The following is a 133824-nucleotide window of genomic DNA, read 5'->3' on the forward strand; positions in this document are numbered from 1 at the left end:
GTGTGTGTGTTAGTTTTGTGTGTGTGTGTGTGTGTGTGTGTAATTTTTTGTGCGTGTGTGTGTGTGAGTTTTTGTGTATGTGTGTGTGTGTGTGTGTAAGTTTTTGTGTGTGTGTAAGTTTTTGCGTGTGTGTGTGTGAGTTTTTTTTTTGTTCATGTGTTATTTTTTGTGTTTGTGTTTGTGTGTGTGTGTGTAAGTTTTTGTGTGTGTGTAAGTTTTGGCGTGTGTGTGTGTGACTTTTCGTGTGTGTGTGTGTGTGTAAGTTTTGTGTGTGTGTGTGTGTGTAAGTTTTTGTGTGCATGTAAGTTTTTGTGTGAATGTAAGTTTTAGTGTGAATTTTTAAGTTTTTGTGTGTGTGTGTGTGTGTAATTTTGTGTGTGTGTGTTTGTGTGTGTAATTTTTGGCGTGTGTGTGTAAGTTTTCGTGTGTGTGTGTGTGTGTTAGTTTTCGTGTGCATGTGTAAGTTTTTGTGTGTGTAAGTTTTGTAGTGTGTGTGTGTTTGTTTTCGTGTGTGTGTGTGTAAGTTTTGTGAGTGTGTGTGTGTGTAATTTTTTGTGCTTGTGTGTGTGAGTTTTTTTGTGTTCATGTGTCAGTTTGTGTGTGTGTTTGTGTTTGTGTGTTTGTTTAATTTTGTGTGTGTGTTTCAGTTTTTGCGTGTGTGTGTGTGTTTTCGTGTGTTTGTGTGTTTCTGTTTTGTGTGTGTGTGTGTGTGTGTGTGTAAGTTTTTGTGTGCATTTAAGTTTTTGTGTGCATGTAAGTTTTCGTGTGCTTCCCAAATCATAAGTTTCAGACAACACACTCCTATGAGTGGCTAAGAAATCTAGCTCAGAAAAGTCAAAAATAGCAAATTAACCATCCCAAATCATAGGTTTCAGTCAACACACACCTACGAATGGCTATGAAATCCTGCTCAGAAATGTCAAAAAATATCAACCCACACACCCCCAAATCATAGGTTTCAGACATCACACACCTACGAAAGACTAAGAAATCTGGTTATGAAAAGTCAGAAATGGCAAATTACATATCGCAAATCATAGGTTTCAGACAACACTCACCTATGAACGGCTAAGAAACCTAGGTCAGAAAAGTCAAAAATAGCAAACTAGTCATCCCAAACTATATGTTTCAGACAACAAACACCTATGAAAGGCTAAGAAATCCAGCTCAGAAAGGTCAAAAGTAGCAATCCACCCACCCCAAATCATAGGTTTCAGACACTACACACCTATGAAAGACTAAGAAATCCAACTCAGAAAAGTCTGAAATAGCAATCCCACACATCCCAAATCATAGGTTTCAGACACCACACACCTATGAAAGACTAAGAAATCCGGTTATGAAAAGTCGGAAATAGCAAATTACACATCCCAAACTATTGGTTTCAGACAACATTCACCTACGAAATACTAGAAAACCTTAGCTCAGAAAAGCCTGAAATAGCAAACTACACATCCCAAATCATAATGTTCTGACAACACATACCTATGAAAGGCTAAGAAACCTAGCTCAGAAAAGTCGAAAATAGCAAACTACACATCCCAAATCATAGGTTTCAGACACTACACACTTCTGAAAGACTAAGACATCCACCTCAGAAAAGACCGAAATACTAATTTACATATCCCAAACCATTCGTTTCAGACATCATTCACCTACGAAATACTAATAAACCTTAGCTCAGAAAAGTCTGAAATAGCCAACTACTCATCCCAAACCCGAAGTTTCAGACAACAAACACCTATGAGTGACTAAGAATCCTAGCTCTGAAAAGTCAAAAAAGCAAACTACACCTCCCAAATCAGGTTTCGTGAAATATACTAATTGCATCCTTTTTTGAATCTGAGAATTACGGCTCACTGAGCCCTTCAAAAGCCTGCCTATATACATCGGCCTAATTTCTTATTTTTAGGCGTTTCTGTTCTTTTCTGGTTTTAATCTGCATTGTGCACGCCTTGTTTGATGCATTTAAAGTATTAACGGTATTTTTTATCTTTCCATATCCTTTTACGATAGCTGGTATTTATCACACACCCAGAAAAAACAGCCCACGGAAAATAACCCCCACGGACAATATCCCTGAGAGAAGACATGGGAAAATACCCCCTCCCTCCCCCGAAAGATCTGGTCAAAATGCTATTCACTTTACGCATAATAAAGCAATGTATCTTTTTCTTAAACTCACCCCCTTACTTTTCACGCGAAGAAACAGTTTGTTTTCACCTTACAATGATGGCGATAGAATTGAGGCATGGCCCCCTCCCCCTTTCGCCAATGTCCTAAATATATTGTTAGATCTTAATTTGAAAATGACGAGATTTCACCGGTTCTCCAAAATAGCACATTGCGTCTGCGCCTAATTATTACAATTGCCTCAAAGTGTTTTAATTTTGACGGAGGAACAGTTCCTTTTGACTTTGGCTGCTGCGTTCGTAAACACAGAGGGGAAAGGATGACAGCTAATTATAGGCCTCGTGCCGGAGAGCCTTGTGTCAAAACCAGGTTCGGTTAATAACAACAGTGACGGAAGTCAATGATCGCTTTTAGCTAGGATATAGACACTTAAAATTGCATAAAATTAAAGAAAGAAAATTATTTATTTTTTCTAGAATTAAGGTCGTAAACAGAGGGGGAAGGAAGGATGGGGTTTACGTAACGAAAAAAGAGCGTATTTTACACTTTTTATCGAGTATAAACATCATATCGGGACGTTTGTATAGGGGGGGGGTTTACCCGAATATAGTAGAGGGTGACCACGGAAAACAATTTTATTTTGAAAATAAAAAATGAAAACAGAACTTACATTGCTAATTGTGGCTGCCAAGGCTTCAAGTTCATCAATAATTTCATATGTTCTATCCATTGTGTCACAATACTTTCTGATAATGGAATGGGGGCACATGGAGGGCCTTGGGGGCACTGGGAGGGCCTTTGGGGGTCCGGAGGGACATGTGGGGACCGGTGGGCCTTTGGGACACAGGGAGGGCCTTTGGGGGTCCGGAGGGACATTTGGGGACCGGTGGAGGGCCTTTGGGACCCCGTGGGTCCTTTGGGAGCTCGCGGGGCCTTTGGGGGGGGGCACCGGGCGGGCCTTTGGGTGCCTGGGGGACATTTGGGGACCGGTGGAGGGCCTTTGGGACCCCGTTGGTCCTTTGGGAGCTCGATGGGCCTTTGGGGGGGGACCGGGGATAGCCTTTGGGGGTCTGGGTGGGCCTTTGGGGGCTCCGGTGGCCCTTTGGGAGCTTGGGGGGCCTTTGAGGGTCCGGGGGGCAGTTGGGGGCCTGGGGGACATTTGGGGACCGGTGGAGGGCCTTTGGGAGCTTGGGGGGCTTTTGAGGACCGGGGGCTTCCTTCGGGGTTGGGGTAGGAGGATTGGAACCCTTTGGGGTTGGGTTAGAGGACCTCACAACACTGTTCAAATGAAACTTGTGTATTATAACGACCACACTCAAATTCTCTTCTAAAATCTCTTCAAAAATCTTCTTTTAAAATGTCTCTATCTGTTTCGCCGAAATAGTTCCATAACCTGTCTAAAACGGTTTCGCCCAAATAATCACTAAACGCAAATTCAGCGTGTTCCTTTGTTATTGGCATCTCTGCGCTAACGCATTTCAAATTAATAGGAAACCTTTTCGCGCGCTAAAACAATTCATCGCTAAGATGTTTCTTGCCTAATTGTTTCCATGGCCTTTGGTTATTAATATCCTTTGGAGTTCGACCAGTAGAACTGTTCCCGAGGCACAGACATTAATGATTTGAATCTATTCCTGGAGAAATGTTTCTAGGCGAAAATTTTTAAAGTCTGACAGATGATGTCATTGATTGATTGATCTGTCAAGAAAGGGGAAATTAATTTGTTGTTTCTAAGGGGAATTATTGATTCACGATAGGTGAATTGAGGTCGACAGCACAGGTGTCCTGACTCGTGACAGCACCACGTGGTTTATGGTTTTCTCAGTGAGAAAGTTCCTGTTTTTCAAATTCTCACTGAGAAAACCATAAAACAGACATGAATTGCTGTTGACATCCATAAATGTGACAAAGTTCCTGTTTTTCAAATTCTCACTGACAAAAACCATAAATCATCCATAACCATCCATGAAAACAACCATAAATGTGACAAAATTCATGGTTTTTCAAGTGAGAAAATTCCTGTTTTTCAAATTATCAATGAGAAAACCATAAAACATCCATAATTTGATGATGACAACCGATAAAATAATAAAATAAATCGAACAACACACATATCCATCAATTAAAAAAACCATAATAGTTACAAAATTAATGTTTTTCCAAGTGATAAAATTCCTGTTTTTTCATTCTCACTGAGAAAACCATAAACCACGTGGTCCTCGTGCCCATATATGGTGTTAAAAAAAGTTGTAGGTGGCAGCAGGGGTGCCACATGGGGCCTCCTGACCCCTCTCTACTTCAGTATATGAAGGGGTTGCCCCTCCTCAATGTCTTGCTCTTTGCGCTAAAGTTTAACTGTTTGTCCGATTTTTTTTTTTTTAAACAACTTCTGAAACACAAGCGCCGTTGAAATAGAATTGGAAGGTTTTTTAGAAGTGCTAAAACTTTAGCTCGAAGAGTAAAGTATTGAGGAGGGGAGAAACCCATTCATATGCGGAATAATTTAGGTTCGTTTTGAGTTTTAAAACTTCTCCTTATTTTTTGTTGATACAACTTGTTTTTTATCATTTAATCTTTTTACGAGTCGTCTATTTTTTAGACGGCTGTAATAGTTCTACTTTTCCAGAAAATCAAAGTCTGTGTTTTTAGGTTTTGTGGGGTTTATACACTTTCCTTGTGACAAAAATGCATCCAAATGCCAATTTCAACATCTACCAAGGTAAGATAGGTAGCTTAATTTCTTACGCTAAGAAATTAAAGAAGTCAACGTAAAGTTTAGTTAAGATAGGGCATAAAATACAGGTTTTGCATCATACTGTTTTTAAGCTTTCGCTAAAAAAAAAAAATTCTGCAATTTTGCCACACAAAGAGTCTAAGGGCTATATTATCCTTGGTATCTTTAAGCAGTTGTAGACCAAACATTAAATTATTCATAAAACATTATCCCATACGAAGTATGTAGAGATTTAAGAAAACTGAAGGTAATTAAAGAATTTGAGATGCATAGTTGAATAAATTGTGAAAATTTGTGTTATCACAATTACAATTTTTCTAACGCTTTGCTGTATAGAATTTTGAAACTCTAATAAGAAAGGGCATTTTTGTTATTTTTGCTTCTTGGACTTCAACATTTTAGAGCAATTGATAATTAAAATCATATTATCATGAAGGAATCAAATTTAAAACAAGAAATTTCTCGAAATCAGGGTGGCAGTACCCTCCCTCTGACCCCAAATGACGGGCATGTGTGTGACGTTAAAACTGCTGACAAATTCATGTTCATCCTGACGGGGGAAGAGAACGAAAACCCTAATTGTAAAAATCCTTCTTGGTTACATATTTAGAAGCTGTTATAATGTCCCAGAGCCACACGAGCGCTGGAGAAAAACGAGGAAAAAAATAAAATAAAATAAGAATATCAGAGTTTAAAGCTTGTTCTCAAAATCCCCGAAAGTGTCTTTTTGTAATTTACTTTTTCTTGTAGGATAGTGTAAACATTATTGATGATTATTCCTGAATAAGTTTTGAATTAGAGTGAAAACATTTTTTACTAGGCAATTTACTTTTTGCCTCATTTTTACATGAAAAATGAGGTAAAACTTATTTTTCAAGATTCACTTACTAAGGGGGCTGGGAAAGTGATCGCCCAAAAGGGAAACATCAAGTATCTGGTAATGGCTTTTTGATCATAAAGATTTCAATACTGCACGCCACAGAGTCACATTTTTGGAGGCATATGCCACCTTACGTTACAAATTTAGACTACGCATATAAGATGAGTATTAGAGCTCAAATAAGCTCTTAAACAGTTTTCTATGGTGTTTCGGTGTCCACTTGTGCAGTAGAAACAAAAAGAATAGAAATGGACATATCAGTGTTTCAAGTTCTTTTTGAACCTCCAATTAAGAGTTTTTAACCATGGAGAGAACAAAGTGCTGCTTTTATGCTTTCAGTTTTTTGAACTCCAGAAACAAGCCAAAAAGTGCAATATTTGATGCTATATGGCACTCCCTAAAGACGTTGTTAAGATGGATATACGAAAAGAACAGATATGATCAAGAACTTTGTTTTGAGCCATGAAACATCTCCAAAATGTTCCAGTGGCCTGCTAGTCGGCCAAATATTTATGAATAAACACCGAACTCATTGCGGCATTCATGATAGCCTTGTTTTTCATCTTGTATCCCTTGTTTTTTTGGATTTAGAACTCTAAACCTCCAGCAGAAGTTTACTAGCGTGGAGATTATAATAGTACCCTTTTTATGCTTCCCAGACTTTCAACTCCAGAGATGATATCAAAAAGTGTCATTTTTTGCTTCATAGTGCACTTTACGATAACCTTATCAAGATCTTGCAGCAGCCTGAGAGTCCTGCTAGTCAGCAGACAATTCATGAGATGAGACTTACTAAGGGTATTGGGATGGGGATAATATAAGAGAGACAATTTTAAACCTCGGGCTTAAGTTTTCAGTTATATAACTATGAGGGTACCCTTTTCATGCTTGTGAACCCATCCACTCCAAAAGTGGCACCAAAAAGTATCTTTTGTAATATTGTATGGCGCTTTATGATGACCTCATCAGAACAAACCTATAAAAAAAACTCATAGATGTGACATTCGCTTTCAAATAAGCCCTTTAGCTTTCTATACTGTCCAGTGCCTCATTGACGACCAAGAAAATAAAGGAGACGCACCTGTGATTCCCAGACATGAAAATGACTTTTCTTGTTGTTCAAGGTGGGGGACTGTAATTATCCTGTAAAGGACTTTGGACCATGGTGACTTCAAAAGTACACTTTTGAACCGACACCATTTAAAGGTATCTAAGGCTCTTTTTCAGAATTTCTAAAAAAAAATTCGCAATAAAGAGTTACTATTAACATTGATTGAAATAACAGATACCGTTCCTTTTGGTTAAATAAACTTCAAAAAATTAACCAAAATAACTTTCAGTTGTGGCTATCGCTGCTACCATGACTTCATAACGTTTCAGCCATTTCTCAATTTAGTTATCATTAGTTTTAGGACAATTTCTGTGTTTTTACGGTCACAATGTCGTCACTGTTACGCATAGAGGTTGCATCTGAAAATGTCAAATTTCTGAGAAAATTGGCAAATACTTCTATCTAAGATTTTCTCCAAAAGAGCATCAGCAGGACAATACACAGTAGCAGATAAATCTGATTGAACAATCACTGTCTTGCTGATCTTTCCTTTGCAAACTGTTTAACAAACAGCTCATATCAGATGAAATATATGAATATAAAATTCTATTACTTGTCGGAGGGCCGAAAAAATATATGGAGACTGATATTTTAGATCTAAAATACTTTTGCCACGCCAAACAAACCACAAGGAAATCCACGAGAGAAAACTGCTCCAAGCTTAACCAGTCGTGTTGATAATTCTAGTCATTTTTAAGTACATAAACAATCAGTTAGGTTAAAATTATAATTAAGAGAAGATACAAACTCCCATTTGCTGTAAGTGGTTTTTTGGGCCAATTCCAGATAGCAATAAAATTTGGGGGGAATTAACTGCACCACCACTGAGCAGAACTTCACCACCGTCGTCCAGATACACCTCCAATGGTTTTCCAGTTGCATCTACGTAACGAATCCCAATCGCTTTCTTTTTTGAAAACAAAATCTATAAGAAAGGATAAGACTAATTTTCCGAAGAAAATACTTTTCTCAATAAAAATATATTTGTTTAATGAAAAAACAAGTTTCATTTAGAAGATAATTACATTTCGTGAATATTTCCTTCCTTTTGAATCATCGAAAACCAAAAAATGCCTTGAAAAACAGAGGGCAACTTAAACAATATAAAGCTTAACCACGAGCTAAGTTTATATTAGATCTAAAAGCTAAAACGTGCGGAGCAATCACCATGAATGAAAAAAATGATCCCAGAAATGACAGAACAGAAGTCACACTAAAAATAAAGCCAAATCAAAAAGAACAAAAATAACCATAAATAAGTATGATTTCGCCCCCCCCCCCCTTCTGGCCCTTAAAAGGGGATGGTGAAACAAAATTTTTGAAGAAACCTATGAAGATAAGGTCCTTTTTACAATACCTAAACTAATTTCCTAAAATATTTTATGTCAATATGTTTTTCTACGAATTTTTTAGGTGTTACCAACTCCAGACACTCCCCCTAGTCTTAAAAGTTTAAAATATCGATAATGCTTTCAATGAAAAGCTAATTTACAGCTTAAATAGAAAAATTTCATTCATCACTATTTAGAAACTCTAAGTTTGTTTTCCATAAATTTAAAACAAATGGCTTTAAAAGGAAGGTAAGATTAATAAAATGTATTACATATCAGGTTTTTAGAAATAAATTGATTGTTCAAATCAATTGATATGGGAAACAATTTCTCAAAGTTTAAGCAGTATTTAATTATTTTAACGTTAAATTAAAGAAAAATAGTTATTTTGTATATAGTAAAGTGCTAACGAAACTCTAGTATGAACTCAAACTATGAGTTGAGATCAATTTTCTAACGTTGTTTACAAGCTTCGTAGAAAATTTCGTCAGATATAGCATATGGAAATGCTGAATTTGGCTATTTTCTGATTTAACCTATTTGTTCCCTTATCTAGGGAACAAATAGAAATATCACGCTTGACAACAGGTTTACATCGATTCCGTTTGCAACAGAACTACTGAAAAATCGTATCGATTGACGACAGTTGGGATAGTTGGGACAATGGGAGAATTACAGGAATCTCAATGTTTTGTTTCGATCAGGAGCTGATTCTAGTGTCATATCTGGCTAAGCTATCTAAAATGATTCTGCTTCTGTCAACTTTTTATGAGTTTATCAGTATCACGCATCCAATCCAGAAGCCTGATATCATTGAATACTATAGTAACACCAAAGGCGGTGTTCAAGCATTTGACCAACTGTGTAGTTCAATGTCAACCGCTCGGAAGACCAGCAGGTGGCCCATGTGCATGTCTTATGGGCTGATCAACATCGAGTGCATCAACAGTTATGTCTTCTACCCCTTCACTATCTCCAAATCAGGTGGATAACCCCATTTACGAAAGGCTTTTGTGAATGTTCTGCTCAAAGAGTTGGCCCAGCCGTATATGGCTACTCGTTTAGAAACCAGCATCCGATCAGACTCGACATCAATCAAACAGCGTTTGAAACACTTTTTACAGAATAAAACTATTATCAATCCCCTTTAGGATCAATCCCTTTTAAGATAAATAACAAATCATTTTAGGATTGTTGCTTTATTTTTTTTTCTCGTTTGATTTTGTATCACTTCTGCACGATGGCTCATTTCAATGCCTGGTTGTCGTTTTGGTTTTAAAAAGGACATGCCATGATTAGTTTGTAGAAAAGTTCAAATTAAGTCCATCTTTATAGCATTAGGAATAGGACTATAGACTAGCCTTAGAGTTTGTATCATAGCCTAAAATTCACTGTTGTATAGAGACAAATAACCACATTTTCAGAGTTCATCTTATGTCTTATTTGATCTTCATTTCAAGTAATACTAAAGCATATTTCTTACATTTGAAGGTTGTTTAATAATCACTATTGATATTATAGCTTATAGCACTATTGAAAATTATTCCAAAATGCTACCAGATTAATCAATCCAATAATCTGTATGCTGTTCAATTACTTAGCGGTTATTAAAAAAACATTTAATTCTACGCTTATTTTTTTAAGATAATTTTAATTGTATATGGAAAGTTACTGATGTCACAACTGGTGTAAGACTATGAAAAGCTTTATAGATTAGTTTATTGTTGTCAGGCTTCGTACTCTCTTTTCACTCCCAAATTAATATTCCTGTTTTTAATACTTGATTTTTGTGTTTTCAGTAAAACACTAGTTTTCTGTAATCATAGAAACACATAGAAACTTATTTGTTGCTTTATTTGTACTAGTTTGATTGATATATATTAGATAGACCGTGAAGCAATAATTTTTGTCCGTTTTGAGTTTCAACTTCGCTCTTTACTTCCCTTGGAAAAACTTTGTTTTTTTAGGTTAATAATAGATACTGAAAAGCACAAACAATTGATTTTTGGTACTTTCAAATCAATTACCTATCGCAGAATTTTCAATCGATAGCAACTTGGTCCTCTTTGAGGTAAAATCGTAGTTTGGTCCCACAAAATGTCAAAAAAGCCAACAGTTGGCGTGGCAGAGTCACTTAAAAAGGGCACGAGAACTTTTGTTTTACGTTGGAATGAGCTCCCTCCAGATTTTTTAGAGCATTTGGATTGATAGGATCACCCTTGGAAAAAAACAAAAAACAAAAACAAATAAAATCAACATGCATCCACGATCTTTCTTCTGGAAAAATAAAGCAAAATCCCATATTTTAGTAGATTGGACCTGGAAACCTCTACGATTGGGGTTCTCTGATACGATTTATCTTATAATGTGATTTTTACTATCGTCGCTCTCTTTTTTGGGGTTGTTTTCCCCCTTTTTCAGAAATCAGGTAAATTTTCTCAAGCTCGTAGTTTATGGTGGGTAACAATTAACTTAGTGAGAATCAGCCAGGAATCAGCATAAAAAGCCAATTCTGTTGATGTGTCAACTGTCATCAAAATCGCGAATATTGGCTCGAATCACTCCCCGCTTATAGCTCATTAGCACGAACTATTTGATAAGATTTTCTTGTGATAAGCAATTTTATTCGAAACTGTTTTTTTTTCAGTTGAGTGTGAGGTTTGAAAGAAACAGTGTCAACTTGACAGCTGGATTGTAGGTTCAAATTTAGTTTTTATTCTGCTATTCTGTATGAAAGACCTTAAGGCGAACTGGCCAGCCATGACAAAGAGCAGCAAAGAGAGAAATCTTAACAATGAACAAACAAGCGGGACTACAGCCTGTAGAAAGCTAGATAAAAACGACAAGAAAATCATAACATGGTTTCTATGTAGGGTGGGTACGTTTGAGTATGGACCGTTAGAAATATGAAAATCTTGGCAAAACCCCACTTTAGGGGCTTTCGCGATTTTGGACAGCTGTTGATCTAGGACAGGTAAATGGAGCTTTTGGGAATGAAATCATAGCCAAGATATCCCATCGGAAGTTTTTTTTAAGTTCCTATTTCTACTCTTTCTGTAGTCATTTCTAAGACATAGAAAATTACATAAAGACAAGTCTACATCTGTTTTAATCTTGGGAAAAAACAAATCTTTCCGTAGCTTTGCTTTGAATATGATTTTTTTAATTCTAGGTTTCAGACATAACAGATTAAGATTAATTATATAACAATAGGCAATAATAAAATATATGATTAACAAAACGAACTGACCCTTTTGCCAGGAATTCTCGCCGTTTAAAATTTTACTGAGCTTTGTTTCATTTTGCATGTAAAGTTAGTTGCTCTTTTTATTTGAAAATTTTCTTCTAACTGTATTAAAAAATAAATTATTCCTATGAAAATATGTTCCTTTGTCCTCATCCACGACTGCTATTCTGGTATCCGCCCCGCTGTGAAATTATCTGCAGGACCCAATGATCACTTCACGAAAGTTTAGCTAAGGCTTACAAAAAAGGTCATTTATACAAGATGTACTGTTTATTAAAATTCAAACAATTCCTTATGGTAATTCTTTTCTTTTTTGATATCTAAGCCAAAAGCCAATTATTGCCTTCTATATAGTCCTAAGTCCCCATAACTTCCATGTTTTACAATATAATTACTATAGAAAAATGTTACAGTAATTGGACAAACCTTCCCAGAAGAAATGAGTTAGACCCGTCCAAAAATCTGTTATAAGAATCATGGCCGTGCCGTTTGTTTTTTGAATTGTATCCTTACCTTAGTCACCATTGAATGAAGAACTACATGAAGGTTATTTCTGTTTAGCACAGGCTTTAAGTACCCTTCAAAAGTGTTCCACCTCTTCCCTTCAAATATATTCATCTCATTCTTAACTAGGTCATCTAGATTTACGGTTGAATTTTGTCTAGTTCGAAGCTCTGTCAAAGCTTGGTGAAATATTTCACTGACTCGAGATTGTGGTGTGCTTACACGAACATGGCCCTTAGAACAATTGCGTCTATTTGAATAATTCCAAACTAAAGTTTGCCTACCTGAAAAGTAAATACCAATTGTAAGAAAACTGCAAAGAGAGTATATTCCTTTGGCATAAGTTATGATCATTTTTGGTGAATTAAGTTCGATCACAGTTACCATGCTTATCATATTATATCATACACAAGCCCTTGTTGCTTGCAGAAAGCCCACTTCCTGGGTTTCTTTTCACCTCTCTCCTCTCACTTAGCTTTCTATGGTTGAATGATCCAAGCTTTCACCCTTGCAAATGGCCCTTACTCGTGAGCGACCTAAGAGGGACAATAGCCTTCATAAATGGGACGTCGCTTTGGTCAGGTGGAGATCGGGCCCCCACTTGACTTGAATCTTTGGTTTTCATAAATGACAAATCAATTCACTGACTTCGTTGGACCTCACACAATATTTTCTCACCCATCCTCTGATTTTGCTAACCAGAGTTGCCATCCCAAGCTTTTTTCCTCAAAAGGGTTTTTGCTTCACTGGGGTTCTCCTGCTATGCAGATGTTCTTGAGTAAAATTGTATATAAAGTTGTAAATAAAAGTGATATACACAATAATATAAGTTGTTATTTAAGCAGAATATATATAGATCTATAAAATGATGATTCCTAAAAGTATTTTTTGGCATTTGTTTGTAAATTTCTGAGGCATTTTCAGCAAATTCTTCAGTGAGTTTTCCCCCATTCGCACTACGATTTCGTTACTATCTTAAATTGATTTACACTACGTTTGAACTATTTTGAATACACTTTGCCAGTGATTGCTCTTTGTACGATTTACAACTTTGTTGGGCTGCAGATCCCTAAACGGTATAAATTAAAAAAAAAGTTATGTGATACTCAGTGTCTACTCACCGCCAAATTTTCAAACTTTAAAACCGTGGATTTCTTATTATGTTTAAGAGGTAATTACTTGGCCAAAAAAAAAAAAAAAAAAAAAAAAAAAAAAAAAAAAAAAAAAAAAAAATTTCGGCCAAAACCAGCAATTGAGACAAATGTGCATTTGAACGAGGCTCACACCTTACACAACCAACCAACTACCTAGGACCAAACAGTATACCCAAACCAACAACCAAATAGAAAAGTCCAAATCCATGCAAAGTTGTCATCAATAAATGTAAGTCGTTGTAAAATTACCCACAAAAGCACCTTAAATCTAGCAAAATATTTCCAAGTAAAACCTTCCATTTAGGGCTCATCAGAAGAATACCACCGGCCTTAACGGGTTTCGAGGCTTTACATTCTTTACCCAGCACGGTGGCGCCTCTACCATAAGATCTATATGGTAACCCTATGTCAGGTCAAACCTGTGAAATACATTAAAATGTGAAGCTATTAAAAATTACATACAAACAGTGTTTCAATGTTTCCATATTCAAATCCCAGAGGTCACTGAAAGAGACCATTCTGGAACAAATTAAGACATGTCCAGATGTATCTTTTATTGGTATCTGGAACCAATTACCAATTTAAACATACTCAAGCTTGTTTAAAACCCATAGAAAACTCAAATTGCGAGATATTATATTAAAATATCATTCAGTATTTATTTATAATTTTTTGTATATTTACTTAAGAGTTCATGATACATGAAACTAAATTTTTTGAATTGCCAACTAATTTTTTTGGCTGAAAAACCTCTTAAGATCAGTTTTTCGCTCAGCTTTTTACATCTATTTTTAAAATCTGTGTAATTACTACATATTATTGCATACCTAAATAATTGGGAATAATAAGCCGAATAAGTAATATTTGAATGTATATTACTTTCAAGATATGGAAAATTAATTACATCAAAATTAAAATCATCCGTTTTATTATATAATTTAAAAACTAATTTATTATTATTTGAAATATTAATATTTAAATCTAAGAAATGGTCGGAGTGTCCCATCCCATGGCTAGGCTCAAGAATTACCTCTTGTGGATAAATATTTTTTGAAATCTCAATAAACTCTGAACAATTTATTACCAAGAGATCTTCCAGATATCTTTTATTATTTGAAAGGTTATATTTTACGTTGCTTGGGCTGTTTTTATTTATCATATAATCATATTCTAATTGACTTAAAAACAGGTCTGCTATGAATGGACTTGCATTCCCACCCATAGGAATGCCTACAGTTTGTTTATATAAATTCCCACTAAATCTTATAAATGTATTAAATAGAACAAATTCCAGTAAATCGCATACCATATCCAAGCTATAACATCTTGAATTAATAGTGCTTCTAAAGAAATTCGTCCATCGGGCTTTATTATTAAAAGTATCAACTTTCAAAAATCCGATATTAGACAAAAGAAAAGATTTCTTTATCACCGTTTTCAATTTTTCGAATACTAAATTTAGTTACAAATTTTTATAAAAAGTATTAAAATCAAATTAATCGAATTTTTTAGCTGAAATCAGTCACCAAAGAATCTATCACTTGTAACGAGTTATTAACACTCCAATATGGGTTAAAGTTAGAAAATTTTTTAATTCCAGAGCAAAATGTTTTAAATTTATTTCTAATTTCACCTAAAATTAAAGATAAATCAGTAGCCGCAATTCTGGTTGGACACCTTTCTGCCCCAGCAATAAAACGTGGTTTTGGTGTATTTTTGTGAAATTTTATCGTCCAATATAAGAAAGGAAACTGTTTTTCATTATCATTTATTTTAATATTGAATTTTTTAAAAATTCTTTCTTTTATATTTTCAATTAAACTATTCTCCTCCATATGTGCCTTTTCGTATTTATTTGTTGTTTGTAACTCTTTTGATAAAATATCACAATAGTTTCTGACAAATTATGGCAAAATTATTGCTAGCCTTATCAACTGGTACAATTATAAATTCAGTCTGTAAATGAGCAAGTGCTTGTTTCATATTAGCATTATAAAATATTGATTTTTTCAAAGAATCTGTAGGATTAATTAAATACACTTTATTTCTTACACTAGTCAAAATCAAATTTATAAAATTCTGAAATCTATCTATAGTAATTTTCTCCTTCTTGCACCAATTATCAATAAATAATTTTAAATCATTCTTTAATCCCCTAAGAATATCTGCTGGCCTCATGTGGTAAGAAAGACGGAATTTAGCCCCCATTTTTATTATCTTTTGAAGATCACGATGCTTTATAATGGACAAATCTCCCGTTACAATATGCTTATGAGTTTGATCCACAATTCGGTAAAAAGTGCTCACAATTACAAACCGGTTTCCAATTACTCCCCCTGTCCAGTTTTTTAAGTATTGAATTATAGCTAAAAATCCTTTGACCAATTGTTTTTGAAAATTTATATGTTAAAATTGGACTACCATTATACACCAAATTACATGGAAGGGCATTCTTTACTCTCCGCTGGTTTAAGATTCTTGGCAAATTAATATCTTCTATTTGTTTAGAAAAAAAATTAATAGACAAATATAATCTATTATCCTTATTTACAATTTTTTCAGATTTATTGTATTTTGAGCTAAATTTTGATTTAGCTAAAATACAAACTGCATCATAAATTAATTTATTTTTTGAGTTACATGTTTTACTATTTTTTGCAATCCAGAAAACTTTTATTAAATTATTCTTTGATAACTTATTTAAAGATTGTAATAAACTAGTCATTCCATTATTCTCAAATATGTGACCTAAATCGATTAAAAATGCATTTAAATCTAAATAATTATTTTTATTATTTTTCCTATTTCCTCTTGATCGGTTTTTACGTTTAGTGGGGTAATTGAAAGAAGGGTGCTCCGTTAACCCATTGATACAATTAGCAACTACATTTGACATGTCTCCGTGTTTCGCAACTCGATCATTTAGCCCAAAAGGATACGCAGTACCCTGAGCATGGATCCAATACTCTTCTTGTCTGCGTAATTTATTATTTTTTTCCTCTTTAGTAAAGTTTTCTAGGTCCAGATTTTCTAAAATTGTAATAGTTAGATTATATACCGAGCAAGTACCATTATTACAATGTTGAACTAGATAATTATTAGTTTTTTCCTTGGTAATTGTAGTTTTATGTCCCGAAAATCTCTTATATATATTGTTAATTGTTTCCCCCACATATTGTAATTGACAATTTTTACATTCTAGTAAATAGATAATATTATTTGTTTTAAAATTTACCTATCCAGTTAATACACATTTAAACTTTTTATTATATAAAGTGCTTTTAACATAATTTCGAGGGATTAAGTTATCTTTAAAAATAAAACAACGACCATTACACTTACTAATATTCGGCAAACCCCTTTGAATATAATCCTTACCAATATTATTCAATATAAAATACGAAATCAAATACAGCCAAAACGACAAACAATAGAAAAATCCAAAACATCTCCAAAAGACAAGCCAAAAGTCCACAAGTAATAAGGTTAGTAGAGAGGGGGGTGTTACTCGTGTCACCCACCCCTGCTGCCACCTACAACTTTTTTAACACCATATATTGACACGAGAACCACGTGGTTTATGGTTTTTGTCAGTGAGAATTTGAAAAAACAGGAATTTTCTCACTTGGAAAAACATGAATTTTGTCGCATTTATGGTTGTTTTCATGGATGGATATGTGTTTTGTTCGATTTATTTGATGTTTTTCTCGGATGTCAACATCAAATTATGGATGTTTTATGGTTTTTGTCAGTGAGAATTTGAAAAACATGAATTTTCTCACATTTATGTCTGTTTTTCATGGATGTTTAATGGTTTTTGTCAGTGAGAATTTGAAAAACAGGGACTTTGTCACATTTATGGATGTCAACAGCAATTCATGTCTGTTTTATGGTTTTCTCACTGAGAATGAAAAAACAGGAATTTTCTCACTTGAAAAACAATGAATTTTGTCACATTTATGTCTGTTTTTATGGTTTTTGTCAGTGAGAATTTGAAAAACAGGAATTTTGTCACATTTTTGTATGTTTTTATGGTTTTTGTCAGTGAGAATTTGAAAAACAGGAACTTTCTCACTTGGAAAACCATAGACCACGTGGTGCTGTCACGAGTCAGAACACCTGTGCTGTCGACCTCAATTCACCTATCGTGAATCAATAATTCCCCTTAGAAACAACAAATTAATTTTCCTTTCTTGACAGATCAATCAATCAATGACATCATCTGTCAGACTTTAAAAATTTTCACCTAGAAACATTTTTCCAGGAATAGATCCAAAATCATTAATGTCTTTGCCTCGGGAACAGTTCTACTGCTCGAACTCCAAAGGATATTAATAACCAAAGGCCATGGAAACAATTAGGCAAGAAACATCTTAGCGATGAATTGTTTTAGCGCGCGAGAAGGTTTCATATTAATTTGAAATGCGTTAGCACAGAGATGCCAATAACAAAGGAACACGCTGAATTTACGTTTAGGGATTATTTGGGCGAAACCGTTTTAGACAGGTTATGGAACTATTTCGGCGAAACAGATAGAGACATTTTAAAAGAAGATTTTGAAGACATTTTGGAGGAGGTTTTGAGTGTGGTCGTTATAATACACAAGTTTCATTTGAACAGTGTTGTGAGGTCCTCTAACCCAACCCCAAAGGGTCCCAATCCTCCTACCCCAACCCCGAAGGAAGCCCCCGGTCCTCAAAGCCCCCCAAACTCCCAAAGGGCCACCGGCGCCCCCAAAGACCCACCCAGACCCCCAAAGGCCATCCCCAGGCCCCCAGGCTCCCAACTGTCCCCCCCCCCCGGACCCCCAAAGACCATCCCTGTGCTCCAAAGGCCCTCCCTGTGCCCCCAAAGGCCCTCCTCCGGTCCCCAAAGGCCCATCGAGCTCCCAAAGGACCAACGGGGTCCCAAAGGCCCTCCACCGGCCCCCACCTGCCCCAACCGCCCTCCCCTGGACCTCAACGGCCCCCCAGGGCTACCAAAGGACCAACGGGGTCCCAAAGGCCCACCACCGGTCCCCAAATGTCCCTCCGGCACCCAAAGGCCCACCCTGTGCCCCCAAGGCCAACCACCGGTCCCCAAAGGCCCAACGCGCTCCCAAAGGACCAACGCGGTCCCACCGGCCCTCCACCGGCCCCCACCTGCCCCCCCGGCCCACCCATCGTCCACCACGGCCCCCCAGGGCTCCCAAAGGACCACCGCGGTCACACCGGCCCACCCACGGTCCCCTAAGCTCCCACAGTTACACCAAGGCCATCCCAGTGTCCCACCGGCAAACCTCCTCTCCCCCCCGACCCCTCGAGAACCCACAGGACCAACGGGGTCCCAAAGGCCCTTCCACGGTCCCCCCATGTCCCCCCGGCCCTCACAGACCATCCCGGCGCCCCAAAGGCCTCCCCCGACCCCCACATGCCATCCCCGGTCCCCCCAAGCCCAGACACCGGTCCCCAAAGGGCCCCCCGCGCTCCCAAAGGGCCACCGGCGCCCCCAAAGGCCCACCCAGACCCCCAAAGACCATCTCCGGGCCACCCAAAGGCCCATCGAGCTCCCAAAGGACCAACGGGGTCCCAAAGGTCCTCCACCGGCCCCCAACTGCCCCAAATGCCCTCCCATGGTCCTCAAAGGTCCCCCGGGCTCCCAAAGGGCCACCGGCGCCCCAAAGGCCATCCAAACATCAAAGGCATCGTTTTCACTTTCATAGGTATGCGTTGTCTGAAACCTATAGTTTGGGGTGACTAGTTTGCTATTTTTGACTTTTCTGAGCTAGGTTTCTTAGCCGTTCTTAGGTGAGTGTTGTCTGAAACCTAGGATTTGGGATATGTACATTACTATTTCGGGCTTTTCTAAGCTAGATTTCTTAGTCTTTCATAGGTATGTGTTGTCTGAAACCTATGATTTGGGATGTGTGGGTTGCTATTTTTTGACTTTTCCGAGCTGGATTTCTTAGCGATTCATAGGTGAATGATGTCTAAAACTTGTGATTTGAGATGGTTAATTTGCTATTTCCGGCTTTTATTAGCTAGGTTTCATAGCCTTTCATAGGTGTGTGTTGTCAGAAAATTACGATTTGGGAATGTGTAGTTTGCTATTTGAACTTTTCAGAGCTAGAATTCGTAGTCCATCATTGGTGTTTGTTGTCTGAAACCAATAGTTTGGGATGACTAGTTTGCTATTTTAGACTTGTTCATTTTGAATTTCTGTCATGAAATGCAAGAGTTGGAAAATTAGGGTCTTAGTCCAACAGCTCAGTATTAGGGTCCCAGTCCACCAGCCTAAACGGTGGAAATTCACTAGCTCAGAATTGGGGTCTTAGTCCACCAGCCTGAACGGTTGAAATTCACATTAGACGACACAAAAACTTACACACACACAAAAACTTACACACACACACAAAAACTTACACACACGCACAAAAACTTACACACACACATACATGAAAACTTACACACACACACATTAAAAATGACACACATACACAAAAAAATACACACAAACACTAAGAAAAATACACACACACACACACACACACAAAAACTTACACACACACACACACACACACACACACAAACAAAAACAATAAAACGAAAAAAAACATGCACACAAAAACTAACATGCACACAAAAACTTACACACACACACACACACACACACAAAACTAAAACACACACACACACACCAACACTCACACACACACACACACAAAAACAGACACACACACAAAAAAACACACACACACACACACACGCACACAAAAACTTACACAAGAAAACAAAAAAAACACACACACACACGCACAAAAACTTACACACACACACACACACACACACACAAACTTACACACACACACACATGAAAACTTACACACACACACCAAAACTTACACACACAAAAACTTACACGCACACACACACACACACACACACAAAAACTTACACATGCACGCGAAAACTTACATGCACACAAAAACTTACATGCACACAAAAACTTACACACACACACACACACACACACACACAAAACTTACACAAACAAACACACTAAAACTCACACACACACACGCAAAAAATTACACATACACAAAAACTTACAAACACACAAAAACTTAAACAATAACACAAAAAAACTCACACACACACACTCAAAAAAACATACACACACACACACACACACATAAACAAAACTCACACACACACACGCGAAAACTAACACACACACTCCAAAACTTACACACACACAAAAACTTACACATGCACACTAAAACTTTCACAAACACACAATATATATAACACACAGTCGTAAACACTTACACACACACACACACACAAACTTACACACACACACACACACACACACACAAACATACACACACACACACACACACAAAAATTAACACAAACACACAAAAACAAACATGCACACAAAAACTAACAAGCACACAAAAACTTACACACACACACACACACACACACACACAAAACTTACACACACACACACACACACACGAAAACTCACACACATACACGCCAAAAATTACACACACACACAAAAAATTACACACACACACACACACACACACACACACACACACACACACACACACACACACACAAACACTGACAAATGAACACAAAAAAACTCTCAAACACAAGAACACACAATTACACACACACACACACACACACACAAAACATCCACAAAAACAAACACAAGAAAAAAAAACCACACACGACAAAACATACAAAAACACAAAAAAAAAAACACACAACAACAAAAAAAAACAAAAAAAAACACACACACACACGCACAAACACAAAAAAAAAAAAACACAAAAACCAACAAAAACACACACACACACACACACACAAACTTAACGAATTGTAAGTAAGGAGCGTCCCGGCTCAATGGTAACCGAAACTCTTGAAAACAGGTTTTTAGCTCCATGAAGGTAAAGCAAGTTGACATTTCCTTTAAAGAATCAGATTTCAATGTTGATTTTAAATATATAGTTTAGTCCTACCCATCAAAAGTTACGCGCCTGAGAAAATATGGCTGATTTCCGGAAAATGGGGGAAATACCCCTAAAAGTTATAAAACCTTAATGAAAATCACATCATCATATTCATCGTACCAAAGGTTCAAGACCTGAGCTAAACTAAGAGGTTTCAATTTCAGGAAAAAATTACATTTAGACAACATTTGACAATTTACCAAATTTTAAAGTTTTTGTTAGAACCTCGGGTATGCATTTTCATCATATTTTGCTTATTTTCGTTGGAAAACACACTGAAATGACATATTATTGGACTCACATCAAACATTGTCGGATTTGCATTTGAAGAACCTTCCATCATTTTCTATCTTGTCCTCTATTTCAACATATACTGACTTTCAAAGCTTTTCAAAGCTCTTAAATATACTTACCTAACGGTTATTTATTTACGAAATCGTGCAAACTGTTGATTTAGAACAATAATTACCTTTCTATATATCAATTAACACTCACTAGAATTGCAACTTTAGGTTAAGACCACTTAACCTAACCTAACCTATCCTGGGGATGGATATCCCGACTATGCCGCCTTCGGCCTGTGGGCCCTGGGGTGGGGATCGGCCACTTAACAAAAACACACACAACCTTCTATTTTTTTTTTTCCAAAGAAAATTTTTAAAATTTTTTTTAAATTTTATAGACCTTAAAAAGTTCCGTTTTTTTTTTTTTTTTTTTTTTTTTTATAGTTTATAATTTATTTTTTTTTTTGGGGGAGGGGGGGGTGGTGGATTTAAATGTAGAGTATAACCAAACCAAACCTGTTATTCCTAATAAAGATCTTAATATGGCTTTTCAGTGTGTTTTCCAAAGAAAATATTTAAACTACGATGAAAATACGTACTAGCTACTAAAGTTCCGTTTTTTATATTTTCGGTATGCAGGTTTTACAACGAAAATATTTAAATACGATGAAAATTCATTCCTAGAAATTTTTGAGTTTGGGAGGAATGGGAGATTTGAACAGCCTCGGGAAAATGTGGGTTGGGGGACCGGGGGGGGGGGGGATTTCGAGAGCGAGGGTTGAGGCGGGTGGCACCCCCACTCCTATAGACTTGTCTGTCTAGTCTTGTATATCAAAGTTAAAGACCATAGTTTTCATGCCCCCCTCGTGTCATTTAAGTTGTAATAGCATTGATTTTGGGGCATATTTCAAAATAACTTTTATAAATTTTTCTTCTTTTTTCTTTCTGATTCACAAGAAGTGTGAAATCCCCGAGTTGATCAATCTTTGATAGTTTTACAGAAATTCTCACCCTCATTGATGCTTTCCTATGTCCAAAGAAATCGAACGTAGCAATTAATTAATCTGCTTTTGAAGATGTCTCGTGTCTCGTTTGACATAATTAGTCTATGCAATGTAAGAAGTATTGTTTTGAAAGCATTCTCCGCGAGTGAAAAGTTGCAATTCTAGTGAGTGTTAATTGATATATAGAAAGGTAATTATTGTTCTAAATCAACAGTTTGCACGATTTCGTAAATAAATAACCGTTAGGTAAGTATATTTAAGAGCTTTGAAAAGCTTTGAAAGTCAGTATATGTTGAAATAGAGGACTAGATAGAAAATGATGGAAGGTTCTTCAAATGCAAATCCGACAATGTTTGATGTGAGTCCAATAATATGTCTTTTCAGTGTGTTTTCCAACGAAAATAAGCAAAATATGATGAAAATGAATACCCGAGGTTCTAACAAAAACTTTAAAATTTGGTAAATTGTCAAATGTTGTATAAATGTAATATTTTCCTGAAATTGAAAACTCTGAGTTTAGCTCAGTGATTGAACCTTTTGTACTATGAATATGATTATGTGATTTTAATTAAGGTTTGATAACTTTTAGGGGGTATTTCCCCCCATATTAAGAAAATCAGCCATATTTCTCAGTCGCGGAGCTTTTGATGGGTCGGACTCAACTCTATATTTAAAATCAGCATTGAAATCTGATTCTTTAAAGGAAATGTCAACTTGCTTTACCTTCATGGAGCTAAAACCTGTTTTCCAGAGTTTCGGTTACCAGTGAGCAGGGGCGCTCCTTACATACAATTCGTTAACACGAAGTCTTTGAACACGATCGAATGACTCGAATAGAAATCAGACTTTCTCTTAGCTAGTTGAAAATGTGTATGAATTCTACATTTTTAGCTGTATTTCAGTGGTAATACAGGATCATATTTCATTTTTTATACCTTTATTTTCTCTTGCGCGTAACTTTTGATGGGTAGGACTAAACTATATATTTAAAATCAGCATTGAAATCTGATTCTTTAAATGAAATGTCAACTTGCTTTACCTTCATGGAGCTAAAAACCTGTTTTTCAATAGTTTCTGATACCATTGAGTCGGGGCACTCCTTACTTACAATTCGTTAACACGAAGTATTTGAACACGATCACATGACTCGAATATAATTCAGAATGTCTCTTAGATAGTTGAAAGTGTGTATGAATTCTTCATTTTTAGCCATATTGCAGAGGTCATAAAGGAACATTTGCATTTTTTCTAACTTTTGTGTGTTTTCGCAACAGAATGGCCCATATTTAAAACACTTACCCTTAGCTAGTTGAAAATGTGTATGAATTCTTCATTTTTTACCCATATTGCAGAGGTAATAAAGGAATATTTGTATTTTTTCTAACTTTTGCGTGTTTTCGCAATAGAATGGCTCATATTTAAAACACTTAACCTTAGCTAGTTGAAAATGTGTATGAATTCTTCATTTTTAGCCGTATTGCAGAGGTAATATAGGGATATTTTGTATTTTTACTTCTGACTTTTGTGTGTTTTCACAAAAGAATGTCACATATATAAAAAAATTACAATTGGCTACTTGAAAATGTGTATGAAATCTTCATTTTTAGCCGTTTTTCAGAGGTAATAATGGAACATTTTTCATTTTTTCTAACTTTTGTGTGTTTTTCGCAACAGAATGTCCCATATATGTAAACAATGGGCAAAGTTTATAACTTGAAACCCGTCCCCCGAGAGCTGTGGGGGACTTAAGTTATCCTAATGGACATAGTTATCATAATTTCAACCCTGCTGAACAAAATGGATATCTCAAAATTTTGATGAGGTGACCTTTGGAAAAAAATGAGCGTCGGAGGGGGGCCTTGTTGCCCTCCATTTTTTTGTCACTTAAAAAGTGGCCTTTGATTCTTTAAAGGAAATTTCAACTAGCTTTAACTTCATTGGAGCTAAAACATGTTTTCAAGAGTTTCGGTTACCATTGAGCAGGGACACTCCTTACATACAATTCATTAACACTAAGTCTTTGAACACGATCGCATGATTCGAATAGAATTCAGAATGTCTCTTAGCTACTTGAAAATGTGTATGAATTCTACATTTTTAGCTGTATTGCAGTGGTAATAAGGGAACATTTTACATTTTTTCTAACTTTATGTGTTTTCGCAACGTAATGGCTCATATTTAAAACACTTAACATGAGCTAGTTGAAAATGTGTATGAATTCTTCATTTTTAGCCGTATTTAAGAGGTAATAAAGGAATATTTGTATTTTTTTCTAAATTTTGCGTGTTTTCGCAATAGAATGGCTCATATTTAAAACACTTAACCTTATCTAGTTGAACATGTGTATTTATTCTTAATTTTTATCCGTATTGTTGAGGTAATATAGGTATATTTTGTATTTTTTTCGTACCTTTGTGTGTTTTCGCAACAGAATGGCTCATATTTAAAAAAATTACCCTTAGCTAGTTGAAAATATGTATGAATTATTCATTTTTAGCCGTTTTTCAGAGGTAATAAAGGAATATTTTGTATTTTTTCTAACTTTTGTGTGTTTTCGCAACAGAATGGCTCATATATGTAAACAATGGGCAAAGTTTATAACTTGCAGCCCTTCCCCCGAGAGCCATGTAAGTTTTTGCGTGTGGGTGTAAGTTTTTGTGTGTCTAAGCTTTTGCGTGTGGATATAAGTATTTTGTGTGTTTGTGTAAGTTTGTGTGTGTGTGAGTGTGTGTGTGTGTGTGTGTGTGTGTGTGTGTGTGTGTGTGTGTGTGTGTAAGTTTGTGTGTGTGTGTGTGTGTATGTGTGTGTGTGTGTCTGTTTGTTTTTGTGTGTGTAATTTTTTTTGTGTGTGTGTTTTTTTTCGTGTGTGTGTGTGTGTGGAAGTTTTGTGTGTGTGTGTGTGTGTGTGTGTAAGTTTTTGTGAGTGTGTGTGTTATTTTTTTTTTTTAATGTGTAAGTTTTTTTTTGTGTGTGTGTGGGTGTTTGTTTGTTTTTGTGTGTTTGTGTTTTTATGTTTTTTTGTTTGTTTTATTTTGGGCTTGTGTTTTTGTGTGTTCGTGTGTGTGTGTGTGTGTAAGTTTTGTGTGTGTGTGTGTGTGTGTGTGTGTGTGTAAGTTTTTGTGTTAATGTAAGTTTTTTTGTGAATGTAATTTTTATTGTGCATGTTTAAGAGTGTTTGTGTGTTTGTGTGTGTGTAAGTTTGTGTGTGTGTGTGTGTGTGTGTGTGTTAGTTTGTGTGTGTGTGTGTGTGTAAGTTTTGACGTGTGTGTGTAAGTTTTTGTGTGTGTGTGTGTAAGTTTTCGTGTGCATGTGTAAGTTTTTGTGTGTGTGTAAGTTTTGGAGTGTGTGTGTAAGTTTTCTCGTGTGTGTGTGTGAGTTTTTTGTATGTGTGTGTGTGTGTGTGTCTAAGTTTTTGTGCGTGTGTGTGTGTGAGTTTTTTTGTTTTAATGTGTAATTTTTTGTGTTTGTGTTATTTTTTTTGTATGTTTCAGTTTTGGCGTGTGTGTGTGTGATTTTTCTTTTGTGTGTTTGTGTAAGTTTTGTGTGTGTGTGTGTGTGTGTGTGTAAGTTTTTGTGCATGTGTGTGTGAGTTTTTTTTGTTCATGTGTTAGTTTTTGTGTATGTGTGTGTGTGTTGATTTATGTGTGTGTTTGTGTGTGTGTGTGTTTGTTTGTTTGTTTATGTGTGTTTTTTTTTGCGTGTGTGTGTGTGTGTTCGTGTTTGTTTGTTTGTGTGTTAGTTTTGTGTGTGTGTGTGTGTGTGTGTGTGTGTAATTTTTTGTTTGAATGTAATTTTTTGTGTGAATGTAAGTTTTAGTGTGAATGTGTAAGTTTTTGTGTGTGTGTGTGTGTGTGTGTGTTTGTTTTTGTGTGTGTGTCTGTTTTTGTGTGTGTGTGTGTGTGAGTTAGTTTTTGTGTGTGTAAGTTTTCGTGTGTGTGTGTGTAAGTTTTTGTGTGCATGTGTAAGTTTTTGTGTGCGTGTAAGTTTTTGTGTGTGTGTGTGTGTAAGTTTTTTTGTGTTCATGTGTAAGTTTTTGTGTGTATGTTTGTGTTTGTGTTTGTTTGTGTTTTTGTGTGTGTGTATGTTTTTGTGTGTTTGTAAGTTTTTGTGTGTTTGTAAGTTTTGGCGTGTGTGTGTAAGTTTTCGTGTGTGTGTGTGTGTGTGTGAGTTTTGTGTGTGTGTGTGTGTGTGTGTGTGTGTGTAAGTTTTTTTGTGAATGTAAGATTTTTTGTTCATGTTAGTTTTCGTGTGCATGTGTCATGTTTTGTGTGTGTGTGTGTGTGTGTGAGTTTGTGTGTGTGTGTGTGTGTAAGTTTTGACGTGTGTGTGTAAGTTTTCGTGTGTGTGTGTGCAAGTTTTCGTGTGGATGTGTAATTTTTTGTGTGTGTGTAAGTGTTTGCGTGTGTATTTAAGTTTTCGTGTGTGTGTGTGTGAGTTTTGTGTATGTGTGTGTGTGTGTGTGTCTAAGTTTTTGTGAGTGTGTGTGTGTGAGTTTTTTTGTGTTATTGTGTAAGTTTGTGTGTGTGTTTAATTTATTTTGTGTGTGTAAGTTTTTGCGTGTGTGTGTGTGTGAGTTTTCGTGTGTGTGTTTGTGTATTTTTTGTGTGTGTGTGTGTGTGTGTGTTTGTTATTTTTTGTGTCATTTTAAGTTTTTGTGAGCTTTATATATTTCTCTTTATTGTTTAATTTTGTGTGTGTGTGTGTGTGTGTGTGTGGGTGTTAGTTTGTGTGTGTGTTAGTTTTGGTGTGTGTGTGTATGTTTTCATGTGTGTGTTTGTTAGTTTGTGTGTGTGTGTGTGTGTGTGTGTGTGTATGTTTTTGTGCATGTGTGTGTGATTTTTTTTTGTGTTGATGTGTAAGTTTTTGTGTGTGTGTGTGTGTGTGTGTTTATGTTTTTGTGTGTTTGTATGTTTTGGTGTGTGTGTGTGTGTGTGAGTTTTCGTGTTTGTGTGTGTGTGTAAGTTTTGTGTGTGTGTGTGTGTGTGTGTTTAAGTTTTTGTGTGCATGTTAGTTTTTGTGTACATTTAATTTTTCGTGTTCTTGTTTTAGTTTGTGTGTGTGTGTGTGTGTGTGTGTGTAAGTTTTTGTGTGTGTGTGTGTGTGTGTGTGTGTGTAATTTTCATCGTGTGTGTGTAATTTTTTTTGTATGTGTGTAATTTTTAATGTGTGTGTGTGTAAGTTTTTTTGTGTGTGTGTTAGTTTTTGTGTGTGTGTGTAAGTTTTTGTGCGTGTGTGTAAATTTTTGTGTGTGTGTAAGTTTTTGAGTCGTCTAATGTGAATTTCAACCATTCAGGCTGGTGGACTAAGACCCCAATTCTGAGCTAGTGAATTTCCACCGTTTAAGCTGGTGGACTGGGTCCCCAATACTGAGCTGTTGGACTAAGACCCTAATTTTCCAACTCTTGCATTTCATGACAGAAATTCAAAATGAACAAGTCTGAAATAGCAAACTAGTCATCCCAAACTATTGGTTTCAGACAACAAACACCAATGATGGACTACGAATCCTAGCTCTGAAAAGTTCAAATAGCAAACTACACATGCCCAAATCGTAATTTTCTGACAACACACACCTATGAAAGGCTATGAAACCTCGCTAATAAAAGCTGGAACTAGCAAATTAACCATCTAAAATCACAAGTTTCAGACAGCACTCACCTATGAATGGCTAAGAAATCCAGCTCGGACAAGTCAAAAAATAGCAACCCACACATACCAAATCATAGGTTTCAGACAACACATACCTATGAAAGACTAAGAAATCTAGCTTAGAAAAGCCCGAAATAGTAATGTACATATCCCAAATCCTAGGTTTCAGACAACACTCACCTAAGAACGGCTAAGAAACCTAGCTCAGAAAAGTCAAAAATAGCAAACTAGTCACCCCAAACTATAGGTTTCAGACAACGCATACCTATGAAAGTGAAAACGATGCCTTTGATGTTTGGATGGCCTTTGGGGCGCCGGTGGCCCTTTGGGAGCCCGGGGGACCGTTGAGGACCATGGGAGGGCATTTGGGGCAGTTGGGGGCCGGTGGAGGACCTTTGGGACCCCGTTGGTCCTTTGGGAGCTCGATGGGCCTTTGGGTGGCCCGGAGATGGTCTTTGGGGGTCTGGGTGGGCCTTTGGGGGCGCCGGTGGCCCTGTGGGAGCTCGGGGGGACCTGGGGGGCCCGGGGTAGGGGCGGGGGGCGTCCGGGGATGGCATTGGGGGGTCTGGGTAGGCCTGGGGGGTGCCGGTATGGACAGTGAGGGCCGGGAGGAGAGGTGGGGACTGGTGATGGTCTTGTTGGATCCGGTTGGGCCGTTGTGTTCTCGAGGGTCCTGTGGGGCCCGGAGGAGTGCCTTTGGGACCCAGCGAGGGCCTTTGGGTGCCGGTGGGACCTGTGGGGTCAGGTGGAGGGCCGTTGTGACCCCGTTGGTCCGTTGGGAGCCCTGGGGGGCCTTTGGGGACCAGTGGAGGGCCTTTGGGGCAGTTGGGGCCCGGTGGAGGGCCTTTGGGACCCCGTTGGGCCTTTGGGAGCTCGTTGGGCCTTTGGGGACCGGAGGAGGGCCTTTGGGGGCGCCGGGAGGGCCTTTGGGTGCCTGGGGGACATTTGGGGACCGGTGGAGGGCCTTTGTGACCCCGTTGGGCCTTTGGGAGCCCTGGGGGGCCTTTGAGGACCAGGGGAGGGCCTTTGGGTCAGTTGGGGGCCGGTGGAGGGCCTTTGGGACCCCGTTGGTCCTTTGGGAGCTCGATGGGCCTTTGGGGACCGGAGGAGGGCCTTTGGGGGCACAGGGAGGGCCTTTGGAGCACAGGGATGGTCTTTGGGGGTCCGGGGGGGGGGACAGTTGGGAGCCTGGGGGCCTGGGGATGGCCTTTGGGGGTCTGGGTGGGTCTTTGGGGGCGCCGGTGGCCCTTTGGGAGTTTGGGGGGCTTTGAGGACCGGGGGCTTCCTTCGGGGTTGGGGTAGGAGGATTGGGACCCTTTGGGGTTGGGTTAGAGGACCTCACAACACTGTTCAAATGAAACTTGTGTATTATAACGACCACACTCAAAACCTCCTCCAAAATGTCTTCAAAATCTTCTTTTAAAATGTCTCTATCTGTTTCGCCGAAATAGTTCCATAACCTGTCTAAAACGGTTTCGCCCAAATAATCCCTAAACGTAAATTCAGCGTGTTCCTTTGTTATTGGCATCTCTGTGCTAACGCATTTCAAATTAATATGAAACCTTCTCGCGCGCTAAAACAATTCATCGCTAAGATGTTTCTTGCCTAATTGTTTCCATGGCCTTTGGTTATTAATATCCTTTGGAGTTCGAGCAGTAGAACTGTTCCCGAGGCAAAGACATTAATGATTTTGGATCTATTCCTGGAAAAATGTTTCTAGGTGAAAATTTTTAAAGTCTGACAGATGATGTCATTGATTGATTGATCTGTCAAGAAAGGAAAATTAATTTGTTGTTTCTAAGGGGAATTATTGATTCACGATAGGTGAATTGAGGTCGACAGCACAGGTGTTCTGACTCGTGACAGCACCACGTGGTTTATGGTTTTCCAAGTGAGAAAGCTCCTGTTTTTCAAATTCTCACTGACAAAAACCATAAAAACATACAAAAATGTGACAAAGTTCCTGTTTTTCAAATTCTCACTGACAAAAACCATAAAAACAGACATAAATGTGACAAAATTCATGGTTTTTCAAGTGAGAAAAATTCCTGTTTTTTCATTCTCACTGAGAAAACCATAAAACAGACATGAATTGCTGTTGACATCCATAAATGTGACAAAGTTCCTGTTTTTCAAATTCTCACTGACAAAAACCATTAAACATCCATGAAAAACAGACATAAATGTGAGAAAATTCCTGTTTTTTTCAAATTCTCACTGACAAAAACCATAAAACATCCATAATTTGATGTTGACATCCGAGAAAAACATCAAATAAATCGAACAACACACATATCCATCCATGAAAACAACCATAAATGTGACAAAATTCATGGTTTTTCAAGTGAGAAAATTCCTGTTTTTTCAAATTCTCACTGACAAAAACCATAAACCACGTGGTTCTCGTGTCAATATATGGTGTTAAAAAAGTTGTAGGTGGCAGCAGGGGTGCGTGACACGAGTAACACCCCCCTCTCTACTAAGGTTACTCTAACTAATTATACAAAAAAAAAAAAAAAAAAAAAAAAAAAAAAAAAAAAAAAAAACTACCCTAAATGGAACATTTGCTTATGCAACCCTTTTAAAATAAATGATAAATTCGCCAAATAATCATCAATTTCAGGTAAAACCTGGACCAGGGTTAAGGTCCATCGGGGAGGAATTTTTATGATTCCTCCACCAGCACTAGATCCAACCTGGATTCATATTATGTTCTAGAGGTAATTACTTGGCAAAAAAAAAAAAAAAAAAAAAAAAAAAAAAAAAAAAAAAAAAAAAAAAAAACTGTCGTCCTAATCCAGCAATTGAGACAAATGTGCACTTGAATGAGGCTCTCACCTTACACATCCATTCAACTACCTAGGACCAAACAGTATACCCAAACCATCAACCAAATAGAAAAGTCCAAATCCATGCAAAGTTGTCATCAATAAATGTAAGTCGTTGTAAAATTACCTGCAAAAGCACCTTAAATCTAGCAAAATATTTCCAAGTAAAACCTTCCATTTAGGGCTCATCAGAAGAATACCACCGGCCTTAACGGATTTCGAGGCTTTACATTCTTTACCCAGCACGGTGGCGCCTCTACCATAAGATCTATATGGTAACCCTATGTCAGGTCAAACCTGTGAAATACATGCATACTAGTCAAACTATTAGAAATTACATACAAAAAGTGTTTCAATGTTTCCATAATCAAATCCCAGAGGTCACTGAAAGAGATCATTCTGGAACAAATGACGACATGTCCAGATGTATCTTTTATTGGTATCTGGAACCAATTACCAATTTAAACATCCTCAAGCTTGTTTGGAACCCATAGAAAACTCAAACTGCGAGAAATCATATTAAAATATCTTTCAGTATTTCTTTATAATTTTTTGTATATTTACTTAAGAGTTCATGATACATGAAACTAAATTTTTTGAATTGCCAACTAATTTTTTCGGCAGAAAAACCTCTTAAGATCAGTTTTTCGCTCAGCTTTTTACATCTATTTTTAAAATCTGTGTAATTACTACATATTTTTGCATACCTAAATAATTGGGAATAATAAGCCGAATAAGTAATATTTGAATGTATATTACTTTCAAGATATGGAAAATTAATTACTTCAAAATTAAAATCATCCGTTTTATTATATAATTTAAAAACTAATTTATTATTATTTGAAATATTAATATTTAAATCTAAGAAATGGTCGGAGTGTCCCATCCCATAGCTAGGCTCAAGAATTAACTCTTGTGGATAAATATTTTTTGATATCTCAATAAACTCTGAACAATTTATTACCAAGAGATCGTCCAGATATCTTTTATTATTTGAAAGGTTATATTTTACGTTGCTTGGGCTATTTTTATTTATCATATAATCATATTCTAATTGACTTAAAAACAGGTCTGCTATGAATGGACTTGCATTCCCACCCATAGGAATGCCTACAGTTTGTTTATATAAATTCCCACTAAATCTTATAAATGTATTAAATAGAACAAATTCCAATAGATCGCATACCATATCCAAGCTATAACATCTTGAATTAATAGTGCTTCTAAAGAAATTCGTCCATCGGGCTTTTTTATTAAAAGTATCAACTTTCAAAAATCCCATATTAGACAAAAGAAAATATTTCTTTATCACCGTTTTCAATTTTTCTAATACTAAATTTAGTGACAAATTTGTATACAAAGTAGTAAAATCAAATGAATCGACTCTTTTAGCTGAAACATTCACCAAAGAATCTATCACTTGTAACGAGTTATTAACACTCCAATATGGGTTAAAGTTAGAAAAATTTTTTATTCCAGAGCAAAATGTTTTAAATTTATTTCTAATTTCACCTAAAATTAAAGATAAATCAGTAGTCACAATTCTGGTAGGACACCTGGCTGCCCCAGCAATAAAACGTGGTGTTGGTGGATTTTTGTGAAATTTTATCATCCAATATAAGAAAGGAAACTGTTTTTCATTATCATTTATTTTAATATTGAAATTTTTCACAATTCTTTCTTCTATATTTTCAATTAAACTCTTCTCCTCTATCTGGGCCTTTTCGTATGTATTTGTTGTTTATAACTCTTTTGATAAAATATAAGAATATAGTTTTTGACAAATTATGGCAAAATTATTGCCAGCCTTATCAGCTGGTACAATTATAAATTCATTGTGTAAATTAGCAATTGCTTGTTTCATATTGGCATTATAAAATATTGATTTTTTCAAAGAATCTGTAGGATTAATTCTATACATTTTATTTCTTACACTAGTCACAATCAAATTTATCCAATTCTGAAATTTATCTTTAGTAATTTTCTCCTTCTTGCACCAATTATCAATAAATACATTTAAATCATTCTTTAATCCCCTAAGGCCAGCAGAATATCTTCTGGCCTTATGTGGTAAGAAAGACGGAACTTAGCCCCCATTTTTATTATCTTTTGAAGATCACGATGCTTTATAATGGACAAATCCCCCGTTACAATATGCTTATAAGTTTGATCCCCAATTCGGTAAAAAGTGCTCACAATTACAAACCGGTTTCCAATTACTCCCCCTGTCCAGTTTTTTAAGTATTGAATTATAGTTAAAAATCCTTTGACAAATTGTTTTTGATAATTTATATGTTAAAATTGGACTACCATTATACACCAAATAACATGGAAGGGCATTCTTTACTTTCCGCTAGTTTAAGAGTCTCGTTAAATTAATATCTTCTATTTGTTTAGAACAAAAATTAATAGACAAATATAATATATTATAATTATTTAAAATATTTTCAGATTTATTGTATTTTGAGCTAAATTTTGATTTAGCTAAAATACAAACTGCATCATAAATTAATTTATTTTTTGAGTTACATGTTGTACTATTTTTTGAAATCCGGAAAACTTTTACTAAATTATTCTTTGATAACTTATTTAAAGATTGTATTAAACTAGTCATTCCATTATTCTCAAATATGTAAACTAAATCGATTAAAAATGCACTTAAATCTAAATAATTATTTTTATTATTTTTCCTATGTCCTCTTGATCGGTTTTTACGTTTAATGGGGCAATTAAAAGAAGGGTGCTCCGTTAACCCATTGATACAATTAGCAACTACATTTGACATGTCTCCGTATTTCGCAACTCGATCATTTAGCCGAGAAGGATACGCAGTACCCAGAGCATGGATCCAATACTCTTCTTGTCTGCGTAATTTATTATTTTTTTTCCTCTTTAGTAAAGTTTTCTAGGTCCAGATTTTCTAAAATTGTAATAGTTAGATTAGATACCGAGCAAGTATCATTATTACAGTGTTGAACTAGATAATTATTAGTTTTTTCCTGTTAATTGTGGGTTTTTGTCCCGAAAATCTCTTATATATATATATTGTTAATTGTTTCCCCCACATACTGTAATTGACAATTTTTACATTCTATTAAATATATAATATTATTTGTTTTGCAATTTTCCTGTCCAGTTCATAAAAATTTAAAATTTTTTTTATATAAAGTGCTTTTAAAATAATTTCGAGGTATTAAGTTATCTTGAAAAATAAAACAACGACCATTACACTTACTAATATTCGGCAAACCCCTTTGAATATAATCCTTACCAATATTATTCAATATAAAATACGAAATCAAATACAGCCAAAACGACAAACAATAGAAAAATCCAAAACATCTCCAACAGCCAAGCCAACAGTCCACAAGTAATAAGGTTACTCTAACTAATCATACAAAAAAAAAAAAAAAAAAAAAAAAAAAAAAAAAAAAAAAAAAAAACCTACCCTAAATGGAACATTTGCTTATGCTACCCTTTTAAAATAAGTGATAAATTAGCCAAATAATCATCAATTTCAGGTAAAACCTGGACCAGGGTTAAGGTCCGTCGGGGAGGAATTTTTATGATTCCTCCACCATTTATACTATATTTTTATTGTGTCTGCATTACACTATTTATGCAGTGACTTCCCTCGCCATATGAAGGTTAGTGTGGGATGCAGTTTTGGAAGCTGCAGTTTATGGTAAATAAAAGAATAGAAACTATTGATAATCCAACAAATAATAATAAGAACATATGAATTTCTCACCATCCAAGTCTTGATTTTCACAAAACATCCTGGTAATATATTTACCAAGGATTGTTTTGTTCCAATTTTGTAAGCCTGCTATTTCTGTCCACTTTTGTAAGTCTTCTTTTATGTTCAAATTATTAATGTGAAAGTTAATTTGTCCAGTCCCACCTAACATCTTTCCACGAGGCCACTTAGAAACCTAAAAACATAGGTTAATTATTGCTCTGTTTTTTGTTTTTTTTTTGTTTTTTTTTAAGAGTGAATTTAAAATGCAGCAAGTAGCCTTTCAAGTGCTTTTCAGATTAGTAGGCCCAATAGTTTGGAAGCTTTTCCTTTAAAATGAAAAATAAATGTCCAAAGTTAATCTAAATTTACAAATTTTTAAACATCATAAATTAGATCTTCCGTTTGGAATATGTTGTTTATATTACGATATCCAAATTGTTTTCTTAGCCCTGAGCCCTTTCAGTCCTGTGAAGCAAACTTTTCATTTTCTTTTGGCCAAAAATATCTTGCTAAAAAACAGGAGACATTCAAAGATAGTGTGATAAACTTCCAACTTCCAAATTAGATAATCGAAAAGAGTATATATATATATATATATATATATATATATATATATATATATATATATATATATATATATATATATATATATATATATATATATATATATATATATATATATATATATATATGTATATATATATATGTATATATATATATATATATATATATATATATATATATATATATATATATATATATATATATATATATATATATATGTATATATATATATATATTTATATATTTATATTTATATATATATATATATATATATATATATATATATATATATATATATATATATATATATATATATATATATATATATATATATATATATATATATATATATATATATATTAATTGGAAGGCTGTTGGAGTCTGTGAGTAAACCTTTAGGAATGAAACTTCAGTCAAAATTAGGCCACAGGAAGTACACTTCAACCCCCTAGCCCCCAACACATCAATACTTTTAAGGCTTTAAAGATATTATGAAGACAGATTTTCACAACCTGATTGTGAAATCTAATCTGAAAAAAGGTTTTAGCTTGATTAGATCTAGATTTTATTCCTTTTTTGTCAAAGTCATGACATGCAATTGAAGATCTGAATTTGCTTGTGTGGCACTTTTCAAGAATTACAATTAGGTCAATGGTAGAGCAGAAACTTCGGCAAAGCAAGTTTTTTCTCACTAGTGATTTGTGCAGTGACAATACACTTAGCAAAAATTACATTTAGTATCGAGGATTGGGTGTCCTTGCTAATTCCCCCTCCCCTAAAATCCCCCTGAGGATAATTCTCTTCCATAAGTCCCCCCAACGGACAATTCCCCCCAGGAATGCCCTCCTCAAAGTCTCCATCGAATACAATTACCCCTCCCCGCCTATGTAAAATTAAGCACACAAAGGGAGAGGAAGACAAATAAAACGAACCAAGAAAAGCTGATATTTTGAAATATTCTATGTATTTTCCAAAATATGATGCAGAGTATCCTACAGTATAGGCCTACATCTTTATTTCTTTTGTTTCTGTTTTTAGTGTTTGCGGGGGCTGAGGAAAGAGCTATCATGGGGTTATGTGAATTAAATTGAAAAACATTTCCTTTAAAGGCACTTCAAGCGGAAAACCTTACGATGTATGCCTAATGGATGCGTTCTCGATCACCAGGGGTGAATTGGTATCTTGTATTAACCTACTGACACTGGTGCCAGATCAAGTCCACGGGAAGTAAAAACTTGAGCTTCTTAGTCCCAGCATGTATCTGTATGCACTTCCATCATAGGGAACCCGTTCTGCAGCTGCCACTGATTTTCGTATTTCCAAGTTATTATATTTAACTTTTATCTGACTATGAAATCAGATTTTATTTGGCTATGAAAGCTCACCTCCCATCCCCCTAAAACAGAAAAAGAAAATTTTAAAAAGTAAAAAAAAAAAAAAAATCTAGGATATTCTGCACCATGTATTTTCTTTATAATTTAGGCAGGTTATTCCTAAATAGGCAGAATATGCCGAAATCCCTTCTTTTCTTCACTCTTCCCATTTGTTTTACTTTCCCTTTATCTGCTCAATTTTACATGTAGCGGGAATTTTCTGGGGAGCAATTGTTTGCAGGGGAATTTACCCTGGAGGGAACTTTGTAGGAATAATTGTCCGAAGGGTGGTTTTCCGGAGTGGCGATGATTTTCTCAGGGAATTGGTCGTGGGGGATAAGCCTAGAACCGGATAACTGATAGTGCCAAACTAAAAACGTTCTATACTTGTACTGACTGTAAAGTAGGTCAAAAGAACCAGACAATCCAGCTTTCAAACAGTTCGTGGTAACGAACTGTAAGTAAGGAGCAACCCGGCTAAATAGTAACCGAAACTCTAAAAAAATTAATTTTGATACCAATAGACACATCAAAAGAATCATATTTTATGCTGAATTCAAATATATAAGTTTGATTAAGTTTAGTTTTGCCCATCAAAAGTTACGCTTCTGAGAAAATTTGCCTTTGATTCGAAAAAAAGGGGGAAAAACCCCATAATAGTCATAGAACATTAACCTTAAATCTAACCATACGATCAAGTTTATCAGAAAACCATTCTGTAGATGTATCAAGCTCCTGTGTGCAAAAATGCGAAATTTTGTATTTTTTGTCAGAAGAAGGATCACGGTTGCGTGTTTATTTGTTTGTTTGTTTTTTTCCCCAGGAATGATCGTATCGACTCAGTAGTCCTAGAATATCGCGGGAAGGCTCATTCGAACAGAAATTACAAGTTGTAATGCCTTTTTAAGTGACCAAAAAAATGGAAGGCAACTAGGCCCCTTCCCACGCTCATTTTTTCCCAGAGTCACCCGATCAAAATTTTGAGACAACCATTTTGCTCAGCATGGTCGAAAAATATAATAACTATGTCTTTGAGTATGATTTAATCCCCCACAGGCCCCGGGGGAAGGGCTGCAAGTTCTGAGCTTTGCCTAGTGTTTATATATAGTATTGGTTTTTGGGAAGTATACAGACGTTTTCAGGGGGGATTTTTTCTGGTAGTGTGGGGAGAGGGGGGGGGGGTGGATCGGGGATTAATTTAGGGGATCTTTCCATGGAGGAAGTTTTCATGAGGGAAGGAACATTGCTATGAAGGGGCGCCGGATTATCCGGCATTATTTAAACAAACAAAAAAAAAAAACGATCAGAAATTAAATAAAAAAAAGTTTTCAACTGAAGAACTTTTGAACTGAAAACTTTTCAACATCAAACTTATAAAAGAACAGAAATTATTATGTATATGATTGGTTTTGCCCCCTAGTCAATACCCCGCTCTTTACGCAACAGTCTTTTCAGTACTTTCATAAGAGCTATTTATTTTAGTTAACGACCTTTGTGATTAAGGGGTCATTTTTAAATAGTTGGAACAAAATATGAACCTTAGCGTATGGTGCGAGGTATTGATTAGGGAGGAACCCCCCTAGTATACGTAATAAAAATAAACGAATATAGAAGTTCGTCACGTAAATTAATTCGTAAGTTACGTATATTTATTACTAATAAAAGCGTTCGTAAATATAATTAAACAACTTTCGAGAAAGCCATTTAGGAAAATAAAATAAAATTAATACGCAAATTTCGTTTTAATCATTCAAGTAAAGTGAGCCAAAATCAAATCCCGCATTAATTTAAAAACGTTCAGAAATTAAGTTAAAAAAACAAGTTTTTTTAACTGAAAGTAAGGAGCGACGTTAAAACTTAAAATGAACAGAAATTATTCCGTATATGAAAGGGGCTGTCCCCTCCTCAACGCCTCGCTCTTTGCGCTAAAGTTTGACTTTGTTTCACAACTTTATTCTTTAAAACAATAAAACACTCAACATTCAACATTTTGCAGATAGAAGCTCGAAACTTCTATAGTAGGTCCTCTGATACGCTGAATCTGACGGTATGATTTTTATTAGGGTTCTCTGACTTTTATGGGTTGTTTGCCCCCTTTCTCGAAAATAAGGCAAATTTTCTCAGGCGCATAACTTTTGAGGGTTATAACTGAACTTGATAAAATTAGTATATTTGAAATCAGCATAAAGATCCGATTCTTTTGATGTATCTATTGGTATCAAACGTCCTTGTTTTTTTTTTTTTTTTTTTTTTTTTTTTTTTTTTAAACCTACCTCCTCTCCTCTCAGTTGTACTAACTTCTTTATTTCTGAAACTAATAACTACATTTATGTACCACCTAGACTAAAAAAAAATAAAAAAATAAAAAAAAACCCTAGAATTTTTTTTAACTTTACATAATCATAACAATTAAACTATAAATTTGAGCAGTTAATACTTTACAGATTTTATTTGGGGGCATTCTACAACCAATTAACAAACATTAATACAACATCTGCCTAGCCGCTTTGTAGGGTGCCCTTCCGGTATAGGGAACCCCTTCCACTTTGGCACCAACTAACAAACTCCAAGAAAAAAAACTTTAATTTGCCTCCAAAATCCCTCTGTTTACCTTATAATCCCATCCTCCCAAATTACTCTCTCTTACCTCAAAAACGCCCAAATAAAAAACTTTGTCTGAACATCATCTTACAGAAACATACCCTCAACACTTAGACAAAGTTTTTAATTTTTATTTTTTTCCTTTATTTCCTCATTTTCTAAAAACCCTTTTCAACTGCTCAAATTCCAAAAAAAAAAAAAGAAAAAAAAATTAAAATATATAAAAAATAATTTAATAAATATTCATTTCAAAATATTTCTCAAATCTATTACTTATTCTCAAAAAATCTATTTCTTTATCCAAAAACTTTTTAAAAATATCGATATTTATTTTTTTCCTTCCTTTTTCTTCTACTCCATACATACCGGCATAAATTTCCTACTATAAAACACACCATGTTTTTCTTTTTATCCTCCAATTTTTCCCTTATATCTAACTTCATAATCCTTTTTTTTATCTACCTCACTTTCTATACTCACACCTAAATTTCTTACTATCTCAAAAACAAAATAATAAATATTTTCGTTTTTCTCACACTCCAAAAATTCATGAGATAGTCCATCTAGTAACACCTCTGAACAGAGGTGACACCTTGTGTTCTCACTTCTAATAAAACACCCAATTCTATCTCTATTCTGCATAATCCTATGTATTATCATAAACATAACTTCTCTCACCCTTGTTTCCATGGGGAAGGCAGGGAGGTCACTAAATGCTGTTTCAAAATTTAAAAAAGGTTCTTTTTCCTATAACATGATAAATTGGTTCATTTCCTGTCAATTCCAGCAAATTTCCAATTTCACGTTTTTTCATTTTTTCCTCTACTTCTAACAGGCCAGTTTCTTTTGCCTGTTGTATAACTTTAAAAATGTTTCGTGCATACATTGGGATCTTTGTTTCTGGAAAATCTTCTTCATTCAGTGCTTTTATTAGCCACTCTCTTGTTAAAATAGAATGATTTCCTCCATTTATGGAGTCAATGGTATTTCTTATTAGGAGGTTCTTGCAGGCTGACCTAAGATACACAACTCTATTTCCTCCTTTATCTTTAGGTTGATAAAGTAGTCCCTTGTTTAGTTGTTCAATCTTAACATGCCATACAAACCTCAAAATATGTTTATCGATTTCTGTAGCCAGGAACTCAGTGAGAGGGGTTATTGGTTCAGGATGAAGGAGTCGGGGGATGCAATACATGTTGATGTATATTGCTCTTTGGAATACTGTTAAAGACCTTGTTTTGTTTGAAAAACGTCCTTGTTTTTAGAGTTTCGGTTACTATTGATCCGGGTCACTCTTTACTTACAGTTCGTTACCACGAACTGTTTGACAAAATGACTATAAGGCAAGGATTGTCAACTCGACCGATATCTCAGCTACAGTGTCTGATAGCATTAAGTCTTTTCGTTTTAAACTTCTCACTTATCCCACTGCAATATCTCTTTATTTTATCCGTATAATTAATTTCTTCTTCTTCTTTTTTGGATTGTTATTTATACGCTTAAACATAATCTCAATGTTTAGATTATTTACTATAATTAATTAAAAAAAAACTTTTTAAAACTTTAGGAAGACTAAAATCTATACTATAAATCATATACAACAACTTTCTATATAAACCTTATATGCTCCCAGGGAATAACTTACAACCCTCGCACTGAGGGTTTTGAGGGGGGTATCATCCTAAAAGACCTAATTTCCAGAACTTTCAACTACGTTTAACAAAATGGATATCTCAAAATTTTGATTGGATGTGTTTGGGAAAATGGTGGGCGTGAGAGGGGCGTTATTCGCTATCCAATCACTTTCAACTATTAAAAAAGGCACTAGCCCTTTCAATTTCCAATTGAATGAGCCCTTTTGAAGTTTCTACGACAACGCTTTAAATAAAAACTTTATATGCCCCCAGGGCATAACTTACAACTCCTGCCCTGAGGGCTGTGGGGGAGGGGCTTTCATCCTTAAAGACCTAATTTCCAAAACTTTCAACTACGTTGAATAAACTGGATATCTAACAATTTTGATTGGATGTGTTTTGAGAAAAGATGGGCGTGAGAGGGGGGTTAGTTATCCTCAAATCACTTGTGACTATTAAAAATGGTACCAGTTCTTGGAATTTCAAATTGAATGAGCCCTTTTTCAAGTTTCTACGTCAAAGGTTTCAATAAAAACCTTATATGCCCCAGGGCATACATTATAATCCTTGCCCTGAGGGTTGTGGGTGAGTGTCCTCCTTAAAAATATGTTTTCTATCTGGAAATCAACAACGCGGAACAAAATGGCTATCTCAAAATTTTGATTGTATGTGTTTGGGGGAATGATGGGTGTGGGGAGGGGTGGTCTAGTTGTCCTCCAATCACTTTCAACTATTAAAAAGGGCACTAACCCTTTGAATTTCCAGTCGAATTAGCTTTTAGTGAAGTTTTTACGACAACCCCTTCTATAAAAACCTCATATACCCCCAGAGTATAACTTAAAACCCTACCCTTGTGGGATGTGGGGGAGTGTCCGCCTAAAGAAATATTTTCTATTTGGAAATCAACTACTCTGAACAAAATTGCTACCTCAAAATTTTGATTGGACGTGTTTGGGGGAATGAAGGGCGTGTGGGTGGGGGGGCCTGCTAGTTGCACTCAAATCACTTTTGACTATTAGAAGGGGTACTAGCCCTTTGAATTTCCAATCGAATGAGCCTGTTTTGAAGTTTCTACGACAACGCCTTCTATAAAAACCTTATATGCCCCCAGGGCATAACTGAATACCCTTGCCCAGAGGGTTGTGGGGGAGTGCCCTCCTCAAAAACATATTTTCTATCTAGAAATCAAATACGCTGAACAAAATGGCTATCTCAAAATTTTGATTGGATGTGTTTGGGGGAATGATGGGCGTGGGGGAGGGGGCACGTTGCCCTCCAGTCACTTTTGACTATTAAAAAGGGTACTTGCGCTTTGAATTTCCAATCGAATGAGCCTGTTTTGAAGTTTCTACAACAACACCTTCTATAAAAACCTCATATGCCACCAGGACATAACTTAAAACCCTTGCCCTGAGGGTTGTGGGGGAGTGTCCTCCTCAAAACATATTTTCTATCTGGAAATCAACTACGCTGATCGAAATGGCTATCTAAAAATTTTGATTGGATGTGTTTGGAGGAATGATGGGCGTGTAGTTGCCCTCCAATCACTTTCGACTATTAAATAGGGCAGTAGCCCTTTGAATTTCCAATCGAATGAGCCTGTTTTGAAGTTTCGAAGAAAATGCCTTATGTAAAAGCCTTATATACACCCAGGGCATTACTGACAACCCTGGCCCTGAGTGTTGTGGGGGAGTGTCCTCCTCGAAAACATAATTTCTATCTGGAAATATAGTACGCTGAACAAAATGGCTATCTCAAAATTTCGATTGAATGTGTTTGTGGGAATGATGGGCGTGGGGGGGGGCTAGTTGCCTTCCAAGCACTTTCGACTATTAGAAAAGGGTACTAGCCCTTTGAATTTCCGATCGAATGAGCCTTTTTTGAAGTGTCTACGACAACGCCTTCTGTAAAAACCTTATATGCCCGCAGGGCATAACTTAAAACCCTTGCCCCGAGGGTTGTGGGGGGTGTCCTCCTCAAAAACATATTTTCTATCTGGAAATCAACTACGCTAAACAAAATGGCTATATAAAAATTTTAATTGGATGTGTTTGGGGGAATGATGGGCGTGGGGGGGGGGCTAGTTGCCCTCCAATCACTTTCGACTATTAAAAAGTGCACTAGCCCTTGGAATTTCCAATCGAATGAGCCTTTTTTGAAGCTTCTACGACAACGTCTTCTATAAAAGCCTTATATGCCCCCAGGGCATAACTTAAAACCCTTGCCCCGAGGGTTTTGGGGGAGTGTCCTTTACAAAAAGATATTTTCTATCTGGAAATCAACTACGCTGAACAGAATGGCTATCTCAAAATTTTGATTGGATGTATTTGGGGGAATGATGGGCGTGGGGGGGGGGGCTAGTTGCCCTCCAATCACTTTCGACTATTAAAAAGTGCACTAGCCCTTGGAATTTCCAATCGAATGAGCCTTTTTTGAAGCTTCTACGACAACGCCTTCTATAAAAACCTTATATGCCCCCAGGGTATAACTTAAAACCCTTGCCCCGAGGGTTTTGGGGGAGTGTCCTTCACAAAAAGATATTTTCCATCTGGAAATCAACTACGCTGAACAGAATGGCTATCTCAAAATTTTGATTGGATGTATTTGGAGGAATGATGGGCGTGGGGGGGGCTAGTTGCCCTCCAATCACTTTCGACTATTAAAAAGGGCACTAGCCCTTTGAATTTCCAATCGAATGAGCCTTTTTTGAAGTTTCTAAGACAACGCCTTCTATAAAAACCTTATATGCCCTCAGGTGTCCTCCTCAAAAAGATATTTTTTTAGTAGTCTTGTGATTTAGTTCAAAGTCTCCCTCTTCATTCTCTGAAAGTTTCATCTTAATATCTTAAGATTACCCGGGATCAAACATTAAACTTTCCCAACTATAAAAACCTAGGTACATAATTTGCAACTTATATAGACAAATTGCAACTTGTAATTTATAGTGTTTGGCCCAGGTTCTAATGACTGTCATATTATCACCAGGGAATCGTTTTGGTACCTTTTGGCTACGTTGAAAAAAATGGCAACCTTAAAATTTTGATGAGAATTATCTGGGAGTTTAGGGGGGGAGCTAAAAAAGGCGTAGAAGGAAACTGGCTGCCCTCTAATCACCTTCGACTCTTAAAATGGATGCTATAGGTTTCAATTTCCAATTGAATGATTCCCCTCCATTGTTTCTATGGCAACTAATTTCATATTATTTAGCCTGGTGAAAATAATATGGAAATGAATAATACATTGGGATCATGCCGTTTTTTACTTAGGCTCCACTGCTTAACTGCCTATGAAAAAGTTATAAAGAACAGAGGGCAGGGAATTGATTTTTAAAAGAAGTGTTCACATGCGTTAGCTAGATAGAACATTAAAAATTATATCAAATAATGTAAACATTGAGATTATGTGTAAGCGTCTAAATAACAATCCAAAAAATAAGAAGAAGAAATTATAATACCGTATGTAAAAATAAAATAAAGAGATATTGCAGTGAGATAAGTGAGAAGTGTACAACGAAAAGACTTAATGCTATCAGATACTGTAGCTGAGATATCGATCGAGTTCACAATCCTTGCCTTATAGCCATTTTGTATCGTGCGGGAACAATGTCTTGGAATCAATCCTGACCACAGGGAAAGTAAAACAAATAGAAAGAGTGAAGACAAGAAGGAATTTTGGAATATTCTGCCTAAATTAGAGGTAAAATATATGGTTCAGAGTATCCTAGAATTTTTTTTTTTACTTAAAATTTTTTTTTCCTGTTTAGGGGGATGGGAGGTGAGCTTTCATAGCCAGATAAAATCTGATTTCATAGTCAGATAAAAGTTAGTTATAATAATTTGGAAATACGAAAATCACTGGCAACTGTAGAACGGGTGCCCTATGATGGAAGTGCATACAGATACATTCCTAAACTAAGAAGCACAAGTTTTTACTTCCCATGAACTTGATCTGGCACCAGTATCAATAATACGTCACTTATTAGTTATTGTTACAATGAAAGCGGATAGAGGTGATTCGACAATGAACAATCAGTTTCTACAAGAGATAAATTTTAAGCTGGATTTTCTGCCGGAATTGACATAAAAAATAGAAGCTCCCCCGAAACTTGTGGAAAGTGTAACTTCTGTCGAGGCACAGTTGGCACAAGTGAATGTTCAGCTAAAATCGAACGCAGAAGCTAACGAGAAACTGAAGAGTGAATTGATACTGGTCCGCCAAAATTTACAGTCAGCCACGCTTAGAGCTGACCGTTTAGAGGATGAGTTGCGGCGCAGCAATGTTATAATCTACAACTTTGAAGCGGTGGATCCGAGAAGGTATACCCTTAGTGAAGAGATTATGAAGGTTTTGAACGACGTAATTCCCAATTTGCGCCTCACCCGCAGTGATGTAAGAGACTCTTTCCGATTAAAGGCGGGTCCTATTGTGCTAAAGCTGAATTTGATGGATGTAAGAAATATGATTTTAAGGGGAAATCCACTTCTACGAGAATATGGACTTTCTGCTGCACCCGATTATAGCCCCGCCCAGCGTGAAGCTAGAAAGCACCTCAGAGTATAAATGAATAAAGCTCTTTCTGAAGGCCATTCTGCCTATCTCAGGGGTGTCAAATTCTATGTGAACGATGTTATGTTTAAATATGATGAGCTATCGAATAAGGTTATATATGAGACTCCGCGCACCACGCAAAAAGTACAAAAGGCAAGAGCATCTACTGCAGGCGCCATTAATAAGGGCAGCGAAGTTGTTATTCAAGGAAATGCGGAAGACAATTCGGGTAGCGATGCAACAATGTCGGATAGCGATGCGGAAACAGTAGTTGAAGTTGATGTGAATAACTCCGCACCTACTGGCAGTAAAACCTACCATAAAGACACTATTTTAGCGAGGTCTCCATTAAAGGGTAATGATAAGAAGACGCGAAAATTTTCGGAAGTTATTAGTCCTGAAGAACAATCAAGGGGAAAGAGTAGGAATGTTTCCAGGCAAGTGTCACCCACGGGTGGTTGGCCAAATAGAGTTGGTCGGTACGTGTCGAGGGACCCCCGTGGAGGTACCCCCTATAGTAACAGATATCGTGACTATTACCGCATTACTCCGGAAGATTCAGATTTTGATGCAGCTAATACCGAAGAGCGACGGGTACGCAGTGACTAGGAAGAACCCGGCCATATACATCGAATAAGTTTAGTAACCTGGAAGGTACAAGGTGTGAAAAATAAAGTGAAACAGATTAGTGAAGATTTAAAATCAATCGATATTATACTTTTAGTTGAAACATGGCATAGCGCAAGTGACCCTCCGATATTCGACGGTTTTAGTGTTGAGCATGTTGCGCGAGAGCCAGCTGGAAACATGCGCTGCTATGGAGGGATAACCGTGTTACTAAGTAAAGCTCGTTTCCGAAGTTATCATAGAATTGCTAGTAATTCAGAGAACATTCTTTGGGTACGATTGGAGTTAGTGAGAAACAAATGGATGACTTTAGGATCTGTGTATATAGCGCCTCAGAATATTTCCTATAGTAGAGAGGAAAAGTGGGATGTGTTAGCTGAAGAGTTAAGTAGACTAAGAAGGGATTTTACTGAGGATATTTTTGTTGTTATGGGGGATTTTAACGCTTATACGGGTGCTTTATTTGAAATGGAAAGTGTTTCGTTCCGAGAAGTGCCTGATTTGGTTTCATCTGAGTATGGAATGCCTAGAAGTAGCAGAGATATGGATAGGAGGGTGAATTGTTGGGGGAGAAGGCTCTTGGAGCTCTGCTTGGAGATTATTGGGAATGGGAGATTTGGAACTGATGGGGGAGTAGGGGAGTTTACCTGTATGTCGGGAGCTCGTCTGAGTCTGATAGATTATGTGTTGGTTGACAGTGGGCTTGCAGCTCAATCAGTTGACGTTGAGGCACTTCAGTCAGTTGGTTCAGACCACTGGCCAAGTTAAGTTAGAGTTGGGTTTAGAGGTTGAAGGTAAGAGGAGCGGTATTGGAAAGAGGTATGAGACAGTCGGTCAAGAGAAGGTTAGAGTTCGAAAACCGTTAAAAAGAGATTGGAATAATAAAGAAATTGATAATATGAATGAGACAATAGCGAGACCGGAAGAAATGGATAGATTAGAGGAGATTAGAAATCTAAATTGCGGTGCTGAGGAAGTCCTTGCCGAGTTATGTGAGTTAGTGCACCAGGGGTATAGTAAAGCGGTAGAAAGTAGAGTTAAATAAGGAGATAAAGGATATTATGATGAGGAATGTAGAAGGATAAAGCAGGAGGAAGAAACTGAATAAGGAATTTTTAGGCAGTGCCAGGATGAAGAATTGCGGTTAGAAGCGTTGAATTTTTATAGAGTTAAGAATATGGAATATAAGAAATTGCTGAAGAGGAAAAGTAGGGAATGGGATAGTTTAGAAAGGAAAAAGATGATGGAGGATTTTACACTAGGGAATGTTAAAGAATTTTGGAGTAGAATGAGAAAGGAAAGAGCTAATATTTCAGGTCGAACTCCTTCACCAGAGTCTTGGCCTTATTATTTTGTGAATTTAGAAGGAGATTGTGAAGAGCTAGAAGAGGATAGTCAGTCTTCATGTTCAGGTGAAAGTATTTTCCCGCTGCAGGAGAATGATTATGAATTAGTAGGGGAAGTAACAAGAGAGGAGGTTAGAGAAGTAGTTAGTAAGATGAAAGTAGGTTCAGCACCAGGTTTGGATGGGATACCAGCCTGGGTGGTTAAGAAATTTTTGTCGGTGTTTTTGTCGATATTAGTTATAGCATTTAATAGTATTGTATCTACAGGTAAGTGCCCAGAATTATGGAAGACTTCAGTTGTTATACCACTTTTTAAGAAGGGGGACCCTAGCTCGAATGATAACTATAGGCCCATAGCTCTAGCACCAGTTTTTAGTAAAGTGTTAGAAATTTTTTTAGATAGGAGGCTAGATAGGTGGTTCAATAAAAATAAGATTACAAATGAAGAGAAAGGAGGATTTAGGAAAGATTATAGTACAGCAGATAGGGCGTTTGTGCTTAGAGCTTTAGTCGATAAGTATGGAACAGGGAATAGCCGTCTATATGCAGCTTTTTTCGACCTAAGGAAAGCTTTTAATAATGTTGAGAGGGTGCTTTTGGTAGATATTCTTAGAAGTATAGGATTACCTAGTATTTTTGTGAGGTTAGTTACTAGCATGTATTGCGGAACTAAGGCGGTAGTAAAGGTAATAGATCAGGTTTTTTTTTTAGAGTATATAGAAACCGTAAAGGGGTAAAACAAGGTAGTGCTCTTTCCCCCCGTTTGTTTTCTATATTTATAAATGATTTAGTTCAGTTTTTGGAAAGAAGGTGGGCTCCGACAGTGGGTCTTGGTTCAAAATTATTTTCAGTTTTGCTTTTCGCTGATGATTGCGTACTTGTAGCTAAGTCTGCCCAGGAATTACAGATTTTGTTAGATTTTGTTGCAGATTACTTAGATCTGAAGAAGCTCCAACTTAATGTTAAGAAGACTGAAATAGTTATTTTTGGTAAAAGAAAAGATGAAGAAAGTAATGGTAAGTTTATGTTTAATGGAGATGAAATAAAGATAGTTGAAAATTCAAAATATTTAGGTTTTGTATTTCAAAATAATGGTAGTTGGTGTGCCCACATTAAAGAGTCAGTAAAAAGGGGGAAAGCGGCTATATCAACGGTTTCTAGGAATGGTAAAGCTATGGGTATTGACAGTCTAGCAATGCATAAGAGAATATTTTTAACGAAGATTATGCCAGTTATTCATTATGGTGGGGAATTATGGGGGATAGAAGCGGCAGAACAGCTGGAGACCCTTCAGGAAAGTTATTACAAAAGGCTTTTCAGGTAGTTCAGGTAGTTCAGGTAGTTAGATTTTGGATGAAGATAGTGCAGGTACCACGAGGTAAGCTTATTAGAGAGGCCTATGATGAACTACTTGCTTCAGGGCGTAAGAGGTCGTGGCCGTTTAGGGTTAAATGCTTATTAGACACATTAAGATTGTCATATATATGGAATGATGGTAGAGGGCCCGCTAATAGTCAGATTAATATAATAGGAATAGTTAAACAAAGATTAGAAGATCAGGAGATACAGACATGGGGGAATGAAATTGAGAGATCCGAGACATTAAGTGTTTATAAGGAAGTTAAAAAGGTGTTTGGCCAGGAGATTTATTTTAAATTTAATTTGCCAAGTAAGTGTTTGTCATATTGGTTGCAGCTGCGTGCCAACTGTTTGCCTTTAAGATGGAGGAGTAAAGTATTTGAGAGAGGTAAGGGGTTCCTAGCGTCTAGGTACACGTGTCCCATTTGTAATATCGAAGAGGAAAATCTGGACCATTTCCGTGCCGGTGCCAGGGGCTTACTGATATGAGGGAGGGTATTTTGGGGAAAAGTAATTTTTCACTTCGGGGAATGTTGTCTCAGACGGTACCTAGCCTCATGTGTAGATTGTGTAGATTTGTTGATCAGGCACTAAAGATAAGAAAGGAACTATTGTGAAGAAAATATTTTATGATTTGGAATAAGAATGCTGAAGGGAGTTTTACTTTTGTTTTCCTGTTATATTTGATGTATAGTGTATATGACCCTTTATAAAGGCTTTTGAATACACGATTATTATTATTATTATTATTATTATTATTATTATGAGTGACATTGTGTGTAATTATGTGAGTTAGTTTTATAGTATTATGTATGCTTTTGTGTTGCAATTGTTATGTTATTTATTTTTATTTGCTATGGGCTATGTTTAGTTATTGTTATATATTTATTATCATGTGTTTTGACTTTATATGCAACTGTGTTTGTTTTTGCCATGGCCCAAAGAGGCTTTTGTTTTGCAATGAATATCTTATCTTATCTAATAAATGGTACCAATTCACCCCTAGTGATTCCATTAGGCATATATCGTAAGGTTTTCCGCTTAAAGTGCCTTTAATTCCCTTTGGTTCCTTAATTTTATATAGGCGGGGAGGGATAATTGTATTTGGTGGAGATTTTGAGGGGAACATTCCAGGGGGAGTTGTCTGTGGGGGAATGTTACGGAAAAGAGTTATCTGCAGGGGGTTTTAGGGGCGACGGAATTAGCCAGGACCCCCAATCTTCGATACTAAATGTAATTGTCTCTAAGTGCATTGTCTCTAAGCAAATCAACAGTGAGAAAAAAGTTGCTTTGTCGAAGTTTCTGCTCCACTATTGACCTAATTGTAATGTTTGAAAAGTGCCATACTAGCAAATTCAGGTCTTCAATTGAATGTTCTGACTTCGACAAAAAAGAATAAAATCTAGATCTAATCAAGGTAAAATATTTTTTCAGATTAGATTGCACAATCAGGTTGTGAAAAACCGTCTTCATAATATCTTTAAAGCCTCAAAAGTATTGATGTGTTGGGGGATAGGGGGTTGAAGTGTTCTTCCTGTGGCCTAATTTTTACTGCTCTCATTCCTACAGGTTTTACTCACACTATATAAAAAAAAACCCTCTCTGCATGCAAGTTGTCGAAGGGGAGTATCTACAATATCACAGGAACCGTTAGGAGTATTAGATTGTTACATTCGAGTCAGTTTGCAGTTTTATTTTTTTTCAAATCCCCATTTTCCATATTTACCTCATAAGATTGGATTATTCAGATTTTATACGCTCCGAAACCAGTTTCTTACCATTATACTAATCGAAAGTCTTCCTTTAATTGATTTCAAAACAATTTTTTCCATATTACGCTCCCAATCTTACATTTTCAGATTCATGTACGCTCCTATGACAATTCTTACTATCATACTATTCAAAAGCCTGCCTTTTATTGATTCTAAACCACTTCTTTTTTATATTGTTCTCCCAATTCTGGATCGTTCAGTTTTATGTTGACCCCTATACCAATTTCTTATCACCACACTATTCAAAAGTCTTCCATGTATTGATTTCAAATCACTTTTTTCTTCATGGCAGTCCTAAACTTTGATTATTTGAAAATAAGTTCACCCTATATTAATTTCTTAGCATCATATTATTCAAAAGTCTTCATATTATTGATTTGAAACTTCTTTTCTATGTTGTACTCCGAAGCTTAGATTATCCAGATTTGCGTACACTCCTACACTAACTTCTTGATCGTAGTAGTGTAACTTTTACTTCAAATTCTATTGGCGAAACCTCTATCACAGCAAAAATGTCTAGAATTTCACTATTTTATTTTCAATCTTCTTCAAGTAAAAGCTTTAGGGCATAAATTTAAGATTTTTCAATCCTCTGAATTTCGAGTTTAAATAAGTAAAATCTTTGAATCCAGACATTTTAGCACATATTTCTAGAATATATCTACATTAGCGCAAATTTTTCATTGGTTTCAAACCATTTTTTCATAATTACGCTCCTAAGCGTGGATTAAACAAAATTTCGTGCGCTCCTATACGAAATAAATAAAAAAACAAGTTTTTTTTTAACTGAAAGTAAGGAGCGACATTAAAACTTAAAACGAACATAAATTATTCCGTATATGAGAGGGACTTTCCCCTCCTCAACGCCTCGCTCCTTACGCTAAAGTTTTGATTGTTGTAAAAAGTAAAGTTGTGACAAAGAGTCAAATTTTAGCGTATATAGCGATGTATTGAGGAGGGGACAGCCACTTTCATATACGGAATAATTTCTGTTCTTTTTAAGTTTTAATGTCGCTCCTTACTTCCAGTTAAAAAATCTTGTTTTTTCTATAATTTTCGATCGTTTTTCGACTAATCAAAGTTTGAATTGGTTCACCACATGAAAAATTAAAACGAAATTTGCATATCGATTTTGACGTATTTATTCCGTATATGAAAAATTGCCCCCTCCTCAATACCTTTCTCTTTACGGTAATGCTGTTAACACTTTCAAAAAAGCTTCATATTCTAATTAAACGGTCCCCCTGTTTCAGTAGCCGCTATTAAAAAATTGGGACCAACAGTCAAACCTTAGCGTAAAGAGTAAGTTATTGAGGAGGGGGGGGGGAACCCGTCATATATGGAATAATTTCTTTTCGGTTTTCAAAGAATGTCGGTAAATCAGGCTCACCCTGTATGAAATATCCCCTTCCCCCCCCCCTCGGAAAACTTCTCCGTGGGAATTTCATCCAACGTAAAGCGCACCCCGAAGTCAAATACCCAGTCCAGATTTGCGAACACCCCTATACCAATTTCTTCAATCATACTACTAAAATAGTTTTCCTTTTCCTGACTTACAATCACATTTTCCCACAATTTACCAGTATAATAAACGAATTGCAACTGAAGACAAAAAGAAAGTTCACAAGAGCCCTTAAAGACCACAAAATAATGTTGATTAAAAAAAAATTTTGATACGATACTAGTGATCCTTCACTTTTGTGGAAAAAGTTTTAAAAGCAGTGACCGGACTTCTGTCGGTTGTATTCCAGAAAAAAGCTGGATTAAATATTATAAAAGTGAGTTTTCGTCTCCTGACCTTGTTGCAGAAAGTAAATATGAAAAAGAGCTTGACCGTTTGCTTGCTAATTCTATTCGTTCTGCTTTTATAGTGACGCCATCCGATATTGAGTTTAATATAAAAAAAATTAAGAAAAAATCTTCTGCCGGTGTTGATTTAATATCTGCTAAAAACTTTGAACATTGTAGTAGTCTTTTGTTGCTGCACATTTTGTTACTTTTTTAAATGTCTATTTCTTCCGTTATTGTACCTCAACAGTTTTGTATTGGCCAGATTAAGCCTATACCAAAAAAAGGGAAAAAGAATCTCGAGGATTGTCGATCGTATTGGCCTATTACCATCTCAAGCGCCACTTTTAAAATATTTGAGTCTATTATTCTTAAAGATATTTCCCAAAAGTGTTCTGTGCCTGCGCATCAGTTCGGTTTTCAGAAAGAACTTAGTCGTGAGCATGCTCTTTTTTCCCTTTTTACGGTTCTTGTAGATGTGAGTAGAAGGGGGGGTACCAGTCGTATCACGCACCCCTGCTGCCACCTACAGCTTTTTTTAACATCAAATATGGGCATAGCCTCCCTAGGGAGAACACGTGGTTAATGGGGTCAATGACCTCTTTCTCCATGGTCTCTTTCTCCAGGTGTGTTTTTGGCACGCTCTCAGCAAATGTTATGATCCAGAAATAGTATTTGTTGTTGTTTCCGAGGCAAATGTTGTTATTGAGTCATTAATCAAATTGTTTCCGGGCAAGGTTAATTAATGTCTGACAGATGACGTCAAGTTAATTAATGTCTTTGCTGTATTTCCAAAGAGAATGTTTCCGGGGCAAAGTTTAGATCACACATGACAGATGATGTCATGATTGATTGATTGACATGAAAGGGGAATTAGTTTGTTGTTTCTAAAGAGAATTGATTCAGGAAAGGGGAATTAATTTGTTGTTTCTAAAGAGAACTGTCTCCGAGCGAATGTTTAGATCTTAGTGATGAAGAGATTGATTCACGAAAGGGTTTCCAAGTAATTTGAAATGTGTCAGCGCAGGGATGCCAAAATAAAAGGAACACGCTGAAATTACGTTTAGGGATTATTTGGGTGAAATCGTTCTAAACGTTCTATGAAATTATTTCGGCGAAACAGTTAGAGACGTTTTAAAAGATGATTTAAAAGATGATTTTAGAAGAGAATTTGAGGGTGAAACTCTGTGGTCGTTATAATACACAAGTTGCATTTTAACAGTGTCGTGATGTTCTCTACCCCAACCCCAAAGGGTTCTAATCCCCCTAACCCAACCCCCAAGGAAACCCCCGGTCCTCAAAGGTCCCCCAAGCTCCCAAAGGACCCCCAGACCCCCAAAGGCCCTCCCCAGACCCCCAAAGGCCCTCCCCGGGCCCCCGAAGGCCCACCGGGCTCCCAAAAGACCACCGGGCTCCCAAAGGACCCCCCAGACCCCCAAAGGCCCTCACCCGGTCGCCAAAGGTCCACCGGGCTCCCAAAGGACCAATCGGCCCTCAAGTGTCCCCCAGACCCCCAAAGGGCCCCCCCAGACCCCCAAAGGACCCCCGGCGCCCCAAAGGCCCCTGAGCTCCCATTTTTTAATACTTTTTTATGGCTTTATTATATCTTTTCAGAACAAGTTATTTTCTTAATGTCCATCCTAAACCCATTTTACAAGTTGAAGTACCCATCCTTTTCACCCACAACTTTACTATACTGATTTTTGAATGCTCCAACACCAAGCAATACTTTTCAAAGGCATTTCAGAACAATTTCTTTTCTTAATGTCCCTCCTAAAACCATTTTACAAATTGAATTACCCATCCTTTACACCCACAACTTTACTTTACACCTTTTTGAATGCTCTAACACCGAGCATTACTTTTCAAAAGGCATTTCAGAACAAGTTTTTTTCATAACGTCCCTCCTAAACCCATTTTAAAAGTTGAAGTTACCATCCTTTTCATCCAAAGCTTTACTTTATATATTTTTGAATGCCCAAGACCAAGGAATACTTTTCAAAAGGCATATCAGAACAAGTTCTTTTCTTAGTGACTGTTCTAAACCCATTTTACAAATTGAAGTACCCATCCTTTCCACCCACAACTTAGTTATAGGTAACAGTTTCAAGTTTTCCCTTAGAGACTTAGCTTAGAGTTTTAGTTTGGTTTAGTTTTAGTTAAAAGTTTAGAGTTTTTTTTTTAGCTTAGAGTCTTAGCTTAGAGTTTTTGTTAGAGTTCTAGTTTACTTTAGTTTTAGTTAAGAGTTTAGAGTTTTTAGCTTAGAGTCGTGGCTTAGAGTTTTATTCAGAGTTCTAATTTAGTTTAGATTAGTTACAGTTCAGAATTTAGAATTTTATCTTAGAGTCATAGCTTATAATTTTACTTAAAGTTGTAGTTTGGTCAAGTTTTAGTTAAGAGTTTAGAGTTTTAGCTTAGAGTCTTAGATTAGAGTTTTTGTTAGAGTTGAAGTTTAGTTTAATTTTAGTTAAGAATTTGATGTTTTACCTTTGAGTTTCAGTTAGAGTTCTAGTTTAGTTTAGTTTTAGTTAGGATTTTATAGTTTTTTTTTTAGCTTAGAGTATTAGCTTAGAGTTTTTGTTAGGGTTCTAGCTTAGTTTAGTTTAAGTTAAGAGTTTAGAGTTTTTAGCTTGGATTCGTAGCTTAGAGTTTTATTCATAGTTATATTTTATTTTAGATTATTTAAAGTTAATAATTTATAGTTTTAGCTTAGTGTAATAGCTTATTATTTTTCTTTTTGTTTTTGTTTTGTTAAGTTTCATTTTAGTGTTTCGAGTTTTAGGTTAGAGTCATAGCTTAGAGTTTTCTTAGAGTTCTAGTTTAGTTTAGTTTTAGTTCAGAGTTTAGAGTTTTACCTAAGATTCGTAGTTTAGAGTATTAGTTAGATTTGAAGTTTAGTTTACATATAGTTAAGAATTCAGAGTTTAGGCTTAGAGACATACCTTAGAATCTTGCGAAAGGTTTTAGTTTGGTTAAGTTTTAGTTAAGTTTTTCGAGTTTTAGCTTAGAGTCTTAGCTAAGAGTTTTTTGTTAGAGTTCTAGTTTAGTTTAATTTTAGTAAAGAGTGTGATGTTTTATCTTTGAGTTTCAGTTAGGGTTCTAGTTTACTTTAGTTATGGGTTAGGTGTTTTAAATTATATTCTTATATTATAGTTGTAGTTTAGTTTAGTTTTAATTAATATTTTATATTTTTATATTATATTCTCATCTTATATTTTTTGTAAGATTTATACTTTATTTTAGTTTTATTTAAGAGTTTAGTGTTTTTAACTTAGAGTCTTAGCTTAGAGTTTATGTTGAAGTTCTAGTATAGTTTAGTTTTAGTTTAGAGTTTTAGCTTAGAGTCTTAGCTTAAAGTTTTTGTTAGAGTTGAAGTTTAGTTTATTTTTAGTTAAGAGTTTAGAGTTTTTTTTTTTTTAGCCTTCTAGTTTAGTTTAATTTTACCTAAGATTTTGATTTTTTACATTTTAATGTCAGTTAGATCTCTTGTCTAGTATAGTTTTAGTTAAGAGTTTAGAGTTTACAACATAGTAGTATATAAGAGTTTATCTGAGAGTTCTATTTTAGTTTAGTTTTAGTTAAAGCTCAGAATTTTTAGTTCTAACGTATAGTCATATCTTAGAGTTTTACTTAAAGTTATAGTGTTGTTTAGTTTTAGTTAAGAGTTTAGAGTTTTTAGATTAGAGTTTTTATTGAAGTTGTAGTTTAGTTCATTTTTAGTTAATAGTTTAGATTTTTATCTTAGAGTTTTAGCTTAGAGTTTTTGTTAGAGTTGAAGTTTAGTTTAATTTCAGTTAAGAATTTGATGTTTTACCTTTGAGTTTCAGTTAGTGTTCTAGTCTAGTTTACTTTTAGTTTAGAGTTTAGAGTTTTTTAGCTTAAAGTCTTAGCTTAGAGTTTTAGTTAGAGTTCTAGTTTAGTTTAGTTTTAGTTAAGAGTTTATAATTTTAGCTCAGAGTATTAGCTTAGATTTTTTTTTAGTGTTCTAGTTTATTTTAGTTTTGAGTTATATTTTATTTTAAACTTATTTTAGTTTTTTGATTTTTAACAGATATTCTTTGCTGTTATTTACAGCGGATTCTTTTTTTAGTTTTGATTGTATTGTTTTTTAGCTTAGAGGTTTAGTTTAGAGTTTTTGTTTGATTTATAATTTATTTTAATTATATTTAATAGTTTGATGTTTTAAAAAATAGTATTAGTTTATAGTTTTAGTTAGAGTTCTAGTTGAGTTTAGTTTTAGTTAAGAGTTTAGAGTTTTTAGCTTAGAGTCTTAGCTTAGAGTTTTTGTTAGAGTTCTAGTTTATTTTAGTTTTAGTTAAGAGTTAAGATTTTTTAGCTTAGAGTCTTAGCTTAGATTTTTTCTTGAAGTTCTAGTTTAGTTTAGTTTTAGTTAATAGTTTAGAGTTTTTTATCTTATAGTCTTATCTTAGATTTTTTGTTAGAGTTGAATTTTAGTTTAGTAATAGTTAGGAGTTTAGAGTTTTATATTAGAGTCTTAGTTTAGAGTTTTCGTGATAGTTATATTTTAGTTTACATATAGTTAAGAATTTGTAGTTTTACATTAGAGACTTAGATTAGAGTTTTAGTTTAGTTTAGTTTTAGTTAATAGTTTGGAGTTTTTATTTTAGAGTCTTAGATTATAGTTTTCTTTAGAGTTATTGTTTAGTTTTAGTTAAGAGTTTGGTGTTGTACCTTATAGTCATAGCTTAGACTTTTAATTATAGTTCTAGTTTAGTTTAGTTTTAGTTAGGAGTTTAGAATTATAGCTTAGAGTCTTAGCTTAGAGTTTTTGTTAGAGTTCTAGTTTAGTTTAGTTTTAGTTAAGAGTTTAGAGTTTTTAGCTTAGAGTCTTAGCATAGTTTTTGTCGAAGTTCTAGTTTAGTTTAGTAATAGTTAAGAGTTTAGAGTTTTAGCTTAGAGTCTTAGCTTAAAGTTTTTGTTAAAGTTGAATTTTAGTTTAGTAATAGTTAAGAGTCTTAGCTTAGAGTCTTATCTCGGATTTTTTTTTTATGTTGTAGTTCATCCTATGTATATTTAAGAGTTTAGAGTTTTATAATTCATTCGTTGCTTATAGATATATTCTGGGTTAGTGATATTAAAGATCGTCGAGTCTTTTAGCATAGATTATTATCATAGAATTTTTGTTATAGTTCTCTTTTAGTTGAGTTATAGTTAAGAGTTTGTAGTTTTTTATATTATATTATTAGATTAGAGTTTTAGTTTAGTTCAATTTTATTTAAGAATTTCGATTTTTATCATAGAGTCTTATGTTAGGGTTTTTTAGCATTATATTTTAGTTTAGTTTTTGAACGGAGTATAAAGTTTTTTATCGTATCGTCTTATTATAGGGTTTTTTGTTGCAGTTCCTTTTTAGGTTAGTGTTTTATATTATAATCGTAATTTTGATTGTAGTTATAGTTTAGTTTAGTTTTATTCAAGAGTTTAGAGTTTTAGATTATAGTCTTAGCTTAGAGTTTTTGTTAGAGTTCTGGTATAGTTTAGTTTTTGTTAAGAGTTTAGAGTTTTAGCTTAGAGTCTTGGCTTAGATTTTTTGTTAGAGTCCTAGTTAAGTTTAGTTATAGTTAAGAGTTTGGAGTTTTACCTTAGAGACTTAGCTTAGAGTTTTAGTTAAATTTAGTTTTACTTAAGATTATAGAATTTTAGCTTAGAGTCTCAGCATAGAGTTTTGTTAGAGTTCTAGTTTAGTTTAGTTTTAGTTAAGAGTTTAGTGTTTTTAGCTTAGAGTCTTAGTTTAGAGTTTTTGTTGAAGTTCTAGTTTAGTTTAGTTTTAGTTTAGAGTTTTAGCTTAGACTGATTAGAGTTATAGTTTAGTTTAGTTTTAGTTAAGAGTTTTTAGCTTATAGTCTTATCTTAATTTTATTTATAGTTCTAGTTTAATTTGGATATAGTTAAGATTTTATAGTTTTGACTTGTATTATTAGATTAGAGTTTTAGTTATAGTTAAATTTTAGTTTAGTTACAGTTAAGAATTTAGATTTTTAGCTTAGAGTCTTAGCTTAGAGTTTTACTTAAAGTTATAGCTTGGTTAAGATTTAGTTAAGAGTTTCGAGTTTTAGCTGAGTCTTAGCTTACAGTTTTTGTTAGAGTTATAGTTTAGCTTAGTTTTACTTAAGAGTTTAGAGTTTTACCTTAGAGTCTTAGCTTAGAGTTTTTGTTACAGTTCTAGTTTAGTTTAATTTTAGTTAAGAATTTGATGTTTCACCTTTGAGTTTCAGTTAGAGTTCTAGTTTAGTTTAATTTTATTTAAGATTTTAGTTTTTTAAAATAGAGTCTTAGCATAGAGTTTTAGTTATATTTATAGTTTAGTTTACTTTTAGTTAAGAGTTTAGAATTTTAGCTTAGAGTCTTAACTTAGAGTTTTTGTTAGAGTTCTATTTTAGTTTAATTTTAGTTAAGAATTTGATGTTTTACCTTTGAGTTTCAGTTAGAGTTCTAGTTTAGTTTAGTTTTAGTTAAGATTTTACTTTTTTACCTTAGAGTATTAGCTTATATTTCTATTTAGAGATTTCTTTTTGTATAGTTTAAGTTATTAATTTATAATTGTAGCTTATAGTCATATCTTAGAGTTTTTGTTAGAGATATAGTTTATTTTAGTTTTAGTCCATATTTTAAATTGTTTTTCTTAGAGTACTTTTCTTAGAATTTTTGTTTAAGCTCTAGTTTAGTTTACTTTTATTTAATTGTTTATAGTTATAGATTATAGTATTGTCTTATAGTTTTTTTTATATTTTAAGTTTATATTAGTTATAGTTAAGAGTTTAGAGTTTTTAGCTTAGAGTCGTAGCTTAGAGTTTTTGTTAGAGTTCTAGTTTAGTTTACTTAAGAGTTTAGAGTTTTATCATAGAATCTTAGTTTAGAGTTTTTGTTGAAGTTTTAGTTTAGTTTAGTTTTAGTTAAGAGTTTAGAGTTTTTAGCTTAGAGTCCTAGCTTAGAGTTTTTGTTAGAGTTCTAGTTTAGTTTAGTTTTAGTTAAGAGTTTGGTGTTTTACCTTAGAGTTATAGCTTAGAGTTTTAGTTATAGTTCTAGTTTAATTTAGTTTTAGTTAAGAGTTTAGAATTTTACCTTAGAGTCTTAGCTTAGAGTTTTTGTTAGATTTCTAGTTTAGCTTAGTTCTAGTTAAGAGTTTAGAATTTTTATCTTATAGTCTTATCTTAGAGTTTTTGTTGAAGCTCTAGTTTAGTTTAGTTTTAGTTAAGAGTTTATAGTTTTAGCTTAGAGTCTTAGCTTAGATTTTTTTTTAGAGTTATAGTTTATTTTATTTTTAGTTTATATTTTTTAGTTTTTAATTAAATTATTATTTTATAGTTTATTTTATTTTTTAATTTTCTTTTAGTTTAGTTATAGTTAAGATTTTATATTTTTATCTTAGAGTCTTAGCTTAGAGTTTTAGTTAGAGTTATTGTTTATTTTAGTTTTACTTAAGAGTTATAGCTTAGAGGTTTAGCCTAAAATCTTAGCTTAGAGATTTAGTTAGAGTTGAAGTTTAGTCCAAACTAGCATAACCACAAAATAACACAATATTGCATAGAAATACCAAAACCATAGGTTAGATTAGGTTAGGTTAGGTTAGAGGTTAGGTTTCTCCACGTTTAAAATAGGTTAGATTAGGTTGGCTTATCATGAGCGCTCATGATAAGCCAACCTAATCTAACCTAAATTAAACGTGGAGAAACCTAACCTCTAACCTAACCTAACCTAATCTAACCTATGGTTTTGGCATTTCTATGCAATATTGTGTTATTTTGTGGTTATGCTAGTTTGGACTAAACTTCAACTCTAACTAAATCTCTAAGATAAGATTTTAGGCCAAACCTATAAGATATAACTATTAAGTAAAAATAAAATAAAAAATAACTATAAATAAAAATATAAGCTAATACTATAAGCTAAAACTATAAACTCTTAACTATAACTAAACTAAACGAAACTTCAACCCTAACTAAAACTCTAATCTAAGACTTTAAGGTAAAACTCAAAACTCTTAACTAAAACTAACCTAAACTAAAACTATAAAAAACAATCTAAGATAAGAATATAATAAAAAAAAAAACCATAATAAATTTATAAAAAATAAAAGTTATATAAAACAAAATATATAATATACTAATATTATATCAAAACTATAAACTCTTAATTAAAACTAAACTAAACTAGAACTCTAACAGAAACTCCAAGATAAGACTCTAAGCAAAAATTCTAAACTCTTAACTAAAACTAAACTAAACTAGAACTCTAACTAAAACTCTAAGATATAACTCTAAGGTAAAACACCAAACTCTTAACTAAAACTAAACTAAACTGGAAATCTAACAAAAACTCTAAGCTAGGACTCTAAGCTAAAAAACTCTAAACTCTTAACTAAAACTAAACTAAACTAAAACTTCAACAAAAACTCTAAACTAAGATTCTATGATAAAACTCTAAACTCTTAAGTAAACTAAACTAGAACTTTAACAAAAACTCTAAACTACGACTCTAAGCTAAAAACTCTAAACTCTTAACTATAACTAAACTAAACTTAAACTCTAACTATAACTCTAAGCTAAGACTATAAGCTAAAAATCTAAACTCTTAACTAAAACTAAACTAAACTATAACTTCAACAAAAACTCTAAGAACAAAACTCTAAGCCAAAAACTCTTAACTAAAACTAAAATAAACTTGAACTCTAACAAAAACTCTAAGCTAAGACTCTAAGCTAAAATTCTAAACTCTTAACTAAAACTAAACTAAACGAGAACTCTAACTAAAACTCTAAGCTAAGACTCTAAGGTAAAACACTAAACTCTTAACTAAAACTAAACTAAACTAGAACTATAACTGAAACTCAAAGGTAAAACATAAAATTCATAACTAAAATTAAACTAAACTAGAACTATAAAAAAAACTCTAAGCTAATACTATAATATAAAAATATAAACTCTAAACTACAAATAAACTAAACTATAAATCTAACTAAAACTCTAAGCTAAGACTCTAATGTAAAACAATAAACTCTTAACTAAAATTAAACTAAACTAGAACTCTAACTGAAACTCAAAGGTGAAATATCAAATTCTTAACTAAAATTAAACTAAACTAGAACTGTAACAAAAACTCTAAGCTAAGACTCTAAGGTAAAACTCTAAACTCTTAAGTAAAACTAAGCTAAACTATAACTCTAACAAAAACTGTAAGCTAAGACTCAGCTAAAACTCGAAACTCTTAACTAAATCTTAACCAAGCTATAACTTTAAGTAAAACTCTAAGCTAAGACTCTAAACTAAAAATCTAAATTCTTAACTGTAACTAAACTAAACTTTAACTCTAAATAAAACTCTAAGCTAAGACTACATGGTAAAACTATAAACTATTAAATAAAACTAAATTAAACTAGAACTCTAAATTAAACTAAGCTAAGACTCTAAGCTAAAAACTCTAAACTCTTAACTAAAACTAAACTAAACTAGCACTCTAAGCAGTCTAAGCTAAAACTCTAAACTAAAACTAAACTAAACTAGAACTTCAACAAAAACTCTAAACTAAGACTCTAAGCTAAAAATACTAAATTCTTAACTAAAAGTAAACTAAACTAAAACTCTAACAAAAACTCTATGCTGAGACTCTAAGCTAAAATTCTATACTCTTAAGTAAAACTTATCGTAACTAAAACTCTAAGCTAAGTCTCTAAGGTAAAACTCCAAACTCTTAACTATAACTAAACTTAACTAGGACTCTAACAAAAACTCTAAGCTAAGATTCTAAGCTAAAACTCTAAACTCTTAACTAAAACTAAACTAAACTAGAACTCTAACAAAAACTCTAAGCTAAGACTCTAAGCTAAAACTCTAAACTCTTAACTAAAACTAAACTAAACTATAACTCTAATAAAAACTCCAAGTCTAAGCTAAGACTCTAAGGTAAACTAGAACTGAAACAAAAAACTCTAAACTAAGACTCTAAGCTAAAAACTCTAAACTCTTAACTAAAACTAAACTAAACTAGAACTCTAAAAAAACCCTAAGATAAGACTCTATGGTAAAACTCTAAACTCTTAACAAAAATTAAACTAAACTAAAACTCTAAGCTAAGAATCTAAGCTAAAAACTCTAAACTCTTAACTAAAACTAAACTAAACTAGAACTCTAACAAAAGCTCTAAGCTAAGACTCTAAGCTAAAAAACTCTAAACTCTTAACTAAAACTAAACTAAACTAAAATTCTAAGCTAAGACTATAAGCTAAAACTCTAAACTCTTAAATATTACTAAACTAAACTTCAACTTTAAAAAAAACTCTAAGCTAAGACTCTAAGCCAAAACTCTAAACTCTTAACTATTACTAAACTAAACTAGAACTTCAACAAAAACTATGTTAAGACTCTAGTCTAAAAACTCAAGACTCTTAACTAAAAATAAAATAAACTAGAACTTTAACAAAAACTCTAAGCTATGACTCTAAGCTAAAATTCTAAACTCTTAACTAAAACTAAACTAGAACTCTAACTAAATGTCTAAGCTATGACTCTAAGGTAAAACACCAAACTCTTAACTAAAACTAAACTAAACTAGAACTCTAACATAAACTCTAAGCTAATAGTCTAAGCTAAAAACTCCAAACTCTTAACTAAAACTAAACTAAACTAAAACTCTAAGCTAAGTCTCTAAGGTAAAACTCCAAACTCTTAACTATATCTAAACTAAACTAGAACTCTAACAAAAACTCTAAGCTAAGATTCTAAGCTAAAACTCTAAACTCCTAACTATTACTAAACTAAAATTCAACTCTAACAAAAACTATAAGCTAAGACTCTAAGCTAACACTCTAAACTATTAACTAAAACTAAACTAAACTAAAACTTCAACAAAAACTCTAAGCTAAGGCTCTAAGCTAAAAACTCTAAACTCTTAACTAAAACTAAAATAAACTAGAACTCTAAAAAAAAATCTAAGATAAGACTCTAAGCTAAAAACTCTAAACTCTTAACTGAAAATAAACTAAACTAGAACTCTAACTGAAACTCTAAACTAAGACTATTAGTTAAAACACCAAACTCTTTAATAAAACTAAGACCCACTAGAAAACTAACAAAAACTTTAATCTAAAAATCTATTATAAAAAACTCTAGATTCTCAACTAAAAATAAACTAACCTAGGAATATTATAAAAGACTCTAAGTTTAAAATCAAAACTATAAGATGTGTTTAAAATAATATATAACTAGCAACTAAATAAGATAGAAATCTAACAAAACTATAATATATTAATATCATAAAATACTAGAAACTTTTAACTAAAACTAAAAGAAACTAGAACTCTAACTAAAACTCTAAGCTGAGACTTTAATCTAAAAAAATGTAAACACTAAAAAGGCATTAATCTAGAATAGAGATAACAAAGACAGTCAATGGTAAAACATCAAATTCTTAACTAAAATTAAACTAAACTTCAACTCTAACAAAAACTATAAGCTAAGACTCTAAGATAAAACTCTAAAATATTAACTAAAACTAAACTAAACTAGAACTTCAATAAAAACTCTAATCTAAAAACTCTAAACTCTTAACTAAAAGTTAACCAAAATATAAATTCAAGTTAAACTCTAAGCTATGACTATAATTTAAGACTATAAATTCTGAACTGTAACTAAAACTAAACTAGAACTCTAGAAAAAACTCTTAGCTAAGATTCTAAGGTAAACACTAAACTCTTAACTAAAACTAAACTAAACAAGAACTCTAACAGAAGCACAAAGATAAAAAATCAAACTCTTAACTAAAATTAAACTAAACTAGAACTCTAACAAAAAAAAACTCTTAACTAAAACTAAACTGAACTTCAACTCTAACAAAAACTCTAAGCTAAGACTCTAAGCTAAAACTCTAAACTAAAACTAAGCTATACTAGAACTTCAACATAAACTCTAAGCTAAGACTCTAAGTTAAAAACACTAAACTCTCAATTAAAACTAAAATAAAGTAGAATTCTAACAAATACTCTAAGCTGAGACTCTAAGCTAAAACTCTAAACTCTTAAGTAAAACTAAACTAAACTAGAACTCTAAGCTAAGAATCTAAGGTAAAACACCAAACTCTTAACTAAAAATAAACTAAACTAGAACTCTAACTTAAACTCAAAGGTAAAACATCAAACTATTAACTAAAATGAAACTAAACTAGAACTCTAACAAAAAAATCTAAGCTAAGACTCTAAGCTAAAACTCGAAACACTTAACTAAAACTTAACCAAACTAAAACTTTTATTAAGACTCTAAGGTATGACTCTAAGCTCAAACTCTAAACTCTTAACTGTAACTAAACTAAACTTAAACTCTAACTAAAACTCTAAGCTAAGACTCTAAGGTAAAAGTCTAAACTCTTAACTAAAACTAAACTAAACTAGAACTCTAAGAAAAACTCTAAGCTAAGACTCTAAGCTAAAACTCGAAACTCTTAACTAAAACTTAACCAAACTACAACTGTAAGTAAAATTATAAGCTATGACTCTAAGCTAAAACTCTAAATTCTGAACTGTAACTAAACTAAACTAAACTAGAACTCTGAATAAAACTCTGAGCTAAGACTCTATGCTAAAACTCTAAACTCTTAACTAAAACTAAACTAAACTAGAACTCTAACAAAAACTCTAAGCTAAGACTCTAAGCTAAAAAAAACTCTAAACTCTTAACTAATACTAAACTATACTATAACTATAACTTAAAATCAAATTTAAAACAACAAAATCTTAACTAAAATTAAACTAAACTTCAACTCTAAAAGAAACTCTAGGCTAAGATTCTAAGCTAAAACTCGAAACTCTTAACTAAAACTTGACCAAACTACAACTTTAAGTAAAATTATAAGCTATGACTCTAAGCTAAAACTCTAAATTCGGAACTGTAACTAATCTAAACTGAATTTGAACTCTGAATAAAACTCTAAGACACGACTATAAGCTAAAAACTCTTAACTCTTGAATAAAACTAAATTAAACTATAACTCTAACAAAAACTCTAAGCTAAGACTCTAAGCTAAAAAAAAAACTCTAAACTTTTAAATAAGACTAAACCAAAATAAAAATTTAAGCTAAGTCTCGAAGGTAAAAGCTAAAAACTCTAAACTCTTAACTAAAACTAAAATACAACTCTAACAAAAACTCTAAGCTAAGAGTACAATCTAAAAAAAAAACCTCTAAACTTTTATCTAAAACTAAACCAGACTAAAACTCTAAGCTTAGTCTCTAAGGTAAAACTTCAAACTCTTACCTATAACTAAGTTGTTGGTGAAAAGGATGGGTACTTAAATTTGTAAAATGGGTTTAGAACGGTCACTAAGAAAAGAACTTGTTCTGAAATGCCTTTTTGAAAAGTATTGCTTGCTGTTGAGCATTCAAAAAGCTGTAAAGTAAAGTTGCGGGTGAAAAAGATGGGAACTTCAACTTGTAAAATGGGTTTAGGATGCACAGTATTAACCTAACTGTTTCTGAAATTGACGTTAAAATGTATTGCTTTTTTTTGTAGCAGTCAAAAAGCTGAAAAGTAAAACGGTGGGTGAAAAAAATGGGTACTTCAACTTGTAAAATGGGTATAGGATAGACATTAAGAAAATAAATTGTTCTGAAATGCCTTTGAAAAGTATTGCCTGGTGTTGGAGCATTCAAAAATCAGTATAGTAAAGTTGTGGGTGAAAAGGATAGGAACTTCAACTTGTAAAATGGGTTTAGGATGGACATTAGGAAAATAACTTGTTCTGAAAAGATATAATAAAGCCATAAAAAAGTATTAAAAAATGGGGGCTCAGGGGCCTTTGGGGCGCCGGGGGTCCTTTGGGGGTCTGGGGGGTCCTTTGGGGGTCTGGGGGGCACTTGAGGGCCGATTGGTCCTTTGGGAGCCCGGTGGACCTTTGGGGACCGGGTGAGGGTCTTTGGGGGTCCGGGGGGTCCTTTGGGAGCCCGGTGGTCTTTTGGGAGCCCGGTGGGCCTTTGGGGGCCCGGGGAGGGCCTTTGGGGGTCTGGGGAGGGCCTTTGGAGGTCTGGGGGTCCTTTGGGAGCTTGGGGGACATTTGAGTACCGGGGGCTTCCTTCGGGGTTGGGGTAGGGGGATTGGAACCCTTTGGGGTTGGGGTAGGGGACCTCACGACGATGTTAAAATACAACTTGTCTATTATAACGACCACAGAGTTTCACCCTTAAATTCTCTTCTAAAATCATCTTTTAAATCATCTTTTAAAATGTCTCTAACTGTTTCGCCGAAATAATTTCATAAAATGGCTAAAAGGGCTTCGCCCAAATAATCCCTAAACGTAATTTCAGCGTTTTCCTTTTGTTTGGCATCTCTGCACTGTCACATTTCAAATTATTTGGAAACCATTTCGTGAATCAATCTCTTCATCGCTAAGATCTAAACATTCGCTCGGAGACATTTCTCTTTAGAAACAACAAATTAATACCCCTTTCGTGAATCAATTCTCTTTAGAAACAACAAACTAATTCCCCTTTCATGTCAATCAATCAATCATGACATCATCTGTCATGTGTGATCTAAAATTTGCCTCGGAAACATTCTCTTTGGAAATACATCAAAGACATTAATTAACTTGACGTCATCTGTCAGACATTAATTAACCTTGCCCGGAAACAATTTGATTAATGACTCAATAACAACATTTGCCTCGGAAACAACAGCAAATATTATTTCTGGATCATAATATTCGCTGAGAGTGTGCCAAAAACACACCCGGAGAAAGAGCCCAGGGAGAAAGAGGTCATTGACCCCATTGACCACGTGTTCTCCCTAGGGAGGCTATGCCCATATTTGTTGTTAAAAAAAGTTGTAGGTGGCAGCAGGGGTGCGTGACACGACTGGTACCCCCCCCCCTTCTACTGATGTGGAAGGTTCCGGGGCGTTTATTGTTCTATGTGCACTGGACATTGCCAGAGCATTTGATTCGTGTATTTTTGCCCAGATTTTGGTAGAAGTTCTAAAGAAAGGGAATCACTATCGAAGTATTCGATACATGTATAAACATATTTGTGCCAAAATGAAGCGCGGTTCAGAGCTTTTTAATTTGCTAAAGGGCGTTAGACAAGGAGGTCTCACTTCCCCTGCGCTTTTTAATAATTCAGTCATTTCAGCCCAAAGTTCTATTGAGTCCACCTGTATTTACGGGGGTTTAGACGTCTCTTTACTTACGTATGCTGATGATATCCTAAATCTGAGTTGCACTTTCTCTGGTTGTGAGAGCACTTTTTCGAAGTTAAAACTAGAATATCAGCAGATTGGTTTAAGTTTTAATGTGGATAAAATTGTAGCTGTCGATTTCAACCTCAAAGGATACTCTGATAAATCCCTCCAACTTACTGAAACTTGTATCCCCCTCTCTAAAAGCCTTATTTACCTGGGAATACCCATTGGAAACTCAATTAAGGAAACTATTAAGCTTGCCATTCGAAATCTTGAAAAAAAAGGCAAGGTTAGCTTATGTGTCACTTGTCTCTAACGTTACACACCTTAGTCGTTTCGATATTTCTAAACCTTATAATAGTCTATCTGTGCCTCATCTTCTTGCTCTGTCTCCTATTTGGCAATTTTTTTCTGCTTCAAAAAAAAAAAACTTGTTCATCGGATCTATTTTAAATTTGCTAAATTCCTTTTAGATATGCCCCTTGGACTAGTAACTCTTTTTTGTCCCAAAAATTTAAGCTCATTTTCCCTCCAACAATTATTGGTAGAAGAGTAAAAGATTTTAAATCTTCTGCCAGTAAACTAAATCATGATTGGTCCTCTTTATTTTTATTCGTTTTTTTTGTGTCTTTTGAAATATTTCTTATCTTGTGATTATTATATATGATTTGTGATTATGTCTATGATTATCATGATTGTAAAAACCACTTATTTTTGTTCAATGTATAAGTTTTCTTGTCTTTTTTCTTTTGTTTCTCTTATGTACTCTGTCATTTAGGTGACTGGTGCCCTTTTTTGTTTCGACAGGTTATAAGTAAATTTAATTGAATTGCACTCCGAATCTTAGATTATTCTGATTTACGTAAATTCCCTATACCAATTTGTTTTGGCGTAGTATTACAAATTTCACTCATAATTTCATTGGCAAAAGTTCTGTTACAGCAACAGTTTCTAGAATTTTCAATTTCATTTGCGATCTTCTTCAAGTAAAAGCTTTCGGACATGGGCTTCAACTCCAGATCCTTCAATTCTCTGAATTTCCTATTTAAATGAATAAAAACTTCGAATCTAGGCTTTTTATCTCGTATTATTAGGATGTCCCTGCATTAGCGTACTTTACTTTTGATTTCAAAGCACTTTTTATTACGCTCCTAAGCTTAGATTATTTAGATTTCCGTAATATCCTTTAGCCTACCAAGATCTTGCCATCATACTATTTAAAAGCTTTCATTTTATTGATTTAATGCCTAATTTTCTATTTTCCATTCAAACCTTGAAATGTTATGATTCTTGTACGCTTCTATGCCTTTCCTGTAGTATTTTTCAAAAGTATTTATTTTATTGATTTTAAGCCTAATTATCAGATTTTCTGCTCCCAACCAAATGTTGATTTTTCAACATTTTCAAGAATACCTTTCTCCTTTCACCATTCTGCAACTTAAGCCTAATTATGATTTTAAGCCTAATTATCAGATTTTCTGCTCCCAACCAAATGTTGATTTTTCAACATTTTCAAGAATACCTTTCTCCTTTCACCATTCTGCAACTTAAGCCTAATTATGATTTTAAGCCTAATTATCAGATTTTCTGCTCCCAACCAAATGTTGATTTTTCAACATTTTCAAGAATACCTTTCTCCTTTCACCATTCTGCAACTTAAGCCTAATTATGATTTTAAGCCTAATTATCAGATTTTCTGCTCCCAACCAAATGTTGATTTTTCAACATTTTCAAGAATACCTTTCTCCTTTCACCATTCTGCAACTTAAGCCTAATTATGATTTTAAGCCTAATTATCAGATTTTCTGCTCCCAACCAAATGTTGATTTTTCAACATTTTCAAGAATACCTTTCTCCTTTCACCATTCTGCAACTTAAGCCTAATTATGATTTTAAGCCTAATTATCAGATTTTCTGCTCCCAACCAAATGTTGATTTTTCAAAATTTTCAAGAATACCTTTCTCCTTTCACCATTCTGCAACTTAAGCCTAATTATGATTTTAAGCCTAATTATCAGATTTTCTGCTCCCAACCAAATGTTGATTTTTCAACATTTTCAAGAATACCTTTCTCATTTCACCATTCTGCAACTTAAGCCTAATTATGATTTTAAGCCTAATTATCAGATTTTCTGCTCCCAACCAAATGTTGATTTTTCAACATTTTCAAGAATACCTTTCTCCTTTCACCATTCTGCAACTTAAGCCTAATTATGATTTTAAGCCTAATTATCAGATTTTCTGCTCCCAACCAAATGTTGATTTTTCAACATTTTCAAGAATACCTTTCTCCTTTCACCATTCTGCAACTTAAGCCTAATTATGATTTTAAGCCTAATTATCAGATTTTCTGCTCCCAACCAACTGTTGATTTTTCAACATTTTCAAGAATACCTTTCTCCTTTCACCATTCTGCAACTTAAGCCTAATTATGATTTTAAGCCTAATTATCAGATTTTCTGCTCCCAACCAAATGTTGATTTTTCAACATTTTCAAGAATACCGTTCTCCTTTCACCATTCTGCAACTTAAGCCTAATTATGATTTTAAGCCTAATTATCAGATTTTCTGCTCCCAACCAAATGTTGATTTTTCAACATTTTCAAGAATACCTTTCTCCTTTCACCATTCTGCAACTTAATCCTAATTATGATTTTAAGCCTAATTATCAGATTTTCTGCTCCCAACCAAATGTTGATTTTTCAACATTTTCAAGAATACCTTTCTCCTTTCACCATTCTGCAACTTAAGCCTAATTATGATTTTAAGCCTAATTATCAGATTTTCTGCTCCCAACCAAATGTTGATTTTTCAACATTTTCAAGAATACCTTTCTCCTTTCACCATTCTTCAACTTAAGCCTAATTATGATTTTAAGCCTAATTATCAGATTTTCTGCTCCCAACCAAATGTTGATTTTTCAACATTTTCAAGAATACCTTTCTCCTTTCACCATTCTGCAACTTAAGCCTAATTATGATTTTAAGCCTAATTATCAGATTTTCTGCTCCCAACCAAATGTTGATTTTTCAACATTTTCAAGAATACCTTCCTCCTTTCACCATTCTGCAACTAAAGACTTTCTATATTAATTTAAAAAAACTAAGGTTTTCCGAGGGAAGTAAAGAGCCAAGTTGAAACTTAAAACGGACTAAAATTATTACTTCGCAGCTTATTTAATATATATTAATATAACTAGTACAAATAAACCAACTAATTATGTTACCCTATACTTTTATGATTATACAAAACTAGCGCTTAAATGCATGCATTGCAGTTATAGCTTTTTCTCCAGAATTAATTCTCAAATAGGTGCTTCTTCTCAGAAGTTGACATTTTTGAGAAAATTATTTAATATAGATGTTTAGAAAGATTGAAGAGGTATAAAGATTAGAAAGGTATATAAATGTCAAATGTCCTATATCTAAAAAATACATAAATCCCCTAAATCTCATTGTTTCTGAATTTACCTTTCATTTGTACGCCCAATCCTTGAGTATGCCTGTCCTGTTTGGCATCCTGATATCTCACATACGATAAATAATATTTCGAATAGGGATAAATCCTTTTAATAGACAGTGATAAAAAATACTGGGTATTTCGATTACATATACAGTGATGGTCATCAGCAGTATTTCTGCTGATGATGATCCAGTATATTTTTTGATTTTCTTTTTTCACTGTGTAATAAAAGGATTTATCCTCATTCGAAATGTTATCTATCGGCATGGAAAGGCAGTATGGCCTTTGAAATTAAAAGCGTGGTACCTCCAATGAATTTTCAGAAAGAATAGAGACAGTCGAAAAAGGTGACAAAGAATTATTTTCAATGAGGGTAAAGTCCCTTCTATCTCATCTACAAAGAGCTAATCTGGTTATCTTCAATGAAAGGAGAACAAAAATTTCATTACGTTTCGTCAACAAAACCTTTCATACCCACCGACAAATTACCTTTTCCCTAGTCAATTTTCCTTCCTTTGACCTTGCCTCCCTCGTCCTGCTTCAGAAAAATCACCCTTCTTACCCCAATAAAACAGTATATCGAAAGATACATAAGGACTTTCGTCCTCTATACAGTAAGCATGTTAAATACATGAGACCCCCTCCGATTTTTCACTTTACAACTGTTAAATGTTTAACTTACAATTTAATTTTTGTTAAATTGTGTATGTAGCTTTTATTGCAAGACTAATTTATCCTCATTGTATTTTATTAATCTAACTTATTCGTTTTTTAATTCTAAATGTTTTTTACTATTTTGACATTTTTCACTGTTTTGAAAACTGCTGTTTTTACAATGGTTTTGACTTTTTAGAAACAATTTTTTATTATTATATTTGCCTACTTATTTTACATTTTTTTTTACACTAAAGTGCGAATCCAGCCCACTTGGGTTTCCGATAGATGTTTTCTAGAAATAAAATATGATCTTCTAATGTAGGCCTAAATAGAATTCCTCGACTTGAGAATTAAAATGGAATTGAGCGTGTGAAAGAAGCTAAAAACTGGGCCCCTTGATTTACTGTGAAAACTGTGGCACAAGATTGACAAAAAAAAAAAAAACACCTAAAATCCTATTCTTAGCCAAATCACTGAGATATAAGCCCAAATGCAACACAAACGACAAGCTCTTGTATGGGTTAGCACAATAACAGATTTATCAGGAGAGAATGGCTTAAGGTATATTTATATAAGTGACGAAATATCTACCTGATCATTTAAAGCCTTTGAAGATTTTTTTTGCGGCATAGTATTATAGTTCCAATCATAAGAACCTCCTTGAAGAAATGGTGAAGCCAAAGGAATAGAAGATATGAATGGTGGCAGGCCTCCTGCTTCTACTAATAATACTCTATTCTTATTGTTTTCAGACAGACGATTTGCTAGGACACATCCGGCTGTACCACCTCCAACTGAAAAAATAAAATTAGTAAGACCAATACAAGCACCACAAGGAAAATTTACAACCTACTTAGATTACTATTAATTTAAAAAGAAAGTTTTTCTGAGGGAAGTAAAGAACGAAGTTGAAACTTAAAACGAACAAGAATTATTGCTTCAAAGTTTATGTAACTTATATCCATAAAACTAGTGCAAATAAACCAACGGATAATATTTCCCTATGTTTGTATGATTATAGAAAACTAGCGCTTTACTGAAAACATAAAGCAATATAGGAGTTTTAGCACAGTAAAAGCAAACCGATTAAGGACACTTTTTGAAAAACATAAAGCATTTTGGGATTGATGCTTCTTTATTTTTTTTTGCTGCATAATTTGGCATTACTTCTGCACAATGATCTCAGTCCAATGGATCGCGTTTTGGTTCTGAAAAGGACATTTCATGATTAGTTTTTTGACAAGTCCGAAGCGAAGCCATCTTGATAGTATTAGTACTATAGACTAGCTATAGAATTTGTATCACAACTTGGAATTTTCGGGTGCATAGAGAGAAATAAGCGGATTTTCGGAGCTCATATTATTGTCTATTTTTTCTTCATTTCTAGTAACACTAAAATGTATTTTTTTAAATTTAAAATTCTACATTACTCACTATTTGTGTTATAGCTGGTGAGACCAAAATTTTAGCTGATAAATACATTCATTATTTATGTTTGTCTGCTGTTCAATGACATTGCGGCTATTAAAATAATATTTATATCTATGTTTAATTTTTAAGATAGTTTTAAGACAAAACCATGAATCAGAGTGTCACGGGTTCAATTCCTTATTGTGTGTGTGTTATTTTTTTTCAATCTTAGTCTTGTGCCTTCTACATGATTATGTAGATAACCTGTTGTGGTTAAGTCTGACTGCGGCAATTCTTAACCACTGCTGTTTTTCCTACTGCACCCAAACAATTACGACTAACCGCCAAAATTTGAGTGATCTTGAGCTTTACTTTTTTCTGATAATTTCTGTATAAAAAAGACTTCACTTTTGTGTTACATTTCTTTTAGTATTTCGAGAAAAACTTAAGTTATTCAAATTCGTCTATTTATTGTTTGCTTTGGTTTCAACAGTCTCCAAGAAAAGGTTTCACATACAGCCTAGTATTTGTTATTGGGAAATATTTTGACATTTTTTAGGTTTTTTTTCTTGCAGCGGGGGGTGGGATTTTCCACGAGAAAACTTTTTCATGGGAGGGAAACTTTCTGGGAGAAATTTCCAAGAGATGTTTTACAAGGGGAATGGGAGTTTCCTAGCATTATTTGAAAACCGTCACAACTTAAATAAAAAAAAATCAACCGGAAACAAGGAGTAGCGCTAAAAATAAAAAAGGAACGTAAATTATTCTATATATGAGGGCGGGGGTCCTCCATAAAAATAGATAGATCATGGCAATGCTGCTCCTATATTAAATTTAAATAAACAGGATCAAAAATTACTTTTAAAACCGAGTTTTTCAGAATAAAATAGGGAGTGAAGTTTAAATTCAAAACGAACAAAAATTACTGCTTCACAGTCTATCTAACATATATCGATAAAACTAGTGCAAATAAACCAATTGATAATATTTTTCTAGCTTTGTATGATTATAGAAAACTAGCGCTTTACCAAAAACACCCAAAAGCCAGTACAAAAAAAAAACAAGAATATTGATTTAGGAGTCAAAAGTGACTGTTGGGGTTTCACTCCTGTTTCGTTATCTTTTTCAGAAAAATGACCTGCTGTCTTTTCCGTAATTGCATTTGCTTGGATTTGCCTATACTACAATTTTCAATGATAAGTTGATCTCGCTGATAAGCTATAGTTGTTTTGCAATAAATAAGCTTTCAAGCTAAACTCAATTTTTGTCTTCTGGGTCTTGGCCATTGAAAGATAAAGCTATGCGAAAAAAGCCAATGGATTTGAACTCTAATTTATTGGATTGGTCCGTGCCATTCTGGGGTCCACCCCAACACAAGTTTTCCTTTTATGAAAATAATAATATTGGAGTTAGTTCGCTGACACACTTCAGAGTCAATGTTACTATGTACTACTGGGAATTGCGTTGGATTGGACATTGGAAAATATAAGTAATCTATTTTCTACAGCCGCGTGAGATTATTTTTCCAGGAACCCAGGCAGGGTAAGGCCTTACTCTTTGCGCTTAAGTTTGACTTTTTTAAAAGTCCCAACAGCTTTAGCGTAAATAGGAAGGTATTAAGGAGGGGCAACCCTTCATATGCCGAATAATTTGCGTTGGTTTTGAGTTTGAATGTTGCTCCTTACTTTCAGTAAAAAAAAAGAAAACTTGTTTTGTTGATTTAACCAAGCTCAAAACAAATAAAAATCACTAGAAGCAAGAGCTTGGCTACTCCCCTCTTCCAATACATACGATGTAGATAATTCTAGACTGAAATGTCTAGTATTTTTGTGAAATTTATCACTGTCGATTAAAAGGATTTTATCCCTATTTGAACTTTTATTTAACCCTCTTCCAAATCTGTAAAAGTATAAAGCTTTCTGTGTCATTGGCGCTTTACTGAAATTTAAATTAAATAAAAAACAAGTTTTTTAACTGAAAGTAAGGAGCGACATTAAAACTTCAAACGAACAGAAATTATTCCATATATGAAAGGGACTGTCTCTCCTCAACGCCTCGCTTTTTACACTAAATTTTTACTCTTTGTCCCAACTCTACTTTTTAAAACAATAAAAACTTTAGCTTAAAGAGTGAGGTGTTGAGGAAGGGACACACTCTTTCATATACGGAATAATTTCTGTTCGTTTTAAATTTTGATGTCGCTCCTTACTTTCAGTTATAAAAAACTTGTTTTCTTATTTAGTTTCTGAACGTTTTTCAACTAACTCAGGTTTGAATTTAGCTCACCGTGCATGAACAATTAAAACAAAATTTGCATATTAATTTTGGCAGATTTATTCCGGATATGAAAGGTTGCCCCCTCCTTAATACCTTGGTCTTTACGTTAAAGCTGTTAGCACTTTCAAAAAAGCTTCATATTCTAATTAAACGGCCCAGTGCTTCAATTTTAGTAAACAATCAAACTTTAGCGCAAAGAGTAAGGTATTGAGGAGGGGGCAACCTTTCATATATGGCATAACTTCGGTTTATTTTTCAAATAATGCCGGTAAATCTGGCTCCCGCTCAATGAAATATACCCATTCCCCTCACGGAAAACTCCTCCGTGGAAATTTCATCCAACGTAAAGTGCATCCTCCCAGTCAAATTCCCTCCAGACAGCTCCATCCTCGCTGTAAATCCCCCCTCCCTGTAAAATTGCTTGTGGACAATTCAGCCGGAAAAAGTCTCCTTAGCATTCTTTCATTTGAATAAGACTTTAATCTCTAATCGGGTTTCTTGATCCGTCCAGAAATGCCCCTTTCCGTAGAAATTGTTTCTCAGAAAATAAAACACGCGGAAAAAAGATCCTGGATAATTCCCCCGGAACATCTCCACATAAAACATTTGGCAAAGAAAATGTAAGACAATTAAAGAGAATTTCGTATAGTAGTTCTGTCAAAAACCCCCAGTGTAATATTTCCCCTAAAATATTCTCTCCAATGAAATTTTCCTCCCAAAGGAAGATTTTTCTCATAGAAATCCACCCCAAGCACACCCCCCCTCCAAAAAAATGGCTGTATACTTCCCAATAACAAATACTATAAGTAAATAATGGGAGAAATAAACAACTTTCAGCCCTTCCCCCAGGGACTGTGGGGGGTCATTTTACACCTAAGAACAAAGGTATTAGATTTTTCGCCTATGCTGAATAAAATGGCTGGGGCCTAGTTGCCCTTCAATTTTTCGGTCACTTAAAAAGGGCACTAGTAATTTTAACTTCCTTTTGAATGAACCCTCTTGCGATATTCTTTGACAACTGGGTCGATACGATCATCCATGGGAAGAAAAAAAAGAAAAGAAAAAACAAAATAAACACGCATCCGTGATCTTTCTTCTGGCGAAAATACAAAATTCCACATTTTTGAAGATAAGAGCTTGAAATACAGTATGGTTCTCTAATACGCTGAATTTGATGGTGTGATTTTCATTAAGTTACTATGACTTTTAGGTTGTGTTTCCCCCTTTTTTAGAAAATAAGGCAAATATTCTCTGGCTCATAACTTTTGATGGGTACGACTAAACTTGATGAAACTTATATATTTGAAATAAGCATTCCCATACTTTATATATAAAAAAAACTGATTCTTTTGATGTATCTAATGGTATCAAAATGCTATCAATTGGTATCCATTTTTAGAGTTTCGGTTACTATTCAGCCTGGTCGCTCCTAACTTACAGTTCGTTACCACGAACTGTTAAATTATTAGTGTCTTGAAGAGACTTGGAAAGAACCAATAAAATTAAACTAATATTTCATCTATAATTATGGTGATATTAATTGCTGAAAGCTCATCAGTTCAAGATCTTATTTCATTGTTATTTTCGTTTTATTTTTAATTTGTAATAAGTTCAAAAGAAAATATTTGGAACATGATTCGTTTTCACTAAAGCGCCAATGAAGCAGCAGGCTTTATACTTTTACAACTAGGGAAGAAGGCAATAGCCAACCTATTGCTTGTAGTGAAAACTATATGCGTCTTGAACAGTCATGGAAAGAACTAATAAAATTAAAAAGTTTGATATATATAGGTATAATAATTGCTGAAAGCTCATCAGTTCAAGATTTTATTTCATTGTGATTTCTAATTTATTTCCAATGTTGTAATAAGTAAAAAAAAAATTTTCGTAATATGATTCGTTTTCAGTAAAGTGCCAATGACGCAGATGGTTTAATACTTTTACAGTTAGGGAAAAGGGCAGTAGCCAAACTCTTGCTTGTAGTGAAAACTATATGTGTCTAGGACAGTCTTGGAGCCTCCTCCAAAATTTTTTGGACTATCCCCTTCCCTAAACCTTGTATGCCCCTGGGGAATAACTTACAACCCTTGACCCCAGGGGTTTGCGGGGCTAGGTCAACCCCACAGGCATTGTTATATGATGCTTGGATTAGTTTGAACAAAATGATTATCTCAAAATTTAGGTCGATTTTGTTTGGGGAAACGGGGCTCTGGGGTGGGGGGGAGTTAGGCTAGTTGCCCTCTTCTATGAAACTAGAAGTTTCAATTACTAACAAATCGAGCACCCTCCAAAGATATTACGACTACTCCTTGCATAAAAACCTTGCATGTCCAGGGAATTGCTTACAACACTTGCCCCCGGACTTTGAAGGGTTGTGCCGACCCCAAAGTTTCGTTATCTAATCTTTGAACTTTTTTAAAAAATAATTGTTATCCAAAGATTTTGATTGGATGCATTTGGGGAAAAGAGAGCGTGGGGGCTAGCTGCCCTTCAGCCCCTTTGACTCCTAAAAAGGGAACTAGAGCTTTGAATTTCCAGTCGATTGAGTCCCCTTTAAAGTTTATTTGACCACTTCTATAAAAACCTTATATGCCTCCGTGGTATAGCTTACAACACTTGCCCCCAGGCTCTGGGGGGTTTAGTCAAATTCAAAGTTTCCGTTATCTGATCTTTGAACTATTTTTAATAAATGGCTATTTCACAGTTCTTATCAGATGCATTTGGAGAAAAGAGGGTGTGAGGGGGGAGGTCTAGCTGCCCTGCCATCACTTTTGACTCTAAAAAATGGAACTAGAACCTTCTAGCTCCAATAAAATGAGTTCCCTCCGAAGTTTATACGATCATCCCTTCCATAAAAACCTTATTTACTCCCGGCGTATAGCTTTCAACACGTGCCCCCAGGCTCTGGGGGATGTGTCGACCTGAGTTTTGTTATCTGATCTTTGAAATATTTTGAACAAAACAGCTATCTCAAAATTTTTATCGTATGGATTTGGGGAAAAGAGGGCGTGGTGTGGGGGTAGTTGCCCTCCAAACCCCTTAAAAAGAGCTCTGCACCCTTAAAAAGAGCTCTAGAACCTTCAATTTCCAATCAAATTAGCCCCCTCTGAAATTAGTAAGACCACCCTTCCATAAAGACATTATATTTCCCCGGGGCATAACTTTCAACACATTCTCCCGGGATAGGGGAAAGGGATCGGCCCTGCAGCTTTTGTTATTAGATCCTTGAACTATTTTGAACAAAATAGCTATTTCCAGATTTTAATTCCTAGCATTTGGGGCAACCAGGGCGTAGGAGGGGGCTTTGTTGCCCTCCAATCCCTTTTAACTCTTAAAAATGGCTCTAGAACTTTCAATTTCCAATCAAATTAGTCCCTTCCAAAATTTATACGACCACCCCTTCCACAAAAGCCTTATATGCCATAAGGGCATAACTTTCAACACGAACCCCAAGGCTCTGGGGGTTTTTTCGACCCTGGGGGTTTTGCTAGTTGATCTTTTAACTATTTTAAACAAAATGGCTATCTCAAAATTTTTTTCGGATACTCTTTTCGAAAAGAGGGCTTCAGGGAAGGGGCTAGATGCCCTCCGATCCCTTTTTACTCTTAAGAAGGGCACTAGAACTTCCGATTTTCAATTGAATGAGACCACGCTGAGACTGCATCTCCAATTGAGAGGCAACATTATTGATTTTAGATATATTTTTTCAATGTCCAAAACCACTCGGGGAGGGGGATTTGAGTGACCTAAAGAGCTTGACTACTCTAGCACGAGTGTCACGTAAAATATATAAAGAAACGGATCATTAATAATTGTTTTACTTTTTATTGACACACGGGACTATGGTGAAGAATATTTGGACAATTTGTCATTGCAGAAAAATAAGTGCATGATTAATCAAATTGGTGCCAATCCTGATGCACGAATAACAAACAATTTACTCAAACTTTCATAAAAGACAGGTTTGGAATAAGCTTGAAGAGAAAATTCTAATTAACTGAAAATTCCCCCGCCCATTATACTTGTCTTACTATAAAACAAGTATTTTAAATCCTTAATCCTTAAAGAAAAACTAAAATAAGATGAAATCTCACCAATTATAAAGTCATAACGACCAATCGGATGCATGACTATGCTTGTATACCAGATAAAAAAATAGCTTTGCAAAATATGGTACAGGAACGTTGCAGACACTACAACGACAACGGCTGAAACGAATAAAAAGGTTTAACAGTTTAATATATCTTTTCCTCTTTTTTTACGAGGATCTCCAACTCAAAACCTTAGATTAGATTGTCCAACTCAGTAAAATACTCACAACTCAGTAATCACTAATTTGTCTATGCTACTATTTTCTCCACTCTCCCGAATGACGTGTAAAAGGACTCTGTAAACTGCACAGCAGCTTTACCACTTGAAAAACATTAAATTTCTTTTAGAAATCTTCTTTAGATAAATAGTTACTTGACAGAGCGTTTAAGAAAAGTTAAATAAAGATAGTATAAAATTTAAGAGCAATAGATTGTTTTTTAAACATAAAATATAACCTATACAGCAAATTATCATTCTGGTTGAAGTATTTGAGAACAATGCAATAACATTAGACATCAAAGCGAAAATTCAGCTCAAACTTAACAGTCATTACGTATAGGTAGATTTTTTTTTAAAGGTAACTTTCTTTGTGAAAGTTTTGTTCAATATAAGACTTTCTATAGTAACCCTTAGTCGTTTCTAAAAACATTTCCTTTCAAAGGAATTTTCCCACTGTCTGCTTCTTCTTGATTATTTTCTGCAATTTAATGGATTAAATTGAAGAATTTAATCCATTAAATTGGATCATGGAATGGATCATGGAAGGATTTCATTACTGACATAAGATTTAGAATTTTTAGGAGGAAAATCTCAGGGAGAGGGAGTAAAAGAAGATTTCGGAGGTCTACATGTCCTTGATCTCTGTTGTTTCTGAAAAATCCTAAGGATTCGATACTCCGACAGAATATCACATGCTGAGGTGTGCCACCTCTGCTGTAACATTGAGCCCAAAGACTCAATTGTCAAACAGAGAAGACTAAGTTGGCTTAGCTATGTCTTGAGAAAACCTAATGACCGAATCACAAATCAAGTAATTGTAGCTGTTCCTTTGCCAGAATGGCACGGGTGTCCTGTTGGTCAATAGAAGTATTGGTGGGCAAATGTCAAAACGACATCGACACAATTGAGGGTTTTCGAAAGTTTAGCAGAAAGCAGTAGAGCTGCTGGTTCCGGTGGTCCAGGTGCCAGAGCATCTGGTCCGCGTCTGGTCCCGCAGCAAGTACTAAGGAAAGAGTTTATCGTGTTGCAGCAGCATTCTAGTTCTGTTAGTTAGCAGAAAACTTATGAATGATGTTAAGAGGAGTGGGATTGGGGAATACAGAAGAGGAGGGATCGTATTCCTCAGGATTAAGATTTTTAACCATGGAGATTGTGATTCTAATTTTTTCATTCTTCCCAGGCTTTCCATATCGGAAATGGCATCCAAAGTACATTTTTTGGGTGCCAAACGGTACTTCATGATGGCGTTATCAACCCAAATTTATACAAAAACAGTAAACATAAAAATTAGATTTTAAATAAGCATTTAAATTAATTTTTGAATCAGCTCTCTTTGATGTTCCAATGTTCCGCCCAGCCTTTGTATTCCAGAAATGGTACGCAAATTTTTCTTTTTGAGCAGCAAATGACACTTAAGAATGACGTTAACGAGTCAAACTAACAAAAAAGATGACGTGCAAAAATTAGCCTGAAAATAAACTCTTAGACAACTCTCTATGATATTTTAGTGGGGGTGCTAACATTTCGACTAACCGTCACAAGCACTAAACGTCATAACATCTAAAATGAAAATTCGTCAGAACCACTAACTGTCAGGACAAAAAACTTTATAAGTTTTTATAATAGCAATAAATATATAATAGTTTAGAAACAAATTTCAACTATATATTTGCACATCAGGGGGGTGGGGGTAAAGCATAACCTAATACGTAACCTAACCTAACCTTGGTACCTTTTCCAACCTAAACCCCAAAAAACTAAAGTTTTAAAACTTTAGATGTTATGACGGTTAGTGGTTCTGACGGATTTTTTTGTTAGTATTGTGACGGATTTTGTCGATGTCCTGATGTTAGTGCTCCTGGCGGTTAGATGTTATGATGCCTTCCCATTTTAGTGCCCCGCTAGTGGCTGGGGAAAAAAGAAGAAAAAATGAGGACACAGCAGGACTACCCATGCAAAAAAAGATTTTCAAAAACAAAAAAAGACAGAGATTTTCCTTGTTGTTCCAGGTGAGGGGCTATAAGTGTCACGGATAAGGTTTTAGACAAAGATAACTTCCACAATGTACATTTTGTTTTGGCTCAGCGTCATTTTGAGGGATTTTAGGCTCTATTCCAAGATTCCTGTGAATTATTTTTTGAAACAACATTTTACCATCCTTAAAGTAACTACAAATGACAATTTTTTCTCACTAGACATTTCATTTCTTAACTCATTGGTCACTGTAAGCCGCAGTTCCCTCTTTACTAGGTTGCAGCTATCGTTGAAATCATGATGAAATATTTTAGCAAAGAATCATATTGCCTTATATAGACTCATTGCCTAATTAAGAAAAGATCTTTTTTCAATATTTATTGTCTCGGTTTAAAAAGAAAACGAGCAAAAAAAAATTTAAAAAAAAGTTTTAATCCAGCAGTTCGTGGTAAGGAACATTAAGTAAGGAGTAACCCGGCTCAATAGTAACCGAAACTCTAAGAAAATAAATTTTGATACCAATAGGTAGGTAAAAAGAAGCGACTTTTTATGCTAATTTCAAATATATAAGTTTCATTAAGCTTAATTTTATCCATTAAAGGGTAAGAGCCTGAGGAAATTTGCATGATTTTTGAAAAAGGGGGAAACACACCCCAAAATTCATAGAGTATTAATGAAAATCACACCATAAGATTCAATGTACCAGAGCCCTACTGTTGAGGTTTCAAGCTCCTATCTGAAAAAATGTGGAATTTCTATTTTTGTCAGAAGATAGATAACGGATGAGTATTTATTTGGTTTTCTTTTTCTTTTTCCCAGTGGTGATCATATTGGGAAAGAGTATCGGAAATCTAGAGTATCTAGAGTATCGGAAAAGGACTCATTCGAACAAAAATTAAAAGTTCTAGCTCCCTTTTTAAGTGACCAAAAGTTGGAGGTCAACTAGGACCCCTCCCAAGACGTTTTTTCCCCAAAATGGTTCGATGAAAACTTGAGATAGCGATAGTAGAGATGCCATAATATCTCCCATCACTCACCCCTGCTGCCACCTAAGACTTTTTTTAACACCATATATGGGCATAGAACCACGTGGTTTATGGTTTTTGTCAGTGAGAATGAAAAAACAGGAACTTTGTCACATTTATGTCTGTTTTCTTGGATGGTTATGTGCGTTGGTCGATTTATTTGATGTTTTTCATGGATGGTTTTGGATGATTTATGGTTTTTGTCAGTGAGAATGAAAAAACAGGAACTTTGTCACAATTATGTCTGTTTTCTTGGTTTTTGTCAGTGAGAATGGAAAAACAGGAACTTTCTCACATTTATGGATGTTAACAGCAATTTATGTTCCTGTTTTATGGTTTTTGTCAGTGAGAATGAAAAAACAGGAACTTTCTCACATTTATGGATGTCAACAGCAATTTATGTCTGTTTATGTCTTTAGGCGAACCTAACCTGAGAAATTGATTTACATAATCGGCGGGGGAATTATTGATTCGCGAAGGGGAATTAAGAAACAAACATGGCTTCTTTGATCTTTAGGCTAACCTAACCTGAGAAATTGATTTACATAATCGCTAGGGGAATATATTGATTCACGAAGGGGGAATTAAGAAACATTATGGCTTCTTTAATCTTAGGTCTGTGGGATAAACGTTCTTTAGGTCAGAGAGAAAAATTAATATTCTATTTTTAAATAGGGCTTCATTGATCTTTAGTGTCAGGAGTTATAAATGACATCACTTGTTATCTTGGAATTATGCGAGAGTCTAAAGAGATAGAAATTCTATTTTTAAATACGGCTTCACTGAGCTTTAAGTCGGAGAGATAAATTGATATTCTAACGAAACCTTATTAGTGTAGCTAGGAACATTTATGAGATGAAGAGATTAACGTAGGAAAGGGTTTCCTAGAAATTTGAAATGTGTCAGCGCAGAGATGCCAAAAACAAAAGGAACACGCTGAAATTACGTTTAGGGATTATTTGGGCGAAACCATTTTAGACAGGTTATTGAATTATTTCTTCGAAACAGTTAGAGACATTTTAAAAGATGATTTTTGAAGAGATTTTAGAAGAGGATTTGAGGATGAAACTCTGAGTTCGTTATAATACACAAGTTCCATTTGAACAGTGTCGTGAGGTCCTCTTATCCCAACCCCAAAGGGTTCCGATCCCCCCACCCCAACCCCGAAGGAAGCGCCCGGTCCTCAAAGGTCCTCCCAAGCTCTCAAAGGACCACCCGGCCCTCAAGGGTCCCACAGACCCTCAAAGGCTCTCCCCGAGCCCCGTCTCTCGTTGATGTGTGTTGTCTGAAACTTATGATTTGGAATATGTAAATTACTATTTCGGACTTTTCTGAGCTAAATTTCTTAGTCTTTCGTTGGTGTGTGTTGTCTGAAACCTATGATTTGGGATGGATTGGATCGCTATTTTTGACTTTTCTGAGCTGGATTTCTGAGCCGGTGATATGTATATAATGCCAGAAAATTATGATTTGGGATATTTAGTTTGAAAGTTGGACTTTACAGAGCTATGATTCTTAGTCTCTCATAAGCGTGTGTTGTCTTATACTTATAGTTTTGGATTAGTATTTTGCTATTTCAGGTTTTTCTGAACAAAGGTTTCATAGTATTTTGTAGGTGAATGTTGTCTGAAACTTATGATGTGGGATCTATAAATTACTATGTCAAGCTTGTCTAAGCTAGATGGCTTAGTATTTCGTAGGTGTGTATTGTCTGAATCTTCTGATTTGGGATGGATGGATTACTATTTTGACTTTTCTGAGCTTGATTTTTTAGCTGTTCATAGGTGTGTGTTGTCTGAAACCAATGATTTGGGATGGTTAATTTGCTATTCTTGATTTTTTTGAGCTAGGTTTCTTAGCCTTTCAGAGGTGTGTGCTGTCAGAAAATTATGATTTGGAATGTATAGCTTGCTTTTTCGAATTTTCAGAGCTAGGATTCTTAGTCCTTCATAGGTGTTTGTTGTCTGAAGCCTATAGTTTGGGATGAGTAGTTTGCTATTTCAGGCTTTTCATAGCCAGATTTATTAGTATTTCGTAGGTGTGTGTTGTCTGAAACCTATGATTTGGATTGCGTGGGTTGCTATTTTTTGACTTTTCATAGCCAGATTTCTTAGTCTTTCGTAGGTGTGTGTTTTCTGAAATCTATGATTTAGATTGTGTGGATTGCTATTTTTGACTTCTCTGAGCTGGATTTCATAGCCTTTCATAGGGATGTGTTGACTGAAACCTATGATTTGGAATGAGTGGTTTGCTTATTGGACTTTTCAGAGCTGGATTTCTTAACCGTTTATAGGTGAGTGTTGTCTGAAACCAATGATTTTGGATGGTTAATTTGCTATTTTTGACTTTTCTGAGCTAGGTTTCATAGCCTTTCATAGGTGCTTGTTGTCAGAAAATTATGCTTTGGGATGTGTAGTTTGCTATTTCAGGCTTTTCTGAGCTAAGGTTTCCTAGTATTTCGTAGGTGAATGTTGTCTGAAACCAATAGTTTGGGATGAGTAGTTTGCTATTTCAGGCTTTTATGAGCTAGGTTTCTTAGCCTTTCATAGGTGTGTGTTGACTGAAACTTATGATTTGGGATATGTAATTTGCTATTTCCGACTTTTCATAACCGGATTTCTTTGTCTTTCGTAGGTGTGTGGTGTCTGAAACCTATGATTTGGGATGTGTGGGTTGCTATTTTTTTACTTTTCTGAGCTGAATTTCTTAGCCTTTCGTAGGTGTGTTGACTGAAACCTATGATTTGGGATGGTTAATTTGCTATTTTTGACTTTTCTGAGCCAGATTTCATAGCCTTTCATAGGTGTGTGATTTCAGAAATTATGATTTGGGAGGTGTAGTTTGCTTTTTGGACTTCTCAGAGCTGGGATTCTTAGCCTATCATAGGTATGTGTTGTCAGAAAATTATGATTTGGGATGTGTAGTTGGCTATTTCAGAATTTTCTGAGCTAAAGTTTCTTAGTATTTCGTAGGTGAATGTTGTCTGAAACCAATAGTTTGGGATGAGTAGTTTGCTATTTTTGACTTTTCTGAGCTAGGTTTCTTAGTCTTTCGTTGGTGTGTGTTGACTGGAACCAATGATCTGGGATGACTGGTTTGATTTTTTGAATTTTCTTAGCTGGATTTATTATCCTTTAATAGGTGTGTGTTGTCTGAAACCTATGATTGGGATGAGTGGTTTTCTATTTTTTTTTTTTATGAACTAGATTTATTAGCATTACATAGGTGTGTGTTGTCAGAAAATTAATATTTTGGATGTGTAGTTTGCTATTTGGACTTTTCAGAGCTATCATTCTTAGTCCATGGTAGGCGTTTGTTGTCGAAACTTCTTGTTTGGGATGAGTAGTTTGCTATTTCAGGCTTTTCTGAGCTAAGGTTTCTTAGTCTTTCATGGGTGAATGTTGTCTGAAACCTATGATTTTGGATATGTAAATTACTATTTAGGGATTTTCTAAGCTAGATTTCTTAGTCATTCGTTGGTGTGTGTTGTCTGAAACCTAAGATTTGGGATATATGAATTTCTATATTGGGCTTTTCCGAGTTGGATTTCTTAGTCTTTCATAGGTATGTGTTGTCTAAAACCTATGATTTGGAATGGATGGATTGCTATTTTTTTAATTTTTCGAGCTTGATTTCTTAGCCGTTCATAGGTGAGTGCTGTCTGAAACTTATGATTTGGGATGGTTAAATTTGCTATTTTCGGCTTTTATTAGCTAGGTTTCTTAGCCTTTCATAGGTGAGTGTTTTCAGAAAATTATGATTTGGGATGTGTAGTTTGCTATTTGGACTTTTCAGAGCTAGGATTCTTAGTCCATCTTAGTTTTTTGTTGTCTGAAACCAATAGTTTGGGATGAGTAGTCCGCTATTTCAGGATTTTCTGAGCTAGATTTCTTAGACTTTCATTGGTGTGTGCTTTCAGAAAAGTAGGATTTGGGTTATGTAAAATACTATTTTAGGCATTTCTGAGTTGGACACTTCTAAATTTTTCCGTAGAAGATAGGAAAAGTAATTCTATGATTGTGATTATTTTCCATGAAGATAAAAAGTTTCACTTTAATTCTAAATTTTCTTAAATTCAATTCTGACCTTTCTCAAAGAGATGGAAAAAATTTTATTGAATTGAACTTTAAATTTCTTTATGTCTTTTGTGAAATAAAGAACTGAAGTGGAAGATTTTTATTTTCTCTGTAGAAATTAGAATTGAATTGTGTTCTTTGGTAAAATTCAGTAGAGAACTTGAACTTTTCTTCACTTCATTGAGAAAATTTTAAATTGAACTAGAACTTTTTATCTTCTGGGAAAATAATCAAAAGTATGGTATTAATTTTTCTTTCTCCCACCGAAAAATTTAGAATTGAACTTTAAATTTCTTTATGTCTTTGTGAAATAAAGAACTGAAGTGGAAGATTTTTGTTTTCTCTGGAGAAATTAGAATTGAAGTGTGTTCTTTGGTAAAGTTCAGAAGAGAACTTGAACTTTCTTTGACTTCGTTTGAGAAAATTTTAAATTCAACTAGAACTTTTTATCTTCCGTGAAAATATTCACAAGTATGGTATTACTTTTTCGATCTTCCACCGAAAAATTAGAATTGAACTTTAAATTTCTTTATGTCTTTGTGAAATAAAGAACTGAAGTGAAAGATTTTTGTTTTCTCTGGATAAATTATAATTGAAGTGTGTTCTTTGGTAAAGTTCAGAAGAAAACTTGAACTTTTCTTCACTTCGTTGAGAAAATTTTAAATTGAACTAGAACTTTTTATCTTCCGTGAAAATATTAACAAGTATGTTATTAATTTTTCAATCTTCCACCGAAAAATTTAGAATTGAACTTTAAATTTCTTTATGTCTTTGTGAAATAAAGAACTGAAGTGGAAGATTTTTATTTTCTCTGGAGAAATTAGAATTGAATTGTGTTCTTTGATAAAATTCCGAAGAGAACTTGAACTTTTTTATCTTCAGTGAAAAATTTGGAACGGTATTTTAAATTTTTCATCTCTTCGAGCCAGATCTGAACTAAAGTGGAAAATTTTTATATTATTTGGAAAAAATAGAAATGATCAATGACTAATTTCTTTTTCATTGAGAAAATTCAGAAGAGAACTTGAACTTTCCTTCACTTCGTTGAGAAAATTTTAAATTGAACTAGAACTTTTTATCTTCCATGAAAATATTCACAAGTATGGTATTACTTTTTCTATCTTCCACCGAAAAATTTAGAATTTAACTTTAAATTTATTTGTTTTTGTGAAATAAGGAACTGAAGTGGAATATTATTATTTTCTCTTGTGAAATTAGAATTGAATTATGTTCTTTGGTAAAATTCATAAGAGAACTTTAATTCTTCTTCACTTCGTTGAGAAAATTTTAAAATGAACTAGAACTTTTTATCTTCCTGGGAAATATTCACATGTATGGCATAACTTTTTCTATTTTCCACCAAAAAATTTAGAATTGAACTTTAAATTTTTTATTGGGGAAATTAGAATTGAATTGTGTTCTTTGGTAAAATTCAGATTAGAACTCGAATATTCACGATCAAAGTATAACTTTTCCTATCTTCTATGAAAAATTTGGAACAGAACTTTAAATTTCCTCATCTCTTTGAGAAAAAAATCTGAACTGAAGTGGAAATTTTTATATTATTTTGGGAAAATAGATTTGATCAATAACTTATTTAATTTTCATTGAGAAAATTCAGAATTGAAGTTGAACTTTTCTTCTTCCGGGAAAATATTTGGAACAGAACTTTAATTTTTTTCATCTCTTTGAGAAAGGTCAGAATTGAATTTAAGAAAATTTAGAATTAAAGTGAAACTTTTTATCTTCATGGAAAATAATCACAATCATAGAATAACTTTTCCTATCTTCTACGGAAAAATTTAGAAGCGTCCAACTCAGAAATGCCTAAAATAGTATTTTATATAACTCAAATCATGCTTTTCTAAAGCACACACCAATGAAAGGCTAAAAAATCTAACTCAGAAAAGCCTGAAATAGTGAACTGCTCATCCCAAACTATTGGTTTCAGACAACAAACACCTAAGGCGGACTTAGAATCATAGCTCTGAAAAGTCCAAATAGCAAACTACACATCCCAAATCATAAGATTCTGACAACATTTACCTATGAAAGGCTAAGAAACCTAGCTAATAAAAGGCAGAAATAACAAATTTAAACATCCTAAATCATTAGTTTCAGACAGCACTCAGCAATGAATGGCTTAGAAATCCAGCTCTAAAAATTAAAAAAATAGCAACCCATACATTCCAAATCATAGGTTTTAGACAACACATACCTATGAAAGACTAAGAAATCCAACTCGTAACAGCCCAATATAGTAATTCATATATCCCAAATCTTAGGTTTCGGATAACACACACCAACGAAAGACTAAGAAATCTAGCTTACAAAATCCCGAAATAGTAATTTGCATATTCAAAATCATAGGTTCCAGTCAGCATTCATCTATGAAAGACTAAGAAACCTTAGCTCAGAAAAGCCTGAAATAGAAAACTACTCATCCCAAACAAGAAGTTTCAGAAAACAGCCACATACCATGGACTAAGAATCATAGCTCTGAAAAGTCCAAACAGCAAACTACATAGCCCAAATCTTAATTTTCTGACAACCCACACCAATGAAATGCTAAGAAATCTAGCTCAGAAAAGACAAAAATAGCAAACCACTCATCCCAATCATAGGTTTCAGTCAACACACACCTATGAAAGGCTAATAAATCCAGCTCAGAAAAGTAAAAAAAGCAAACCACTCATCCCAAATCATTGGTTTCAGTCAACACACACCAACGAAAGACTAAGAAACCTAGCTCAGAAAAGTCAAAAATAGCAAACTACTCATCCCAAACTATTGGTTTCAGACAACATTCACCTACGAAATACTAAGAAACTTTAGCTCAGAAAAGTCTGAAATAGCCAACTACACATCCCAAATCATAATTTTCTGACAACACATACCTATGAAAGGCTAAGAATCCGAGCTCTGAAAAGTCCAAAAAGCAAACTACACCTCCCAAATCATAATTTTCTGAAAGCACACACCTATGAAAGGCTAAGAAATCTAGCTCAGAAAAGTCAAAAATGGCAAATTAACCATCCCAAATCATAGGTTTCAGTCAACACACACCTACGAAAGGCTAAGAAATCCAGCTCAGAAAAGTCAAAAAATAGCAACCCACACATCCCAAATCATAGGTTTCAGACACCACACACCTCAGAAAGACTAAGAAATCTGGTTATGAAGATTCGGAAATAGCAAATTACATATCCCAAATCGTAAGTTTCAGTCAACACACACCTACGAAAGGCTAAGAAACCTAGCTCATAAATGCCTGAAATAGCTAACTACTCATCCCAAACTATTGGTTTCAGACAACATTCACCTACGAAATACTAGGAAACCTTAGCTCAGAAAAGCCTGAAATATCAAACTACATATCCCAAAGCATAATTTTCTGACAACACACACCTATGAAAGGCTATGAAACCTAGCTTAGAAAAGTAAAAAAATAGCAAATTAACCATCCTAAATCATTGGTTTCAGACAACACTCACCTATAAACAGCTAATATACCCAGATCTGAAAAGTCCAATAAGCAAACCACTCATTCCAAATCATAGGTTTCAGTCAACACATCCCTATGAAAGGCTATGAAATCCAGCTCAGAAAAGTCAAAAATAGCAATCCACACAATCCAAATCATAGGTTTCAGACAACACACACCCACGAAAGACTAAGAAATCTGGCTATGAAAAGTCAAAAAATAGCAACCCACACAATCCAAATCATAGGTTTCAGACAACACACAGCTAAGAAATACTAAGAAATCTGGCTATGAAAAGCCTGAAATAGCAAACTACTCATCCCAAACTATAGGCTTCAGACAATAAACACCTATGAGGGACTAAGAATCCTAGCTCTGAAAAGTCCAAAATGCAAACTACAAATCCCAAATCATAATTTTCTGACAGCACACACATATGAAAGGCTAAGAAACCTAGCTCAGAAAAAGTAAAAAATAGCAAATGAACCAACCCAAATCATAAGTTTCAGACGACACACACCTATGAACAGCTAAGAAATCCAGCCCAGAAAAGTCAAAAATAGCAATCCATCATTCCCAAATCATAAGTTTCAGACAACACACCTACGAAAGAATATGAAACCCAGCTTAGAAAAGCCGACATAGCAATTGACATATACCAAATCATGAGTTTCAGAAAACGTTCACCTAATAAAAGATATGAAAACTTATCTCAAAAATGCCTGAAATAGCAAACTCCTCATCTCAAACTAGAAGTATAAGCCAACAAAGACCTATGAGAGACTAAGAATCAAAGCTCTGAAAAGTCCAACTTTCAAACTACACATCCCAAATCATAATTTTCTGACAGCACATACCTATGAACGGCTCAGAAATCCAGCTCAGAAAAGTCAAAAATTGCAATCCATCCATCCCAAATCATAAGTTTCAGACAACACACACCAACGAAAGACTAAGAAATCTAGCTCAAAAAAGTCCGAAATAGTAATTTACATATCCCAAATCATAAGTTTCAGACAATACACCTCCCCGAAAGACGAGGCTGGGGGATTGCGTTTGCGGGTCGGTGGGGCGCTTGAGAGGCAGAAGGTCCTTGGGGAGCTGGGGGGGACCTTTGTAAATCGGGCACGTCCTTTGGGGTTGGGGTGGGGGGATTGGAACCCGGTGGGGTTTTGGTAAGGGGACCACACAACACAGTTCAAATGTAAATTGTGTATTATAACGACCTCAGAGTTTAATCCTCAAATCCTCTTCTAAAATCTCTTCAAAAATCATCTTTTAAAACGTCTCTAACTGTTTCGCCGAAATAATTCCATAACCTGTCTAAAATGGTTTCGCCCAAATAATCCCTAAACGTAATTTCAGCGTGTTCCTTTTGTTTTTGGCATCTCTGCGCTGACACATTTGAAATTTCTAGGAAAGCCTTTCCTACGTTAATCTCTTCATCTCATAAATGTTCCTAGCTACACTATTAAGGTTTCGTTACAATATCAATTTATCTCTCCGACTTAAAGCTCAGTGAAGCCGTATTTAAAAATAGAATTTCTATCTCTTTAGACTCCCGGCTAATTCCGAGATAACAAGTGGTGTCATTTCTAATTCCTGACACTAAAGATCAATGAAGCCCTATTTAAAAATAGAATATTAATTTTTCTCTCTGACCTAAAGAACGTTTATCCCTCAGACCTAAGATTAAAGAAGCCATAATGTTTCTTAATTCCCCCTTCGTGAATCAATATATTCCCCTAGCGATTATGTAAATCAATTTCTCAGGTTAGGTTAGCCTAAAGATCAAAGAAGCCATGTTTGTTTCTTAATTCCCCTTCGTGAATCAATAAGTCCCCCGCCGATTATGTAAATCAATTTCTCAGGTTAGGTTCGCCTAAAGACATAAAACAGACATAAATTGCTGTTGACATCCATAAATGTGAGAAAGTTCCTGTTTTTTCATTCTCACTGACAAAAACCATAAAACAGGAACATAAATTGCTGTTAACATCCATAAATGTGAGAAAGTTCCTGTTTTTACATTATCAATGACAAAAACCAAGAAAACAGACATAATTGTGACAAAGTTCCTGTTTTTTCATTCTCACTGACAAAAACCATAAATCATCCATAACCATCCATGAAAAACATCAAATAAATTGACCAACACACATAACCATCCAAGAAAACAGACATAAATGTGACAAAGTTCCTGTTTTTTCATTCTCACTGACAAAATCCATAAACCACGTGGTTCTATGCCCATATATGGTGTTAAAAAAAGTTGTAGGTTGCAGCAGGGGTGAGTGATGGGAGATATTATGGCATCTCTACTAGCGATTTTGTTCAGCATAGTTAAAAGGCCGAAATATTATGCCTTCGGAGATATTATGACACCACCAGCCCCTGGGGAAAGGTCTTTAAGCTATGAAATTTGCTCATTGTTTATGTATAGTATTTGTTATTGGGAAGTATGTATACATTTTTCGGGTGGGGGATTTTCTGTTGGTGAGACTTTCCATGGAGATGATTTTCCATGGAGAGGGATATTTCCAGGGGTGAATTTTCACCAGGATTGAATTGTCTAGAGAATAAATCCGTGGGGGAGGGAGGGATTTTTTCGTGGAGGTTTAGCCAGATTTCTGGGCAATATCAGAAATTAAATAATTTTTTTTCAACGGAAAGTAAAGAGCAGCATTAAAATTTAAAACAAACAATAATTATTACGTATATGAGGGAGATTGCTCCTCCTCAACACCCCGCTGTTTACGCTAAAAATTTGAATTATGTCTCGAATTTTAAGAATGACTCCTGAAACACAATGTTCATTTAGTTAGAACAACATGAAGGTTTTTTTTAAGTACTTAACAAACTTTAGCGTAAAGAGCGAGGTGTTGAGGAGGAGCAACCCCTCATATACGTAATAATTTTGATTCATTTTAAGTTTTAATGTTGCTCCTTAGTTTCAGTTGAGAAAAAAAACTTTTTTTTTTAAATTTAATTACAGAAACAAAGATCGAGTGCCCTACGGAAAAAGGAGCGTGCTCATTTTTTTAGAGCGTTATAATTTGTTTCGTTTTTTCCTAGAGTATTATAATCGTGTACTCAAAGTTATTATCATGGCCGGCAAAGTACAATAGGGAGACATATAATTAGTCTTTTATTTTCTGCAAGCTACTCTTAGAATTTCTGATGCTAAAAAACATCCTTTTTTAGGTCAATTTTGTGCTTCAAACAGGAAAAGAACGGTAAGGAGTGACTTAGATTAGTAGTAACCGAAACTCTAAAAAAGGACTTTTATAACAATTAATATATAAAGAGAATTAGATTCTTATGCTGGTTCCAAATATGTACACCAATTAAATCAAATAGTGCTTAATAATGTTTAATTAACTGGCAGTTACCGTAGCGCAGTGGTAATGGGACTCTCCTTCGGTAATAGGGGATGTGAGTCCAGACCTCTTCGCGGTAACGAAACGAATACCCAACATGGGAGTCACCAATTAGGACAAGTTTATAAATGCAGTCATAATGAAAACTCCTTGAATTTTTTTATGTTTTCTGAATTTTCTGAAATTATACAATTTTGACAAATATAACACAAGTAATACTACAGATACGTCGGGTAACTGCATTTACTAGATTTTTTTTTTTTTTTTAATTCGCTGAAATTAGTACTTCCTTATTAAGAGTTTCCAAAGGAGAAATCTTCGCAAATTAGAAAGAGGACTAATTTCCATCTCATAAAAGGAACTTTTGTCACTTGAGCAGCTTCTCTTGTTCAAGAAAAGTTTTCTCGTTGTTCTTTAACCATTACTGTTCTTTACTAGGTTGCAGCGATAGATTCAAAATTACCATTTATAACTTTTTTCATGACTTGTAACGATTGTTTCGATTAGTCTTAATAGTAATACACGTAAATAAGGGCTTTTTTTTGTGTTATAAGTATTCGGAATGCCATCTAAAGACGTGAAAAAAATGTTTTAATAAAATCTAGGGTCTGCCTATGATTGTTGTTCAGTTTCTATGGACTTCAAATGCGTTGTCGATTGAAATACGATTAAAATATGCAAATTTTTGTTTTAAAATGTTTTCTATTTTCGTTCCAAACAAAATAAAATATAGAAATGTGTACTTAAAAATATGTTTTGTTCAAAACACAATGTAAATGTGTGCTTCAAAATGGGCTCTTTTTTGGTTTGGAACAAGATTTTTTTCTTTCCCTTTTTTTCTTATAAATTTTTTCATTTATTTTTATTTTTTTACTTATCTTTTTCGGTCATCCCCATGCCTACGTTGATACAATCAGTCACGCCATGCCTACGTTGGTACAAAACTGGAAGCAATCAAGGGGGATATCATAGTTTCGAAACCGGAAGCAGTCAATCATAAAGTGACAGGACCGGCACCCCCTTTTTTGTGTACTCGTATCTCCTGCACCCATAGTGGAATAGAAGGCAGCACTACGGACATCCCCTTTTTTGTGTACTCGTATATCTTGCACACATAGTGGAATAGAAGGCAGCACTACGGGCACCGTTTGTATTTGTGGTGGGCGTCACTTGTATTTGTGTAGGCCTTACTACTCATGACATTAAGAAGAAGTTCATCTTATATGCGGTTAGAAGAAAAAACGAAAGCAAGAATCAAATATATAAAAGCCTGCCGCGTGGCACAAGGTTAAGTATGATTCTGAAAACGAAGGAGCTCCGAGAGATAGAATTGACTACGGGCTGTTTTGGGTAATCATCCGACTGACCGTAAATAAACAGTAGAGAAACGAAAATTTTTTCCACAAAAATAAGTTTTTCAAAGAAAAGTACAGAACTCCATTAGACCAAAAATGAACAAAAATAGAATCAAATAATCTACCATGGGCAGAACTACCACAAATCAGTTTCGATAAATAAATGAAACTTAAAACGAACAGAAACTAGAATAAATAACCGAATCAAACTCAAAACGAACGGAAATTAACATAAGTAGGGCTTAAAACCCCTATGTTTCCTCAAGACCAGAACATAATTTGCACTTTGCACGTTATTTGGATATCTTTAGATTTAACTCAACACCCCCTTAATAATCCCTGGAAGTTTCAACTTCATACCCTTAGCCATTCCTGAGATATTGCAGATTCTCCGTTTTGTTAACTTGGTAGGAGGTAACTTTTGATTTTCTTACTACTTTACTTTTCATAAACTGTAAGTCCTATAGGAGCTTATAATACAACGATGTTATTTTTTTCAGGATTGGAGACACAATTTGTTTAGTCCTTTCACCCTTCCCCCAACACCAAATTTGAAGTTCTCTTGTCCCCCGTTTCCTTTTCTCAAAATTATCTTAGTTTTAATTCTATCCCCCAAATTAGAGAAATCGGTTGTATATAGTGTCGTTTGATTTACTCGGGTACACGTTTCGTTTCCAGAGTACTCTTGGGAAACAGTGGGAATCTAAGAATGGCAGGCGATGCGTAAGAGCTATCTCAAAATACAACTAACTAGGAACACAAGATATTCGGCACATTTCTAGGCTCTCTACCCCTCCCCCCCCCATTTCAAAAGTTTGATCTGATATCTGTGGGGTTTAAAGGAACGGGGTACCAGAAAAGGGCACAAGAGGAATACTGGGTGCCCTACATTTACATTTGATTTTATTAATAGGCATTATGTTTTTCGATTTTCAGTTAAATCAGCCCCTTTTTGTAAGAGTGGCCTAGGGAAAAACATACACTAATGCATTGAAGCCATATCGCTCTTTCCTTAGGCAACCCTACCGCGCTACCTCTGAGGTTAAAGAAAAACTAACTTTTTGAGTTTCGTTATAAATTTATTAAATAATCAAGAATATTTAATTGGAACAATTATCAAGCGAAGACAACGAATTTTTTTTATTTTCCCCTTTCTTTTAAATTCTTTGAAAACCAATCCTCTCTTTGTGGAATACGCAGATGCCCTGCAACAGTAACAAAAACCAGAAATACTTACAAAAAATCTTAAGTTTGTTCATCTCACCACTAAATAAACATCTCTAGACTAATGAAGACGTTTCCGAGTCAAGCACTAAAGATTCAATGGATAAAATAGACAAAGATACAAGAGCACGACTGACCGTTTCAAAGGCTTCAAGAGACATTGTTAGCAGCAGTCAAATATCAAAATTCCTCTATAATATGACACTATGTATGGGAGAAGCACTTTTAAGAAAATAGAGGAGAAAGAAAAATCTAAAAGACAAAATACATGCAGACGTATTGGACAAATTGTGAAGACTTTAAATTTACAAATTAACTGTCATTCCTAGACAATTACATGTTTCATTAATCAAAGAGTTCATGATAACGAATTGTAAGCAGTGACTTGTGCTAAGAGTAACCATAACTGTAAAACAGGAGTTTTGGTAACAGTATACATAAACAATTGCCTTTTTACAACTAAAACTTATTAACTTTGAAGTCACTCATCAAAAGATACATGCCTGATAAAATTTGCCTGATTTTCTAAAATTGTAGAACACCCCTAAAAGGGCAAATGATCATCATGGAAATTACTTTAACAAACATATCACATGAAAGAAACTTGTTGCAGAAATTTCAAGGTCCTACCTACAAAATATGGACTTTCGTTTTTTTCTTTCGAAACGAATGATCAAAGATGCGTGTTTATTTATTTTTTTTTCATTTCCGCGGGCGATCATAACGCACCAATGGTCCTAGAAAAATGCGAGAAGTTTTATTAAAACGCAGATTAATAGTTCTAGTGCCTTTCTTAAGTAGTCAAAAATATTGTGTAACAACAATCAGGTGTTTTCTGCCGTTTGGTAGTTCAAAATTAGTTTTGCCCCAGAGGGCCAAAATGCTATGGATCGGAAAATCTGAGAAACCCAATCAATTTAAAACTATGAAACTGTATATTCTGCTTCCCAGTTTCAGAGGCGGTTTTCCGCGTGAAGCCATACTCCTAAAGAGTCAGATAGCCCATATAAAATTAACGGTTAATATATACATTTATTTTAAAGCTTCATTTAACTAAGTTGATTCACTTGAAACTTGATTAAATTATGCAGAGTGATGTACACCTTACACGTCAGTTATTATGTAGGAGAACCAGTGGGTCTTTGCGTAGGTGGAGTGTGTCTGATGCACAAAAAAAAAAAAAATTTTTATGCCCAAATGTTCTCACCCTTTTGAGTCTTCCAACAAATATAGAAAGTATGGCTGGGGGTGGGGGGAGGAGGAGGGGTAGAAATTAGGTTCTATTTTCCTTTTAGTTTAGGATTGATGCTATTTATAAAAAAGCCAATGAATAAAAAATCAAAGAAACAATTGCAAAAAGGATAAATAAAAAACGTAAATATTTATAAATTTTTATTCTAGAATACTAAATAATGGGTCCCTCACTCTCTCCTGAGAGAAAAACCTCCTTTCAAATAACCTCAGCAAACGCTTAAGACACCATCGCCTCTACCATAACGCTTCAGTCATTTAATTAATTTTTGAGAAAAAAGCACCCCTGATTCTGTAGTTTATTGAAGATTAATGAGATTACAGGTTTACCTGAATCAGAACTCAATGGATTTAAAGTCGGGGCAGCAGCTTGCTAATTTTGCTACCAGAGAAATTTAAAGATATTTAAAATCAGGGATGCCCATTGTTAATTCCGATTCTCAGGAAAACCAATTGAGTATATTAGACACAGGCTGGCTCTTTACACTACTGAGACTGATAAATATTTGACTATATTTCTATCAGAGTAGTTCCTAGGGGGAGAGGGGGGGGTACCGAGATAGTTACCCCAGGCACCATGGCTTGGGATGCGTAGCGGCTGGGGAATTACCCATTGTGATCCAATTTCTCACTTTGATTCGGCCTTTTTTTGCTTATATATGAGTCGGGAGGGGAGCGCTGTAACTAATTTTTCGCCGGACGCCACCAGCCCTAGGAACGGGTCTTATTTCTATTACTATCATTTCATAAAACTTAAAAAATCAAAAAGCAACATGTTTACTCTGAGCTTCACCAAAATAAATAAAGGAATACTAACTTAAATCTAAATACATAAACTATTAAATTCTACAAAGAATTAAAATATGGAGGTGTTTGAGTGTCACTCCAAGTCTTGGTTATTAAGATACTTCTCAGGGTGTAAGTCTTGAATAATATATTTCTAAGGCTTTATTTTCACACTGACGGTACTTTGATATCAATTGCATGTACACCTAGAAAAAGGATTAAATAGAAAACAAAATAAATGACAGAAGATGACAACTAAATACAGTAATTCGTTTCCTGTTGCATATGATTGAAAATCCTTTATATTTAAATTTATTTTAAGTTAAAAGACAGATAGAAAGAAAGAAAGAGAGAGAGAGAGAGAGAGAGAGAGAGAGAGAGAGGGGGGGGGAGAGAGAGAGAGAGAGAGACAAAGAGAGAGAGAGAGAGAGAAAGAAAGAAAGAGAGGAATGGATATTTTTTGTGGGGGCCCTGTGAAGACAAGCGCGTCAACGCAGGTGCAGAGGGGATTGTCCCCCTCCTATACTCGTTTGCCTTATTTTTTTAATTTCATTAGAAAATTACTTTTTAGGGGGATTTTCTTTGAAAAAAATTAAAAAACAACAACACCGTTGTTTGTACAACCTTTCGAAAAGCGAAAGAAAGCGAGTCGCCGATCCATAATACTCTTCAAAAGGACATACTGTCTTTTACACTTTTTCAAAAGTAAAAAGAAAGCTTGAATTGAAAGTTCTGTTTATTAAACTCATTTGCAAGCAAGAAACCCTTTTAGAAAGGGAATTGCACCTTACCTTAATAAAAATGAATCGTAAAGACAGAGCTACTTGAACTTAGAGCAGTACCTAATACTTTAAAATTATAAAAAAAGAAGAAACTAATGTGAAAAAATTTATATTGTTTAGCATTTGTATTTACTGTTTTCAGGAAAGTGGAAAAGATATTCTAGCATTTTGGAGGATTTGAGGAGCAGCAATACCGCAAATAATTATTATTTTCTGTTTTTTTTTTTTAAGTTCGGGTTCATTGTTCATGCAAATTTCTGCTTGTTTTAAGTTTAAAGCTCGTACTCTATGTATATTTTGTTTCAGTTGATCTTGTAATTTTGTTAGCTTTCGCATATGTTAATAGTAGTAATGTTGTTAAAAATTAAACAAAAACAAAAAAAGAAGTTAATGCTAATCAACTATTGATGGCAGAAATGTAACAGCAGTAGTCGTGGTAAGAGTAACTATGGAAGTATTTTGTAACTATAGTGCAATAATATCTTCATATTTATAAGTAATCAAGAGCTTTAGAAATCCTTAGTTATTACATTGCTTTGATTTTGGACGATTTATAATGGAAAACTATCGTCATATTTATCATCAATACTTTCAGAAATTCTTATAAACTAATTCTGACAGAACTCAAACACTATTTGGGAAATTTGTCCTTAATGTTTCTTAATTTAGGACAGTCATGCTCTAATTTTTAATGACTAAAATGTATTTACTAAACCCAAACCCAAAGCAATCCCTAAATGACTATGAGTATAAAAAGGCTTCAGCCTTAAATAACTTCCGAACGATCACAATTCAAAGTAAAAATTGCCTATACTTTAATAAATATATGAGTAAACAGCTAGAGGGGGGGGGGGCGAACACCCAAAGGGATTTACTTTGGGACCTCCAATTATACAAATTAGGAATCTTTGCATGGCTTCAATTTTGAAACACATCCCACGTTCGGGAGAGATACACTGGATAGGAGGTTGTACGGGAGAAGACATGTTGCCGTCCAACGGACTTCCACCCTTAAAAAGGGTATTATAACTTTCAAGTTTGTAATCGAATGAGCCCTCTGTGAAGTTAATGTGACTTCTTGATTTTGAATAGCGTTCAGAAACGCTATTTCTGAATCAAGTGCCCATTGTCTTTTGATTCTGGACAGTCATACTCAGCTTTTAATGACTTTTAGCGACTAAAACTCTTTAAATAATCCAAATTACTGCAATCCAAAGAAAGTACAAACTGGGGATGGGGATGTCGGAAGGATCAAAGTGACTTCTTTTAGGCCCTCCAATGATACATATTGAAAATCTTTGTACGACTTTTATTTCAGCAGGATGTAACATGTACATCCTTAGCTAACTAATTAAGAGAGAAAACGGTTTTCCAAGAAACACTTTTTTCAAACAAAAGCTTAGAAAATATTTAAACCTTAAGAAACTAGAAATAAAATTATATAAAGGGCCAAATTTAGAACAAGAAGAAAGTACAACGAATGAAAAAACTAAAGCTGAAACAAACAAAAATTAAAATGAACAATTCTCGTCAAACTTAAAACAGAAGTAATGTTTAAAAAAATTGGTTCTGAGCCCCCCCCCCCCCCCCACTTAAAAGTTAGTTTTTCCAAAAGACACAGGACGTAAGCCGTTTTCGCACGACATAGTAAAATTCCACCCATGACAAAGGGATTTTGAATAACAGAAATTACCGTGAAGTTTAGCCATATTTGGAACGAGTAAGGACTAAGGTTGTTTTGAATCGAATTACGACTAAGGTCGTTATTATACCGATTCTAGACTTAACTCATTTTTACATCGTGTCACCGAAGTTCAGGAGATTGAACTTGTATAATATTTCTACCGTATTAAGAGCTAGCACGTCTTTATACTAAGCATGAACTTGACGTGTATTTACAAGAGCCCCCTATCCTTGAATTACAATTTTTCGGAAAAACCATGGAGGGACATCTTTAAGACTTTTCAACTGTTCAAATTGAGTGTCAAGGGGACGTGAAGGGTTGAAGGTTGTCAGATTTCCCTCTGATCGGCATCAGTCCTTAAGCTCACTTCCAAGTTTCTGCAATCATGCTTTTTACATGATTCGGCTGAAAAAAGTACACGGGGGACGCATCGCTCTTCACTAGGTAAACACTGTTCCACTGACTATTACCACAAAGAAATAAGCATTAGAATCAAGGAGTCAACTATGAATTCAGTTGAACACCACTAAAAGACTTGTACCTTTTTTATTTACTGAAACTTAATTTTCTCAATTCTTTTTTTTGTCTAGAGCGACTCATTTTAGCTTCCAATGACTATAGAATAAGACTTTCTTTTACTGGATTTCCTTAGCCATAACGATGTTTGATGTATGGGCAAATGTTGTATGGATAAGTCAAGTTCAATGCAATCCACTAGAGGGAATTTTCCCACTTTCTAGATATATACTTTCTTTTTGGGCAGGATGATACCGTGATAACTATTAGAGGCGCAACATGGTCACTTAGATTCCATTTGCGGCACCAATTGACACACTTATTTAGGTCAACTATTTCACACACTAGAAAAATTACCATTGGTTTTCGAAATTGGGATTCGACAAATAGCGAGGTGTTGCATTTATTGAGTTTTAGAAACTGTGCTATATTTTAACCATAAAATTTGATTTTCTTGGGTTTCCTTTTTTGAACTATAAGTAAACGCAATACTTCAGATAAGAATTTTAGTCAATGTTACCTTGCATGCCGTTTCATTAGGTGTACATAAAAGACATCTTTTCCTCCCACTTATTTGATTGATATGATCGTAGAAAGGAATCCTTTCGTCTGACTGCTGAAGGGCGTAGGCAGCCATATAGGCTGCACCCAGGCATGCTGAGTCAGGTAAGTCCTATAAAAAATAAATATACATAAGACCAGCCTATTACCTCATATAATAATGAAACTTTCAATAAAAAGTCCTAATGGCTACCTATTTCTTGTCCATTTTCTTCTGCACTTTTTTTTAAATTGCTAAAAACAAAACTGAATTGTAAAATAAACTTGTCATCGGATGGACTAACATTTCAACCTTTGTTACACTATCCTGATAGCTCAATCCCTTAGAGGATAATAAAGGATTATGATGATTGATCAACTGACTTAAACAATTTATCTCAACAAAATAGATGGCTCGCAAGACGTTCTTAAAAAACCTCTCAACTAAGACCTAATTCAAGTTAATCTAGAATTAGAACTACATAGATTACTACAAAATAGTCTGAGAACACTTAATAAGCAGACAGCTGTTCTTTCTTTTGGTCCATATCATTTTCTAATCTAAATATAGACTGTTTCTCCTGTTCAAGACTTTCTTTCAATGCCCAATGCTTTTCTTCTTCCAACTGATTTCTCTCTTCTTCTTTTGTTTCTTCAGCTTTCTTCGTAGCTAAGGTTTCAAGATATATCTCATATGCCAATCAGGCAGACCCTGTACAGGAAATAGTCTCAAAGGAGAGGGGATACAATTCAATTTTCTCACAGTACAGCTTCAGCACATCTTTGACAGTCCGATTGACATTGAGAGTTCTTTTCAGCATCAACATCTGACGCTGGTTCAAATCATTTTTTAGTTTAGAGAATTATTCACTATATTTGTAGTTCCATGTGAAACCATGAGAGCAGCACATATGACGTGTGTCCAATTAGGATAGATCCTATGTCAGTTATATGTAAGGAGATGGGTCCGATAACTGTCAACTTGTTGACTGTGTTGTTTTTAGGCTTATCTTTGCACTAGATCAAAAACCACTTATTTTGTAACCTGCCACCAAGTCTTGACCATAAAAATAGTCACTTTAAGTACATTTGAAGTAAAAAAAGTGACCAAATAGTAACCAAAATTAAAAAAAAGTGACCATATTTAGGGACCCACAAATAACAATGACTGGTCAAGATCGCCAGCTTTGGCACCGTTACAAGTTAGCTTCAAAAAACTAGACACTGAATTCAGGTCTAGATGATCATCATTAGCTTTTTTTTTCTCAGATACATTGACTTTATTCATATACAAGGATACAAAATGAAAAAAGAAGGAAAGAAAACACAAAACAAACGCTGAAAATTGCACAGTACTGACTTTAGAAATCACTGCCTTCAAATCACTTCTTTTTCTTGGGGGGGGGGGAGCGACGAAATCAAGCTTGCATGCCTTTCGAACACTTTCTACTGTATGTACTCGTTTTTCTTGGCAGTTTCTCTTTCTTCACTTAGCCTTTTCGTTGCTACTTCAACCATTGCCTGGGCAATCCCAATTTCCAAGGGGTCTTTCGCTTTTATCACCTTCTTTAGTTTTTCATTAGCTTCCTCGATCAGCTTATCAGTAACTTTTCTTTGTTCAGTGTGATTCGATTTTATATCTTCGAGATTTTCTTCCAATGCTTCAATCTTCTTCTTTTCGCTTGCTATCAGCTGCTCGTTTTCTTTCTGCTTGGCAAGTTTCTCTTCTTCCTCCTTTCGACGCGGTTCCATTTCATCTTTTTTCCTACGCTCATTTTCAACATGGGCTTTGTAACTCTGACTTGAAGACCGGCCAAGGTTAAGCAGCTCTCACCTAATTGGCAAACATTCAGGTCGGTTTCCGTATTACTTCATAACATCACAAATCACTAACCTTGCATTTAGCATCTTCAATCCCATGCAGGTTTTATCCTCAGTTAAAATACGACCCGAATTTGAGAAGGTTCTCTCGACATCGGCATTGCCATGTGACAGGGACAAATTAGCCTTTACTACCCCAGAGATCTGGGGGTACTTTGGGTTGCCTTGACCGTCGTTCAGGTCAAAAAAATACTTCCAAAATGCTTCAACACTATGTGTGGTAATTATCGGCTCAGGCTCAAGCTGTAGTAGCACCCACTCATCTTTGACTCTGTCACAGTTTACAGTGAAAGGCATCACTTGACAGATCTTCAACAAGTCGGAGGAACTTCTGGGAAGCTAACGATTTTCACGGCGAAGGCAACGAAAATATTTCAAGACAGATCCAGGTGGAGGCATCTTTTGCAAAATATGCTTGGACGCAGAAACGTAGGCTTCTTTGACCTTGGTACGAAACTGAGCACGTTCTAACTCTGACAGATTTTTAAGGCATTCTCCAACTCCTTGGCCACACTCTACGTTTTCTAAGGAAAGAAAGTTGTCAAACACATCTAAATCTGCGACTACAACACTCCGTCTCCTGTGAATATCCACTAGAACATCAGGTTTCAAGCACCTACTCAGCAGGATGAGCAGAAGCCTACTCATTTCTTCATATAGAACATGGACCAGAGGATCCTCCCGCTGGAACATTCCAGTGAAGCCACCAAACAGGTCAGCCAGTGAGACGACGAACAAAACCATAGCTTATGTTGCAGGTGATTTTAGCAACGAAACGATTTCAGTATATCCACTGGACTTCATTAACTGTTTCTGTTTTGACGGAATGTACTTAAAAAAGAACTCAGTAAGTCCATCCCCCTGCTCGAGGAGCCTCCTCGCTGCTTCTCCAAGAGTAAGCCACCGGGAGGTAACATGTTTCACAAAACGATGAGCCGGAAGCCCAAGGGAACATTGTATCATGTATTCCTCTGCACGTAGGGCCACCCTCTGCCACCCGTGAAAAAAGTAGTACACACGAATTACAAGGTCAGAAACAGCCTGTCCGTGAACTTTTAACCCTTTCAAAAAAGCATTGTGAATCATATGAATATTACAGGTGCCAACATCAATGAGGCCTCTGTCACTACGTGAGCCTTTCGGGAAGGGGTTCGTATCGACGATCTCTTTGAACGAACCATCTGCGGACCTTTGCTCCTCATTCGGAGCTGGAACCTGTGCTGCTTCAGTATCGGCATCTATGTTAAAATAGGAGTCTAAATGTCTCAAAGGACATGCCCTGAGCATAGAAACTACATTGATGGGTGTTTCACTAGATGATGTTTGTGGTTTATCTGAGGCATAGGACGAGAGCAACTCTTAACCCTTGAAGACATCTCTGTTTGTGTGGTATATCCCACTTTCTCTGCATCCACTTATGATATTCTCAAGAGTGAAAACCTTTGGATATGCTTTCCCCAGAAGTTCGGCAATGTTATACATTGACATAGTTTTAGATTTAAGGGCAGTCATTAAACTTGCAGTTTCCCAGTTGTAATAGGTCTGAGTGGTCCCATGACTGTCCTGTCTAGAGGTTGTAGTTTGTGAGTAGCATGGGGAGGGACAGTTAAAAGTACAACGCCATTATTTTTAGCCAGATCAAGCAATTCAGTGGTGTATCGGCTGGTGTGGTTATCTAGCACCAGAAGTACGGGGGACTGTTTGGAGAGTTTGACATTATTGATAAAATGCTGTAAGTAATGCAGAAAAAGGGAGGCAGTCATCCAGCCAAAAGCATTTTCTGAGCCGGTCATGATGGTTCCCAGTGGAACTCCTTTGAGTAAAATTTCCGGACACTGTTCCCTTGAGAAAATAAGCAGACTGTGTTCCCAATGGCATTAACACCAGCACAGATCGCGGTCAACTGGCCTCTTTCCGCTGACGTGACTTTCCCTACTTGCTTCTGCCCTCACCATGCAATGATTTTACCAGGCTTGTGGACGGTTGTCAAACCCTATAATTGTTTGGATTATCTTTATCACCTTTTTTAAACAAAGTTAAAATTTTAGCTACTTTAAGACAAACTGGGCAAAATCCATTTTTTTATGCAAGTATTAAAAATAAATAAAAGCGGCTGAAAAAGTACACCATCTATTTCTTTAAACAGAGAAGCCAATATACCATCACACCCTGTCGAAAATCCATTGTTCAAACTGGTAACAGCTTTTTGGTACTCCAAAAACCAGATAAGGTACATAAATGTAGTCTTATCTACTTTATTTGGTAAATAATTTCTATGATTATGTGTTCCAGCAGAAATTTGATCCATCAGATTATGTCCAACTTTTCTAAATCGGTCAGCAAATGCTTCCGCCATCCCTCTCTCATCAGTTATCTTAACTCCTTCATGAATTGTGATGTGGGATGGAATATTTCTTGTTTTAACGTTATTTATTTTTTCATTTATTATTTTCCATGTTTTCCGAGGTGAATCACATTTACAAAATTCATTTTGATAATATTTTGCTTCTGCTTCTCTGAGAACAAGTTAACCAATTTTTAAATTTTTTTTTTAATTTTCAACATTAATTTCATTTGGATGCTGCATCTTTACCTTATACAATCTATTTTTTTCACAGGGATAATAATGCCAGAATTAATCGAATCTTGGATTCTGAGCTTACCTGCAACCTTAAAAGATGCTGTTTACTCAGGTTTTATAAACATGGTCCGAACCCATATTCGAAAGCCACGGTTCAGCATGCCGAACCTATCTCGTATAATGCGGGTAAACTGGGGAGTTTTCCACCTTACGAGATAAAAAAATATTGGCAGCCGACCGGTGAAGATGGCGCGTGTATGAAGATGCCAAAAGACAGACAGTTAATCAGAGAATACAGCGTGAGTTTATCTCCTACCGAGTATTTGTAGCTAGGGGTAGAGCTCCAGACAAAGATTAAAGAGAATTCAGGATTTACTAGCTGTAAAACACGACCCAATCTGATATTTTTGGTAAAATTGCTAACCAAGGGCAGTCATTTTACAAAAATACACTCTCATCAAGCGGAGCTTTTGCAACCTACCAGAAGTCTTCATCTGTTTTTAAATTGAGATTATTTACTTTGGCCGAACGTGGGCCGTGCCGATCGTGGGCCGGTCTCCCCTATCCACTCAGAAGCAGATTTTTTCTTGAAATATTTTAAGAGATGGGGGCAAAAATTCGCCCCCAGGACCAAACCGGGAATACTGGGAATACCTGATGAGACCTGGGGGCAAAACTGGGAATACCTGATTAGGTTCTCATGATTCATGCTGTCAGTTTAGCTTTCAAAAAGTTTAAAAAGTTTGTCCAGCTTCCTTTCTTTTCTGAGAGATTAAATTTATTTTCCACGAGCAGCCTAGTTCAACAATTTTTTTTTTTTTGCCATGTATGTTTCTGTGTTGTTGATTTGCTGTAGAAATACTAATAGATAAAAAAAAGAAAGAAAATCACAGAACCATTTGTTATGTCCCTTTTTTTGCTTTATGCACTCTTTTTCTTCTGAGAACTGGGGGACTTCTGAGTCCTCCAGCATTCCTAGCTTTCCAGCTCACCTGATTTTCCAAGAGCAGCCTAGCTCGATTTTTTTTTCTTCTTTTTTTGCCATGTATGTTTTTGTGTTATTGGTTGATGTAAAAACACTAATGGTTAAGAAAAATTCATAGAATTATTTGTTATGTACCTTTTTTACTTTGTTGCACTCTTTTTACGAGAACTGGAAGGTCTTCCAGCTTTCCAGCTCACGTGAGATTATTTTTTACATTTTCTATAGTATAACACCTCAACAGAAATAAACAGGGCAAAAATTTAGTGTGCTATCCCGTAAAATCATTTCTGTCTTCCAGCCAAATATTAAATGGTAGCTAGGGATAGATAATCAAAGTTCTATAAGGGACAGATGACCTGTATTAAGATATTTTCCATCTCTACAAAATATCTACTACAAGATATTTAAGATTTCTACTACAAGATATTATCTACAAAATATGGAGCCCTGCCGCTCATCACAATGAACTCAACCTATTTTATTTTATTTTTATTACAACTGATTCCCGATACTGATAGACATAAAAGCTACCCAACACAATTCAACAGCTCTTCCTAAGTAATTACTTTGATATTGGTGCAAAGTCAGCTGGTTTGTTTATTATTGTTATTATTTTGGATTTACCTGCAGCAAACCTTAACCTCAACCAACTTGGTAAGAAATTTTATTGTAGAAATTTTATAGAAATTGGTAGAAATTTTATGCCTTATATTACGGGCAAAAAATCTATTCTCTTGAAGAACACCCAGCATACTTATTTCTGCACCATGTAAGACATCTAGTAATTTTTCTGGGAAAGACATAAACGTCAAATCGATTGTGGTGCTAGACCATTCATGGGGCGTAAGGAAGCACCAAATTGATAAAATAAGCTGGAGAGTGCTAAAATATCCTAGCAAGGCCCTTTTTCCTGTAAATTAAAGAGGAGAAATAAATGCACGGTCAATTAAGGGAATTTTTTCTGGCACTCTCATTACTACTACTGCTACTACTAACAACTCACTGCAGCACCAAGCCGCCTGAGGCCAACACAGCTACGCACGCTCCTCCTCCATCCCAATCTATTCAAAGCCTCCCTCTTTACACCCGCCCATGAACTTCCCAATTCCTTTAAATATTTCTTTATGACGTCCTCCCACCCTAGGCGAGGATGACCTGGTTTTCGTTTCGCCCTAAACGGTTGCTTGAATAGAACTATCTTTGGCAATCTGTCATCCTTTATCTGCAAAACCTGCTCTAGCCACCTCAACCTTTCTTTCATTATAGCCCTAGAGAGCGGTATTGAACCACATTTTTCGTATAGCCTATTGTTTGAAATATGGTGACTCAGCCGGGTACCCAAAACAATGCGTAAGCAATTGCTTTTGAAAACATCTAGCAAATCTTCATCCGCTTTCCTGAGCGCACATGCTTCAGAGCCAAATATGACTATTGCCATCACTGTAGCTTTTAATATTCTAATCCTGGTTCGCAGACATATCTTCCTATTCTTCCAAACTTATTTCAACTTTGAGAAAAATACCCTGCGCCTTGGCTTTTCTACTTTAGACATCTTCACTGCTCCCACCATCTTTACTAATAATACTACCAAGGTAAGTGAAGCTGTCCACCTGATCAATCTTTTCATTACCCAACTTCACCTTTTCATCCTCACATATTCCTAGCCTTAGCGACTTAGTCTTCTGAACATTAATTTTCAACCCTATTCTAGCACCTTGAACCCGCAAAACCTCTAAAACTTCATTCATTTTGCTCACACTTTCATCTAGGATGCTTAAATCATCAGAATAGTCTACGTCCAGGAGACTTTTTCCTCTCCATTTGATTCCGTGGTCTCCAATTGCCTTTATTGTGTTCCTTAAGACAAAGTCCATCAAAATAATCCATATAAAGGGGAATAAAACACAACCCTTCTTAACTCCTGATTTAATAAAAAACCAGCTGCTAACCTCATTTCCTACCTTAACCGCAGTGATATTCTCGTACATAGCACTAATCACTTTAATGTATTTGTCTGGTATACCATACAAGGATAAAAACTTTACTAAAGCTCTCCTATCAACAGAATCGAACGCTTGCTCATAATCTATAAAACTGAGGACCAAAGGTGTTTGACAACTCAGGCACTTTTCAAGTATTAACCTAAGAGTGGAAATTTGGTCGACACATCCTCTACCTTTTCTAAAACCGCACTGTTCTTCTCTTAAAGCTTTGTCTACGGCATCTCTCAGTCTAAAAAGTATCATATTACTAAGTAATTTACTACCTACAGAGACCAGACTAATCCCTCGATAATTACCACACTCACTTTTATCACCTTTCTTATAAAGTGGCTTAATTAAGGTTTTCCTAAAATCATTAGGTACTTACCCCTTTTTTAAAAATCATATTCATAATCTTCAGTAGCTTATTTCTAACCTCAGATCCCCCATATTGAAGAAACTCATTTACCACCCTATCAGCAGCTGGAGCCTTATTATTTTTTAATCCTTTTAGTACTGTCGCTAATTCCTTCTCATAAAACAAATCTTCCTTCACATCCAATGTATCACAAACTTTTTTCATTTTCCTCTATATCTCTTCCTTCAACTCTTTCTCGGTTAAGCAAATTTTCAAAATGTTTGGCCCATCTCTCTTAAGTTTTTTCCTTATCGCTAATTGCGGCCCCATTCCTATCTTTAACTGGTCCAAGTCCGGATTGACTACTCCCTCTCAATTTGTGGACATGCCAGTACAATATTTTACTATTATGCCGTCTAGCTGCATCATCCAGATCCTCGGTAATTTCATCCATGGCATCCGCTTCACTCCTCCTTAGTTCATATTTTAATGCTTTCTCCACTTTTTTTACATTCCTTTTGTTTTCATATGGTCTATCACTCAGGTAATTCTTGTACAAGTCCTTTCTCTTTTCTATCAAACATAAAGCTTGTTCACTAATATTCTTAGCTGCAGTTCTAGCTTTCTTCCCTAAGACACCTTCAGCAACTTCACAAATTATTTTTCTAAAATTATTCCAACCATCTTCCACATTATCAAATTTTAAATTCTAAAGTTTAGTATTCAACTGTTCCTGGAAATTGTATCTCAAACTATTATCCTGAAGCCCAACAACACACATACTTCCTGGGAAGTACTTACCCTTTCAATACTTCAACTTTAAATTAACCCTTGACACTACTAGATGGTGACACATACCTTCAACATCAATAACGGCACTCCTATGTACCCTAGTATCTTGTATTGATCCTGCCAGTTTTCGGATTACAATAACATAATCAATAAGGCTTGCTGTCTTACCATCACGTGAATACCATGTTAACTTATGAGCCATTTTATGACCAAACATGGTATTGGTTATGACTAGGTCTTTTTACCCACAACAATGTAACTAATTATGTTCATTAATGTTCCCAATCTACATCTAACGTTGACCATGGCAAGTAAATCATAAATTTCTATTCTCCTTGTTTCTCGGCCTGTGCGTTGTTATCTCCTAGTAAAAATACCCTACTTACGAAATAGAAACTATCCATTTCTTCATTTAACTATAATTAAAACGCGTCTGAACCCATAGTATCTCTGTCAGTCAACTCAGAAAGGGCATATGGTATTTTGGCTGATGCTCTGCGCTTTTTTGATATAAAACAAGCAATTAGTCTTCTATTATTAATACCTTCCCAGCCTAAACAAGACTTGGCAGCTTCCTTATTCATCATGAGCCCTACTCCCTGTCTATTTCATACTTCCTACCCCTGGGATATGAGTTTCTGAAACTCCTAATAAATCCAGTTCGAATCGTCTGAATTCGTCAGTCAAAATGTCGATACGATAGTCATTTTTTAACGTCGTAATATTCCAAGTTCCAATTTTCATGTTCTTTAAATCATTGAAATTATTTTCGCCTCCGGAAAAGTAATGATCCTGGATACCAGTGCAGGACGAGGACCCCATCTCCTCAAGTCTACACCGAAGTGCTTAAGCCGGCTTAGAACCGGACAGCAAGAAGTCTCTGGGACCTCCATGAATGGAGGCTTTGTGCAATCCTGGACCCATCTTGGTCACAACATGGTTTTCAGCACTTGGCGATGCTCTTCTATCAACAAGAGTCGAAATCCTGCACAGACAATCTCAAGCCTATTACCTCCGAAGCATTATATATTCATGCCTACAAAAATTATGCTACTACGGGGAGGCAACCCATAATAGATAAATTAGCTAGGAAGAGGTTTTTCAGCCCGAAAACGCCCGTCAAAACATACCAAGCCCAGACGAATTATCCATTAGTCAAAATCCCGTGCGAATGCTGTGTCGTTTACTAGGCTATAATTTTTTCGAGGGGCACCACTCCTCAAGTAGGAATAGAGTTGACCGCAAGGTCTCCAGTCTAGAAGGTACCCTGAAAGAGTCGAGGCAGCCCTTTGCAAAGGCCATTGTCCATAGACCTGGATCTTACGCCCTGCCGCAGTTGTCCTCCTATAGAGGATCCTCCGGGATGGTGTTCTGCATCACCATGCAATTTAACCCATTACTGGGAGAAGGTTTGTAACTCCTGGGACTTGTGGACAAACCAGTGGGCCCTTTTTGAGTGTACATTTGAGGGGCCTTCTTCCTCCTCCACCTGTATTTATGATCCTGGGCGAGGGTGCCCCTGTTCCTATTATGGACCCCCAGGAAGAAGGCCCCCCCTTGGTCCGTGCCTCCTATGGAGGTACCCAACATATCTGCAGGGCGTTCCCCTATTACAACCTGGGGACACGCCGAATGGCCTGGGGGAGGCCAACTAATATCTATCCTAACCACTTTGAGATAACCATTTTGTTAAAAATAGTTCAAACATCAGATACTAAAAACTCCGAGGTTGACACAAACCCATTTTTTCACTTTCGTATTGTTACTTTGATACCACTTTTGATACTTTGATGAACATTTGATTTCTTTAAAAAAGTTTGATTTTGAAATAAGGAATTTTTAAAAACTTGAAACTCTTTGCAATCAGTTAACAAACCGTTTTTTTATTTAATTTCTGAGCATTTTTCAACTAATGAAGGTTCGATTTTGGCTGAACGTGCATGAAAAATTAAAACACAATTTGCATATTAATTTTGGGCAGATTTAATTTTGGGCAGATTAAATTTGTAAATTAGGTCAATTATTGGCGCTTTTGTCACCCCCCCCCCAGATTTGCTCTAGATTCACCCCTGCACCACACTCCAACAGGTTTTCTGACCAGAATATATGTGACTATAGATTCAAATTTACGGATCAAGAGGAACTTCGATCGAGGCAGCTTACTTCACGCCACGAAAAAACATGGCAGGATGAGTAACGATGATTTATAAAAAAGAAACTAAAAACTGCAAACTGAAAAGACACTGTTTTAGCTAACTGAAAAGACTTTAAGAACTTTTTCAGAAAACACGGACTGCTGTAATTTTCGGGACCATTAGTGTCCTTACGGACCAATTTATGACCCCTGAACTTAGTTCTTACACGACATTCGAGGACTTTAAAAGCGGAAGATTGAACCATACCAGAAGAATGAGAAAATGCTTTATTGTAGAGGCTTCCTCATGAAGGCGTAGCAAGGTGTGGGTTTTTGAAATTGAGAATGCGAGTTTTCTGTCAGGGGTAAAATACAAACGCAAATGCAGTTATCATCTTATTTAAGATAACAAGAGCTATAGAGCAGACATCGAAAAAAAGAAAAACAGAAAGGAACATGGTCATTTCTAAGTACTATGACAAAAAAGCCCCTTCCTGGGACTGCTCAAGCTCTCCAAAGACCCGTCTGTGATCAGGGTTGCATGCTTGGTTTCTTTACCACGTCCGCACCCCAACAGATTATGCCAAAGTTTATATAATAAAAGGAATAAGGAGTAACTGTTCTCTATTTTGCTTATAACTTGAAATTCACAAGCTAGGGAATTTCCACATCCTTAGGAGGGATTCGAAACCAAAACTGAGCAAGAAGAGTGATGACGGACGGCCTTCCACACCCTCCCCACACCCTTGGGGAGGATTTGAAACGAAAACTGAGCAAGAAGAGTGATGACGGACGGCCGGCTCTAAAGCAACTGAAGACATCATTTTATAAGATATTGACGACTGTTTAATTATTAGATATTAAGACTGTTTGATTTGGTCAACACAGGGCTCTGTAGAGCCCACTGAACTTTCAAAGCAGAGTATATGAATAGTCAAAAGTGATATATGCGCGATGAGGGAAGTCCCGGACTTCCTTATCGTTGTCATCTTGTAACAGTTTTATAGCATTTTTAGAACACAAAAAGGTTTAGTATTAGCTTAATAAGGGCATATAACCCTGAGATAAAAGATAAAGATAGAGAGCATGAAACGAAAGAAAAAAAAAAAAAAAAAGAGCTGGAACATCGGCACTCCAGTAAAGAAAAGTCATGAGCTACATCTTGGTTCCACCGAAAATAAAGAGGCATGTTTTTTACTATATTTAGATGAAAGGAGAATAATTAAACCTTTCACTTTGATAAGAAGGAGGTAGAGGACATAGAAATGGTATATATCAGGTAGGTATTACCCAGCCTACAAAATGAGCTCCTTCCTTCCCTCTAAACCATTAGGACCAGATGCAGCCAGAAATCGTCGTGGTTTATTTCTCTTTACAGGCTCGCTAGAAGGTAAGTTTGTACGTTTTACAGGCACGTTTAAATCCATGCGCACATCATTTTTTTAATAAATTGAACCCTACATTTGCCTATGCTCTCCAATTTCAATCAGCTCTGGGAAATCCAAAAACGATGAAGCAACACATATTCATCACTTGAAGTTGTATCAATAAAACTCTTTAGAAGGCAAACAGAAACGAAAAAACTTACAAGAGTATAAACTGGGACATTAAAGACGTTTGAAATAACTTGCAATATGGCAGTGTTAGAAGATGCCCCGCCAGTAATAAGGATGCTTGATGAGTGACCTAGAATAAAATAGAAGTTGAAGACTATACATAACTTACAATAAACAATCAGACACATACACTAGTTTCTTTTTGCACACCTATACACGGAAGGGGGGGGGGGATTGAGAATACCCTTTAGATTAGTTCGAAAGACCCTCTTCCCTAGGAAAATAGAAAAGTAGTTACCTAAGAATACACTTTCTTAGGTTCCAACCCCCACCTCCTAGGGGGCGTTTTGAGATATGGAGGACTTCTCCCTGATACCGTACTAAAGAAATAAAACAAACTAAACTTTTTCTAGTTTTAGCCTCCCCTTTACAAGAAAATCCTCTCCCCTGAAGTCAGTCCAGTGTTCACTTATGTCTATTTCTTATATTAAGCTTTCATGCTTAGGCATCCTAAGACAGAAAATACAATTGCTGAGTCAAAATATTGAAGAAAGAATCCGTGACATGTTGGTTGCACCATATTTGATCCACAACCCTCGATGTGACAATAAATATTGCAGATTAATATATCTGTAGTCTAATTTTACCGGTCCGCGGTTTGTATGAACTGGGTGATTTCAGCAAAACTGTCTAAATAGTAACAGATATTCATGCTAAATAAAAATTCCTGGGGTATTTGACGTGCAAATTTATAGGAATAAATACTTTCCTTTACAAACCTCGCATATGAAATATTAGCAAACAACAGCCTAAAAAGTAATGAAAACAAAGGAAAAACTTTAGATGTGTAGAAATAAAATTCGAAAGTGGAACCAAATAATAAACAGAGATTTGAAAAAACATATAGCGTTTCAAAACAATTGTAAAATAAAACATAAAACCTTATAAAAAAACAATTATTCCTTCAATGGATAAGTTCGTAAGTTTCCACTTTTGGCGTTTTCTCTTTCGTAACTTTCCAGTCGATCAAGAATTGTTCGCCACCAACGTATGGCAAATGCAAGTTGAAGACAAATCTACGCATGTTCGTTGGAAAACATCAAAAAGTAGTCTTTTCAAAATTGCGGTTCAGCTATCGATTCAACATATTAATTTGGCAATTAAGCAGAACTCTTTTTACAATTAATGCTGCACAAGTTGAGACTTCCATAATCTAATTTAAATACTATGAGCTGTTCACTGTATAATAAAAGGACTTATCCCAATTTGAACTTTTATTTGTTTGCACTGAAAGGCAGAGTGGTCTTCGAAAATATACCTACGTCGTATAAATGGGGATGATAGACCAAGTAAGTGTATAACTGTAAATTCAGCAGCATTTTGTTTGCAACTGGAAGAAAGAAAAGATTGTGCCACTCTCATTAAAAATTCAGGTTGCATTTAGGCAGCATTAAAAAACTCAAGACTTTAAATGAACCGTGTTAATGAAACCTCTCAGCCATTGAACCAGAAATTATCTCTGACCCGGAAGTAATTATTCTATTCTGTGTAAATATAGTTTTTTTGAATTTGTGATACTTTAATTTATCTGCTGATGACGATCGCTGACGTATGTGGTCGAAATATCCAGAACTTTTTATATCTGTTTTTCACTGTCTAATAAAAGGACTTATCCTTATTTGCCCTTTTATTTGTTCGACTGTGAGCTAGAAAACAAGAAAAAAGAAAGGATGGATACCTGATGAATAACCCAGCCTTTCCGAGTATAGCCTTAGCCTAATAGCTTGACTTTCAATACAAGCTCTTACATCCATTTCTGGGGTCGGGAATTTACTGATAAGATTACCATCTGGATCAAATCGATATTCTCCTTGTATATGGGGTGTAATCTCTGTCAAATCGTAATACAGACCTATAAGTAGGAAAAAAGCAAAATCGTCTTTAGTTTCTAATATATTTTGTAATGCTTCTTTCCGCAATTAATTAAAAAGAACCATTTTCCAAAAAAAAGTTTTTCAAAGAAAGCAAAGCAAAATTCAAACTTAAAACGAGAAGAAATACGATCATATAATACGTCAAATTCAAAACGAACAGAAATTACCACAAACAGGGATGGGGTTACCACCCCCTTAAACCTTCTAACACTTTGAGTGTCAATTATGCTTTCATAAAAAATACTAACAGCCGAAAAACAGTCACAATGCTGTTAATGGCTCAGAAAATAAGAGTGTCCACTGACATCTGGGCTTTATAGAAAACGATACGTGTTTCGAGCAGTCTGTTTTATTGTTTTTTTTTTCATAACTTCAAAAAAAGAAGAAAATAGTAATCAAGTCAGAGAAATTTAAAAAAATTCTTTTAATGATACTTTTTTGTCAATATTTTTTTTCTTAGTTGTATTTCACTCAAAAACAAGGAAAATTGATGCCACTCTTATTTGTTGTAATTTCTGTTCGTTTTAGAATTTTCAATTTAAGTTCTGTTAGTTTCAGTTTAATTTGATCATTCATAGTAATGTCTGTTCATTTTAAATTGAATTTAATTATACAGCTAAAGTTCAATTCATTCAGGTATCATTTATTCATTCACAATAATTTTTCTTGATTTTCAGTTTTGTTTATTATATGACTTTATTTCTACTCGTTTTAGTTTTAATATCACTTTTTACTTTTTTCTGAACAATGTAACTTTTGGAGGATTCTTTCAAAATTAATTTTCGGTCCATTTTTTTTAACTGAAATAGTTTTAATAGGGGTTAATTTTGTGACTAATCGTATTTTTTCAGTTTTCCCTGCTGAACAATTTAAATATTAAATTATAATCTGAGTTTCAGATATAATTTGATATTTAGGCATAAATATTCAATCAGTCATAGTTTTGGGAAATCATTTTTTAATGCAAAATTTTTTATTAATAATTTTGAAAAAGCTTATTAAACTAATTAAAGGTCCCTTGTGTTTCAGGATTAATTGCTAAATAACTGGAACAAAGCGTCACACTTTAGCGTAAAGAGCGAGGTATTGAGGAAGGGACAACCTCTCATATACATAATAATTTCTGTTCGTTTTAAGTTTTAAAGTTGCTCCTTACTTTCAGTTGATTTTTTTTTCTTTTTTAATTTACGTTCTGATCGGTTTTTAAATAATGCCAGGATATCCACTCCCTCTCCATGGAAAATCCCTTCCTCCCTAAGAAATTCCTCCGTGGAAAGATCCTCCCCCGTAACCCCCCCCTCCAAAAAGTATCTGTACACTTCTCAATAGCCAATATTATATTTAAACAATGGGAAAAGTTAATAGTTTCTATCCCTTCACCAGGGGCCTTTGAGGGTTAAGTCATCCTCAAATACATAGCTATTAGATCTTCCGACCATGCTGAACAAAATGGCTATCTCAAACTTTTGATCGGAAGACTTTGGGAAAAATGGGCGTAGGGGGGGGGGGAGGCTAGCTGGCCTGCAACATTTTGCTCACTTAAAAAGGCACTAGAACTTTTGATTTGCGATCGAATGAGCCCCTTCTCGACCTTATTTGAAAACTGGTTCGTTACTTTCACCCCTGAAAAAAAAAAAAAAAAAAAAACAAAAACGCATCCGTGATCTTGCTTCTGGCAAAAAAACAACAACAAAATTCCACATTTTGTATACAGGAGCTTGAAACATCTACAGTAGGTTCTTTGATATGATATATCTGACGGTTTGATTTTCACTAAGATCATTTGATGTTTTGGGGGTGTTTCCTTCCTTTTTCAATATTAGGCAAATTTTCTCAGGCTCGTTACTTTTGATGGGTAAAAATAAACTTGAAGAATTTATATATTCTGAATAAGCCTCAAAATTCAATTCTTTCGATGCATCCGTTGTTACCAAGACTGTTTCTTAGAGTTTTGGTTACTATTGAGCCGCATGGCTCCGTACTTACAGTTTGCTACAACGAACTGTTGGACTTTTTACTATAATTTTGTGGTGTATGAAGAGGAGAATTTTCGATCATGCAAACTTTCGATTTTTTGCGGAGCTGAAGCCTTCCTAACCTTCAAATAAGCTTGATATATAGCCGTATCTAAGCCCAATATTTATAAAAGGAACGTTTTAATGTTCTAGTTTGTTCTAACTGTCAGTGTGTCTAAATAAATAGATGTGTAGGTTATTTATAAGAAAAAAATCTGCTTTGTTATTGCCAAAAAATGTTCTAATGAAATTTTTTCAATAAAACCAAAATTCTTTCTAGAATTTTTGTTGTTATTTTAAATTTTCTTGGCCTTGACAAAATACCCAATAAGTTTAAAGCCAATCTAAGAGGAGAAATAAAAAATTTGTATTATGAGTCGACACTCCAGTGTTTTTTTCTTTTTTTTTTTAAAGCTGTTGTCCATGAAAGTTTTCCAGCTGATTGAAAAAAGACAATTTTTTGCCCATCAAAAATTCATACACCTCAATGTTTTCTTAATATTTTGCCAAGTCAGGTACGTTTTGCCCATTTTACATGTCCAGTAAATTGCAAGCCGAACAGACAAAATGTGATCTTTTAGAATCCAAGAAAAAAGTCTATTTTGGCTCAGACTTCCAACATCAACAATCGATACAACCAATTTTTTTCAAAATATCTTCCTTCATTTAGGCCTGTTTCTCCCTTTATCTCTGTCAAAGATAAAACAAGGTTTGAACCCATTTTTGGACGCTTTGAATCAATTCAGCCAAAATTAGTTTGGGTATTTCCATAAATTAATCAAAAATACTTTTTGCACAAAATAAGTTTTTTTTAGAAAAAGTACAGAACTCCATTAAACCAAAAATGAACAAAAATAGATTTAAATAATCTACCAAGCGTACAACTACCACAAATCAGTATCAATAAATAAATAAAACCCGAAACAAACAGAAATTAGAATAAGTCAAACTCAAAACGATCAGAAATTAATATGAGTAGGGTTCTATGCCCTATGCTTTCTAAAAGCCAGAATATAATTTGTACTTCACTGAAAAAAATTCAAATGCATTTACTGAAAATGGGCATTGTCAGTTTAATATACATATGCTGATATTTCTTCCTTAAAATCTCAATAATTTTTTTATTTCTTAAAGTTGTAAAAGTGAAAATATTTAAAAGAAATTTTTTAAGTAAAAAACAAATAATATTCTGGCTTTCAGAAAGCGTAGGGCTTAGAACCCTACTCAGATTAATTTCTGCTCGTTTGGAGTTTGACTTATTTTAATTTCTGTTTGTTTTGGGTTTCCTTTATTTATTGATACTAATTTGTAGTAGTTGTATGCTTGGTGGATTATTTTATTATATTTTTTTTTTTCATTTTCTGTTTAATGGAGTTCTTTACTTAAAAAAAAAACAACTTATTTTGTGTAAAAAGCTTTTCTGCTTAATTTCTGTTCGTTTTATATTGACATAGTCTCTTTCAGGGAGCAAGATTCCGCCTCTTCTAAAGTTAAACAACCATCCCTTCCATAAAAACCTTTAATGCCCCCTGAGCATAACTTACAACCCTTGGCCCAAAACTCTGGAGTTTGTTCCAACCCCAAAGGCCTTGTTATATGATATTTAGATTATTTTGAATAGAATGGTTATCTCAAAACTTCTAATAGACGCATTTCGGGACAATATGACGTGTGTATACGGGGGAGAGGGTAGCTGCCCTCTGATCACTTTGACTCTTAAAAAGAGTACTAGAGCGTCTGATTACTAATCCAATAAGCCCCCTTTGAAGTTTATATGACAATACTATAAAAACCCTATATGTCCCCAGGCATAACTTTCAGCCCTTGCCCTGAGGGCTGGGAAATTTGTTATCCTCAAAGACATATTTTCCAGACCTTTCTAATAGGCTTAACAAAGTGGCTATATCAAAATTCTGATTGGAAGTGTTTGGGGAAATGATAGGTGTGGAGGGAGACATTTGCCCTCTGATCACTTTCGACTAATAAAAAGCCACCAGTCCTCTTAATTTCCAATCGAATGAGCCCTTTTTGAAGATTCTACGAAAAAACTTTCTGTAAAAACCTTATATTCCACAAGGGCCAAACTTAGAATCCTTGTGCTGAGGGCTATGGGCGGAGGGTTGTCATCGTCAAAGACATAATTTCCAGACCTTTCAACTACGTTGAACAAAATGGCCATATCAAAATGTTGATCGGAAATGTTTGGGAAAATGATGGGGATGGGGCGGGAATTCTCCCTCTGATTACTTTTAACATTTAAAAAGGGCAATAGCCCTCTCAATTTCCAATCGAAAGAGCCCTTTTTGAAGTTTTTACGACAACACTTTCTATATGACATTATATGCTCCCAGGGTATAAATTACAACCTTAGCCCTGATGGCTGTGGGGGTTGTCACACTAAAAAACATAATTTCCGGACCCTTCAACTACGTTCAAAAAAATTGCTTTATCAAATTGCTGATCGGAAGTGTTTGGGGAAATGATGAGTATGGGGGGGGGCATTCGCCCTCCGATCGCTTTTGACTATTAATAAGGGCACTAGCCCTCTCATTTCCCAATTGACTGAGTCCTTTTTGAAGTTTCTACGACAACGCTGGCAAAGAGCTAATTTCCAGAACTTTCAATTACGTTGAACAAAATGTCTATCTCAAAATTTTTATTCGACGTGTTTTGGGAAATGGTGGGCGTGAGACGGACGTTAGTTGCCCTCCAATCACTTTCGACTATTAAATAGGACACTAGCGCTTTCAATTTCCAATCGCATTAGCCCTTTTTAAAGTTTCTACGACAACGCTTTCTATTAAACCTTATATGCCCCCAGGGCATAACTTACAACCCTTGTGCTGAGGGATGTGGAGAAGTGTCATCCTCAAAGACATAATTTCTGGACGTTTTAACTACGCTGAACAAAATGGCCATCTCAAAATTGTTATTGGATGTTTTTGGGGAAATGATGGGCGTGGGAGGGGTGTTAGTTCTCCTTCAATCATTTTTGACTATTAAAAAAGGCACTAGCCCTTCGATGTTTAGAAGTTTTCGAAGTTTTTATGACAACGCTTTCTATAAAAAACTTATATACCCGCATGTCATAACTAACCACCCTTGTCCTCATGTGTGTGGGGGGGTTGTCATCCTCAAAGACATAATATCTAAAACTTTCAACTACGTTGAAAAAAATGGCTATCTCAAAATTTGATCACTTTCGACTATTAAAAAGGGCTCTAGCCCTTTCAATTTCCAATCGAATGAAGCCCTTTTTCAAGTTTCTACGACAAAGATTTCAATAAAAGCATTACATCCCCCCAGGGCAAAGTTTACAACCCTTGCCGTAAAGACTGTGGGAGAAGTTTCCAGATCGAAGAGATAATTTCCAAAAAATAGAACTGCATTAAATAAAATTGATGACTTAAAATTTTGATTGGATGTGCTTGGGGAAAAGGTGGGCGTGGAAGGGGTGTTAGTTGCCTTCCAATTACTTTCGACTATTAAAAACGGCACTAGTCAATTCAATTTCCTATCGAATGAGCCTTTTTGAAATTTTTAAGATAACGCTTTCTATAAAAACCTGATACCCCCAGGACATAACTTACAACCCTTGCCCTGAGGGCTGTGGGGGGTTGTCATCCTCAAAGACCTAGTTTTCAGAATTTTTAACTGCTTTGAACAAAAAACCTATCTAAAAATTTTGTTTGGATGTGTTTGGGGAAAAAGTGGACATGAGAGGGGGGTTAGTTGCCCTCCAATCACTTTCGACTATTAAAAAGGGCACTAGACCTTTGAATTTCCAATCGGACTAGCCCTTTTTGAAGTTTCTACGACAAAGCTTTCTATAAAAACCTTGTATGTCCCCAGGGCATAACTTACAACCCTTGCTCTGAGGGCTGTGGGGGGAGTATCCTCCTCAAAAAAATAATTTATATCTGGAGGTTCAACTACAATGAACAAAATGGCTATCTCAAAATTTTGATTGGATGTGTTTGGGCAAATGGTGGGATGGAAGGGGTGTTAGTTGCCTTCCAATCACTTTCAACTATGAAAAAGGAAACTAGTTATTCCAATTTCCAATCGAATGAGCTCTTTTCGAAGTTTCTACGACAACTCCTTCGATACGAAGTGCCCTGGTCTTAAAAAAAAATTATAAATTATACATTGTGCCAACATCGTTCTTTACTTAGGCAGCGCTATCGCGCTGCCTATGATATTTATAGCTTTCAAACTAGAGCTGACGAAAGAAAATTGGTCAAAAAACTATTTATCAACTATGTTCATGGGCGTCGTAAATATTTTAGTCTTTAGGTTTAGGACGATCAAAAACATTTCAGCTCCAGTAATTCCTTTTGGTCTGTGTTGACTGAAAAAAATCGTGGCCGATGGGAAAATGAAGCTTTTTGGTCCATTTCAGATGAACCAAATTTGCTATTCAAGTTTTTTTTTGCAAACTGGGGTCTTCTTGGCGCAGGAATTCACAGATATAATTTCCAAGCTGTTCAGGGAATTTTTTGCCCTTCTTTTAATCCCATTTTTAGTTAAATCCTATTACAATACTTCTAAACAGATCAAGTTGTACGGAAAAAAGAGCTTTTTAGCCCTTCTTCAGACGCCATTTTTTCGAAACGATAATATTTTTTTTATATTTTATCCAGCGTCGGGGTCCACTTGGGCTCTAGGATACATGTTTCAAACTGATCAGAAAAAAACCATTAGATTCTTTATCAGGTCCCATTTTTGGGGTCCTTCCATCCAAACATTAATTTTTTGCACATAAGGGTCCCCATTTCAAAAAACAATTATAGCTTTCAAACTAGAGCTGATAAAAAATAGTCAAAAAACTAGTTATCAACTATGTTTTGCTTTACATTACTTAAATACATAGTTCCCGGAGTGAAAAATATCCGCCCCCCCCCCAACACCCGAGTTTTACAAATTATTTTCATCCTTTGTAGCTGAAAATCTTATTTTTATGGTTTCTGACTTTATCTCTCTACCTATTTCAACTCAAAGAAATGTGTTGCTTTTTCTATTCAGTTAAATCATTACCATATTCTTTTAGTCTTATTGAGAAAAGTTTGCATACAAAGAAAATATAGAAAAAATATTGCTTTGAAAAAGGTCGAAATAGGTTAAAAAATCTATATCAACTTATAAAATGAACCAACATTCAGTTTTTTTTTTATTCGGCTAAATCATTGACATATTCTTTTAGTTTTACTGAGAAACATTTACATACAAAATAAAAAATATTACCGATATAGTCGTAGTTGCCTACATCTGTTGTTCAAGTATGGTGATTAAATTTATCCCAGGATTCCCCAACACACATGTTCTTAATCCTTTCTCGTGTCAACGATCCATTTTTAAAACTAAAAGACAACAAATTAAATAGGCAATTTGCGGGGTTTATTATTATTATACAAAACATGTGTACAATTCAAATATGGTGACACTTGTCGTAACTTCTGGATTAAGAAAACATTGTCGTAACTACTTGATATCCAAGAAACTATAAATTTGATACTAAGCCTTCGAGCAACCCCCAGGAAGGCCATTGACAATTAGCTCTTCAAATTCCTGACTTGATACTAACTTTTTCCCAATGAACTTTTCTATTGTAGTTTAGAAGAAAATTTAGCTTAATTACGGCTTTGGTATTTCTTGGATACGTTTTCCAGCTTCATAACTTTCTTATTCCTCTATCATCTGTAGTTCCAACATATTCAATATTTTTATCGTCCATCCAGTGTCGAAAATGCCCGGCGACACTTTACATCTTCCCTTAAGTCTTATAATGTTAATTTAGTATACTCTAAAAAAAGGTCAAACAGTACAGAATTCATAAATGTAAAACACAAACTAAAAATAATAAAGGCAAATAATCTTCCCCCCACCCTCCCCCCAAAAGACCCTTAAATTTCTATTCTTTTTTTCGTCTCTTAATTAGCATATTTACAAACTGAAATTATTACCTTTTTTACAGTCGTCAACAGGGGACTTGAACTCGAGCGTTTCACACCCCAAAAAATCCCTCAAACAAGGAAGGTGCTGGCATTCTGCAAGAATTTGGGCCACGCCATGGAATTGGTCAAGTTAGATACCAATGCTATGCTAGTCTACGTCAAACCAGCTGACAAACATGGGCCGTTTAAATGAGCATCATGAATATAAAGTTCCTCCTTGCATAAATGTGCCCGATATATAAGCGCATTGAAATATAGTGTTTCCTACTTAAGGGATGTGGCGTGTTAAGGGGTGTTCCGTATTAAAGGCCATGTCAACACTTAATATGTAATTGCTTGTCATACCCAAAATAGACATTATAAGGCCCTCGCAAAAAAAAAAACATTTTTCAAATCGGCTTCACCAAAAAAGGCTTTATTTATTTCTAAAATCTCGGAGACCTCCGAAAGTTAAGCTATTAGTCAGGCCCAACTCTTGCAGTGTTTGCCTTATTTCACAGAGAGTGCTAAATAGGCCTATGGGTCCAATCAAAGTTATGCAAAACAAATTTTGATTTTCTAAAGCTATTACAACTATAAAATATAGGCCCATTAAAAACAGGCTCTCAATCAAGAGCTTCAATACATTGCAACTTAGACCAAGAATACTTAAGTTTAACAAAATATTCTTGAAATTTATTACGCTGGTCATTCTTCATTTCAGTTTTTGAACTTCAGTTTTTACCATACTAATTCAAACATCCCGGTGATGGTGTCTATATAACCGCTACATTATTTTGGAAAACTACGTAATTTGGCAAAAGTCAGGGAATAGAACTGCTACTATTTTACAATTAATGGTTCTGTGAAAATGATTAAATTGATGAAAACATCAATTAATAGATGGCTTTTAATAAAATAAATAAATTCAATAAAAGCGATTGGTACAATAGTTAATATAAGGAAAATGCGAGCATACCAAATCAGTCCCATGAATAAAGAGCTATTCACTGGATTACAGAGTACATGGCCAAGCAAACCACCTCTACCTTCTTCAAGTGACAGAAACACTGTATCGCTTGTACCAAGACTAATAGCCACTTCACCAGCTCCTAAATTCATCCCTTAAACAAAGAAAAAAGCGATAGAGAAGTTCCTATCAGAATAGTTAGCGATATCCATGAAGAGAGTTTCACGAATAAAAAAGAAGAAGTCAATATCTATTTTAGGTCTATTTTTCTTATACCTCTATTATAGGTTACCTCAAGTATGTCACTTCTTGTGGCTGATGGTACAATACTAATTGAAAATAAGAAGAAAATGCTGATTTCAATTCACGGTATACTGAAATTTGTCTACAACGTTCAAATTTTCAAGCAAGGTTTTTTTTATCTTCTTCTATAAGGACAATAGGGACTAAAAAAATAACAATATTGTATAATAATGGAAATGAATGAATAAATTGTACATCTGATGTGGAAAATTAAAAAGTTGAAAATAGTAATATATTTTAGACAAACATATAAAAATCTGACGAGGATAGACAACCACTTATTAATTTTTTAGCAATAAAGTACTTGACATTGATGAATAAAACTTTCAGAGATTTTCAGCAATTGGTGTTGGGATGATTCATCCAAGATTCATTACCGTGATTTAACTACTTTTTAGGATAATAAGAACCCTCATTGATGAAAATAAGCAGTGATTAAAATTAGAGGGAAAGGCGTGGCTCTTAGAGCCACAACCATTTTACCATTATCAAACGACTACCATTGCAATTGCGCCTCAGCCCCTCCACCTTATAAGAAATAGGTTATACACAGAAGTTTCCTTATCGTATGGATTTGCACTATTTTTTGTGTTTATTACCTGTGAACAAAGTTGCAATTATTCCTGTCTATGAAATGGCGCGTTCTATTTTGAATTAAAGGACTTCAGGAATAGCTACAAAATACTTCCGCACATTCAGAAAATTTTTTCTTACTGTTTTTTTTTTAGATTTATTTCTAGTTTTCACTGAATCCCACCCGTCCATGTTACTAAAAAATTTTGATGATTTTCTGAGATTTTATTGATTTTTGGAGTTTGTCATCAGCAGTGGGTCTAAAATACAGACAATTGAAAAGCAAAATACAAACCACAAAATCAGCAAAAAATTTTATTTAGCCTGGAGTTCCCATTAAGGAGATTTGGATGAATTATAATGGCATTAATTATTATATTTGCAAAGAAAATTAATGGGAATCAAATTACATATTTTTCCTGTCTAGTTTCTGCTCCACATACATTTTAGCCTACTTTATTTTATCCCTTCGTCTCAAATAAACACTATAGCAGAAAAATTCTTACTTCATTACATGCAGAAAACTTCTTCTTGTCTTTAGAGTTGCCTCTAGTTTGGCTGCGTCCCATCCTTCAGTTTACGTACAATACTATGCTAATTTTGTGGTTTCCATATTTTTTAGAATTATTTTTCGTAAAAGGTTGGTTCAAAATCAAAATGAAGCCATTTCATAATAAAATCAAAATAACACGGTCAGCAATCTTTTGTGGACGGGTAAACGCCCGGGTATGTGATTCTGACAAATTACGAATAAAGTTCCCAGCTATAATGCAAGATAACCACAAACACCAAATCTTATCAAATAGTTCAGGTAACGAAGGGTAAGTAAGGAACAACGAGGCTCAATAGTAACCAAAACTCTAAAAACAGAATTTTGATAATAATAGATACATCAAAACAATCGACCTTCAATGTTGATTCAAAATATATAAAGTTCAATAAGTTTAATGTTACCTATCAAAAGTTGCAAGCCTGAGAAAATTCACCCAATTTTGAAAAATGGGGGAAACACCTCCAAAGCGTCAAGCGATCTTAGCGAAATTCGCGCCATCAGATTCAGCATATCACAGAACTATAATGTAGAGGTTTGAAGCTCTTATATATAAACATGTGGAATTTCGCATTGTTTTTTTTTTGCCAGAAGAAAGATCACGGATACGTGTTTATTTTATTTTTTTAAGGGTGACCATATTGAACCAGTGATCTTAGAAGATCGGGAAAGGGCTCATTTGATCTGAAATCAAAAGCGCTAGTGCCCTTTTTAAGTGAACAAAAAGATTGGGAGACAGCTAGCCCTCTTTCCACACATCCCCCAAAGTCGTCCGAACAAAATTTTGATATAGCTATTTTGTTCAGCATAGTTGAAAGGTTTAATAACTATGCCTTTGGAGATAATCTTTTTTTTTGAGGGGGTACGGGGGATTTTCCACTGTGAGAATTTTCGGTGAGGAGGAGAGTTTCCGGCAGTGAGCTTTCCAGGAAAAATTTTACACTGGCGGAATTTGCCAGAATTCCTATTCGAGATTCTTTTTATTTGTCTTACTTTATCTTTGACGAGTAAATTTAACATGTGTAGACGTTCCGGGGGAAAATTTTCTGCAGGGTTAGAATTGTTGGGAGGATTTATCCATGTGGGGGGGGGGGATTTTCTACGGGATAAATCTTAATGGGGGAACTTTTCGCAGGAGCAACTTTCCACTGGGAGTGGGGGGATTTCATGGAAGAATTTTCCACGGAGGGTGGATTTCCAACATGATTAGAAAACGATCAGAGATTAAAGTCTTTTTCAAACGAAAGTATACCAAGGAGAATTTTTCAGGAGGAATCGTCCACAAGAGATTTTCCTCTGGGATTTTCAGTGAGGATGAAACTGTCCAGGGAAAATTATCCGGGGCGGGGTATTTTACGTCGGAGGAACTTTACTTTGAGGAATTTTCAGTGTGAGGAGAGAATTTTTCACGATGGGGAGCTGGATTTCTCGGCATTATTTGAATAACAATCAGAAATTAAATAAAAAAAAAGTTTTTCAGCTGAAAATAAGGAGCAACATTAAAATTTGAAACGAACGAAATTATTCTGTAGATGAGAGGGTTACCCTATCCTTAATACCTTACCTTTTACGCTTAAGTTTGATTTTTTTATCCCAATTCTTTAAGAACGACTCCTGGAACACAACGGCCGTTAAATTAGAAGTCTGAAGGAAAATAAACCCTAGTGCAAACACAAGATTTTATTCTCACGGCTAAGTAGAGATCAGTTCCTTCATAAACTAGAGTAAGAGACTAGAATGAAGATTTGATATGACAAAAGTAGCAAGTCTTCCAGTAGGTTGTCCTTTGTTGTTCAGTGTTCTAAGTGGGGTGAAACAAGATGCGATTTGGTCAAGATTGAGCATTTCTGCACCATGTTTAGTAACAAAATATCCCTAGAAAAAGACCGCGCTAAACTCAGAATGGAGGCTTTCTAACATCAGAAGTTTACTAACAAAAAAAAAAGTTCAAATTCCATGAAAACAAGGTAAAGCAAGAATCTCAGGTTAGAGATTTTAAGATTTTTCGAGAAATTTCAAGGGGGCACTAACTGCTTGTGTATGTCGTATTAGTTAAATACTCTTGGGCATGTCGTAACATACTAAGGGGGGGGGGCTTATATCCGACTTTTTCCGGAAAAGATTTCAAGATCAATTCGCATCAGAAAGTAAACTTTAAATGTTCAAGACTTGTCACAATGTGCAGTTTTATTGCATTTGGGAATTAGCTGTTTAAGAAACTTTTTGCATAGGTCTTCGGGAACTCCCTTAATCGAAATGGCAGAAATAAATTCCTTGAGGAACACGTTAAGCAATGGTTCAGCATACGTACAAGTATCCACAATATGCCCCATGGTTTGAATAGGGCTAATTGCGAGATTCGATTCAGTATTAGTGCAGCGTAACCCAACTATATCCCCATCTGCGCAGGGACAAAATTTTTCGATGAAAACAGTAGAGGGGACCCTAAAGCCCCCATCCCTCACCCCTGCTGCCACCTATAACTTTTTTTGCATCCCAAATAAGGGCATAGCCTCCCTAGGGAGAAAGATTGCGTAATGGGGTCAATGACCTCTTTTTCCAAGGTTGATTTATTTGATGTTTCTATGTGTAATAGCTCCGGGGCGACGGTTGCGCATGTGCATTGAGTTCTAACGGGAACAATGTTATTGATCTGGGACTCGAGGGGGAAGTGAATCTCCGAGAACTTGATTGCGTAATCGAAGGGAAAGTGGATTTCCGAGAACTTGATTGCGTAATCGAAGTGTGTCAACAACAACAACATCGACCTTGACATTTGCTGAGAGCGTGCACTTACAACAACATCGACCTTGGAACACCTGTGCAGTCAACCTCAATTCACCTATCGTGAATCAATAATTCCCCTTAGAAACAACAACTTAATGTCCCCTTCTTGACAGATCAATCAATCAATGACATCATCTGTCAGACTTTAAAAATTTCCGCCTAGAAACATTTCTCCAGGAATAGATCCATATCATTAATGTCTTTGCCTCGGGAACAACTCTTTTGGTCGAACTCCAAAGGATATTAATAACCAAAGGCCATGGAAACAATTAGGCAAGAAAGATCTTAGCGATGAATTGTTTTAGCGCGCGAGAAGGTTTCCTATTAATTTGAAATGCGTTAGCACAGAGATGCCAATAACAAAGGAACACGCTGAATTTACGTTTAGTGATTATTTGGGCGAAACCGTTTTAGACAGGTTATGGAACTATTTCGGCGAAACAGATAGAGACATTTTAAAAGAAGATTTTTGAAGAGATTTTGGAGGAGGTTTTGAGTGTGGTCGTTATAATACACAAGTTTCATTTGAACAGTGTTGTGAGGTCCTCTAACCCAACCCCAAAGGGTTCCGATCCTCCTACCCCAACCCCGAAGGAAGCCCCCGGTCCTCAAAGCCCCCCAAGCTCCCAAAGGGCCACCGGCGCCCCCAAAGGCCCACCCAGACCCCCAAAGGCCATCCCCAGGCCCCAAATGTCCCCCAGGCCCCCAACTGGCCCCCCGGCCCCCCCAAGGCCCACCCAGTTCCCCCAACGTCCAACTCCCGGCCCCCAAGGCCCCTCGCGCACCCAAACGCCCAACCGGGTCCCAAACGCCCACCACCGGCCCCCAACAGCCCCCAAAGCCCACCCATGGTCCTCAAAGGTCCCCCGGGCTCCCAAAGGGCCACCGGTGCCCCAAAGGCCATCCACCGGTCCCCCCGCGCCCCCAAGGCCCCCCCCCATCCCCCAAAGCCATCACCGGACCCCAAAGCCCATCCCAGTAGTGTTTGGGTGTGGTTAACCGTGTCACAGTTACAGTTTCTTGATTTTTCAAAGTTCATTCTGAATTTATTTCGTTGAAATGCAAGAGTTGGAATATTTCAGTAGAGTTCGGTTGTGGGTTACCTTGTCACAGTTACATTTTCTTGATTTTTCAAAGTTCAGTCTGAATTTCTTTCATTGAAATGCAAGAGTTGGAATATTTCAGTAGTGTTTGGTTGTGGTTTACCTTGTCACAGTTACATTTTCTAGATTTTTCAAAGTTCATTGTGAATTTCTTTAGTTGAAATGCAAGAGTTGGAAAATTTCAGTAGTGTTTGGTCGTGGTTTACCTTGTCACAGTTACATTTTCTTGATTTTTCAAAGTTCATTTTGAATTTCTTTCGTTGAAATGCAAGAGTTGGACTATTTCACTAGCGTTCGGTTGTGGTTTACCTTGTCAAAGTTACATTTTCTTGATTTTTCAACGCTCATTTTGAATTTCCTTTGTTGAAATGCAAGAGTTGGACTATTTCAGTAGTGTTTGGTTGTGGTTTACCTTGTCACAGTTACATTTTCCTGATTTTTCAAAGCTCATTTTGAATTTCCTTTGTTGAAATGCAAGAGTTGGACTATTTCAGTAGTGTTTGGTTGTGGTTTACCTTGTCACAGTTAAATTTTCTTGATTTTTCAAAGTTCATTTTGAATTTCTTCCGTTGAAATGCAATAGTTGGAATATTTCAGTAGTGTTTGGTTGTGGTTTACCTTGTCACAGTTACATTTTCTTGATTTTACAAAGTTCATTTGAATTTGTTTTGTTGAAATGCAAGAGTTGCAATATTTCAGTAGAGTTAGGTTGTGGTTTACCTTGTCAAAGTTACATTTTCTTGATTTTTCAAAGCTCATTTTGAATTTCTTTTGTTGAAATGCACGAGTTGGACTATTTCAGTATTGTTCGGTCGTGGTTTAACTTATCGCAGTTACATTTTCTTGATTTTTCAAATCACATTTTGTATTTCATTCATTTAAAATAAAGTTTTTTACTATTTAATTTGTGGTGTGTTGTGTTTTAAATTTTAACAGTTACATTTTCTTGATTTTTCAAAGTTAATTTTGAATTTATTTAGTTGAAATGCAAGAGTTGGAATATTTCAGTAGTGTTTGATCGTGGTTTACCTTGTCACACTTACATTTTCTTGATTTTTCAAAGTTCATTTTGAATTTCTTTCGTTGAAATGCAAGAATTGGACTATTTCAGTAGTGTTTGCTTATGGTTTACCTTGTCACAGTTACATTTTCAAGATTTTTCAAAGCTCATTTTGAATTTCTTTCGTTGAAATGCAAGAGTTGTAAAATTTCAGTAGTGTTTTGTTATGTATTAAATTTTCACATTTACTAATTAATTTTTTTTAAATTATCATATATAATATATATAGCTTTAATTATCGATATTTACTCTGTAAGAATGTGTTTTTTTGTTTTAAATAGTCACAGTTACATTTTCCTGATTTTTAAAAGATGATTTAGAATTTCTTTCATTGAAATGCAAGAGTTGGAATATTTCAGTAGTGTTTGGTTCTGGTTTACCTTGTCACAGTTACATTTTCTTGATTTTTCAAAGATCATTTCGAATTTATTTCATTGAAATGCAAGAGTTGGAATATTTCAGTAGTGTTTGGTTATGGTTTACCTTGTCACAGTTACATTTTCCTGATTTTTCAATGTTCATTTTGAATTTCTTTCGTTGAAATGCAAGAGTTGGAATATTTCAGTGGTGTTTGGTTATGGTTTACCTTGTCACAGTTACATTTTCCTGATTTTTCAAAGTTCATTGTGAATTTCTGTCGTTGAAGTGCAAGAGTTGGAATATTTCAGTAGTGTTTGGTTGTGGTTTACCTTGTCACAGGTACATTTTCTTGATTTTTCAAAGTTGATTTGAATTTCTTTCGTTGAAATGTAAGAGTTGGAATATTTCAGTAGTGTTTGGTTGTGGTTTACCTTGTCACAGTTACATTTTCTTGATTTTTCATAGTTCATTTTGAATTTCTTTCGTTGAAATTCAAGAGTTGGATTATTTCAGTAGTGTTTGGTTGTGGATTACCTTGTAAAAGTTACATTTTATTGATTTTTCAAAGTTCATTTTTAATTTCTTTCATTGAAATGCAAGAGTTGGAATATTTCAGCAGTGTTTGGTTGTGGTTTACCTTGTCACAGGTACATTTTCTTGATTTTTCAAAGTTCATTTTGAATTTCTTTCGTTGAAATGCAAGAGTTGGAATATTTCAGTAGTGTTTGGTCGTGGTTTACCTTGTCACAATTACATATTCTTGATTTTTCATAGTTCATTTTGAATTTCTTTTGTTGAAATGCAAGAGTTGGAATATTTCAGTAGAGTTCGGTTGTGGTTTAACTTTTCACAATTACATTTTCTTGATTTTTAAAAGTTCATTTTGAATTTCTTTTGTTGAAATGCAAGAGTTGGAATATTTCAGTAGTGTTTGGTTGTGGTTTACCTTGTCACAGTTACATTTTCTTGATTTTTTCAAAGTTCATTTTGAATTTCTTTCGTTGAAAAGCAAGAGTTGGAATATTTCAGTAGTGTTTGGCTGTGGTTTACCTTGTCACAGTTACATTTTCTTGATTTTTCAAAGTTCATTTGAATTTCTTTCATGGAAATGCAAGAGTTTGAATATTTCAGTAGTGTGTGGTTGTGGTTTACCTTGTCACAGTTAAATTTTCTTGATTTTTCAAAGTTCATTTTGAATTTCTTTCATTGAAATGAAATAGTTGGAATATTTCAGTTGTGTTTGGTCGTGGTTTAAATTGTCACAGTTAAATTTTCTTGATTTTTAAAAGTTCATTTTGAATTTCTTTCTTTGAAATGCAAGAGTTGGACTATTTCAGTAGTGTTTGGTTGTGGTTTACCTTGTCACAGTTACATTTTCATGATTTTTCAAAGCTCATTTTGAATTTCTTTCGTTGAAAAGCAAGAGTTGGAATATTTCAGTAGTGTTTTCTTATGTTTTACCTTGTCACAGTTAAATTTTCTTGATTTTTCAAAGTTCAATTGAATTTATTTCGTTGAAATGCAAGAGTTGGAATATTTCAGTAGGGTTTGGTTGTGGTTTACCTTGTCACAGTTACATTTTCTTGATTTTTCAAAGTTCATTTTGAATTTCTTTCGTTGAAATGCAAGAGTTGGTATATTTCAGTAGTGTTTGTTTGTGGTTTACCTTGTCACAGTTACATTTTCCTGATTTTTCAAAGTTCTTTTGAATTTCTTTCTTTGAAGTGCAAGAGTTGGAATATTTCAGTAGCGTTGGGGTGTGGTTTACCTTGTCACAGTTACATTTTCTTGATTTTTCAAAGTTCATTTTGAATTTTTTTCGTTGAAGTGCAAGAGTTGGAATATTTCAATAGTGTTTGGTTTTATTTTACCTTGTCACAATTACATTTTATTTATTTTTCAAAGTTTATTTTGAATTTCTTTCGTTGAAAAGCAAGAATTGCAATATTTCAGTAGTGTTTGATTGTGGTTTACCTTGTCACAGTTAAATTTTCTTGATTTTTCAAAGTTCATTTGAATTTCTTTAATTGAAATGCAAGAGGTGGAACATTTAAGTAGTGTTTGGTTGGGGTTTACCTTGCCACAGTTAAATTTTCTTGATTATTAAAAGTTCATTTTGAATTTCTTTCGCTGAAATGCAATAGTTGGAATATTTCAGTCTTGTTTGGTCGTGGTTTACCTTGTCACAGTTACATTTTCTTGATTTTTCAAAGTTCATTTTGAATTTCTTTCATTGAAATGCAAGAGTTGGAATATTTCAGTAGTTTATGCTTATGGTTTACCTTGTCACAGTTAAATTTTCATGATTATTCAAAGCTCATTTATAATTTATTTCGTTGAAATGAAAGAGTTGGACTATTTAAGTAGTGTTTG

At 35.0% G+C, this 133824-nt stretch overlaps 2 protein-coding genes and 1 pseudogene across 3 annotated transcripts; 1 reads left to right on the top strand and 2 right to left on the bottom strand.

Annotated features, from left to right (window-relative positions):
* Window positions 1-7588: 7588 nt before the first annotated feature.
* LOC148948670 (ecdysone oxidase-like) lies at window positions 7589-96679 on the bottom strand. The gene is made up of 6 exons (XM_089094991.1): window positions 96049-96679; window positions 79301-79414; window positions 72111-72313; window positions 34619-34802; window positions 11950-12224; window positions 7589-7783 (listed from the first exon to the last, which is right to left on the bottom strand). Exons 1-6 carry the CDS (start codon window positions 96068-96070, stop codon window positions 7589-7591), a joined length of 993 nt encoding a protein of 330 aa, XP_088951117.1. The 5' UTR covers window positions 96071-96679.
* A 1359-nt stretch (window positions 96680-98038) lies between these two features.
* On the bottom strand, window positions 98039-124864 carry LOC148948671 (xylulose kinase-like). 2 transcript variants are annotated; one of them, XM_089094035.1, is made up of 6 exons: window positions 124725-124864; window positions 123057-123172; window positions 115602-115775; window positions 113896-113993; window positions 101575-101727; window positions 98039-98278 (listed from the first exon to the last, which is right to left on the bottom strand). In XM_089094035.1, exons 3-6 carry the CDS (start codon window positions 115675-115677, stop codon window positions 98198-98200), a joined length of 408 nt encoding a protein of 135 aa, XP_088950161.1. In that variant the 5' UTR covers window positions 115678-115775; window positions 123057-123172; window positions 124725-124864; the 3' UTR covers window positions 98039-98197. The 2 variants fall into 2 exon arrangements, with proteins under 2 accessions (XP_088950161.1, XP_088950162.1); XM_089094036.1 differs by lacking the exon at window positions 123057-123172.
* A 3533-nt stretch (window positions 124865-128397) lies between these two features.
* Window positions 128398-133824, top strand: part of LOC148948672 (uncharacterized) — a 9936-nt pseudogene continuing 4509 nt past the window's right edge.

Source organism: Artemia sp. Qi Xiang Cuo, chromosome 9 (genome assembly GCF_049724085.1).
Source record: "Artemia sp. Qi Xiang Cuo chromosome 9, ASM4972408v1, whole genome shotgun sequence".
NCBI lineage: Eukaryota > Metazoa > Arthropoda > Branchiopoda > Anostraca > Artemiidae > Artemia > Artemia sp. Qi Xiang Cuo.

Bases quoted from the DNA above. Each gene is read 5' to 3' on its own strand.
- LOC148948671 (XM_089094036.1), bottom strand. From the start codon at position 115,677: ATGGATGTAAGAGCTTGTATTGAAAGTCAAGCTATTAGGCTAAGGCTA. The intron at 101,728-113,895 runs GTAAGTTTTTTC...TATTTTTTATAG, and splicing joins ATGTCCCAGTTTATACTCTT to GACTTACCTGACTCAGCATG. The intron at 98,279-101,574 runs GTAACATTGACT...TCCTTTTTCTAG, and splicing joins CTAATGAAACGGCATGCAAG to GTGTACATGCAATTGATATC.
- LOC148948670 (XM_089094991.1), bottom strand. From the start codon at position 96,070: ATGAACAAACTTAAGATTTTTT. The intron at 79,415-96,048 runs GTAAGTATTTCT...TATTCGTTTCAG, and splicing joins GAACAAACTTAAGATTTTTT to CCGTTGTCGTTGTAGTGTCT. The intron at 7,784-11,949 runs GTAAGGATACAA...CCTTTCTTATAG, and splicing joins TTCATTCAATGGTGACTAAG to ATTTTGTTTTCAAAAAAGAA.